Genomic DNA, 144179 nt, shown 5'->3' with positions numbered 1-144179 from the left:
TGAAGGCAGGCACAAACTTCACCAGAGAGGTAACATCCAGCATTTTGCAGGAGCCAGGCAAATAGTAGTGCTGAGATAAGAACACAGCCCAGTGCTGGTTCTCACCTCCACAGAACTAACCCAAGCCCATTTTTATTTGGAAAAATCTTGCACTCTGGGATTTCTCTGTTATGTGACACACAAAAAGCTGCCTAATGAGGACTGACCTAGTTTTAAGAACGAAGAGAGCACTCTGCCTGCTTCTCCTTTCACTGTTTATTAGCAAGTCCTCTTCCCTGCTGACAGCCCCTGACCAAACACAGCCCATCACACATCTTTCCACCGCGGCTGATCATGTCGCCTTTTTCACTGCCCCTGTAGGATTTCACTGGGTAACAGTAACTCTAAAATCCCCTGGGACAAAACAAACAACTAAACACCCCCAAAGCCCCACACCAACCAAACCTAAACCACCAGAAAATCCTACCACCCACCTACCCCCTAACTTAAGAGTCAGGTTGGGGTAACCCAGCCCTTCAGCAGCTCAGATCCACAGGCCCCCCTCAATGCCCACATTATCAATGCTAGGGGAGTGCTCAGAGCTCCTGGCTGGGAACTTGTCTGTGGATCAGTCACTCCAGCAATGCTAATGTGGCATGAGGAAGAAGCAACAGTGCAAAGCAAATTACAATATTTCTCTGATTGCATTGAAAATTCAGCTCCAATTAGAAATCATTGGCACCATAAAAAAAAAAGGGATCTGCTTATCTTAAATGGCTCCTAAATTAGAAGAAGTCAGAGAGGCCCCTCACCCAGGCAGATTTAATGGGAGATTATTTCAGTAGCACAAGCACTTCATGGAGAGGAACCTAACTTATAATACTGCATCAGCATCCTAAATAGACCAGATACACCCGAGGTCAGAGGGGATATGAAAGCTGATGGGCTGGGGCAGTTTGCCCAAAACTGACTCCCAGACCAAGATTTCACTCAAGCAATCCTGAAAGGATATTACTCACTGAATAATCTTCTTTCAGCTGGTCATGAGAGCTGATTACAGCAAGCCTTTCATCAGGAAACCAATGTCTTCCTGAGAGACCTGGAAAACTTGTATTTGCTCTTGTAAAATTTCACCACAGGGTACATGACACAACCTTCTGCTCTCAGTAAGTTTTAGGGTTTTTCAGGTCTCTATATTTTCTCTACTATTTATATGACTTCTTAAAATTATTTTTAAACACATATATAGTACAAAAAATAAAAAGGTAAAACAAAAGGTAAAGCCATTTGAATTGTGAAAGGAGAAAGTTAGCAAGATTAAGGCACTGCTGGATTAACTGAAGTTCCCATGTCACACAAAAAGCCACTAGGCAAGTGACTACTGATGGAAAAGGGAACGTTACTGCACTTCTCACTTCCCACACATGTAGGAATCAGGGGAGGGAGGGGGGGCTGCTCTGTTTGACATCCTATTTTCACATCTGGGAAAATGGAACATTTGGAGTGTCACAACAATCAAAAAAGACCTCTCTGATACTGATGGGCAGAATTACAAACTGGGCACAAGGGTTAAAACAAATATTTCAACTGGTCTATAGCACACAGCTCTGGCTAACACTCCTGCAACAACTTTTACAACAGATTGTGTTAATCAAATGTTCTCTAGCTACAGACAGCTGAAAAACCTCAACTCTTTTCTGTAAAAAGGAAGAAAAACTGGGGGGTTTTTTGGTGGGGTTTTTTGGTTTTGTTTTTAAATTGCCAGTTAAGAAACACAGTGGAAGTCTACATCCAAGAAACCTCCTCTTTTCCTATTGAAACTCCCTGGTCTGACAGCAGATTAAACTGCCACTCTTGATCTATTTTCTCTCCCCACTGACTGCTCTGCCCAAGGAGGCTGCCACTCCTCACAGAGCCCACCCCACAAGACTGCTCCCAAATCATTGCCATCTTCAGCCTTGCGCTTTAAGGTCAACCACATGCGATTCTGGCTCACACAGATGTTCCAGGCTGAAGATTACAGCCCATCTGGTGCTGATTTGTGGCTCCCTGAACTCTCTGGAACACAGACAAGGAGGACAAATGGTCACAACTGTTTTATCCCTTGAACTTGGTGCACTGTCAAGCGTGTGTCAGTCATCATTGTTAGCTGACACATAGATGACAGTGACTTAGCCCTGGAAATGAACTGTGGCCGGTGTCATGTCACAGTGATAATTTAATCCTATTCTTATTTACACTGACTACTAAATCATGGCTTTCTCTAGCAAGCAATCTTAATCACTTACAGTCCTGCACAGACAGGAGCAGCACACAGTTCAGGTGAGGTCCCTGTGGATAGACACTCATGAGGTCTCTGTGGCTCACTGTCATCCTCTGCCCTTGCTTGCTCAAGGCACCATCTGCAAACCAGCCAGGAAAAACACATCTGTCTCCTCCTAGACAAAACACCCCGACAGGCAACGACCAAACAAAATGAGCTGGCTAGTATCTTCTTCTCTTCCCGGCTTTTAAGTGTACTAAGCAGAGAGAGAAGCAGACCAGCATTACAAAACAGGGAATTAAGTCATTCTCCATTATTTATGTCTATGATGCTGACCACCCACAAATATAATTGGCAGCTAATGGTGAACTAGTGCTGCCAAATCATCTTCTATTTCTCTCAAATAACTTTCTCTGAGGATGCACTAGAAAATAGATATTGAAAGTTCCTATTAAATAGCCACTGACTTCCAAATGAAATAATTGAAAAGGACAAAGCAGAGACAGTGACTTAGAGACCTAATTTCACATGTGGGAAATGGATTTGTTTTCACATCAAGTGAATAAAAACTTGATTTTCTCAAGCAATTCTTCCTGGTTTTGCTCAGACCGCAGCCTCGCTACATTTTCTGCCCTTGAACTGCGCAGCACTGAGGCACAAGGGCTCTGTGTTGAGAGACTCTAGAAGGCAAGCTCCAGAATCTGCCTATGCCTATAAAGATTACCCATGTTCTTTTCTAAATTCCAAGGCAGAGGCAGTAGAGGACCAGGGTCAGCAGAGTAATTTATATAGTCAGATTTGCTTTTTGTGATGTTCCCAAATATTCCAGAAGCATTTGGAAGTTGTCTGGTAAAGCTGGACTTGTGATCACAATACTTACATGTGCAAAAGAGGAAAGCCCTGGTTAAAGAAATGCTTACTTACAAACCATTGAAGATACCTCTCAATGCCAAAAAGAAACCCCAGAGCTATCATAGGCTCATTTCAGCTTCAAAGAACCTGCACAGCAGCACAAACTCATCTCCCACAGCTACAGTTCAGCTCCACTCAGCCAGCTATGGGCAGCCCCACAGCAGGCACACACTCCCCAATAGCAGCTGCCCCCAGGGAGAACAAAGCAGGTCTTAACCAACAGGAACCATTTGTCATTCAGCAGGCTTCATTCATGGAATGGTGTATCAAACGAACTCTGGACTGTTTGCAGTGAGAGGTGAATTATTTCAGGTAAGAAATCTGGCTTGAGGGGTGACTGCTCCCATGCTAATTAGTTTGCTCACCCCAGAGTGCCTACAGCTGGCTACAGGCCACGAGAGGCACCTTCCCATTCTAGTTTCTTTCTTTGTATCTGTAAGAACCTCTAGTTCCCTTTAAATAAATTCATCCTCCAAAGAGTTGGCCTTTTTCATCCAATTCCTGTACTAACTGAAACTATTTCAAAGCACTAGTCCATAAGGAAATTTATATTATTAATGCTGTATCACTCTCATTTTACTGCATCTCTATGGAGAGAACATTTTGCTGCTTCATGATTTAATCAAGCTTTTTCTGTTCTACAAAATCCACACAGCGTTAAAAGCCACCTTCAGATACCAAGCTCACCCTCTGAGGTTCAGTTGTGGTTGCTCTCCCAGCACTGATTTGGGTTTTTTTTTTTTGGCACCAGATGTACCTGTGCAAAGAATGGCAGAGCAACCATATCATCAATTATTATCAATTCCCTACTTGCTGCCACAGACACAAAGTTTAGATTATCTCAGGATACCGAGCTATAGCCATGTAAAGTTATGGATGCAAACAGCAAGACTACACTTGAATTTCTGCCCTTAAGTATCTAAACTTAATGAGCTGTCAGTATTGCTTCCTGATCACCACAGGAAATACACATTCCTCTCAAAATGCAAGCATTGTGTTAAGGAACAGGAACAGAAAGGAGGAGGATAAGTAGATTGTGGTGTCCCTGGGCACACAAGAGAGATTTGATACCAGGCACAGGAGGTTACCCGCCCCATTACCCACAGGCACAACCATATTTTTTTAATCCTGGACTTCAGCTTCTGTTATTTTATTTATACATTTAAATCTGGAAAAATAGTCAGCAAAGCTATATCATCAACAGCTTTACCATCATCTATCATCTGTAGTTACATTCAAAACATACACGCTTTCTAAGTATGTCTCTCAAAGCTAAATTGCCTTGCAGTGGCACAATTAAGTGACTTGAGTAAGAAGTTTGCTTGATTAGTTTGGTAAAGATATAAAGTTATTTCAGGCAATCAAATCTAAATGTGACTGCAAGGAGTCTCAGAAAGACGTCCCAAGGCTGAACGACTGAGCATGCCAATTGAACGTTCTGAAAACACAGTAACTCACAGAGGGTAAAACAATGCTGCCCATATACTTTTAGCAATAGACTAGATTACTTACTGTCTTTTAAGAAATTAACACAGGCATCATCATGAATGGGTCTCCAAAAGTCTTAGTTCAATACTCAGAGGCAATAACAAGCCAGATATGTTGGGAAGTGTTAAAAAGAAATGCAGCAAAAGGGAAGATAAGAGTTTCTCCCTGCAAAAATCTCCAATACACTTGCATTTTGAGTCCTGCTGGTTCTTACATTCTTCCCTAGGCACCTCATATTACCAACCATCAGAGATTAGCTAGTTGAACACACGTACCTCTGTTTGCTCTAGCACAACCCTTCTTACCCAGGGGTTAATCACCAAGCAACCTTCTCCCACCCACCTTTTCAGGAAGGTTAGGATTAACAAGGATAAAGCTGAGTATTTATTTCTTTGGAAATCCCTGCACACAGCTGAGCTCTCACAGCAGCAACCACTGAGTTACCACACTTGCTCCCAGAACCCATGTTAGCCAGTGCTTCCCATCACACCTGGCTGTCACGTGGAAGCCAGGGCCAGCACTGCCCTGCTGCACTGTGCATCTCTCTAGCCTGCCAAGCGTTCCTCTGCCCCAGCACAGCTCAACAACACATGAAAAGCTCTGTTAGGAAATGCTCCTAACAGAGAAGAGGTGTCAGATGGATTAATAACTAAGAAAACCCAACTGTACTTTGCAGTGTCTCTAAGTCTGGTGTTTAAAAAGCTGCCTGTAATCCCAAAGTTTCAGAAACCTGACGGCTCAAGGAGACTAATTACTGTACGAAGACCAATTAATTCAATCCAGAATTAAGCAAATTAGTTTTCATGCGTGAGTACAGCAGCAGAGGAAGAAGTGTGTGCTAAGTACTCCCAATCAGCCGCTCCACCTTGGCAACACAGTCACTGTCTGACTGCATGGCAGTGGCAGCACAGAGTTGGGGGGAGCAATGCAATCATACACGAGCAACAAAGGCCCAAGGTAGCACCCCTGGCCCTCACTGCTTATTACCAGCAGCAAATACTGTGTTGAACAGAATTTCAGACACAGAAGGTCAATACAGGCACCTGTCTTCCCCTGAATATATACAGGAATGCAGCATTTCAGTCTATCAGTGTTCCTAAGAAATCACTCCCTGTATAAGAGGAAACAACTGATTTCAGTGCTCTTTAGATCATGTTTTTAACCAGCCTTCTTCAACCACTGCCCTTGGAGACACTTTCACACGTGAAGAGTCCACAACAAGTCACCCAGACCTGCGAAATGGCTCATCTGCTATGGTACTTTCCCTGCTCTGCTTTGAGAGCTGAATCTTACATCTCAGAATTTTTACAAAGGGCAGCATGAGAGCTCTACCTGCAATGCTGAGATAGAGGAGAATAATTTTTCATTTATTTTTTAAAATACCAACAAAAACCCCATCAACATAACGCTCAGTGTGGTCCATTTTCTTAAGGGCCTCTGGGATAGCATGATGTAGAATAGCTTGCCTTTCAGGAAAAATGGAATGAAGAAGGCATATATATTTAAATATTAATAATTTTTTACTGCTCCAAAGCATTAGAAGCAGCTTTGCTCACTACACACTGGAGAGCTAACCTCAGTGCCAAAGGTACAGCCCACCATTAGCTTCCTCATGTCAGCAACATATTGATTTCTGTTCCTTTCATTTGTGCATCAAGGCTCCCGGGCTGTGCACGTGCACATACACGTGTATTTGAGGGTGTGGGGTAAAGACTAGAGATGGATGATGTTTCTCTCTGGAGATTTTGGCCCGTGACTTTGGACTGAAGAACTTTTCCTACCCTTTTATGTTCCTTTGCCCCTCCATGTAGGTGCTGCTGCTTCTGTGCTCTCCCTGTGGCTGTGAAGCAAAATGCCGTGCCGCAGCTGAGAGCAGGCAGTGGAGCGTGATACCAACTGGACCTTCCACCCTCTCCAGGGCAAATATGTTGCTTTTACAATGCTTCCAGCCTCAGCTGAACTGCTGTTGAGAGGGCAGAGTTATTCCTGGTCCTGCAGCTCTCACAGGGTAGTGTACAGCACACACATCACATCTCAGCTGAAGTCTCAAATCCAACCATGCCAGAACTGTCTCTAAAGGCAGGAGGAACAGAGAGGAGAGCTGAAGACCCTAACAAAGTAAATTCACAAGCCTGTATCATTTATTACTCAGCAACTGTAATTCTTTATGTTAAAAAAAGCCTAGCAATAGTTGTAGTTCTCCTGGTATTTTACTGTTGTGTCAGAAAGGTGACAGGAGAGGCTTCACTATAACACTCCTTCCTCCCTCTGACAGTCAGTAACACACCCTACATTTCCCAGTAAATGCCTTTTTGCAAAGGTAGGACTGGCCTGGAGCCCCAGTGCACATTTGGAGCTCTGATGTGTCCCTGGAAAAAGCCAGGACTCTTTCCAACTGGGATTCTGCCTTTCCCCTTAGGTCATTCCAGAAGGTATTTTGTCAACCAGATTAGGCACTCATGTTGCAGCTGGGACTGCAAATCAGGGAAATAAAACCAGAAAATAGGAAAAACACAGGAACTGAAATTTTCTCAAGGCGTTTCTCCAAAGGTCCTACTTGTTGTGAAAAAGCATGGGGGAAGCACTCCAAGTTCTGCACTCACAAGGTCAAACACTGTTTCCTCTAGATGGTTACACTAGCCTCTACTCCCAATTCCAATCCCTTCAATTCCAAGTCCCTGCGGCCTTGTCTCTACTCTGTTCACAACACCCTCTTCCCACCCAGTGTGACAGACTACCTGCCTCCCAGGCCCCACCTCTCTCAGCTTCACAGCCTATTTCCAGCTTGTAAAACACATCTGTGGGACAATCCCACTCCACACGTTCACAACATTGTTTTCAGCCATTTTACCTCTAGATCCTAACTGCCACATTTGCTTACAGAGTTCCTTTTTCCCTCTTACTTGAGGCTCAGTCCCATTTTCCTCAATTCTCAGGCCAACCTGTCGTCTCACAGCTGCCTCCCCAGTCTCAGCTATCTCTTCCAGAGTCTACTCTGTGATTCCACACTCACAGTGCCACCTTCTCCCAGCTATTTCACCACAGCTCCTCTCTGCAGCCCTCCCAGGCAGACTTCTAACTTCTCTATCTTCAGTCCCCATTCCCACTTCCTCCAGCTTCACAGCTCTCTTCCTGTGCATCACCTTCCCTCATGGCTTGTCGAATTCAAGACTGTTCCATTCCCCACAACGAGCCTCAAAAGGGATTATGGCAGGTACAGCACAGCCACTGCATTTTCAAAGACTTCACATACTTGGAACAACAGGTCTGAAGGGAAGAGTGTCTTGAATTTTCTGGGCCTCACTGCCTTACTCCACACTGAATGCCCATGTAAGTATAGTCCACTTGGCTTCCATGACTATTCTCAGATTGATCTACAATTCAAATACATAAGAGTCTGCACACAGCACAAGATTTAAAAAAATAAAGAATTGGAAAAGGTAGTTAGAGCATGATTATGACAAAAGAACAAGGCCTGAGCATTCCAGATGGCTGGTTTTAGGAAGGTCTGAGCACTTGTGTGAAAGATATTGTTGCTATTACAGGACACATCACATGTGAATGTGAGCTCCAGGGCTCCTGTGAGCTTTATCTGCAGACCCCAGCCTGCTGGGCTTCTCCTCCAGCCACGACTTGGGAAAGATAAGAAGAGATATAAATAGCATGCAGCATGCTGGCAAGCAGAGCTGTGACAGAGTGCTGCGCTGACTGCCAAGTGCCATCCTGAAGGAATCAGCACTTTTTCTGGATGCTACTTCAAATCTTTATAATTGGAATAGATTGAAAAGAACAAGCGTGCCAAACATGCTGATTCCAGTTCAGAGCAAGATTGTAAGTACCCAAAAATCAGAAGCATGGAAAGAAATAGTCACTCTTCCTCTCACTTATCTAATCCCTAAGGATTTAGCCAAGTACTTAACATAGACACTGGCTAGAGAAAAGAATCCATCCAGGACTGTGTGCCTCCCAGCACACTCCTGGCTCAGTGGCTGACTTGCTGTGCAACTTCTGGGCAGGTCACTTTGTGTGTCTTGAGGAAAGAGATGAGATTTGGAGTGCTCACAAGTCCTCTCTCAGGCTAGGCTCCTAATAAACTGATAAATGTCTGATGGCAAAAAGGAATTAAATTCAGGTCAAATTTCTGCAGAGGCCAATTGATTATTATGGCTCAAATAGAGGAAGGAGTTAATTATCCTAATAAGAGGCTGACTGCATAAAGATTCCATCCCTAGATGTACTGTGGCCTGCATACTATAACTCACTGCATATTTTCACCTTACTAGAATCTACTCTCTCCCTTTTTTGCCAGTGACTCAGTCTCAGAGCAACATAATTGGCCTTTACCAGAGCAGACATTCAAAAATACCATCATTGAAAAGCATAATGTCCAGCACTGGACTTTTTATTGTATTTCTCTGCCTACACTTGTGAATTCTCTGTTAAAAGTCAGAAAACAATCACACTCTGACAGAACAGATTCAAAAAGGATGACAAAACCTTCTGCCCAGCTTCAAATAAACCCAGTGGGTTTGGGAGTTGGAATTTCCATTCTCCTCAAGTATAAAACATCTTAGTCTTTACCTCATTAGCTTGATGTTCCAAGCTACTGTAAACAGCTCCTCTGGGGGCAGTGTCCTTTGCACTGAGCATACCCTGAAGCAGACACCACTAAAAAGCAAGTTTTGGAAGTATTTGTAAAGCAACTGAATATCCTGGGTGAGTGAATCTCAGACTGGAACACGAATGGGGCTGAAATGGTATAGTTCACATTAATCTGTCATGAAAAAGGGGCACTATGTAGTCAATAGAGAATCCATAATAAAATGTAAACTCTTAGTTTTCACAGGCATACCCTGCTCGTGAATTATTTGTCAATTCTGGCAGATTTACATTCTTATTTTCTAAATGCATTCCTTTTTCCATTTGTCAGACAAGACTTGGACAGAGAACTAACAAGAGGTTCAGCAATATAACTCAGCTATGCCCTTGCATGGGGACTGAATTTAGGACCTATGCAGGCATCAGACTGCAAAGAGAAAAGGGTAGAGCAGGGAGGGAGGGAATACAGAGAAAGGAAAAAAACCCTGCTTCTATGACCTCCTTACACTTTGGTTTTAGATCTAGACCTGCATTTGGTTGACAGCTTTGACTTTTCACTAAGAAACAGAGGAAGTAACCTTACTCCTCACACAACTCCTAAAAAAAGACAAGATGAAGTCAGTCTTTTTGTTTGAGATAGAAGAGCTAAGCCAGCTGAAGTGTTAAGTCACACTACAGCAGTCTTGCCCTATGCCCACTTGGCCACAGAAAGCCTGGAATAATTCCTCTGTAAGCAGAGAGCATCACTTTCCCAAAGCCACTGCTTTAAAACCTCTGTGCACTGGTGACCAGCTTCTCTCTCACTCCTTCCTCCTTGGCTCCAGCAGGCAAAGGCTTACAGTTCTGCTTTAAGAGCAGAGGGGAAATTCTCTTGGCTTAGAAAATCAATTTCATTCTCAACACAGGTATTAGTATCATTTTTTAATCTACACATTTTTGCTCTCCTGTGCCAGTTGCTCCGTTTCTACAGCCTCTCTGATCCTAGCCAAAAGCCAGAAAGAACCATTAGTCTCAGGCAAACACAAGGCAGTTTGATTATAAATGGATTATAAGTTTTGCATATTTAAAAAAGAGCTTTTTCTTGTCAGAATTAAGGAAAATCCGAGGAATTAATCCAAAAGGGACATTTATGAATCTCAGGATATGCTTTATCAAGGCCAGCTTCCCTTGACATTGCTAGAAGCACTGAGAGAGGTCTTTTTGCCTCTTAATTTGCCCTTCGCACATCTTCAGTTAAGGGGTGATGATGAATCTTTAACAAACACTACAATTACACTTCCTCTCTCCAAAACACAAATTATTCAGTTAAATTACAAAATACAAGCCCCAAACTTTGGAACTAGTTTTAAATAGCCACAAGGGAAGTCCTGTGCCACCCTTCTCATGATTCTTTGTAGCAATCATTTCTCTTTTACCCCACCCTCTTTAGTTTTCCAGTCTACGAGGGTTGAATTTAATACAGAAGGTGTTTAATTTAAATACTTCAAAGTATGAAATATAAACAGTAAGTTTTCCCATGTTTTAAAACCATCAGTATTTCTTCCTCACATTTATCACCTACCTGTATGTCTACTAGCACAGATACTAGAAAGGACTGACCACCAGGCACTACTCAGGCATAGACAAGTTACTTCTATTGATCAATAAACAGCACCCACTCTTTGGGCAGAGCATGACAGCTTTAGCAAATGGAAAGCTTTGCCAAAGTCAAACAAGTAATTTAAAAACATGTTTGTTTTTCAGCTGAGAAAAGAAAAGCTACTTTTTCCTTAAATTTCAAAACCCAGTTTCAATCAGAAAAAAAAAAGACCCGTTTGTCACAACAACAACAAAAAAAACAACCACAAAACAACCAACCAAAGAAAAAAAGCACAAAATTAGGTGTTTCCCCAACTTACCAACAGGGTCTGTCATGTCCCTTACAGCTCTCCTCAATAGCGACCTGCCAAGCAGAACCTTCCAGCACAAACTTTGGGAGCTTTATCCCTCCACCTCCCTGGGCCTGGGGAATGAGCACAACCATCATGGGATGCAGCTGTGCAGAGCAGCCTCTCTCCCTTCCCTCTGTGTAAAGGAGAGCTGCCAAAGCCACTGCCTGCACATCCTATCCATCAGGCAATGTGTTGAATCTCACTGCACCTGATCACTAATGAAGGAAAACTTGGGTTTTTCCCCTTTCCAAAAACCATTAAAAAAAGAAAATGTGTGAAATCATCAGCACAGCAGTACTATTTTCTATGGTATGTATGTTTTTTCCAAACATAAAAGAATTCTTCAGGGGATACTTAAAACTCCTGTATGTAAAGTGGTTGAGAAAACTCAGAACAAGCCATCTTTTGCTCCATTTTCTTTTTGAAACATTTATGCTGAAGCCATTTGAAATTCTTCATCCTGACACATCTAGCCCTGATGAAGAAATCAAGCATTATAAGCTCTCCACAAAGTCTCTTCCCCCTTCCTTGGCCAGTGTAACCAAGCTCTGGAGAAACTGTTCTCCAGCACTTTGATTTCCAACCCCTTTCATGTTCTGCTTTAGCTCTCTGTTTCAATGACAGCAGCCCAAGCACATCACCTCCCCAAAGTGCGAGGAGAAAAGGAACTCTGGGCACTAGGAGAGCTGGGAGGAGGCTCGTGGTCCTTTGGTCAGACCTCCCAAATGACATCCTAGTGACAAAGGATTCACCTTTCTCTCAGATGCTCACATTCAGCAGCTGTCTTCAGATGAAAAATAACCTCTCACTGACAGTTGTTACAAAAATTAATGGCATTTAAAAGTAATGAAACCACAAGGAAATGGTATTTAGGCAGAGAAAGAGAGTAATGTGAATCCTAAATGAATTATGTAAGTCATAAAGGCACATCTGTATGACACAAGGCAGGGGCAGGCAGGAATAGCCAACCAGGTTCTGAATTTCAGATGACTGCACGTGCTTCAAACCAGGCAGGTCCTTGGCTCCCCATCTTGGAAGATGGCCATTTGAAGTACAGGGATTGGAAGGAGAGAAATATGAATATTTTAAAAGCTCTGGGAAAGCAAAGCAGTGGCAATCAGAGACTGGAAACATTCCACCCCAGAATATCTCCAGTTCAGCGACTGTGATGTTTACAACCTATAGAAAACCAAACATTTTGTTTGGAATGATGACAAGATGAATTTCTTTTTTTTTTTTTTTAAATTTTCAGCAAGAAAAATCCTCAAGAAATTAGCTTGGCACTGATCTGCACTGATCTCTCTGCTTTTGTGCCAATCCTGCTAAATCAAGTACTCCTACTGCCTCAAGTGGGACTGTACCAAGAAAATCACAGGCGCAGTTCTAGCCTAGTCAGAACGGGATGGCTTTTGTTCCCTCACAGGCTGGCATGCTGCAGACTGCCACAAATAAGGAGCAGATGACAGCGTAGATTGTGCTGGGTAGAACTCAAAATAGCTTTTTGGCTATCCAAGACACAGTTGTCTCTGGAGACTCTCACGTACAGGAAATTGTAAGGTTCCAGTGGAATTTTAGAAACGCCCCATCTTTACTGACAAGCAAATGGATTATATGCTTATATTTAGCTCATGTTCCCATTCAGAGGGACTGCTGCTGCTGTATTTTCTGTGACAATGGGGAAACGATGGTGTCAGACCATGCACTGGGATAGACATGTCACAAAACCGATGTGACAGTGGTTTTACAGACAGCTAGAGGTGAATCCCATGCGCATACACAAGTTAATTACTCAGGGTAAAAAGAACAGATCAGGTACTAAGCCAGATACTTTGTTAATTACCTTCTATGTACTACTTCCCAAGCACATAAAGGACCCAATGAGTCAGAGCTATAGTGTCCTCAATCAGATGTATCATCTACTGAATCAGAAACATCATCTCTTCAAACAGAAACAGTGTCTTAAACTAGAGACACACGTTGCCTTATGGGTCATATAACAAACTAGACTACATCTTTGCTAGCTGAAGACAACATCCCAAGACAAAAAGGCTGCACGATGAGCCAATAAATAAAAGACCAAAGGTTATGCTTTAATAAACAAGCAAAAATCAAGTAAAATCCATCGAACATGTAGAGAGACCACCACCCAACACCATGGACACAAGAGCTATGAGCACCTGAAGAAATTACACAAAGACCTTCAAGAATGATTTATGGTCTGGAAAAAGAACCTGCTTTATTAACGAGACACTAAGAAACCTAATCTATTTTACTCACCCAAAGGAAAGCCAGGAGTCTAAACCAGGGGAGATTTCAGAGTGCAAATGGAACTGTGACAAGGATGTAAAGATACACAGTGGTTTAAACTTTGAAATAAGGTACAATCTTTTAACCATCAGAACCCTGCTACTTAAGGCTATGGTTATTATTCATCATCTGAAGACTTAAGAAGTTAAAAACTGTAGAAGTTTAAAAGTGGGAAGGTTAAAAAATACATTCTAGACTGGCCTCAAATTGTGCGTGAGAGGTAAGAATCCTGTGGTCTGTGGTAGGGAGGACACTAGGCAATATGTTCTTGTTTTAGAGCCTACAGATCTACAGATGCCACACAAGGACCTCATCGTTCAAGTCTTAGGAAGTAAATCTTCCTATGCCTACATTAACACACAGGAACCAAAACCAGGGGTCATCCCATGTGCCGTGTGTCCTACTGAGCCTTACAGCAAACAGCACGCAGCGGTCAGGAAACTGCTCAGCTGTTTATTGGAAGAATATTCCAAAACTGGATAGAGCCTTCTAGTGGGTTTGAGGAACAAGTCAAAGCAGCTCATCTTTCAAATACTGGGAAGGTATGGATTTGATATAAATAAATCCCATTCCCCAAGGAAGCAGCACAGGTATTTGACTGAATTTTTGAGAACCAAGAACTATATTCTAGTCTTCATCTTATTGCTGAGTTGCTACACAGTTGGCCTAAATTTCATGCCATCATCTTACTTTGCTTCCTGATGTATAAAACAGGACTAGTTGTACTTCAAGTACATTGGTATCTGTTACCCAAATGTGCTGTGTTAGTATTAAACAGGGAGTTCTCATCTCTGGAGGAAAGAAAAGCCTCACAGTAAAAGCTGCTCTGCTGACTAACACAGCCCAGGCAGATGAGTACCACCAGCTGTGAACTGGATGATGAAGGGTGGAGGCAGGAGCCTCACAACAAGATCCCTGGAACAGCCATCCTGGGCTTAAACAGCGCTGCTTTTCAGGACTAAAAAGCCTAATTGAAGCATGTTGTTACTTACTCAGCCTGCACAACACACTGGTAGCAAGGAACAGGTGGTCTGTTCCCAAACACACATTTGCAATCCAGCCAAAGCACAGCATCCATCATTTTAAAATGCAGCCTTTTAAAGCCAGCAGTGCTGCACAGCAAAGCCAGTAATCAGAAGCATGTGGGATGAACTAAACCAGGAACAGATACGCAACACAGAAAAAACCCCAAACAACTGTGTCATATTCCAAATCCCACAACCTGAAAAACATCCTACAGCAGAGGGATACTGGGCAGCCAGTGCAGAAACTGCCTTCCTGGTAGCCCTCTAGCAGTGCCTAACAGAGCAGGAGAGCACAGCTGTAGGACAGGACTCTCTCAGGACACCAAGGAGACCACATCCTACGCTTCGGTCTGGCGTTTCAGCAGTGATTTGAACTTGGTGTGTTTTCTCAGGGCCACAGTAAGCACAGTGAAACCCAGGTCCTGCACCCTTCCTCTGGATACAGACCACATCTGTGCAGCAGTGTAGGCAGCAAAGGACCATCAGTTTGCTTGTTGTTCAGCATCAGCACCTCACTACCACCATCCACGTACCACCCCACCCCACCATCAATAATTTGTGGGGGTTTTCTTGCTTGGGAAAACAGACAACTCCCAGCTTCTCATAAGCACAACTGCCACAAAGGATAATAAACTCAGCAGTGGTTACAAAACTGAGGCCTTCATAATGATTTCCTTTCAATCATAACTGATTGTGTCCACAGAAGAGAATCCCAAGACATCACTAATGATAGTAGACTCTCTGTCAGTATGTGAGATGCTGTGAGACTTTGTGAATTAAACCCCATTATTGTCCTAAATTATAGATAACTCTCACCCTTTCCTTGGTGAGATGCAACATCCTTTTTCTTCAGGGCAGTTAGATGATGTCAGCACAAATTACTGCTTTCCCCACAGTACAGATGATAGAACCAGAGGCTTGAAAGGAGCTTACAAAAACCAAATCTGAAGAGACAGAAGGAACTGCTTCCTTTGACTTGGAAATAACAAATCTGCCATGGCATGCTGGGCAAAAGAAAAGCACTTTAATTTGGGACAGTGTTGGAGGCCAGGTTTGTAGGAGGTAGTAGGATCTTTTGCTAGATCAAGTGATACAATCAGGTAAAAAAACTCCACCAACCAGATTGTCAGGCATATAGTTCTAAATTGGTTTTTTTTGCTTGATATACAAATATTTAACTTGCAAATGCAAGAAGAGGGAATTACTTCATTATCCTGCATAATTTCCCTTCATTATCATGTCATTATCGCGGTGTGCACGAGAAGTCAAGCTCTTGGTTGCCATCTGCCGTTTCTTTGTTTACATGTCACTATTCTTACTCGCAAGGCCAAGTCACCACACACTCGTAAAAAACTTGCCAAGACCAGGCACAAACGCTGCTTTCCCACACATCCAGAGCCACATCCAGATCCTCTAGATGTGCTACCGACCGTTCTGTGGCTGCAGCATTCGCACAAAAGCCTTTCTAAGTCTGGTGTTCTTGTCACCAGTTCTGTGCTCGACGTCACAGTGAGTGGCATCACTCCCTGCTGCCCCACTCCCCTCCTGTAGCTTCAGATGGGCAGGACTAGAAGGCGGTACTGCTACCTTCTCACCCCAAGATGGGGTTCCTACCTCCCAGCTGTCTGCCCTTGTATCACACCCCCAGGCTGAAAATCTTCCAGTGCCGGCTGCTCCCCAAGCTAAGTGGGCATAAAAGCCCCAGTTAAACCTATTAAGGTTGGGAAAATGTCTCTAGGCAAAAACCTAATGCTGTGCTTGTGTCTCCACCTGTAAGACCTTTTCCCCCAGTGTTTTCAGCTCCATTCCTCTCTGTACTGCAGCAGGAACAGACCTGACTTGTACCCAAGCACCTTGGAAGTGACCTTGAGGGGAGTCACACATATTGAAGAGTTTCTGCTTACTGCACTCCTGGATTTACAGAACCACATGCCCTGCACATCTGTCCTGGCCACATTTCTCTACATTTACCATGTTTAATTTGTAGAGAGTTGAAAGAGATCAAATACATCCCTGCTATATGTTAAATAGTTTCCAAGCAAGAAGCAGCTTTGTCAGTGCCTCTGACATCAATATCACAGTAAGATGCATCCAGTTCTGTTCCACCCAAACAGGATGAAAGAGCTTCTACTTTGAATTTCCATGCTCAGCAGACAGCTGTTCTGGGGTTACCCATTTGCTCCTTCTCAGAATCACCCCACTGTTCACACTTTCACAGTTCCAACATCCACTGGGAAGCAGAAACAACACTGATTTCTGCTCACTTTGTAGTAGACTGTAGACTTTGTATTTGTTCTCACTGTGTAACCACCAGAAGGTTACAGGACCACAAAGAACTCTTGACAGGAGAGTCTTACAGGAGAGCTGTAAGGCTGGGTTTTCTGCTGGGTTAAAGCTGACTGAACAGAGATCCAGCTCCCACTGGCAGCAGCCATAACAAGGCTGACCTCCAGCAAACTTTGTAACACCTGAAACTGGATTTTATTTTCCATTCCATCCCTTCAAAGCAGTTAAAATAAAAAGGAATCTCACTGACAACCCCCTGTGCTGCTCTGTCAGTCTGGATACTTTAAAACTGCAGAAGCCTGAAAACTACAGGTTGGAAGTCCAGACAGTCCCCAACTCCTTAATGGGCTTAATCTGCCAACTCTTAATGTGATTTTAACCATCCTCACTTTGAGGCAGTGATGATGCAGGTTATGGCTCAAGATGTATTCATCACTCTAGCTACATCTGGATCTTTGTCTTTAAGAAGGAAAAGAAGAAGGGATTATGAAGTTAAAAGGACATTAATGATTACTAATCCTGATGCAGCAGTATCCCAGGTTACCTGCACTGCAGACACACACAGTATCCATTTCATTTCCTTGTTACAGAACAAGGAGAAGGTTTCTGCTATCAAAGGGGCCCAGAGTGGAAGCCAGAGGAACACAGTGCTGGCTTGTTTTCGCTCCCATCCAATCCCTTTACAAAAACTAGTTAGTTCTTTGCAAATCCTTATCTTTGTTTTACACCTGGCGAAAGCCCTGAGCAGGCATGGTGCTGAGCTGAGAGCCAACGTCAGTCTTGTACCCTAAAGCTCTCTTGTTCTGCACTTTCCTAATATACTGATTTTGAAATGCAGCAAAGGTCCATCTCCAACAGCACACCTGTCATTCACTCTTCTGCTCCCCCATTCGAAGGGATGTGCACATACAGATGTTCTGATTCCTTCCATTGGTACAAGAGAGAAATCTCTGGACTCTGCCACAGATAATTGTGGGTTTGTTTTTTTCCTGGCACAGAAGTTATCTCAGTAACAGAATTACCCACACAAGCCAATGCCTCATCCTAAAAGCCCCAGAGTACACAGCAGCCATTACTAATCCTGCACAGGCCCAACACAGCAGAAGCAAGGAAGGAGGTACCTATGTGCAGGCCTGCCTCAGGGAAGAATGATGGTTAGAAATCAAGTAAAACTGTTCATAATTTTGCAGTGATGTGCACTGCATGACAGCACTTCTGGCTTTTCCAGATCACCACGTATGCATCAGGAGCTCATCCATTACTATTAGCATCCTACAGTACATAGAGGCATCTTGAGAAGAAAAATCCTTTTACTGCCAAACTAGAATGATCCTTCTGATACAGCTCTGGCTGGTGTAACACTTGCCAGCCTCACAGACAAGCCTCAGTTCATGCTACGGTCTGAGCAAGACCCGCAGGTCTGGCCCTGCAGCACTACATTCCACCTGCAGCTTGAAAACATGAGGGGTGGTTTATCTAACTTCTTGTAGACAGTAAAGCAGACCAAGGGCTGCAGAAACCATACTGGTAGTAAATGGTATTGAAATTTCAACCTGCATAGTTGGATGTGTATTTGCCTCAGCACAGGCTGCTGTCTCTGCTCACAGGAGAGTTAAGTTTTATTTCACAGGAATATTATACACCAAAAATTATAAACAGCCATTTGAGGTGGGATTTTGCTATAGGATGTTCCAGATGTTTCACTAGAAAGATACAAACACTGAAAAAGCTGGGAAGAAATCCTTACTAACTGACCCACTGGTTCAGTTTGATAAAGCAGAATAAAGTGAGTAGGATTAGAAGGGGTGATTCTATTCTGTAAACACTAAAACCGTCCCAAGTGATGTAACACACACTGATGTTGCACTGAGACTGGGCAACAATTATTGGGATTAGGCAGGCAAGGGCAAGCAGTTTCTTAGTCAGAATAACGTATCAAGGTAGATCAAGGTAAGAAATAGAGCTTCCTACTCCTGGAATTTACATTCAGAGGTGTTACTTCAAAAAGTAAGAGCACACAAAATGCTTACACAGCATATAGGAACACACTGGTACTGTCAAAGGTGTGTTCTTAAACATGCAAAGATTTAGGTCCTTTTTATTTATTCCATACAAAAATTGGAAGAACAGCTCCAGCTCCATGTACACTGTTCTCAAAGGACCAGTCAGAGATTGGGCAGTCAACAAGTTACCCTGCAAGGAATTGCAAAGCGTGGAAGAAGCAGCGAGGGAGACTGGAAATAAAAGCATCAGGCCCAAAATAGCTAAAGCACCTTCAGCTGCTGCTTCCATGGTGCTTTGGAGAACAATCTGGACTTGTCACACTTGTGCAGTGTGGAGGTTAAAGATACTGATGATAATCAGTGAGCATCAGAGGCTTTCATCTGCTGCCTTATATACTGTACAAACATACCCCTCCTGCCAGCTCACAAAGCATATGGCGACAGCCTTAAAAGATTTACCAGAAAAGGAAAGTGCTGCTGTTCCAGAAGTGACTGTCCTTGTCATCAGACACATTCCAGAGCAGAAATGTGGCTTTTCCTCGATCCATAATCCCTCATGGCTTGACAATAAAAGCTGGAATTGCATCCACTGCTACAGAGTCATTTGTATGCATCGTTGGTGTTATTACCATTGTCACAGTGCTATTAGCAGAAATTCTTGGAACATTTTGTGGGTTTGGAGGAGATTCTAAAGTGATGACATATCAGGCTGCACTGGGTCTGGCTAAGACAGAGTTCCTTTTCCCCATAGCAACCCTTCTTAGCACTGTGCTTTGTACAAAGGTGTGGGTAACACACCAGTGTTTTGGCTACTGCTGAGCAGTGCTGGCACACCTCAAGGCTTCTATACCCTCCTGCCCCTGTCCTGCTGAGGAGGGAATTGACAAGAGTGGCTTGGTGAGCACCTGGTGTCCAGCCAAGGTCAACCCACCACACAGGCACCAACATATAGCATCATCATTTGAAACCTTAAAGGAGTGTTATTGACCTGATATTTAGTAGCATCCAGAGTTCTGTTCCCCCCTGTTACTTGTAAAAGTGTGACAGTAGTATACCTTCCCTGAAGATAGCTTGTTACAAATACCTGGACATATTGGTTAGAACCCATTTGGCAAGGCAAAAGTTATTACAGAGGTGTTGTAGGAAATGGACTTTATGACCTGATTTCACACATAGACATGGTCCATGACTGTAGAGTATGCCTCTGGATGAATGCTGCTTCTCCAGTATAAAGCACCTGCTAATCCAAAAAAAGTGTACTAAAATCCAAAGCTTTAGATTACAACAGGCCATCTGATCCATATCTCCTTGCCCTTCCCACTGATTTCCAAGAGCTGTTTTGTGTGAAGACCTAGCTAGGCTCATCCATCTGACAGCAACTGGAAGTACAGTGCCACAGTTCTGCTTTGCCTTGCAGACTTCAAATCTGGACACACTACAGCATTGTTAAGTGAAGCTGCAGCAGTACAGCTTAACCCAAAAACATTAACCTCAGGACAGCTGAGGTGCCAGTCAGGTGCAATTTTAGTATTATACATCTCTAAAGGGACTGTAAGTGCATTTGTAAGGAAAAAACCATGACAGGAATGCAGAATGTTAGCTCCAGCCCTGCTATTCTCACGGGAAACCCAGGATTTTACCTGCAGGCAGCCATGGTAGGTATCTGCAGAAGTTACTTGTGAGTGGTTTCAATTATCAGCTGATCAGAGAGCAAAGGATGCCTTGCTGCAGCTGAGATGACTGAGGACCGTGGTAGCCATCATTGGTGTTCACTCAGACATAAGGTGCTAGAAAACCAAAATTTGACATTAGTTGACATTTTCTGTAGCAATTTTCACCCACCCACAAAGTGACAGCTGCTCTTCCAGTGCAACAGTAAGTGAGTCCTATGTGTCTGTAAGGCCAGTATTTAACAAGCTGATCTCCCAGCCCCTTACTGATTTAGTTTGGCCACGAGCTCAACCCTGTGCTTCATTTCAGTGTCACTGAAATTAATTACTTGAACTGGAAATTAATGGTGCCTTCCCAACTGGAAGCATTATTTTTTTGCTGCAATCTCTCTATACCTGTACCAGTCTTGTTGAGGAGGCCAGCTGCAACCAGGGCCAATTCTGCTTTGGAAGCTCCAGCATTTCTGAGTGGTCCTTTCCTAATGCAAGTGGCAGCTTGAAATCACCATGATAAATCCACAAAAGGGGACTGCCAGTTTTCCTGGGCATCTTGCATTCGTCATGCACCCAAGAGCTCTAATACCCTACGGCATGCAAAGCATTGCAGTACCAGGAACAAACCCCAGGCCAGCTTGGCAGACTTCCCTCTGCCATGCTATTCCCATGCTTGCACAGTACATTAACATGCAAATCCAGAATATCACATATGCTAATGTCTGTTAAAAAGACTTTTCATTTCAGGACCTCAAGCTAAGGAACAAATGGAATCCTACAACATCACTGTGGGGAAAACCATAGCACAGCATGAGTGATTGAAGAGCCTCAGTGACCATTCACACACAAGGGAATGGCAAAGGAAGGAATAGGCCAGAAGAAGAAACTCAATTATGGTGATTCTCCCTGCCCACCTCAGTTTCAGCAGCAAAAATAGCACAATCAGTGAGTGACCCGTGACCCCTTTGGCTCTGCAACGGCCCATGGCTTTGGTGAAGTGATACCAATCTGGTTTGTTGTACCCTGAGCTGTTATTCAACCCTCAAGTATGAAGCAGCGTAGATGGTACGTGTGTGGTGACTTCAGGGGCTATACATCTGTTCCTCCTGTAACTGCTGCAGAAGCACAGAGGCTGCATTGGCAGATGGAAGATTTACTGTTGAAGAGAAATAGGTCAGACATCAGGAAGTACAAAGAAACACACACAGTCTTTCTTTCCTGGCAGGCTGGCTCTTTGCTCAAACATACCCTTAGTAACCAAAGGCAGAGCTCCTCGTGAGAATTCCCTGGACATTATGAAAGACAACACTGCCCATCAGGCTCAAGAGTTTAACAAAGTTTCTGACTGTACAAGCCTCTGCCAAGGTACAAGCCCCACACACTGTATGAGAAGTAAGAAGTAGAGGGCTCAGCAGAAATACTTCCCTTAGGACACACCCCTGAGGGTTTGTGACTTATGAGAAAGTAACTTTCTGTGGGCAGGCTCCATTTCTGTATTCTGGTAACTAAATGCTGGAGGAAAACAGAGAAATGATGTTATATTTTCATGCAGTTAGTTTATTCACAGGTACTTACTAGGACTGCACTGGATTTTTCTATCCAAGTAGATGTCCTGGCAATAACAGTTCTGTTCTGAACCAGTAACTGAAATCATTCTCTTCCTCCTCAGTTCACGTGCTATTTTGAGCTAAGAATTCTAACTCCCATTTGGAGTCACAGAATCATAGAATAGTTTGGGTTGGAAGTGACCTTTAAAGGTCCCTGCAATGAGCAGGAACATCTTCTAACAGATGAGGTTGCTCAGAGCCCTGTCCAATTTGACTTTGAAGGTTTCCAAGGGTGGAGCATCTACAGCCTCTCTGGGCAACCTGCTCCAGTGCCTCACCAAGCTCATTGTAAAAGATTTCTTCCTTATATCTAGTTTGAATCTACCCACTTATTTCAAAACATTACACCTCATCCTACTGTTAAAGCCCCTTTAAAAAAATCTCTTCCCATCTTTCTTAGAAGTCTTCTTTAAGTACTGAAAGGCTGCACTAAGGTTTCCAAGGCTTCTCTTCTTCAGGCTCAACAATGCCAATTAAAACCAATTCAAGCTAACAGAGGGAGAAGGAAGTGAAGGAAACACAAAAAAAGACTTAAACTACCAGGCAGGAGATAGCACAGGGGGTCTGTGATACCAGTCTGGACCTAATCATTAAGATAAGCAACAAACCAACCACTTTTCTGTTGGTATGGCAAACAGCAACAGTGTGCTGGAAAATTTTTTTTGAGCACACAGAAATCATCAACCCCTATAGTCTACTGAACTTTTTGCCATCTGAGATGCTTGCATAGCTTTAAGAGAGGTTTGCAATATACCCACCTCTAAACAAAGTGAACACATATATATGTGTAAAAGTTCAGTAGTTATAAGAGATCAAAGTTTTGTATTTTTTAAGTTTAAACCACTATAAAACCTGAGCAATTAAAACAGCAGGTGTTATATTAAAGATATTGTTTGATATTAAAGAAATTGTTTGAGATTGCAGGTGAAGAAAGGTGAGAATGCACAAGCCATCCTTCTCATGGCAGAAAGCTGTGAGCTTTTTAAAGCTCCCTGTGGAGGATGTATGTGTATATGGTATAGTTGACATTGACATACCTTGAATTTTCAGAGTAAGGGAAGGCAACAGCACAAGCCACTTCATCAAAGCTGACTTGTAAAAACAAAGCTTAGTTTATCCAAGTATCAGTCCACACAGCAAGTGCTTTTCCATTTGTCTCACTGAATCCACCCTCCTAACCTAAAGAAATAACAAGAAAGGTATAACATACTGGCTTACTTAGTGAAAAAAGAAGGTGGCTAAACCATTTGGGGTGAAGGGAACGAGTTGTTCAACACCATGCTGACAGCTTGCCTAAGAGCAGCAGCAGGTGACCTTCTCCAAATAACCCCAGTCAGGTAGCAACTGTGCCAGATGCAGCAGTCTGGTATGTTATGCAGTTAAATCAGGAATGCCTCCACCCAGCCTATGGCATTAGGCTGTTGGGAGATGAGACAAGAGCAGAGCTGCATCCTGAGGGGAGAGGTACCTCAGTCTGCAGCTAAAACACCATTTACAAGACTAGCACCTATTTTTCTATCCTGGGACTTCAGTGTGTCCTGCAGCGCTTCCAAAGGGTGGGCATGCATGATCTTCTTTCCCTTCCTTCTACATAAACCTTCCCACAGCAAGTCCCAAAACACAATACCCTCTGGTCTGCTGAACCCATCAGCTGTGAAAGATGACTTCCATACAGTTTCTCTGATGCTCCTCTGGAGTGTCTTTACAGATATTGTTATTTCTCAACAGGCTGCCTTAGCTCCCTTTTTACATTCCTGTCCAATGCTAATGACAATGAATTGTCTGCTCCTCTCCTCCTGCTCCTGAAAAGCCTTTCAGAGTGGAGAGAGAGAGATCACATGTGTGGGCCTTAGAGTGGAAGAGGGTCAGTAGCAGGCAATCAGCCTTTTCCTCTTGACACAGAAAAGGACCCTCTGCTAGGGCTATAATTCATTGGCATGCCTTTCAGTGACAGGTCTTAGGGCACAAAGTTGTACCCAGCTCTTCCCACCCAGCTATTCCCACCCACTGCCCCTATTAACCAGAAAGCCTTCTAAATGTTACCTAGTAGCAAGAATTAAGCAGTTGTAGTTTTACAGATCAAGTTCCTTAGCTGTCTCTTTCATTTCCTAGCATTCCACATTATCACATTATGCTCCCTCTTCTTATGTGCTTTTCCTCTTCACAAAGCTCTTTAAACAGCTGCAAAGGGGGAGGGACCACTCTGCTCACAAAAACTCCACTTTGCTGAACGCTTCTGCCAGGTCCTACTGTCTGTCTCTTTCCAAGCATTTAATACCTCCAAGATTCAGGTCTGCTTTTACATCCCTTCCTTGTGCATCCCTGACAACAGAGACGAGTGCCAGCTGTCTTAATTGAGGAACAGCAACCCACCTCTTCTCCCTACTGCCATGAGGAACACGTACACCTTCCTTCTCTTTGTAGTGGGCTCCTTTTATTTTGATGGTAAGTGATCTTTTCTTTCAGATACAGCTTGCAGAGCAGCGCTAGCTTTCGGGGCTAGGAGGAAGAACAGGGATATAAGCTGTCAGGCAATTTGTAACTGTTACCTGCATAGGTTGCAGACATTAAGAGGATGCATGAAATTGATTATTTTAGTGTTATTTCTGGTTTGTTCAATATCAGCAAATCCACTATGATGGAAATGGACAGAAAGTTGGACATAAAATGACAGAACAGTAGGAGATGATGATGATGATAAGCACTAAATAATATCCCTTCAGATGCTTCCAGGATCAGCTGTGATGGGAAAAGCTAGTATTGTGCTGAGAGGGAAAAAAATAATTTTGCATAATGACATGAACCAGAAATAAGACAGATCTTACCCCTCTACAATGATTGGCTCAACTTAATACTTCCTAATTGTTTGATTAGTATGTAAATGAGTTAAACTTAGTTGAAATATGTAAATCTATGCTAAAAAAAGCAAACACATTGAGAACGTTTCCTTTAGTCTGCCAGGGTTTCTGGTGTATGTTTTAGACAAGACACAGAGCCTGAAAGCAGCACGAGATAGTGCATTTACCAGGGGAGCATCTTCCTACAGGGAGACTCCCCTGAAGTGTTCAGAGTGAAACTGGCTGAAAATGAACCGAGGCAGAAATCACATCTTTGCCATCATTACCTATTCATCCCACTCTTGTTTTGTTTCTTTGGTCACCAAAAGGCAACTTTGGAAAATATCTGCTTTGAAGGAAAAAAAAAGGGGGAAGGGGTGGGGAGGCTAGTTTAGCTTCTTAAATTGCATGCTTTTAAACCTATTAGCACTTCCTTTTTATTTGCATTAATTACAGTCTAGAAATTAAAACTACTGCCTTTAAAATACAGTACATTCAGCACCACTCCCTTTGGAACAATACACCTTCCAAATTAGCCTGACTCTTCTAAGAGGTAATATAAATATTTTTCCTCAAGAGTAAGCTGAAAAGTGACAAAACCACAGAGTAATTTTGGAGAAGATAATAGGATTGCCTCATTGCTGCTTCTCTCTTGCTCTTTACTAACTATGGATTGGCATTTGGTATGTGACCACTGTCCACATAAGTTACTTGTGAGAGAGAGGAAAGAACACAAATGACAACATATGCTACACAGATTATTTCTAAGCATATGCCATTTCAACATTTATTAAAATAACCCAAGTCAGACAAATAGGAGAAACATGCCTTATGTTAAATTTTGCTATTTAGACAGTGATAACTGTGCACTTGCCTGTACTTATCAAGATTGCTCCATGTTCTGCTCTGTGGGAATCACTCCAACATATGTGTTGTTACACTGAAAATAAACAACACAACACAGGAGGACTAGTTATTGATATATTTAAATTGGGCCATGTAAAAGGGAAAGTTTGCACAGGGGAGTGAGCAAAGCCTGTGGCTTTATTTCTTCTACTGTGAAATTGGAAGCACCCTGAAGCATTTGTGTTTTTAATGGTCATACCCTCACAGAGAAAACAAACTTGCTGCAGACTGTGTACTCCAGGTTATGTGGCAATTTGCTCTCCTTGTCATGGAGCAGATGTGTAGCATGTTCACTGAAGCCAAAACAATTTTCCAGGCTCAGGATCCACCCCAATGTATTGTCTTTATTACTGCTTCCAGTACACAAAAATACTCCACCCCCAAATTAGGACTGTTTCTTCATTCTTGTTAAAATCATTTGTCTAAAAGCATCAGTCTACCCTCTGCAGCATTCCTAGTGATTGCTTCTTTTTTGGGGGAAAAATCCAAAGAACCACAACAGTTTGTGAGGGAAACATTCCTTCCAACTCTGATGGGGGAAAAGGCGACTTCCAAAGGCATGGCTACTGACATCATGAAACGCACGTACAGATCAACTCCAATGCCTGGCAACTTTGTTCTCACTAGGTGCCATCCGGTTTACACGTAGATTGGTAATGGAAAATAAATTATAAAAATTATACGAGAATCACTCGGTTTTACACCTTATTTAGAGTGGGTTTAGCACCTTTAGGGCGGTGCACTGCTGACACCTAGTGGCATTTGACACAGGCATCCCAGTGAGGTGCGTGTAGCCCTTTCCATCTTTATTTCTGATGATTGAATTATCTGTAGGTTGGGATGGGTGGGCAAATTTATAAAGCATTATTCATTATGGGAACCGCTTCCCTAAGAACGGATAACCATTTCTTAAAGGGATTCATTATTTGACAAATTCCTTTTTATAATGAAGTCACGTCCTGCCATTCATCTGCATGAAGTCAGGGCTTTGAAACCTGAGCTGCTCTCATCAGACACGCAGACCCCACGGTATGTTTTGCTTTGCAGACCGGATGACTGCGGCTGCTGAAACCACGTCTGAGAGAATAGGATTACTATAAATTCAGAATTAGCTTTACTGCAAATATTCTGCAGTTTCTCCTTCTTCCTTGCTGTTTAGCAAATACTCCACATGCAAAGATATTTACAGAAAAGGATGGCAACACAACGAGAACACGTTTTACAGAGCAAACCAGAATTCGGGCACCACTGTGTGCAACAAATCTAATAAGAATTGACATGTGGATTACAGGTATCTGTTTATGCCACTGACATATGCAACAGCAGGAATGTTTATTTTAGAAAACAAAACAAAACTCATAAAACCAACACAATAAAATCACTCAAACCAAGATTCTCTCTAACTACCACAAGGCCTATCCTTATAAACACTAAATGATACATCCTCAGAGTGCAGCCCCGTTTTCTTTACACTACCAAATTTAGCTCTGTTTTGATTGCAATACACAGGAAAAAAAAGAGAATCTGGAGCTTAGCAGGGATCAGCATAGCCCTAGCTTGCTAAGCTTTTGATTAGGCAGATTTACATTGAGAATAAATGTAATATTAAAAGATCATGTGGTACTAGGGCTTTTATACTGGCTTGCAGGGATGTGCCCAGCAAGTGTGAATCAAAACCAGACCAATCTGACAAACACAGATGAGTTAATCCGAATTTGTAATTTGTTCTCCCAATTTGCTTGAGAAGTACTTGGAAAGCCTATTCTGAAGAACAATGTTATGCTTAAGTAGATGGGACAAACTTGGTGCTACCAATGCCATAGTACACACTGGCCTTAAAAGAATTAAAACCAGCCTGCTGTTTCTCTCAACCTTTCCCCAGAGCTTGAATAAAAGCTCTTCTTAGATGACCTGTTTGATGATGTTTCCTTTTATATCTCTCCACTTTCTCAGTGACAGAAACAAGAAGTTCTTACAGTATTATTTTAATCTGAGGGGAATTCAGAAGTTTCAAGTGGGACTTGTTCACCCAGCAACATACATCCCAGTTCATAAGGAGAACAGGCACCTTCTAGAAACGCACACAAGCTTTGGGTTTGTGTGCATTTATTACTCCTATGTACCCTGACCTTTTGATGTCTGCCTTCCTCTGGATCTCATGGATACACTATGACATAAAAAACCAGAGCAAATTAATGTAGCACAAATTTAGATTACTTGCATGGCCAGAGGTTTTTACTGTGTGGAACAGCTCTGGGGAATAACGAAGCAAGTATGCTGCAGGCACACCACCCTTATTTCTGCCATCTCTAGGGTTGAGTTGGGGGCCCTTTCTTATGGAAGAAACATCCTATCCATTGGATTTGAATTAACATCCGTGTCCATCACCGTCAGCTGTGTAACACAACACACAATTGCTCAATATATAGCAGAACCTCTCAGGGTCAATTTTGTGGGCGGGATGTTATCAGGACTTTAATCATCAGTATTATTATGTGGTCAACAGCCCACTAGAATGGCATTAAAAGGCATTTTAATAGGTGAGAACAAGGGAACAGGTGCAGTTACCTCTGGGGTTGTGCCATAAGCTGTTCTGCTCCGTGGAGAAGGTTCAGGCTTGTTTGATAGCATTCTGCAGATACTGTATTCTGCAGTCACTGAACTCCAGCTTTGGCCATCTAAGGTTTACAGCATTTGTGCTAGTCCATAAATCAGGTTTTATTTCCACATAAAATAAGGGTTACAAACTGCCTCTCATTCTGAAATAGAAACATCACTAGCTACCAAAGAGCTCTCAAACCCTTACAACTCCCACAGCTCATCCCCCAGTTCACCCTACACAGATTAGTCTTTCAGTTTGTATGAGCATCTGCAGGTCTGTCTCCTACAACACTGAAGAGAGAGGTCACAGCCGGACTCCCTGCGTTTGTATTGTTGAAATGTTCTTCCCCTGTTGTTTGCCCCCAGTTTCTAGTTCTGAATATACTCCCAAAAACATCTATCAATCCAAGCTTCACATTTTACTGTGGAAAAAACCCAAAGGGTTCCAATTTATCTGCTTGGAGCTATACTCTGTGAAAGACAGTCAGCTTTGGCAGAACAGATATTGGTGCAAGCCCACAGTCTTTAGAGAATCAAAAGCCCACGTTATTTCACAAAGATGGTCTGATGTATGGAAATTCTGTGATCCCTACACCATGTCACTTCCCTCCTATAATCCTGTTACATGATGTTTTTCAGGGAGCATCGCAGCAGATGCTGAAGAAAAGCTCATGAACCACCTATTGAGTCCTGACCGGTACAACAAGTTAATTCGACCAGCTGTCAACTCATCGCAGTTGGTGTCTATAGAACTGCAGGTTTCCCTGGCACAGCTCATCAGCGTGGTAGGTTCAGTTATGCTATGCCTGTTAATTCATTACTATCTGCACAGCACTAAGTACAAGTTACACTGGTTTTACTACGTCCCTGTTATTTTCTAGTTTACATAGTGACACCTAGTATGTGTCACATGGCCTGTATGTGCAATTTTATACTTCAGAACACAGCTACAAGAGGGAGATAAATCTATGCCTAAAGAATAAAGTTCAGCAGCCAGATCTTCATCCAATGAAATTCCATTGATCCAGAAATCAAAATCATCCCAGTGACTTCAGCGCAGCTGCAGTAAATTACACCAGCTCAGGGTCTATCCTGGACTGTGTACACACATAATGCTAAACAGTCTTTGATGCAAACAGCAGAAGATAGGTGATTGAATGGCCTGAAAATAAGCCATGAAGGCAGCTCAAAACCTGTGAGGTTGAACAAATAGTGAAGCTTAATGCAGTTTAAAAAATCCTCACACAAGCAGCTCCTCATATCCAACAAACACCACTTCAGTGGGTCTGAAAGACATTTCCACTCACAAGATTAGCATGTGCTTAACAGTTCTTCCAAGAGACAAACACACACCTCAGTGCCAGGAGAGGTTTAGCATTAACTGCTGTGGAACAAGATCCAGCACTTAATCGGGAATAATTTCCTCAATCAGAATTGTCAGCTCTGGTGCTCTCTCCCTGGATGAAAAAGAGAACACAGGTGACTGCCTCCCTGCCAGAATTTGTGTGTGGCCCAGTGACCAGATGCTGCAAGCTTTAAGAGACCTATATAATTTATATTCTGAAATTCAAGAGGGGAGAAAGAGAGACACACTGATGGAACATACAGGGAAAAAAACCCCCACACTTACATGCTAATTTATACAGGATTTGCTTTCATTTGTACCAGATAATTCTGGCACAAATGTTCCCTTTCTCCTGGAGAATTCCACCTGGACACAGAAGAGCCTCCTCACACAGTGCACTGCCACCACTAGCACAGTGACCTCCCAGACTGCAGATTCTGGGCATAAACAGCGTCTTGCCCCCGCAGTCCCCAGCAATCAAGCAGCTAAGCAGAGTAGATGAATGGGCAAGGACCAAGAATGTCACAGCTCGGGCCCTAACCCTCTACATCCTTGCTCTTCAAGCAGAGAGCAAAATTAGCCATCTTCTAGGCTCTAACAATCTCAAGCACCTTCAGGATCAGAGAATTAACTTGTTTTCCTGCAGAAACCCTCCTGACCCTTTGACCTCTTACCCTGCCCCTCCAGTAGTGCCGCAGGCACACAGAGCTGCTGTAGAGAGAATTCTCTTCCAGACAGCAGCCCCACAACACAGAACCTGCCAGATGAGAGCTTCCATGGCAAACCTTGCATAGACCTCATACAAGTTCATCTGAGCCTTCTCAGTGGTCCAACGTGCCTTCTGTTTCAAAGCAAATCCATGGGAATCACTGAGCAGGCTGGTGGTAATTGTTCCCTAATAGCAACACTCTCTCTGTTCACAACTGTCCTTGCTAAAAGCCACTTGGAGTTCTGCACTTGGGGGGTTATTTATTATCAGTATGTGCCATCTCACTAGCAGGCAAATGCTCACCTTGAAATACACTAGACAAAAAAATCACTCTGTACACATGGAAACATCCTAAAAACCCCATTGAATAAATCTCATTACTGCTGAAAAGGGAACCACTTTAGAGGACAACTTTCTTCTCTCCTTCCCTGCAGAACGAACGGGAGCAGATCATGACTACAAACGTCTGGCTGAACCAGGTAACCCAACCCACAGAGGCATGCTCTTGCAAACCACACATGTGCCTGCTTTCACTCCAACAGAGTGCTCATTTTGTTAGTGCTGGTGCAGATGCTCCCATCACCACTGTATGGTTCTTCTCTTAGGAGTGGATTGATTACCGTTTGGCTTGGAAGCCCTCTGACTACGAAGGAATAGATAAGCTGAGAATACCTGCCAAACACATCTGGTTGCCAGACATCGTGCTTTACAATAAGTAAGTAAAACTTCCACAGCTTATGCAGACAGTGAACAAAAGGTTTAACCATGCCTCAAGAAATGAAGTAGGTCTGAGAACATTCTAAAACTGAGTTTTGTTACATTTAGCCAGTATCAAGAGCACCTGACTGGGGTGCAATGATAGTTTTAGTAAAATCAGGGCTCTGCTTAAAGAAATTCCAGCAGACCTGGAATGCATATGCAATGTGAGCTGCTACACCATCAGAGGATCTGTGGCAAGGCTCACAACTGCCACACAGATCTGTATCAAACTAGAGTATACAGAAAGCATTAATTGCAAGTACAAGCACAGCCATACGCTGGGCATGTCTGCAAGAAGACAAGACATCTGGAATCCTATTGAACATCTTAAGCTCTGAGCTACCTTTTCCTCTCCTATTTCTTACATATCCCCCCCCCCTCCTTGCCCCCCGACTCCAGGACATAAATCCATTACAAAGTTCTCATGTACCAGAACTCTGTGAGTTAATATGCATTTACAAAACCTCATTATTTTCTATTTTCATAAGGCATTTTAAAAAGTCAATTATAAGAATACTTCAATATATTTGTCAACATTTGCCCCTGCTGCTTAACAGTACTAGCTTGGTGCTAGACTATATTTCAGGTCTTTCAAACAAACACCTAAGAGCCAATTGTATTCTGGTTTGTTTGTTTGTAAGTCTCTATAGAAAAGGCTTGAAGTGGATGATATCAAGTCCTTGGGGGAAAAAAATAAAGCAAAACTTATGATATGCTTCGATAATACTTTGAAAACCAATGAATCCATGAACACATGACAGTTTATGAGCATATACAGATGGGAAACCTAGGAAGTTTATATATAACTGAGTTAAGTCCCTGGAATCCTACTACTGGAAATCAGATTTGAGAAATACTTAAAACTATTGTATTAGTCACAAAATAATTCAGCCAGTGGATTAGGATGTACTCTGCATGGTCAAATCTTGTTCTGGTAAATTGTGTCCCTGCCCCCTGCTTCTTTTTTCCTTGGTCTCTAAATGATACCATTTAATGGATTGTAAGAATGGAAAGAAACAATTTCAAAAAGTTTCTGAACCATACAGGAAGGAGCTTTAAGCCTCATCATACTTGATTCTCACATCAGAACAAAGCTTCAAATTAAAATGTTAGATAAAGGACAACACCCTGCAACGTTCTGCAGCTGAGGCAGTGTTTCACAGCCATCAGGCAGTACAAAAAGGTGCCAAGGCAAACACAAAGAGCATCCCTACCCCCACAGGTCTGTTCATACATACACAGTATGGACATAGAGGACTGCAGAGGGCACTGAGGCAGCACCAGCAGCCCAGCCTGCGTCACAGCTGAGCCAGGGGCACCAAGCAGAACCACCTATAGCTTCTGAGCCCAGGAGCTACCCAAGTGCAATCCCTGGCTTAACAGTAACCCTAACTCAGGGAGATACAGACACATGAGAAATAAGATACCATTTCTTTACTAAAACCATGTCCCTTCCAAGCCCTGTCATCCTGTGATTCCCTATGCTGCAGCCACCCTGCTTGTACCTAAGGAGCCCAACTCCACTCAAAAGGAGTGCTACTTAGCCACAGTCAGTTGACCTTCATTTGCCTACACTTGAAAAGAGTTTGTGCTTGTATTTTTGCAGGCAACATACTGCCTTTTGATTGTATACATTTCTTTACATATACAGTTGTTTGACCAAAGGCAAGCATGTGGGATGTATCTAGTCCAGACTCTTCTTTGCAGCCTAACAAAGCTGCTGACCCAGTTTTTTATAAAAGCAGTTGATAGACATAGGGCAGAAAACTTTGAGTTTCCTCATCTGCCAAGGAAGACAGTCACTAATACGTCTTCCTGCTGTTTCACTTGCCTTTGGGAGCCCAACTGGCTGAGTTTGGAAGGTGCTGCATAGCACACTTGAGGAGGGGCAGTGAATATGCTCAGAAACAATAAATCTCAAGAATATTTATCCAACAGTGACCGCGTTTCTACCCCAGGAGAGTTCATAGATTAAACAGCCCTAAGTTGTTTGCCCAGAAAGACTGGAGAAGATATGGACTAGTGACTGACCTCCCCAAATTAAAAGGGCCCATCACAACATAGAGGACTCCTGGTGGAAGTTGAGCAGTTGGAGGAGATAGGAAGCCAAGATTTTTGGGGGGGGGCACTAAGCACACTGTAGCTCGTCTGCTCTGATTTTGTAATAAGTAATCCTTAACTGCAGTGACGCAATAAATTATACACCATATAATTACATTTCCTCTGCCTACACTCTCCCTGCATTTCTAACACCGCTCATCCTTATACTTCCTCATCCAAGTCATTCAGAAGCGTTGCTGTATGCTCCTACTAGTGGCTGTGTTCCAGATCAAAGCCACCTCCATTTTCATGCTGGCTGATCTCATTTTTACTCAGCCTTCAGAGATGTAGTAAGCCTTATTTACTTTAACAAACAGTTACAAAATTACCTAAGAATAGTTTTACAAACTAATTTTCATAAGTATTGGACCAAATATCATCCTTTCTGACAGGGAGAGATGCATACCTTCATCTATCAAGTTACTGTTTTCTACAAAATTGATTTCAAATGCAAATTACTAAACTTTGATCCTAGAGGCCCACAAGACCAAGAGCATCAGAGCTCATCTGCTTCAAACTACGTTTTCCCCTCTTAATGTTTCATTACCTTCTCTCTTCCTTCTTGCCTTTCCTTCCACTAGTGCGGATGGCACGTACGAAGTCTCGCTCTACACCAACGCCATCGTCAAGAACAACGGCAGCATTCGGTGGTTGCCACCAGCCATTTACAAGAGTGCCTGCAAGATTGAGGTGAAGCACTTCCCCTTCGATCAACAGAACTGCACGCTGAAGTTCCGCTCTTGGACATACGACCACACAGAAATCGACATGGTGCTGAAAACCTCCATGGCAAGCATGGACGACTTCACGCCCAGCGGAGAGTGGGACATTGTAGCACTCCCAGGAAGGAGGACTGTAAACCCTTTGGACCCCAATTATGTCGATGTGACCTATGACTTCATTATTAAAAGGAAACCTCTTTTTTATACCATCAATCTTATCATTCCCTGTGTACTAATTACATCCTTAGCCATCCTGGTGTTCTACCTGCCTTCAGACTGCGGTGAAAAGATGACCTTATGCATATCTGTGCTGCTCGCCTTGACTGTGTTCTTGCTGCTGATCTCCAAAATTGTCCCTCCAACATCTCTGGATGTTCCACTGATTGGAAAGTATCTCATGTTTACAATGGTACTAGTGACCTTCTCAATAGTCACCAGCGTCTGCGTACTCAATGTCCACCACAGATCTCCAAGTACTCACACTATGCCCCCTTGGGTAAAGCTGGTGTTCCTTGAAAGACTCCCAGCCTACCTGTTCATGAAGCGCCCAGAAAATAATTCTCCACGGCAAAAGCTGTGCAACTGCAAAAAGACAAAAGCAGAGAATCCTTGTATGGATCCAGCTGACTTCTACAAGAACTCTACCTATTTTCTGAATACAGCCTCTGCCAAAAAATACGATATGAAAATCACTGAGACTCTTGACAATGTCAGCAGTCATCGAGATTTTAGGTTAAGAACAGGCACAAAATTTTCTCCTGAAGTCCAAGAAGCAATTGATGGAGTCAGTTTTATAGCAGAGCACATGAAAAGTGACGACAACGATCAGAGTGTAAGTAAAAATGAGAAATCATCAAGGTCTTTCCAAACTTTGTCTCCTGTCCTCTGTAACACCCTGTTCTTCAGGAAGTATATTGGCTATTCTGAAGTGTTTAAAGAGATTCTAGCTACAGTTTATCAAAGGAAACAATTTTTGCCTTTAAAGACCTTAATGAATAGCAATTTTGTAAATGCCAATTCTTTGCTGGAAAATAACATGGCTGTTTCTACAAAGAGAGAATGCTGAGTGCCCAGAAAGTCATGAAAAACCCTTGAAAACACTGTGTTGTCACATTCAAGTAGTGTTTCGGTGGGGGAAAAAATACTCAGTTCCAGGTCAGTGAAAGAATGTTTTTTCCCATAATATTCAGTAAGATTGTGACACAGCCCATAGCCAGGCCATGTTAGGCAGAAATAATATACATGCAGCTCAAGCATTTATTTATCTTTCTGGGCACAGGGGGAGGATTCGGTACAATTGGTAAAATGCCTTTGCAAACACCCTCTCTAGGTTAAGATATCTGTCCATATATGGCAAACACCATGTGTAAAATCAAAATCCTAATGCCAGCAGAGCTGTCACTTCTTTGACACTTCTTTCATTTGAGTTAAATCAGACTTGTTATTTGCTGTAAGTAGTTAATCCAGGATGCATTTAAGCGGTGCTACTGCCACCCTATTCACTTGCCCTACCACACTACAGCTGATATAAATACACTGTGAGTAATACTTGGAAGAACTCCTATTGTTCAGAGTTTTGTTTAGACAAAAAACCACACCCAGAGTTAGGACAAATCATCCTCATGCCTACCAGTGTCCCCTCGCTGACCCATGTCCCAGTCAGACTCCAGGTTCTCCATTCCTGTTGCGTTCTCCCTCAGCCAAGCAGATTAAATAATGTCTGGTTTCTGATCTTGCAGAAGTCCCTTGAGGAACACGCTGCTGAGTAGTTCATGTTTCCTATTAACTGAAATTACTGTCAATATAAATAAAGAAGATCAGCTATTAACATTAGACATGAGCTTGTAAACACTGAAACTGACTGAACAGAAGCAGATTTCATAGAACAGAAAAAGATTTTCTGATAGCTCAGAAATACTTACAAGAATGTGGTGCCCACTGAACAGTCTACAATGATTCCAGCTGATACCAAGAACAATTTTCAAGGGTATTTTATACATTAAAAATTCATTAAACGCTTTCACACAGGGTCCTCTGATATTACATATCACTTGTCTAGATTAATAATTTTAATCTCAGCTTTCTTCCTTCATTATCACCGCCTGATAACAACCGTTCCTGTGCATTTCCTAGAGTCTGATTTCAGCAGCACACAGTTCCCATAGGCAGCAGTGGAAATGGAAAGTGTGCACTGAAGGAAAAATATGTAATGTTGTAGTCTAAGACAGGAGGTAACTGACAAGCACAGTCAAGTCCCTGAGGAGAGGGTGTCCCACGTGTGACTCGAGTCATCGAAGACTCCCTACAAATGAAGGTTGATACGTTCCCACTTTACGATGATAGCCTGATAGTCACTTTAGCTGGAGAACAGAATCTAAGGCTAGTCCCATGACTCTCACAGACAACATATGCAAGGCAAAAAGGGATTTTAATAAAAGCAACAGTATTAATATGCATTAAACCTCTTGATTAAGATGGCTGCTGATAAGAAAAGAGCTCTGAAGCTAACCTTGTTTAACATCCGGAAACACCATCTATTTTTGCCCACTGAGATTAATAGCATCTGCAAACTGAAATTAAAGAAAAAAAATCCTTAATTGGATTATCTTGTGGGTCCTTCCGGACTGGCTTCTGCCAGGCAGCCATGCTCAGTACTTGCTGTGTCAAAGACAGCATCAAAAACAGGGTATTTCTCTTCACTGCCCAGAACTGGTGTAGGACAAAAATCTCTTCCCAATCCTAAATCCTGACATTTGTTTCCTTTTATGTTTGTAAACAAAACCTCGACATTAGCAAGAGAAAGAGCAAAAGAATATGACAAATTGCTAATATCTTTAATTGGCTTTTTCTTCCAGGTCATTGAAGATTGGAAGTACGTTGCCATGGTAGTGGACAGGCTGTTTCTCTGGATATTCGTCCTTGTTTGTGTCCTGGGGACCGTCGGATTATTTCTGCAGCCACTTTTTCAAAACCACACTGCTGCCATGAACCCTTAGGTGTCCTTTAAAACTGTCAATACCTACATACCTGTTGGGTCTCGTTCTGCTCTCAGTTCCCCTCTGTTGAATCCAGGAAGATGCCAACTGAGTTGCTCTTGTATCAGATTTAGAATAGGGATCTGGACAGTAGAACTTGACTCATAGTGCTGGGGCAAAAAACCCCCCCACAAACCAAACAGAAAACTTACTTTTTCCCACTGAGTTCAGTGCTGCTGGTGGCATCTTGGCCCCTTTTTCAGTTATTTGAAGTCTGAACATTGCAGAGAAGGGTGTTTACTGTACAAAATGCCATCCTGGCTCACAAGGATTATTATTAAAAGAAGTATTTTACACACATTGTCTCGGAAAGGACATTTTCTTTCCTTAAACACTGCAATTTCCTTGTTACATAGAGGGCATTGCCCTGACATTTATTTCCTTCAAATGCATCAGAAGTATTTGTGTCTGATTTATAAAGAGCTTTACCAGTGGAATCATTGTTTAGGTGTTTGAGTATGGTATTTAAAACTGAGCTGAGTAACAGAGGTATACTTCTGAGGTAACCACTAATAGGTTTCTCCCTTTGCCATTTCTGCTAATTGATTGATCAGAGGCCAAATTATTAGATGATAAACATTTATATACTCTGTTCGGTGATGAAATACAAATAAAATGTACAATTGTCCTCTATATAGACAAATGTACAATTGTCCTTTACATAGATTTAGTCCCAAAATCTTCCTGCAACTTTAACAGTTTATGTAAGGAGGGTTCATACACACTTTCAAAAACCTAAGGCTAAAAGCACAGGAAAGCATCTACTGAAGACAACTGTGAAAGGCAGCTAGAACAAGGAGAAGACACCTGAGAACAGACAGATATCTGTGTTTCGCTGAGGGGATTTTAATAGGGATTTAAGTATAAACCTTAAGAAATTAGCTATGAAAGCCCATAATGCATGCACAGTCCTACAGTCTTTGCCCGAGGACAGATTAGGCCCTAGACTCCCATCACAGGACAATCCCACCCCACTTTCTTCCAGGTAGCTCGTAACCTGCACAAAGACAACTGGACTCAGGGCATTTTTCAAGCTAAACTGATCTCAGCTTTTCCTTGGGATTTTGTCAGAACACGTAACAATTTCACCACCATTGATAGGCACATCTAATAACTAGTGAACAAACTGTTAAAATCCACTGCTACCTGTGAAGGGCTGGCTTGCCCAAGGGAGGATTAACTGACACTGAACTTGTATTCTTCAACAAGTTACAGAGGAAGTCACCTCTGGCACTATTAGCTCTCATCAAAACTGAGCTACATCTCTACGTAGAACACCAATCTGAAGCAGGTACAGATAGCTACAGAGATTTACATGTGCCAAACCAGCTATGCCAACACCCTTCCAGCTGTTCAGAGCAGCTCTGGGACCTTTGCCGACTCCTCTGTTAATTCCTTCCCCTGTGCCCACTCGCCAGCGCTGCTGCCACACGTACCCCCCCCACGACACACACTCACCCCAGAGCACAGGCATGGTTGTCATGGGGTCCTGAGCACCACAGCATGGCCTGATGCATGGCAGCCCTGGAAAGACACAGTGAGAAAGCATTGGAAGTGGGGTGGCTGAGGCTACGTGAGCAGCAGCAGCATCTCCCTTAGGTCACATGCTAGAAGGATGGTTATATGACCGTCATCTTCCCTTCCATTCCCTTTCTTCTAGTTAACTGTGTCTATCACTGAAGACAGGGCAAGAAGGTGAAGAATGACTGTAGGACAGCCCTACCAATGCAGGTGTGCCCTGTGACCATAGAAGCTGCCCCATCCTCTTCACTCAGACAGTGGCCATGGTCATCTCCCCAAACATTAACCATTCCAGACACTTCCCACGGTGACTGCTGGGAAGTTTAAATGGGCCAAACATGCTTTCCTGGCATCAAATGCATTCTCTGCATTCTCAAACCTGGAGAACAGAGCTATTTCTGTGCAGGCAACTGAACCACAGCTGAGAGTTGAGATGGGGCACAGGCAGCCCCCCAGGAGCAGAGGAGTGCTTTCACCCATGCAGGGAGATGCTCCTCTATGTCACATTACGTGCCAGGAGCTGCTGTGGCACAGAACATCACAAGCACACGTGCACATGCTGCCCCAGCTGCTAAGCGGATTTTTCTGCTTACAGAGAAGCCAGGGGGAAGCCAGAGCAGCTGTCAGCACCGTGCAGACAGTGTAAAGGTGAAGCCCCTTGAAATCCCACAGTGCCCCTGAACAGTGGTCAGAAAGCACAGACCTCAGCACAGACAAACGCTCCTGTCAACTACTGCCCACTCCGGGGTACTGCAGGGTGAAAGGGAGAGGAAGTCACCTCACCAAGCAGACAAGGATGCGGCAAGGCAGCTGCAGACCCCACGGTCCACCTGACTGACACTGGACCTGTGCAGAGCAGAGACAGAGGTCTCTCTTCACCCAGCAGCAACAGCACTTTTGGCTCTGTCAAGCTCTCACCCGCCACCCCCAACCCTTCCCCCATTCCGCCACCCCCTCCCCGATCAATCGTTACTCCTCTCCTTATTAGCACTCTCCTTATTATCACTCACTGCCTGAATGCAACTGAAATGAGGCCTGCAGCTCACCCATCTCAGAGCCCTGGCCTTATCTTTATAGGCAGTAGCAACTGATAAGGCTTGGCTCCCTAACTGCAGCCTTCAGCTGAATTAGCACCAGCGCAGACCAAAGCTTTCGAAAGGATTTGGCAGCTCAGCTAGCAGCTAACACAGCAGAGCACAGGCAGATGGAGGCCTCAGACTTGACAGATGCAGAAAAAGCTTTTAAAAGGCACATCCCTGGCCCTAGGGAGATCCCTGCTCCTCATCAAGGAAATGGTGGTCTCTGGTGCTTTCTGTACACTGTGGCAACCTTGATTCCTCTTTTTAAGCATGAGGGAAGCAGTATCTTCTTCTTGGAGATCACCACTGTATTTTTTTTTCAGGTTTCCAAAAATAATTCGATCCATAGCAAACCCAGAATGGAAAATTTCACCTGAAGTCCTCAAGTTTTGAAAAATCTGACCTCCTAAAATGGTGCTTTCAGAAGGGGAAATGCTTTTTTTGCCTAACCGTCAGCAGCTCCACCTCCGTAACGCACAGAACTGTTCCCAGTTTAACCTGTCAAAGAATGGGAGGGTTTTCCATTTGGACTTTTTGGCAAAATTTCAAAAATAGAAGATTTCTGGGGAAAGGGAAAGATTAAAAATGTCATCTTGCAGACTACTGTGAATATAAGGTCCCACTAGATCGAATAAAATAACATTAAATATCTCCATTTTTCAGGGTTTTTACAGTAATGCTTTTCATTAAAAAAAAAAAGCAGCATTCAAAATGGTTTTGTCACTAAAACTGTTTTTCACTGGCTCTGTGCAACCAGCTTTTGTGTTGCTACCACTGAGGAAAAGCCTTTGTTGTCTCCAACCCCCTTCCCTACCGTTACAGAATCCCCTAACCCTGACTGACCCTGTCCATGAGAACATGTGGAAGCGCCAAGTCCACCACACACCCGTACCACCTGCCCCCAGGTGAGTTTATCTGGGACTGTTCTGTGCCCCTACAGCCACCACAAACTCAAAAGAGCAGCACTGTTGCCTTTTTAGAGAGGAAGCATCAACACCCCAGCAAAGGTGAGGGGAAAATTCCTCATCACCTGAGTAAAGAATTGATCTTCACAAAGCAAAACACCTCTGCAAGTGATGTGTGTTAAAAGGCAAAGTTTACATAGTTTGTTACTGCAGGTGCTCTTGGATAGATCAACTACCCCCTCCCCATACAAATTCTCCTCCTTGGGAGTTCTGCAATGCAGTCACAGTGACTTGTTCTTATCACATCACTCTCCCTAGCCACAAAAATAATCCTAGCACAGACCTGAGCTGATTTCACCAGGAGCTCCAGTGTGTGATGTTAGAAACAAAGTATCTACACAGACAAACACCACAGAATATTTCAGTAACCAAGCAAATTAAGCTAGAATACCTGTATCTCTTGTTGTGATGTTTCTTTGCTGCCTCTGCAGATCAGATGGTTCCAAATTATTCAGGCTTAAGCACTGACTTTTGGGGAACATGTGTTATGATCTGATCATTGGCATTTTAGCTCATTGCCAGTTGGGACTAAAAAGAAACAAAACCCTTGATTATAATGCTGCTTATGCACAGAAACCAAGGAGGCAGAAAAAGAAAACATCTGGTCTCAATGCCCTGGAATAGCAAAACAACATATCCACAAAGGGTTAAGCTAAAAGACCAAGGGGCTGATTTCTCTGGAAAAAAGAAATAAAACCAAATGGACAGTAAAGCCTATTTCCTCCAAGCTAATAGAATTACAGAAATTATCATGAGAGCATGTGTCTGGGGACAGAGTGAATGATGCTCTGAAAGATACAGCAAACAGGATAAACAAGCTCTGTGCCAGGAGCAGCTGAGCCCAACCCAGCCTGGTGCTCTTTCTCCCAGTGCTACCTCTTAACACAGTGCCAAACAGGGGCATCGTTTATCTTTCCCTAATGCCAGGGAGTGAAGCACCTCCTGTCTCACATGGCCTCCCTCTCATTGCTTCCAAAAATGGGTGGAATCCCACGTTTTTCTCTTTCCCCCTCCTCCCTGCACACAGACTGCTCAGATGTGTACAACTACTACTGCATGCATGAGCTTTGTATCTCCTGTCACTCAAGGAGGGGGGGCACAAAGAGCGATGTACAAGTTCCCAGGGAAGCTGATGGGCTCCTGGAGAATAAACCACTTTGCAAATAATGGGTTTGTGATTGAACTTCAAACACAACTCCTAATTCCGTGCCCCCCACCCCTTTTACCCCTGAACAACAAGGTTTTGTGAGATGCTACACTCTTACTCCCCTTCTCAGATTTCACTTTTCAAGCAAGGAAAGCTGGAGCAGTCACAAGACAGTTATTCTCAAGGGCTTGGGGCAAGTTTGATCTCCAGCTCAAACCCCTGCCACTTGCCAGATCAGGGCTGCTACCTATGTCTCTCCAGGCTAACATCCTAGCAACAGTTGTACATGCCTTTAATTACTCCTGGGAATAGCACATCCTTTATGTGCAGTGAAGAACCTGGCACATCCACTTGTAAGAGGAGATGCAGGCAGGAAAAAAACCCCTCACCATTAACAGAATAATTGGAAATTCAGCAGCGACCAAGACCATGAGACCTAAATCAGGCATCCCTAATACCAACATCCATTTCAGCACAATTCAATTATAAGACTTTTATTAATTAAACTTCTAGGAGCTTGGCATGAGCTTCTGATGAAGAAGGATCCTGTATAGCAGCTGACTGAAAAAGTCTTGAGCATTGTGAGATTACGGGGTTCATTTCTGCACGGGTTGAAGGACTCTTGCCTATTATCCCTGCCAGAAGACTGCTCTTTGCCTACAACAACATCTGTTTTGCCTGCAATTTATCTGCTGTTTCCAACGCTCCGCCAGCCCTGGTAGCTAGAAAGGGGGCAGCACAGGAAGCCTAATGGGAGCTCACTGCGCAGAACTGCGCTCGGGGTCCTGCCGGCTGCTGCTTCCAGGCGTTTCACGCATCGGAGGAGCGGAGCTCTCCGCACATCCTATGCTCACACAACCCAGCTAAGCCCATCTTCGACAGCCCTTGTCGACAGGCAGTAATTCGTAGCACCATGGAGAGCACGCACGCTCTCCTTTTAACTGCTGCCGTCTGCTTTCTCTGCCAAGGTGAGTGATCTTTAATTTGTTTGTTCTTTGCTGGTGAAGGGGGGGTTGAAAAGGTGAGCAGGAGATGGCTCTGGTGCAAATTGTGTGTAAGAAGTGCTGAAGCTCACTCCAAACTGACAGGCAAACGTACAGAACCCTGCTAGAGCTCTTTTTGTTGCACAGTTTATTGCTGCTTTGGGTTTGTTGGTTTTTTTTTTTTTTTTAGATTTCTCCTTGTAAAATAGTAAGTAGTCCTGATTCAAGATGCCAAACAGGACACACAATGCTATTTTAACACTAAGAAGAGAGAGCACCTTGCATGTAAAGTTGTGAATGTGTCGCTGTGCATGTTATAGAGAAGACCACATGAAAGCAACAATATTCAACAGCTTTAAACACAAGCTGCAACCAGCACAGCTTCTCTCTGCAGATATGGAAAACACTAAAACATTTAAATTTTAAAAACCCCACATTAATGTACTTATCTACATACTGTGAATGCCAGATTTAATTAAAGTGATAGCAACACTTAAAAAGGCTGGCAATTTTGGATTAGCTATCATAGAGCATCGTTAAAATCGAGCTTTAAAATGATTTACCTAAAAGGCTTGGGAGTATTTATTCCAGGAATTCTTGTTCTGGAATACATGAGATATCAATAAAGAATGAAGGTAAGGCTAGCAGTTCAAAAGTGTAAAAGAAATAAATTCATTTTTTAGTTAGCAGGTTGGCTTGAATAGTTAAATTCCACTAATCTGAAAATAAAATTGTCATCCAAGTAAACAGAAGAGGAGAGGGAGTTAAAAAAGGGTTTCAGGTGGATACAATTTCAGATGAGAGGAACCCACTTGTCTTAGGGAGAGGGGAGCTCTTAGATCAGAAAGTAACAACTGCTCTGTGAAACGCTAGGGATCAGTCACCTGCAGATACTTGTACCTCCTCTTTCTCTACTGAAAAACAACTACCTGGAAAAAAACCCAACATATCCTTGCAAACATCTGTAGACTCACATTTGTGTTTCTGTAGAGCATGTTCAACAGACTTCAGTTCTGTGCCTTTGCCAAATTCAGTGTCTTCCATAAGTTTTTTTTATTTTGTTTTCAGTTGAAGTGCTTGTGAATGTGCTGTCCAGAAAAGAGTTTAAGAGAAAGTGCCTATAAAATAAAAGGCCACTGGTTTTTAAATAGCACTCAGTTGCCTAGCTAGCTTAGAGGGTCAAAATGTAGCACGAAATACAGGTTCTCACACCTCATCCTTCAACAGTTCTAAGCACTTGATGTTTAAGAAATTCAATTTGTAGCTTTTTTGTCAACCACAAGGCAGAGTGAACAGCTAATATCAGTGGCAAAACAGACAACAGGAAAGTGTTATAAATAAAGATTACTTTGGATGATAAGTTGCTAACTAGCACGTGTGCTGAAAAGCCTTTGAGCATAACAGTTAATTGTTTAATCCTTTTATTTCATATTTTAACAAGCAGGCTGTTATGGTCACTATAATCAGGGGCCCGTGACTCAGGCTAGAAGGCAGAGTTCTCATGTCCTCAGAGCACTCTTATTGCAAAGGGCTCTGACAGCTCGGAGTTCTGCCTGGTCTGCCAGGTCACACATTTGTTTTCCTCTGCTACACACCCCTGCAGCTGCTGCGGCAGGTCCGAGGGATTAGGTTTGTGGCAGCAAAGTGCTTTTGCACCTCCAGTTCTTCAGGAACTCCCTGGAACTATTTTTGAACCCCTTCGCAGAGATTCCTGTGAGAGAAACCCCACCACAGCAGGGCCTTCCTCTGCCTTGTTTCCTCCCAGCCCAAGCAGACACCAAACCTCGCACGCTACCACCCACTCACAGGGGGGTTGGCCCTTCCCCACGCACCGCAGGGATGCCCGGCAGTCACCACACAGCGGGACGGGTCCCCACAGCGGCTTGGCCCCCTACTCCGGCCAAGCCTGCCCAGACCGGGTGCTGCTGCTGCCCCCGCGGCCGCTCACCCCCCCCTGTGCCCCCCGCAGGCGGCGGCGGCTCCGAGGCCGAGCACCGGCTGTACGCGGCCCTCTTCCAGAGCTACAACCAGTTCGTCCGCCCCGTCAAGAACGTCTCGGACCCCGTCATCATCCAGTTCGAGGTGTCCATGTCCCAGCTGGTGAAGGTGGTGAGTACCCCGCCCCGCCGGGGCGCCCGCGGCCGACGGCGAGGCCGTGGCCTCTCCCGACACGCTTCTGTTTTCCAGGATGAAGTCAACCAGATAATGGAAACCAACCTGTGGCTGAAGCACGTAAGTAGAGCCCGCTGTCAGCCCGGGCGGCACCAACCCACCTCCTTCCCCGGGCGCGGGCAGCCCCGGCTCTCACGGGCGGCGCCCTGCGAGGCCTCTGCGGGCCCTCACGAGCACCGGCCTCTCCAGGTCCCGTCCCTTCCCTCTCTCCCTCGGGGCAAAGCCGCGGCCGAGAAAGGCCCCGCAGATACACACGAGGCCCCCGCCGGGCCTGGGGCTGGAGCAACGTCCGCCCCCTCGGCGCTCGCCTCAGCGCCGGGAACGCCGCTCGCCGCGGCCTCCCCGGCGCGCTGCTGCCCCCCAGCGGCTACGGGGCACCTCCCGCCTCCGAGCCCCAGCATCGCTACCGCGCGGCAGAGCCCCCAGGCCACGGCGGGTCCCCTCCGCCGCACGCTCGAGCTGACCCCGGGAGGAGAGCGGGGGAGACGCACTGCCCGGCCCCCCCACGCCGCCTGCCCAGGCACAGACAGAGGCCAGTCGACCACCCCCAGCAGAAAACCGCCTCTGTTAACCTCCCAACGAGTGCCCATCACAGCGGCTCTGGGCGCTGCAGCATTTAAACACAAGCCTGGCTCGGGGTGCAGCTGTTAAACTCGGGTTGCAGGGCGGCAGCTGCCGCCCTACCCCTCTCACACTTAGTGCCATCGCTAGTTACCGCGCTTCTGCTCCGAGGGCTCCCGAACGCGCCGCCAGCCACGCACGGACGCGGCGCAGAGCCTCCGGCACAGCAGCCCCTGGAGCTGCTGATCTCCCACAAAGGGAGAACCAGACACGCTGACTTCACCTAAAAGGGTGGTGTTTATGGGTTAAAAGAGCAATTACCATTGCAGGCAGCTTAATAACCAACTTAATTCCTAGATTCTGTTTCATATTTGACTTTGTTAAACTGGACTTCAGTGAGTCCTACGGAACAGGACTGCTGCTTAACTGAGCAATGACACCTGCAGCTCTTCCAAGCCCACCTACCCTGGGCCCTTCACTCAAGGCTCACACCGAGCGCTCCAGACTCCTATGAATTCGTTTTCACCATCTCACAGGCACCTGGCTTTTTGAAACCTCAGTTATTATTTAAGTCCTACGCTCTCTGGAAAGAGAGAATCTTTCTTCCCTCTTTCACCTTGTTTCAGCTACTCCTGGGGCATGAAATCACACACAATCTCCCTGTCAATAAACATCAGGCATGTATAAAGGAAATACCTAATCACTGTAGTACCTAAAATAAAACCACCCTAGAAGTGATATGACAGCATTTGGTTTGAGTCTAGTCCACTGAATTTTAATTTCTTCACAAACCTAACGCAGGCTCGTTTCTTCTATAATTAGATCTGGAATGATTACAAGCTTCGGTGGAATCCAGCAGACTATGGAGGTGCTGAATTCATCCGAGTACCATCTGGCCAGATCTGGAAACCAGATATTGTTTTATATAACAAGTAAGACTCTTGCATATTTACCTTCTTAATTCAGGGAGAAGAGGAGTGATGCTACAGCTTGAAAAAATGATCAGCAGCAGGTTCACTGAATTAACTGAAAGCACCAGCTTTTCAACACACCTGTGCCCACCTCTCCTTATTCCTGTACTCACCTTCCTGGGCAGCCCAGAGGGAACTTTGCCTTTCCCCTCCACAAGTCACCACTTTTACTATTATTTATATCACTGTCTACAAGGGAGGTGGTGAGAAGTTCCCTTAGGCTGGAGAGTTCTTAGTCTGAGTCAGACGTTTACCTGCAAAAACCTGCAAATTCTAGCTTTTCAGCAGTTAAACTATTTGACACTTATACAATAGTAGTGTTGACATGTAAAAGCCCCAGGTAAAGTTTATTTTGGATCTGGTTTTGAGACAGCGAGGAGCCAAAACCATAACTACACAGATCCCTCTGCTACGTGGGGCAGCGGTTCTCAGTGAAAGGGACTTGGCCACACAGACTCAGAACTTAGGTCTGTGGACCAAGAGCAATGACACTCCTTTTCTAACTGTAGCCTTACAATTTCAAGTGACCTTTTTCATTTTACTTTTTAGTACAAACAACTGAAATTGTCACACAGATCTTGTATGACCAGGATGGAACCATGGGACTCCAAGAAAGCCTCACCAAATACACTCCTTACACAAAGATACACCCAACCCTAACCCCTCTTTCCATAGGTACTACCTGCACTGTCCACAGAAGAGGTGGAAATACAAGCACGGCAGGTCTCCTCTTAGCAGCCCTGGCCTTCTGATGTGCTTGATCTAGAACAGAATAGGACAAAATAACACCATCACCTAGTCGGACTGTCATTTGCAATCTCCTACTTGCTGCTTTGAATAGTGCTTGCACTGAGCCATGTGTCCGAGGGAGAGTGGTTCCTTTCCAATCTTCCATGGCAAGTTTACATAGCTGTTATTTTCAGTTTAACTATGCAAATTTATGATGACCTGCACATGCAATTTAGCTCCATGCCAACATGGAATTGCTGACTTTCCCAAAACAGATTAAAAACCTAACACATAGATGATCTGGGTGTACAAAACTAGTTGCATTCTAATTTTGTTGTTTCTATTTGCTTTACAGTGCTGTTGGGGATTTCCAGGTTGATGACAAGACAAAGGCCCTATTAAAATACACGGGCGATGTGACCTGGATACCTCCGGCTATATTTAAAAGCTCATGTAAAATAGATGTAACCTACTTCCCATTTGACTATCAGAACTGCACCATGAAGTTTGGCTCCTGGTCTTACGATAAAGCCAAAATTGACTTAGTTTTAATTGGCTCTACAATGAACCTGAAAGATTACTGGGAGAGTGGAGAATGGGCCATTATTAAAGCTCCTGGGTATAAACATGACATCAAATACAACTGCTGTGAAGAGATATATCCAGACATCACGTATTCTCTTTACATTAGACGTTTACCTTTATTTTACACTATCAATATGATTATCCCATGCCTGCTGATTTCTTTTCTGACTGTATTAGTTTTCTATTTGCCTTCTGACTGTGGTGAGAAGGTGACACTCTGCATCTCAGTCCTCCTATCTTTAACCGTGTTCCTTCTTGTTATCACAGAAACGATACCTTCTACTTCCCTGGTGATTCCACTGATTGGGGAATACCTCCTTTTCACCATGATCTTTGTAACTCTATCTATTGTCATTACGGTATTTGTACTTAATGTGCACTACAGAACACCCAAGACACACACAATGCCCGTGTGGGTGAGAACTATTTTCTTGAACTTACTTCCCAGGATCATGTTTATGACAAGGCCTGCCAGTGATGAAGAGAATAACCAGAAGCCAAAACCATTTTTCACTTCTGAGTTTTCAAACTTAAATTGCTTCAACAGTTCTGAAGCCAAGTGCTGCAAAGATGGCTTTGTATGTCAAGATATGGCATGCAGCTGTTGTCAGTATCAACGAATGAAGTTCTCGGATTTCAGTGGCAATCTCACAAGAAGTTCAAGCTCTGAATCTGTAGATCCTCTGTTTTCATTTTCAGTTCTGTCACCAGAGATGAGAGATGCCATTGAAAGTGTTAAATACATTGCAGAAAACATGAAAATGCAGAATGAAGCAAAAGAGGTAAGAACATATTTCACTGTTACTCAAACTGCAGACACCATTTGCCATTAGTGTGGTTTCTAAGGGAAGAAAAAAATCTCACAAAAGGATCCTAAACCCCCTCCAAAAGGAAAAAAATTACAACATAGACCATTTAATATAAGTAAACTACCCCAGCTATGTTACAAATACGTGCAATTTTGCATGTAGATCATTTTGGGGAGCAGCTCTGTTGCCCACCATTCTCTTCATTGAGAACACACATACTGAGTGAAAGATGTTAAGGTAACAACCACTGCCAGGGTAACATCCTTGACTCTACGTCCTACAAGACTTGGAGTAAGGATTTCCACGTTACAATCTAATTGGATCTAATTGGTGGAAGCTGCTGACTCCACAGCCTTCAGAAAGTTACACTGTCCATGTCCCAGCTTACAGTCAATAATAATGTATGAACCCCTGTCCTTCGCAGTGATGCTGGTGCTGAGTCTGCTGCTGCAAAATGCTGCAGCTAAATGAGAAAAATCATTGGAAGACGGGTCCATCCTCTTTCATAAAACTGCAACTTCATGCAATTTAAAAGAAAAAGGTTGCTTTTTATTTCCTCAAACATACTAAGAACATTAACCACATACCACAATTGTCACTGAATTTAAATCCTCTGCAGTATGGCACTTAAAATTTGAATTATTATGTTTATTTTGAAATCAGAACTTTATTTAGAATTAGTTTATGGTATAGAAAATATAGGGTGGGGTTTTTTTCATCTCTCTTAACAAGCAATTTCTAAGCTAAAAAGTGCAAAATTTCAAAAACGAATGCATTAGTCATTTTTTAGCCATCCTTTAGAAAAAATGAAGATTTAAAGTGTTATTTCAAGAGTAACTAAAATGATCACCTAGTGTAGTTACTGTGAATATGTAACATACATAATACTTCAATGTCACTTTTGTTATGTCCAGTAAAAAAAGACAAATCTGTTTCAGGGAAAGAGATGAGTTTTACATCATACACAAGAACAATCACATTTGAGTACCACATAAGAAACATAACAAATAATTAAATGTGGATTAACCTTTGTCTTTTTTACATACTGACTAAAGAAGAGCAGGACCAAGCAGCCTGTTTCAGTAAGTTTTTCTGGACAAAGCTGACCACCTAAGAATGTGAAGCTTTTTCCTTCCATTTCTGGCACACACAAGAGAAATTGTTTCTCATGAAGTTCAGTGTCTTGGTGCACAACTTCCTGTATTTGAAGTAGCAGCTGTTGGCTTTGTCACAAGTAAAACATTCAAGTAAAGCTTCTTCAGGATTAATTTATTTGTCGATTAAAACAGTGATATGCAAGTTGTCCATATATGAAAGACATCTTCATATGGAAAAAATGTCCTATGCTTCCTACAGAAAATGGTACTAATTGCTAATGCAATTTATTAATCTAATAAACATGCCTACTTGCTATTCAATTTATTTTTCAGATTCAGGATGACTGGAAATACGTTGCCATGGTAATCGATCGCATTTTTCTATGGGTTTTCATCCTGGTATGTATTCTAGGAACAGCAGGATTGTTTTTACAACCTTTGATGGCTGGAGATGAAATGTAAAGATTAAATAGTATGTTGTGAAATCAAATAAAACCTTTGCCAACTAACAGTGCACCCCCAGCCCAGTACCTGATGTCTCTTCTATGTGTAGTAGAATAAGGATCTCCTTTGGCTTCAACTTTGCTTGACCAAGAAGGCTTTCTTAAAAACGTGGAGAAAAAATTAATACTGAGCCTTTGTGACAGGTAGTCTCAAAGGAATATGAGCTAGACTTGACAACTACTTTTTGCAATAGCTGGAAAAGAGGTAGGTAGAACATTAAACTCTATAGAAACGGTTTAAGAAGGGGTTGGTAAAGAAAACAAGAATTATGTGACTATTTGGAAAGACAAGACAGTTTCAATACTTCGGGCTACTGGATTTGTTTCCACAAGTCTGGCGCCAAGTCTCTCCACATGACGACAGGATCTTCTGGGAATAAGTTCCTAGTGAGTTCCACGAAAGCCCTCATGAGGATGAAGTGGTTTAGGAAGCACAGAGACTGAGCTGCCAGAAGGCAGACATTGCCACCTGGTGTATAAACTGGTCTCAAACAGCAGGAGGAACGGACCATGGCCAGGTTTATTGCAAAAGGAAAACAAATAGGTAAATAATAGAGGATGGGAATAAAGCAGCCCTGATGTTAACTCTGTACATCCTCGTATTTCAGTGTATGAGAAGACTGGCAGAAAAAACATCAAGCTATTCAAATCTAATAATGTTTAAAACTCTGTACAAGTAAAACACACACTAAGATGTGGTCTGCAGATTATACAAAGACTCAAAATACTTTGATAGGACAGTTTGTATACAAAAGCATCCTGCTTTATGACAAGGGAAGGAAGGTGGATACAAATCAGTCCTGTAAAGTAAGCTAAAATTGCTCCTTAGACATACCTTTTACTTTTCTTTGAAATCTATAACTGCAGATAATTTAAGAGCATGAATAAAGAATGCAACAAAATACTGTAATGAGAAAAAAGCTTGTAAAGATAATGAACTGTTCTCTGTAACAAACTGTAAACTTTTTGGAAATACAGCGTGTCAAGTTATGTAACATTCACAAAAATAAAGAGAATCAAGCGGTTTAAAACGGTGCTTTTTTTTTTGTCCATTTATTTTGACAGTGACAAAAACTTATATACAGTAGCATTAGCTACAGCTCAACACATTCAGAAAAGAAGTTACATAATTAAAATTCCACGCTTCTGAGTCTATTACAATGATTTTGTTTCAGACACACCTGATAGTAAGCTGAAGACCCCAAGGATTCTAGTATCAGCTGTCTTGCCTGTATTTATCATCATGATCAGATTATAGAAGTGACTAAACTGAATTCATTCATTTGCAAAGACTCTTGAGTTACCCATATAGAGACTGGGACTCCATTGGCCACTGTCCTGCTAATCCATCACTATAAGATGTAACTAGGCAGTCTGCAGACATTGTTTAACAAGTGGAAAGAGATGACGTGGGAAGTTAGAAAATTAATATAACTAAGCTAAAGTTTTACCTGCTTTACTTTCTGTTCAGGCAATAATAGGCTTCAGTAAATCAAACCCAAGGACTATAAAAAGAAAATTTGCATTATAAGAAATAGAAGAAATAAGGTATCTGAGGGATTTCTGCACCCTGACACACAAAGTCACTGAAGCATTGTTTTATCTCAGTAATACTGAGAAATGTAAAACTATTATATTAAAGGATTAAATCAGACGATCTTTGCAAATTGATCTTTAAAATTAATTATGATGGGAATACAGGAAATCTGGATATCCAATGCCAGATGTAATTATGTAACTGAAGATACAGAGTGACTCCCTTTACAATCAGAATTACTTATAAATTGGTATTTTGGAAAAAAAGAAAAAAAAAATGCTCGACTGGCATCATTTCCCTGCCTGTGAGCCTTAAAAAAATTACAGAAACCCAAGAATGTCCTATAGGTGAAAGCCATTTGAAATAAATATTTGATTATATAAGTTATGACAGAAGCAGTCAGCATTACAACCAGTACCATGCCAAACCATGCTATTCTAAAAGAAGTACAGAGAGGAAGAAAAAATGTTACTCTTTTTCCAAATTCATAACCACTAAAAAAGCCTTAATAATGTAGAACTTAAAGCAAATAAACAATTCCCAGCACTTGCTCTAGCTTGGCATTACTGTATTAGCTATGCAGGATACACCTATATCATCAAGCACACCGACAGAACTTTGGTGTAGGAAAACCTGCACCTATTTTGGAGTTTAGCTTTTAAGAAAAATGCAATTGGAATGTACGTCAAGAATTCAAATCTGCATTTAGAGAAGATATTTTTATGGAATAATTAGTGTGTTGCAAGTTAGTTTTCAACACTCATAAAAAAGAAAGTGTGGAAAGCTGTAAGTCCTTGCTGCTTGGGATTACGTATGGTCCTATAGGTGAGGTAACCTATTAAAGGTACCTTTCTAGGTTTGGTTTAACAACAGCCTGAAAGTTTGGTGATCTGTCTTAAGCAGCATAGTAATTTTCAACCCACTTCCTTCAGAAAGGCACACCCCAAGTTCCTTCTACCTGTGCTTAAAAGCTTAATTCTGAGTAACACGCAAAGGCAGGAAATGATTAACTTGCTTTCAATTCACAGACTGCATCAAATAAGGAAATCTGAATGTTCCGGTCTGTTGGGCTACTTATGCAACTTGGGAATTAATTTAATTGCCTTTGCCTTCCCTTCCATTGCTGATATAAAGATATTGATAGATGTATATCCTGAAGGCATTTTAAGGCTTACTGTATTAAATGTTCATGGTACTAAGATAGAATGAGCAAGGTTTTAAATTTAGCAACGGATCCTCCTGAAAACTGCAAACAGCAAAACATGGGCAAATTGCTCTTTTTACTTTTATGCTGAATATACAGGCATCTTAGCTGGTATTTCTAGTATTATTTTAAATTTACGCTGCAGAAATTTTATACTTACACAACACATTCAAGAGACCTGATAAAAATTCCCCTTTGCATACTATAGTAGATCGAAATAGGCAACCCAACTGTAAATATCTAGAAATATTTAATACTCTACATCGCAATTTATATAGTAATTTAAGAATTTAACTACAGTGGTCATAATGTTTTTAAAAATTAAAGCTTTCTATGTCGCAATAGATACCAGTGTATGCTTTATTGACATATCCTACATGCAAGTCCTTGAGAAGTTCCTTTTAATTTTGACCTGATTTAGTACTAACTTAGTAGACTGGAAATAAGGAAATTGACTTCTATGTGTCCTAGGGATAACATGCTTTAATATAAACATAATTGTCTGATTTTTGATTATTCTTTTTTATTCTATCAGAAACATGCCTACAAAGGACGTGCATGAAATAGAGCTACTGCAAGACTCTTCAGAGCCACGTTAGTAGGAGCCAGACTCAAAAATATTTCATGGGTTGGTACTGCCTATATGTGTAGGTACTATTATACTTGCCCATTTATGAATAACAGGAATAAATAACAGAAGCGATCCAATTACTGAAACCAGAAGAAAAGTCCATAAGAACATTCGATCAAGCACCTGAGCAATAAATTTCCAGTCTTCAACAACCTAAAAAACAAAGAGTAAGAGAGTTGTTCAGTAAGTGTGAGAACAGATACAAACATACCACCCACAATTCTGAATCACTTTACAGCACACTTTTCCAATCATGCCCATCTGGTAGCCCCCTTTAGTAGCTTCTATAATTACACTATGACCTGCAACACAAACATATTTAGTAGTTCTATGAACACTGGTAAGCTATAAATATCAATTGTTGTGGTTTAACCCAGCAAGCAGCTAAAACAATCACACAGCCATTTGCTCCCTCCCCCCACCCCAGACTTGAAAAAAAAAGGTAAAATTCAAGGGTTTAAAAAAGACATTTTAATAGGATATTAAAGGAGGATGATAATATTGATAAATAAAATAATACAAACCCAGAGATGCACACCACAATTGCTTACTAGCTGCTGCTCAGCTAGTTCCTGAGCTGTGCTGCCATCCAGCAAACCCCCCAGTTATACACAGAGCATGATGTCATATGTTATGGAATATCCCTTTGGCCAGCTTGGGTCAGCTGTCCTGGCTACCTTCCCCTCCCAGCACCTGAGTGCCCCACCTTCTCGTTGACAGGTTAGTATGAGAAGCTGAGAAGTCCTCAACTGCTTGGCAATGACCAAAACATCAGTGTGTTCTCTATGTTATTCTCATCCAAAGCCCAAAACACAGCATTAGACCCACTTTTAGGAAGAAAATTAACTATCCCAGCTTAAACCAGGACACCAATACTAGATTTTAATGCAGAAACTGACCCCAAGAAGCACTGAACATCCTCAACTACAGAGAAAAGAAATCCACATGCAGTTTTCTAACATACTGCAGGACTTAGGATTCACACCACAGCCACATCATGAAGTGGAATTCCTGTGCAGGAGCTAGAAGCAAAAAAACAAAACCAAAACCACCACAAAATAAAACCACAAATCACAAAAAGCCAAAACCAACCAAACAATAAACAAAAACAAAAAATAAATTAACAGTATACAGCAGCTGTTGTGTTACATACCAGAACTGAAGGCTGCGAAGTTACTACTGCACAGTAAGAGGGAGAATACTCACAGTACTTTGAAGACTATTTACTTTCTGATACAATTATTCATATCTAAACAGAGTTTTGCATGTATATCAGATATAATGGTGCGAGCAAATTAAAACCCCACCTAACATTTGAACTGGAGTTATCCACAATTCCCAAGTATACAGCTTCTTAGGAGGTGAGGCTGCAACAGCACTAGCTGTTAGTTGTTATTAACAACTTTTTGCAATTAAAGTTTGCTTTCTCTGGAGTCCAAGTAATAAAACACAATAATACAGTTGTATTTTAATTTCTGAAGTTGAGACTCTCTGAAGTATTACACCGGAAAAACAAAGTACTTATTGCTTCTACTGTCACCCACAGTCAACCAGAGTTAAGTTCAGCAAGAGAAAGAAAACCAACCGTTTAAAGGAAAGTATGTATTTTATAGCAAACTGTTCTATTTGTGCTGTTTATACAACACAGGGGTATTTGATGCTGTTTTAACAGTACAAAACTCTCAGCTGGATCCTTTGTGATCATGTCAGTCGAGTCCTGAGAAGATACATTACAGGAATTAACTTACTGCTGGACTACCATGTGAGAACATGCTCCCAGCAACCAGTCATTTCTGTATAAACTTCCCTAGGTCTGGGGAGGTGATTGTGCCCCTGAACTCGGCATTGGCGAGGCCACACCTCAAGTACTGTGTGCAGCTCTGGGCTCCCCACCATAAGAAGGACATTGAGGTCCTTGAACAAGTCCAGAGAAGGGCAGCCAGAATGGGGAAGGGGCTGGAGGGCAAATCCTATGAGGAGTGGCTGAGGGAGCTGGGGGTGTTCAGCCTGGAGAAGAGAAGGCTGAGAAGAGACCTTATAACCACCTACAACTACCTGAAGGGAGGTTATAGAGCAGTGGGCAATGGTCTGTTCACCTGAGCAACAGGAGATGGGACAAGGGGCAATGGCATGAAGCTGCCAGGGCAGGGTTAGATTGGACATTAGAAAAAAATTTTTTATTGAAAGAGTTGTCAGGGCCTGGAACAGGCTGCCCAGGGAGGGGGTTGAGTCACCTTCCCTGGATGTGTTCAAAAAAAGGGTAGATGAGGTACTTAGGGATATGGTTTAGTTTAGGATGGGAATGGTTGGACTTAATGATCTTCAAAGGTCTTTTCCAACCTTGTGATTCTGTGAAAGACTCTCAGGCCATGCCATCAGACACAGATAGCAGTATCATGAGGCCACACAACAAGCTTCTATATTTCTATGCTAGCCCAAAAATAGCATTTAAGTCCCTGATGTTCCAATGGTGCTAGTTTTAAAAGCATGGAAAAATAGATTCATAATGCTCTTACCCAAATGGTGTAAATATACAGACTGAAAAGAAAACATTTTAGAGCATTCAAATTGTTTGTACTGGGACTTTACAACTGCAAAATAAGGCTTAACAGTATTTATTATGTAAAGAACCCAAGGACTGTATTGCATCAGCCAAATATCTCTAAGAATTCTCAGTATTCTTTTCAGTGGAAATAATTACACAGCTTCCAGTGAAGGACAAGAACTGGAAATCCCACAGCACATATTTAATATGCAACTGCATAATAAACCATTGCTTGGTTTTCTAATTTCCAGTTTGACAAAATCAGTGTGATAGGAGCAGAACACCCACCTCACGAACTTCATTCTCCTTCATAACATGCCTCGTAATATAGCGGATAGAGTCTAGAGCTGCTTCCAAGGTGTTTCTAGATGACTCTGATCCATTCACATTTCCTGTCTCCTCCTTCTGAGCAAAGTACCTGTCTACATGACTTCTCATGCAAAGCAGCTTAGGGAGTTTGTGAAGAAATATCTTGCGAACCCAAGGTGCCATAGCATTGTGTGTAGACGAAGAGCGATGATGAATATTGATAGCAAAGACAGTTATCACAATGGACAATGTCACAAATATCATAGTAAACACCAAGTACTCGCCTATAAGTGGGATAACTTTAGAAGATGATGGAATAATCTCTTCTATAACAAGAAGAAAAACAGTCAAAGATACCAGCACTGAAGTGCAAAGTGAAAGTTTTTCACCCTCATTTGAAGGAAGATAGAAGACAAGGACAGTTAGGAACGAAAGCCCAATACAAGGAATAATGAGAAACAACGTGTAAAAAAGTGGCAAACGTCTAATTATAAATGAATATGTAACAAAAGGATACCAGCAGCATCCATCAGTCCTATTTCCTTTGCTCCCTGTTGCAGTCACTATTTCCCATTCTCCGTTATCAAAAAAGTCTCTTTTGTCTACATCATAATCTTCAAGAATGATATCAACCTGTGAGCCATCATAAGTCCAGGAACCAAATTTCATAGAGCAATTTTGGAGGTCAAAGGGGAAGAAGGTTACATCAATAGTACAAGAACTTTTGTAGTTTGCTGGTGGAGTCCAAGCAATGGTCCCATCATATTTTACCACAGTTTTTGTAGATGTTCCCTCAAAACGTCCATCTGCACTGAAAGGAAAAAAATATGCATGGTAATTACAACCTGGGGGGTATAGGGTGAGGGTTTGTGGTTTTAAATAAAAACAGATGTTTTGTTATTGGCATTTCAGCTGTTCATTCCCCCCGCTTCACCCCCTCAAGCAAAAGGTTATATTGTGTTCCTAAGTCAGCTTTTTGTTGATTTTTTGGTTTTGTTTTTAAATCTGAATATTCCATAGGTAGACAGCTTTGAAAGAGTTAAGAAAACATTCACGCTTATGCAAGGGATTGTAAAAATCCTGGCCTTGAACAGCATGACCAAACTCTGGCACTTCTGTAAGTAATACAGCATAAATACTTTTCCACTTGGCTAAATTATAAATAAAGTCACAAAACAGGTGAAGTAGGTCTTGTGTGACACCTCCAATCTTGAATTTACAATCACCACAACAGAATTTTTTCCTGACTCAGCAAGTCAGAAATGTAAAAGAATTGCACACACACCCAAGTTGAGAAGAAAGGTTAATTCAAAAGTTATTGCTTCTGAGACTTCTTAATTTCCCCCCGCAAAAATCCCCAAATATTTCATTTTAGTGGTCTGCATTTTACATCCATGCTGAATCTGACTTACAACAGCATGATTTAGTTGCCTCCCTGCCATCAACTTTATCCTATTTGTCTGTAGCCAACACTGCTTTGCATTTAAAAAAAATAATTTACAGGAAGAAGTGGAAATAAACTTTTCAAAGAGTCCAGAAATTCCATACAGAAGCCAAGCAACAAAGTCCATTTGCATTCAGAGGCAAATTCTTCCCCACATTCTTAGCTGTGCTAAGTGTACACACATAATCTACCCAGTGAGCATCCTAGAAGCATCCCAGGGGGCAAAGTTAGAAAGTAAAAATATTTTTTCTATTAAACGATTAAAATCTTACTTGTCATACAACACAATATCTGGAATCCAAATAGAATCTGATGGGACACGAATTGATGTGATTCCAGCATAGTCTTCAGGATTCCACCTTAACTTTACATCTATCCATTCCTGTGGAATGCAAAAATGAGTATTACTGTGAAGCTGATTTAAGCAGGGCAAGACCAGATGAAAACACATAAAGAGGCAATCGAAAAAAACCCAACAAACTGGCTTCTACAATTTGCACACAATTGTGAATTTGCTCAACAGCCATCTATTTTCCTCATCCAGTATTTGTTTTCTGTTCTAATAACCACCTGACAGTATTTGTGTACAGAACTTAATATATAAAATCCTTTTTTTGGAGCATGCAACAACTAAGTTTTTTTGAATACACAATTAATTAGAAAAGTTTTGGCTTGTAGTTATGAAGCTTCAGATTTTTTCACTGGCATTTTATACACACCTGTTTCAACCAGACATTTGTTGTCATCAATTGATTTTTCTCATCCTACAAAAATAAAGCATATTTTATGAAAAAAAAAATAGATCTGCACAAAACATTCAAGCTACCTAAAGGTCTGGAATGTAAAATACAAACCAGACTTCTAAACTCATTGCGGTCACTGGTAAGTATGTTTATATGGGAACATTTTAAACATACATTTATAACCTTTGATTATTTAACTGTCAAATGTGTTATTTCTCACTTTTGTGTCTCTTTCACCTCTTACTTTTTTTTTTTACTGGATTTTATACAGTCTTATTGTTTTCATAGGGAAACCTAAAGGAACCACCAACACGTGGGAGAAAAAAAACTTATAAACAGATAATTCAGTTTGGAAAGAATATTCTGAAGAGAACGAGTATTGGGGGAAGAAAACCCATCTGGTTGATCTCTTTCACATCACAGGTGAAGTCAAGAGATAATCTTCACTAGTATGGAAGTAGCATATTTAAAGGCTCAGAGGATTATTTGCTGCATAAAGGAGAAAAAGAGCAGTATTTTCAAGTGCTCCTGAATTTTACAGAATGATTGCATTGAAAAACGTGGGTTTCCCCATTAAATTAAAACACAATTCCCTAGGCTTAAGAATTTTACTCCTTTTTTTCTGAAAATCACACTAAGCCTAAGAAGCATTTGTCTTGTCAACCTCTTGGCAATCACTTCTTTATGCCCCCATCCACTATGCATTTTGAATTACACCAATAAGAATTTTATAGCCTTAATCTACTGTGTTTATACTAAAATATGCACAATTATTTCCTATGACACTCTCTTCCAGAATTTTAAGAACTAGAAACAAAAAACCCCACAAACATTTATTATGCTTACCACATCTACTAGCTGAGAGATTGCAAGACCAAACTTTATCTTTATTGTATCGTTCAAGCGTTCCACAGGACGAACCCATCTCTGATAGTCTTCAAATAAATGTTTAAACAAGCGATCTTCACTTTTAGCAATAAAAGAAGGTTCAGATATACCTACATAAAAAAAAAGGAATTTATTAACTTTCATTTAAATGAACAGTGTACATCTGCATTCTTGTGTCCAAAGAGCTACAGCTAAGTTTATGCAGAATTAAATTTCTCATCCCATTTTGGCCAGAAGCATGGCCAGAGTCTTGGAAAAATAATTCTATGTAATAACCTGGTTTTATCAGCATCTCAATACCACTAACACACTTTTAAAATCTATGACTTAAGAACATTAAGATAATTTTAGTAAAAATGAAGGCAAAATGGACTTGTACCATTTACCTGGAGCAGTGCAATTCTGGGAATCCTCTAAACCCGACAGTTTGTCTATGAGGGACTAGAGTTCTATCATTCTAAAAACAAGGTGGTACCTGATAAAAACCTACACCCTCACTCTGCACTTCTTTAGTGTATTGCCTAACTTGCACTCCATTTTGGAACATCAGGCCCTTCATGTTTCATGCATTATTTCTTCTAATGTTTGGTCACATCTATGATATACAGACTCTGCAGTACTTGTAGAGCACTTGCCCCCCCACCACCCCCAGTGTTTTATATCTTAAATGCACGTGACAACCTATTTACAAGTCTACCCTCTACAGATCATAACGTCCTATTGACTGGAAGGCATCTTTCTAGTTGGGAGTATACATTCAGAGTACATTTCTTCTTCATATTTTTCAAGGAGTTATTTCAAAGCCTGAAGACTGAAGTATGACTTGGAATAGCCAAGTATCTTTGCATAACTTAGAGAAATGGAAACTGAAGGTCACCTTTCATCTCCTGAGAGAATGGAATACATGGCAAAACTTGGGGAGGCGGGGAGAAGTACTGTTGCAGAAACTGCAGGCAGAGCGCAGCCTGGGTTTGAAAAGAGATTTTTAACTTGTCCTAAAGCACCTCACCAAGCAACTGCTGTCCTTTATCTTTGTGAATCCCCAAGAAAGAGGTGGTGGGGGGTGTGTGACAATTTTTTTTTTCTCACTGAAGTTTATCAGAAGAAACCCTTATCCAAAGAAAGGCGAAGTGTAAGGTTTCACTATTGTGAGAACCCATGCAAAAAATTTACATCCCCTAAGTAACAAAACAAGGACAAACTTGGGGCAAGATATGGAGGAGGAAAAAAGGCAAGATCTGACAAAGCAACCAGAATAAGAAGAGCTTGTAAAGACAGTGTGAAAGACCTGGAGAAGGCAACCACCTTAAGAAGTAAAATTTTTGTCTAAACTGACTGAAATTACTGCTGAAAGAAGAACTAAGAATTACAGTAGTCAGTTTAAGGGACAGAGTAAACCAGAGAAAGATGTCCACAACTATATTTTTAGGCACAGATTTAAAATATTATGCCATTACATAAAAGTATGGCATGACCTCTCTAGAAATCATGTGGTCACTAACAGCATCCATCTAAAAAAAGATATATCAGAAACAGAAAAGCATCAGAGAATGTTATAAACAGATTAAAGCCAGAGACAGTCATCCTTACAAGGAGAGATTTAAAAGATTAACATTATGTTCACCTCTTCTCCAAACAACATAACAGAAGCAGATAAAGTAGCAAACAATATAGACACAAAAACCACTAATGGCATTTAACCTTCCTCATTAAAGAAGGCCAAGCAAACAAAAGCACCAATTAAAGGCAGTATTAAAAAAAAGGTCTCTTTCTGAAGTTCATTTCAATAAACACACAGTAAATTAGAGATTATTAGACATTGAAGCCAACTAAAATTTTAGAATTGCCTGGGATTATTAAACTGTCAGTTATGTCAGGGAGCATCATACTTTCATGGGGTATCAGTTCACCTTCCATCACAACTTGCACAAGCTACCTCAGAATCTGATCAACGATTTGATGCCTCACATTTGTTGTGGAGAATTGGCTAACATCACTTCCACCACTAACTTAGACAGACCTAAGCTAGCTCTACATGACCACAGCCACTGCAGCCTAGACAACTAAGACAGGTAGCTTAAGTTTTTCAGCTCCCCCTCGTTCAGAGTGTTCTTGTGGCAGCAGCTGCTTTCTGCTGTGCTGCACAAGGCTGCGCTTAGAGATCCTTTGGACAAAACACCCCAAGCACTGCAGAACCCAACCAGAACCTGCCTTCTGCACTGCAGATTTGTCCAGTACAACTATTATTAGGAGTACTAACTAGATTTGCTCAAAATGTTGTAGTAGGAGCACAAGTAGAATGTAATTTAAGGAATAGGATCAGCAAAGGTAGGAGCAGCGAGACACCTTTCCCCCCCCCAAATCGTAGTGTCCACCCATCCACTAACATGCTGCCAAATGGTTCTTGCTGCAGCGCCAAATCAGAATTTGGGTTTTAAGACTGTTCACCCTTCTGCTTCAAAGGCCCAGCCTATCTGTTCACAGTGTGTTTCGTTCACTCACAAACCTACTGTTCTTTGAGATTTAGTGTTCGTACACGCTGAACAGTTGAACATCTTTTCATGTCAAGATTGTTGACACGTGGGTTGTGTAATAGCAACAGACTGATGAGAAACCTGCCTTGCACCACTGTGCATACCCACCTCAGGTGGATATGTGAGAACATACAAGGCATAAGAATTGCTGCAAAAAAGGATCCACCAAATCCCATTCTGTATAACAATGTTACATGCAGAGAAGTTACCCTTGCAGCTTTCAGGTTAAAATAATTATTCTCATTGATATCTCAAGGTTCAGTATATCTTTATGAGCCAAGGAATTTTTCTTATTTGTAATTATGCATAGATTTTCCAAGTCCTGCTTTTTACAGACAGCCAAAAGAATGCTTCCTAAAGACACAATCTATTTCTATACCCCTATTTCCTGAATTATGAATGGGATTGTGTATATTTCAGTTTAATGTTTCATAAATGCTTGGGTTTTGTATTAGCATTAATTACATTTCCCTTTTACAATTACAAATCTCAACTGAATTTTTCATACAGTTGGCGAATGACTGCGCAGCTGGGTACTCTCTCTCTCTCTCCCCATTAATTGACCTTGAAGCAGTGCAGAGGCAAAGTTGCACTTTCACCATTTCTGTGTTCCTGTAAGATGACCTCCTGTACAACAATACAGCATCTTCAAGGTACATGCTGTTTCCAGATTAAGCTTCTCTTAAAACACAGTATCTTCTGCACTGTTAACTGGGGCCATGTTCCTTTACCACTTTTGTATACTTACACAACCTTTTTCAAACTCTTTACACTCAGACCTCTAGTATACTCACTGGTTTATTAAAGCGACAACGTTTACAAAATGGTTCAACTAATTTCCTTTCTATCACAGAAATACCCAGAGTTTTTCATATTTCTAGTTTATTAATAAGCTGGAGCATACTGGTATGTAAAAGGCAACTTATACAAAGGAGAACTCCATGAGGAGGTTGGTGATGGTAATGATGTATTAAGATTCAACAAAAAAAACCCCTAAACACATACCCCTACCTTTTTTAATTTCATTTAATAGGACTACACAGGTCACTTGTTTCACAGACTGCAAGTGTTTTAATAACTTCTTTCCACCTGTCTGAAGACTTTTAAGATTATTATTAAGGGTGCAATTCTTAGTTATTGGTGTTAGCATCAATAAGAAATATGGCCAAAGAATTTGTGGCAAACAGAAAAAAAAAAAAAAGGTACAGAAGAGGTAAAATAGAGTTAGGGACTTAAGGCAGCAGACTGGCTACACTATTTGAAGAAAAGCCCAAAGAGGTTAAAACCTACAACAAGCAAGATGAGCAAACAAACAAGCCAGAGTGCAAGTCTCATACTAAACCATATGCTAGGAGATTATGGAAGCGCTCACCCCTGCTACTAGCTCACTACACTAAAAAACAAACCAACCAACCCAAAACTTAGAGGACTCACAGCCTTTGAAGGGCAATTCTAAGCATCCCTGTATTTGCATGGCTTTATTTTTGTTGAGGTCAGGCAACTTCTGCAGTCTATTTCAGAGGCAGCTCTCCATATCGTTCAATGATAAATCCCAAAGACAATGTTTACTTCACAACTTACACCTGAAACTCTTCTCTCAGCCCATCTCAGTGGGATTCCATGTTCTGCAAAAAACCCAACTAAATTGCATGAGAAAATCCTGGATGGCTGAAGTTCTGCAAAAAGGAGACATTCATGCACAAAGCAGACTAACAATTCAATTTTTCTAAACTTTGAAGTAGATTGAGCACGCTTCTGACAAAATGCTAAATAGAAATTCTAATCAAACACTTGTCCTTGGACAAATTTTATTGGAAAATTCAGTTCTATGATTCCCCCCCTAAATATTTAACCAAATTATTTTATTAAAGTACTTGGGAAGAAGTATTTAGAAAAGAAAGGGAAGCATTGGTGTGTGTGGGGGGGGGTGTTTCAGATACATGAATTACATGACAAAACATGTACATGTCTTATTCACTTTGCTAACATCTTCAGGCCAAAATTTCACTAGTGCTGCCAATAGCAGATCTACTTCAGATAAATTACAAAAATGTTTTTATTTTGTAGAAGTCTGTCTTCTTACTTTGTTTCTTACTGTATCATTATGAGACTGAATTTCTTAGCATCTTAATATGATTTAGCAGCAGTAGTCTTTTCATAAGAGTTACCAGTGAAATATTGTTACAGCTATACCTCTCATCTTTACACAAATTTTTGTTTTTAAACAAGAGAATATTGCAGACCATGTTTCTCAAAAGAATAAACTTACTTTGACCTCTATATTCCTCTGCACTTCTTTAAATAAAGTGTTTGAGAAGCACATTGGGATTGCAGATGAAACAATCATCCTTACCCTTCAAACAATGTATTTCAAAGCATTTTCTAATGGATATAATTGAGTGTTAGTGATTTCAGGTTTTCTTTGGATTGCTACTGGGTGCATTTTCAGAAGAGGTCCATAGGAGAAGGGAAAAAGTCACTTTCTAGAAGCCTAACGTTAAGATGTAGATTCAGAGGTAATATACATCACTAACGCAGATTTATAATCATATACCACTATAATGAAAAAGAACACTACTGATGATGATAATAAACACAGCAAAATGTCCACACTATGTCCTTCACATTATATTCTTTAACAATGTGCTATCATAACAGACTGCTATACACAAATCTATTTAACTACGACAAGCTACAACACAACTAATAGTTTGCCTACAAACAGGAAAAGTGAATGAATATATGCAGTATCCCTGCCTTCAGTGCACCAGTATATTTATTAAGGTGATACAGTGGGTTTTTTGAAGTAATACAGTCGGGTTTTTCAGCTAGCAGTAAGCATTTAGAAAGATCAAAATCACCTTTATTAGAAGTCAAAGCAGGGTTACCAACTATCCAATTTCTGAACAAAAGTCAGAAAAGCCACCTATTGCAGCCTGTAATTCTTACAAGTATTGTTTCTCCCCTCTTTAAAAAATAAAACCGAAGCTCCCGACTACACCTCCAAGCATGGAACAGGTGGCTATTCTTGGCCGTTTCTTGGCAGGTTTTATCACAAATTTATTTTCCTTTCTTTTGTTCAGGGTTGTCAGGTGATTTCAGAGGCTGATAGTACAAAAGCAACAGCCTTGTATTTCTGTGCCTGGGTATTAACGCAGTGCAGCTCTATCGATAAAGCACAGCTGCTAGCTGCTGCAGAAACTTCTACCATTTCTCCTTCACTCCAGGGATTTCAAGTTACTGGGAGAATTTCTGCCTTCTCTCTCACCTTGCACATCACACTCCTGCCAACCAACAGCAAAATTAATTGATATATTGTGGAGATGAAACTATCAAGGACTTTGCACTGCAATATCACTTAGCCCATACTGATATGAACAGAAGTAGGTACTACCCTGCAGGTAGGTAGCAGGCAAGATGGCTCTTACAGTCAACTCATTTAAAAGAGTAAAAAGTTTCTGGCTTGATAATTGAGAAGTAGAATTAAACTACCCCCTAATAGCTTAACATCAAGGGGTAATTATGTCCCATATTAATGGATGCATCTACAAGTTTGATTAATAACAGCATAATATACTGCCAGGTAGCTTGTAACTAATCAAGAAATAGCTATGATCAGCTACAGATTAACAGTCTTTGGATTGACAGCTAATTGAAGCACAAACCATTCCTTTCTGAATACCCGTGCTACGGATTCTATTGTGAATACCCACAATCTGCCAAACAGCTTCCTGAGCTCTATAGTGAAGCTCCTGTCAGCAGCAGTCTCCTGATTAATGGCCACCTACATTGCTAACATTACAGGTCTGTGGCAGGACACAGCACTTCCTTGTGAGTTCGCCGACATGAATATTCTCCACTCAGTTTTCAGCAGACAGAAGAACCACACACAGTCTTTCTCTCTGCCCAACTGCTAGGGCACACAAAAGGGCTGCCCCATGTCAGGCCACGATAAAAATTTGGTCACTCTGAAGCCAATTAGACTTTTTTGGTAACAGATCCAAGACTTTGTCATCTCTGTTTATACCACTGTTAACCACTTAACCCTTTTCACTGACTGTTGGCCTGTCAGTAAGGTCTGAAGATGGACGGTGAAGACAGCACTGAGGAATGCTGAATGCAAGCAGCAAAACCTGCATATGCAAGCACAGATAATGGAAGGAGTCCAAGGAAGAACAAGTATGCAGAAGCAGAACCTTCTATTCGCATAGATTTAGAGGGTACACATCATGGAAGCAAACACAAATCCACAGTGTGTGTAAATAAAACCTTTGTGCAAGTAAGACCCAGGCCTCGGGCTGCTCACAAGTTGCCAGCGCAGCTCTGGGTGCTGCAGAAGTTGCGCACTGGCGTGATCTTCTACAGTGACATTCTGCTCAGGCAGCTCGACCACAGCCCCAGAGATACACAGAATCCTACAGCTCACAGAAATCAGAAACTCTTCTTAGAAATCAGATAATCTGCTCAAAACCAGATGCAGAGTAGGAGATTTTGGAACATACACTATCACACAAAAATACTATCCATTCTGAAAAGCAGGAAACTAGGCAAGTACTTGCTTCCGCAGTTCCTCCTACAAACCAACACAGACATTTCTCATCAATCAATGCTCACATTTTTCTTTCTAAGAGCCTCTAAAGAAAGCACAGAATATTTTCAGAGAAAATTCACACGAAACCCATACAAGCAGGAATGTTTGCAGCTTCCTGTTGGGTAGGGAGAAGGATCCAGTCTGTCAAACTGAGTGGAAACCTGTTTTCTGAGGGGAAAATGTTTGAGTGTACGAACTCCAAAGGAAACACTATCACAGGTCTGTGGCACACCACAGCAGTGCTAAAGGTTTTTCTGTATTGACATCTCAACCTGTCAGTTTAAGATTCAGAGCAAAGAAAAAACCCTCATCATTTGATTGTACTTTAAATCAGCATGTATTTTTTCTTATGAAATCAGAGTTAACCAACAAAAAGGGTAGTTCACCTCAGGACTACTAACTAAAGTAACCCCCACATTCATTTTCAAGCACTCTTAAAGTACCACAAAACATCAGTCACAGTCATAATTCACTTCTACTTATTAAAGTGATTACCAAATGCAAACCAATGCCTCTAAAATAATACAAACTGTATGTACATGATACACTGATGTAGGTTACTATTTCCAGTAGCCCTATGTTTTAATAATATATAGCTATAACGTTTTTCATCTTAATAGCTAATTTCATTTTACTTTAGAGCAAAGAAATAGCAAAAAGAAAATTTTATCCTCATTATATATCATCACTTCTCACTGAAATCAAAACTGTCGGCTTGTGCCAAAAGACAAAGTTTGGCTTAACCTGACTGCAAGTAATTTCACAGTCACATACACTGTATAACCTGACATGATAATTTCACGCAGTTATATCTTCTGCTGTGATGCTTTTCCACCTTCTGAGATCAAGAACAATCTTTTAAATCACATCTAGCAGTAACAGACTGATTTTTTTTGTATGTCAAATTAAACCAAACACCAATACCTTTCACTTTAAGCCATACTAACGACTGTGGGTTTTTCCTGTTTTGGACTAATATTAAAAAGTCGGTTTTATCTTTCATTTCCTTGCTTGTAAAAAACGCAGTCATGGTCTCAAGACATTTTGCAAAACTCTTAGCAATGTACCCATAAATTATGTAAAAGCAGTGTTCTGGAATATCCATTTCTAAACAATTCTTTGAAGGAGGATTGATCTTGCTCCTTTAATCTTGGTGTAATTTTATAAACATTTTAGCTTCCCGGGCTATTTTACATCCTCCAGCTCTGAAAGTTACATCCTGATCGAATTACCAGAGTGACTCTTTTGAAGTCAAAGAAATAACGCATGAACAAACTAAAAATAATTCTGTTACGAATTCGTAAGAGGGACTTTTCTCTGTGCAGCCAGATCCATCTGCGACGATCGGAATAGGTTCTCGAAGTTTACCTCCATACCAGCTGCAAACGCAGAGAGCACGCCCCGCAAACCCAGAGCAGCTGAAGAAGCGAGCGGAGCCAATACTGAACGCTATGGCATGACGCTTCAAACCTTCAAAGCGCAGTGTGTTCGTCTATAAAGCGTAACAACTGCATAACGAAGTGTGTGGTAGTCAAGACTGATGCGCACCTGAGCTGCTGTGGGTCGGCACAGGCGTTTTTCCCCCCTCTCCTGGTGAAGGGGCAGCCCTGGTGAGCCCGTTCCACCACGATCTCTGGAGGTCACGCCTTTTTTTTTAAAAACAGAACCCCCAAAACTAGCCGAAGTCCTGCAATCCCTACCTCAGCACTCCTCGGCCACGGCCAAACGCCCGCTTCACCTTGACATCAGCCTTATTTTAGCCTCCTCCTGGCAAAAGTCGATGGCGTGGAAAACTAAGCGCGATGCCTGGCTGCCTCAGCCCCGGCTGCGTTTCCCCCCACACGCCAAAACCCGCCTCATCTCACCACACGAAACGCGCTCTCCTCCTGCCCGAGCTGCCACCGGCCCGCCGAGAGCCGGAACAGCCAGGGGAGGGAGCGGCGGCCCGGCAGACCCTCGGGCTCCGGCACGACCTCCCCCTCCCAGTGGCAGCGAGCTAGCCCCTCACAACGGCAGCCTCACAGGAAAGCCGGGGTTCCTAACTCCCAGCTGACCGTGCCCTCCCCTTCGACACCCTCCCGGCTCCTCGCTGAAGCGCCCGTTCGCCTGCCACCCCTCCCGCCCTCACCCCCCGTCAGCCCAGGCAGAGCGCCCCGCGGGCCCTCACCCACACGGGGCCGACCCGAGGCGCCTTACCCGCGTAAGGGGCGCGGGCGGCGGCGCCGGCTCCGGGCTGGCCGAGAAAGGGCGCGAAGAGGCAGGTGAGAAGGAGCAGGGGGCGGCCGCAGCGCAGCCAGGCTCCGCGCTCGGCCATGGCTGGGGGACAGCCCCCGCCGCCTCAGAGTCCCGCGGGGAGAGCGGGGCGCAGCGACGGGGCGCCGCTCCTAGCGGGAGCCGCTGGCCACGCCCCGCCGGGAAGCCGTGAGGGGGCGCGAAGGGCGGGAGAGGAGGGAGAAGGAGCGCGCGCGGGGGGAAGCGTTAGAACGGGGGCGAGAGGGAGGGGGGGGAGCGGCGGCGCGAACATCGGCCAGGCGTTGTCCCAGAGGGTTTTGTTCCCGGCGGGCGGTCCCGGAGGGGGCCCAGAGGTGCCCCGCGTAGGGCTGGCCGGACAATCCTACCGCTAACCGCTGGCTGCGTGCCTCGGCGACCCCGCTTCGGGCGGGTAGCGGCTGCCGCCTCCCCCTCGGCCTGTCAGAAGTTCCCTGTGAGGAAGGCGGGTACCTCGGCGGGAAAGCTATAGCGACCCCATCTCGCACTGACTGCACCGTCCCGCCGCTTCCCGGGTGACAGGAAAGGCTCCCTCCGAGGCGCAGGTGCTGACTAGGTAGGTGGTGCGCTGGGCCGCCGCTTCGGCCCCTCGAGCGACCTGCCGTGTGCCTCACTGAAGCGCGGCGGCAGCCCCGACGTCCACGTTAAAAACAGCGGGAAACCCTCCTGGGTCAGCGTTTGTCTCTCTTAAACCGCGAGGGCTCTTGCGGGAGGGCGTAAGTCTACGGGATTTTTAGGGAAAAGGAAAACATTACACTAAAAGGTAACTTCCATTCCATGTGAAACACAAGTAGGGCGGTTCTGTGGTGGGGTTTTTTTTTAAAGTTTTTAAACCAGAATGCTTTGGTGCTCTTATTCAAAGCCAGATGCAAGTTAAAAGACCCAGGATATTTCCATCTTTATGTATATGTGGATATATAACATCTGTAGCGAACATCCTGCACAAAAACCACCTTTTTTTTTGTTTCCTATATCAGGTAAATGAAAAGCTGTTATGAAAGACAACTTTAAATGCACCAACTGTGAAACAGAACTAGTGACTTTTCCTAAATCGTCCTCATGGAAAGGTACGGTGTACACATTGCCCTGGAAAAATAAAAGCAGCTGGTTTTAATGCGCTGCTTATATTTAAGATAATGCTTCAGATATTTACAGAGAGAAAAGGGTTGGAAAGAAGGGCTTTACTCAGCCTTAATTAGCTGCTAGGCAATGAGATTCTTCAGGAAAAAAATGGACAGTATTCAACTCAATTTCAGCAACTTTGTACCATCCTAAAATGAGCATTACCCAAAGTAGAAATTTCATTAAGCACATTGTCAATTATCAAAACCCTTTTATATCAAGTATTCATTTCATAGAAAAATAGCGCATCTATTTATAGATCATGAATCTTTTTGATGACCAAAACAGAGCACTTGAGCATTTAAATCCCCTTCTTAATTTTTGAACTTGTGATTCTGTATTATCTTACCCCGCAGCCACGTTCAGGTTGGGCATGTCTGTGCAAGACATGATGCAGGCAGTACAAGCCATAGGAAAAGGGGCTGCTTTACACTGTATCTGCTTCCAGCATGCTTCTAGTGACATGCTGTATTGATTCAGATGCTCGGCAGTAAATATGGCCATTTTATGTGTGGAGAACTCATTTCTATATAGCATGTCCTCCATAACATAAAGATAGGCGGTGAGGGATGCAGCCTGGGACTCTTATTTTGAAACGCTCCGTGTGGATGCAGTGGTCAATCCAAGATTTGAGAGCAAATGAAAATCTGTTTTACCCAAAGCATGTCACAAACCCCCGTTTCATTCTTCTGCAGTACACTGAAGTTCTGATGTTTTCCAAAAATTACTGGCAGTGTTTCAAGTGAAGCCACAAACCTGTGGTTTTTTGATGACAACGGGTTCCCCCACTGCACCGCGCCTGGTGTCCCCAACATGAGGTTATCAGGTAAAAATCTATGTAGCTGCTAGCAGCATACGTACATGGCAGTAAATGCATTCTAGAGTTAACAGCATTAAGCCACTCGAATGTGCAGGACACAGCAAACTGGTTTTATTATATAACTGTGAATTGGTTTGCAGCTGGGTCCTGGCTGGGCAAAACAGATGCTGCGCGATGTAAAAGGATTAAACTCTCTAGATTACACGCCCAGCATTTTGCTAAATATTTTATGTAGCATCATCTGGCACACATTAATTATGTTGCATTATTACTGGTTTAGAAACTAGGGAGTTCTACATGAGAAGCCATCTTTCCCTGCTGCTTTGAACTCAAGAGCAAAATGTTAATACTGACAGCAGCATGTTAAGTTCAATATTTATCAGCCAGTGAAAGCCTAAACGATTACATGAGTAATGCCTGCTCGCTTTGAAAGGGTCTCTCTCAGCGGGAGGTGACATCTGAAGGTCCCCACTGAAGTATGTTCTGAGAATCTCCAGTAAATGGGCTGATGGCAGCTTTTACTGAGCACTGAAGAGTACTTTAACTGGAAAGCCAAACGGCAAATTAATCGGAGATAAAAATAGCAAGCTGCTCAGTTCTCTTCTTGAAATCAAAAATACTCAAAAAAAATTTTGTGAAGCTTGAATTTTCTCCAGATTAAAACCAGGAGCTATGTAACCAGGGAAGGGTACTCTCAGATTGAGTGATTTTTCATATTGTAATAGAAATAAAGCAATTAAAACTTGAAAATGAGTTTTTACAGAAAAACTGCAATGGAAAACACTCTTCAAAGAGAAGGCAAAGCATTCAACTAAGCCCTAGAACCTCGGCTAGTCTGAAGCTACATCATTTCTCTCATGTATGAAGCACCTGAATGCATTAACTTGTTGGACTTAGCTACGTTACCTATGTAGCACATACAGTTGTGTGGCCTCATTCATTTCACTGCCTTTTAATTACAAATACGTTTGTTCTCACCACACAGTGGGAAAGCATTGTCCCTAATTTTAAGATTATGAACCGAAATAATAAATAATTACCTTGGGAACCTGTAACAAAACAGAAGCAGCAGTCTAACACTATGTCCCTTGTTTATCACCTTAATTTGGGTGCTTTTATAACTGACAAGTAAAAATATTTGGATCAGTAAGGAAGTACATCCAAAGGAGTCTTCTGTCTTCTAGTGCACAATACAGTACTCACATAAGAAGCACTCTTAGAAGTTAATGTGACTTTATTTGAACAGAATACAGTAATTAGAAACAAGCTAACTCTTTTTTAAACACTGACGGATGCAAGAGACAGCACAGGTATTACTGGAGTAGCAGTAGTTTCATTATCTCTTCAACTACTTAGAATAGCAAAACACATTACAATTTATTAGGACAATCTATGTGTGAATACTTGCCCTAACAAGCTCTATCATGCACTCAAGTGAGATATAAACTATCCAGCCTTTAAGTTTACTAATACTATATTATGCAAACAGTTTCACGTAAATACTTTTACCTAATTTGAAAAACCTGTCACCTTCCACAGCACCACGTGAAGTTCTGGTGTTAAAATAACATTTAATCCACACTAATAGCTAAATATTTGGAATACTTATGTAATAAATACACTGTAAACTCTACATAAACACTACATACATCAAAAAAAAAAAACCAAACCAAAACAAAACCAACATACAAAAACCAGGAAGATCATTTTGATTAGCAAAGACAACTCAAATGTATTGCCAAAATCATTTCTCTGTTCTTACGACTTATCCCCAAACCACTCCCAGAGAAGGCACAGATAGTGGTGATTTTTTTTTTTTTAGGATTTTTTTTTTTTAAACACACAAAGCCAGAATCAACACAATAGGCCTATGCAGTCAAATACTGCTCTAGTTCTAGGAAAAACAGCTAAGCAGCTTGCATTAGTGTAAGGATGTCCCAGGAAGCTTCTAGTCAGTAAAATATCTCCAGCATCTGCTTACTGTCCTATGTTCTAATGCAGAAAAAAAATCAGAAAGAAAATGCAAGTTATCAGAGCTTTGTCTTGAGTGCCAGCTAGAGTTACTTGCCTGTTCTGAGGCAGTACCGAGGCTCATCTTGCAATCAGCTATTAATGGCACTTGGTAGAGATGGTGTTTTTTAAAATTAAATCAGTAGTTAAAGTTCAAAGATTATACTCAAAGTACTTGACAATGCTTTCACTTTGGGTAAACAAAACCTTTAAAAATAAATAGATCTCTTAAAATGTAGTGGAACTACACAATTTATCACAATACTTCAGTACATAGTGGAGCACTTAAATAATTCTGACTTTTGATTATTACAGTATCTAAAAAGTTCTTTACCTGCAAACAATGCAGTGTTTGGCAAAGAACTGCTATTGGTAAGTCTCTTAAAAAAAAAAAAAAGCTGCAAATAGATTTGTTATCCCCTTTTTGTTTGGAATGGAAGCATTTACCAAAAAATACTTTAATAAATCTATATCCTAAGGTATCGAATACTACTTCTACTAGTACATTAAACAAATTGCCTTGCATGACTTAAATACACTGATGAGCCCAGAGTCAGAGGCTCTAATGGTTTCCTAGAAGGCAGAAAGCATTGCTAGAGTCTATCACATTTTGTTTCAAGTGATCTTTGCAAAGTATAGAAAAAACTCCATTTTGGCATTGCTGCTTTTAGGACACATTCCAGGTACCTGTATAACCTTTGTCAGTGATCTAGAAATCCACAGAAGATGCTGATCTATTGCATCCATGGTATCAAAAAATAAGACTGAGCACTGAATTTTCTACCCAAAAAAAATGGAGCTTGAGGTATTTGTACAATCCTTTATAATGGAGATTAAATCTTACCGTTGCATGTTGTCTGCTGCTACTCAGAACTCGTTACATGAAATACCATTCCTACCTTATTGTTTGGAAGATCTACTGTTGCACAAGGTGGAAATAAAGCGCAGTCTAACCTTTATTAGCTGTGAAATCTGAATCCTAACGAAGTACTCAGCTCCGTACAAAGGACTAAAGCGACTGGCCTGCACTGAGACTCAGACAGCCAAGCAGCAGGTCCTGCAGCCTGCACAGAACCCGTGCCACCCCCAGGCACTGTCAGTGCTAAGGCTCCCCAGGTGAGTGCAGGACACCTACCCAAGCTGCGGCACTGATGCCTCCAGTCAGATTCCATCCTCTGCTCTCAACTGTGAATCTTGCAGCAATGAGCTCAAAAAGAAGTTTGTTGGGACTAAGGGTCATTTCTGGCCATGTTGACAAAGTACATTTTATCAGTCATAGATGTCTGGAGAGATAAAAATAATCAACCAGTGTACGAGTCAGTCCATTTCTTCAAAATATCATATTCAATCCTGTAAACATCAGATGTGCTTTGTGGGCGGGGGGGAGGTGGGAGGGGAGGGAAATCAGGGAGGGGTAAGCTGCAAGATAGTCCCAGGGTTGGCACAAAGGGGCTGGATCACCAGTGTCACAGTTTGAAATTCAGCAGGTAAGGCTGATGAGGTTTTTGGTTTGCTTCTCTGATGGCTGAAAGGGTGCAAGCTAGTTTTCAGTAACTTGTTTCAGTCTCCTCTACTAACTCCAGATCTTTTTTTCCAGAACTAGAAGAGATTTCAGTTAATCTGAAACATTGTAGTACTTTGCATTCAGTATAGGGACATTCTCAACAAGAATTATTGCACTTGTATTCATGCACACGTTTCCGTTTCCCAAGCGGTTAACCACTTAGTTTTCTAGGCTGTTGTCTGTCGGAGAGGGAACCAAATCCTCTGGGCAAGTATCAGCAACACTAAACTACAGAATATTCAACATACACTTTCCTTTCAGGATAAAATGTAGAATAGGCAACATGACCTAAAATCATGCACTATTTTATTCACCTATTTGTATTCTGACGAGATAGCTTAACACCTTCACGTGGCCTTTGCAAATGTCTTTCTAGTTTGTGTGACTATAGCTAGTGTATTATGCTTCATCTCTTAGAAAACGCATGCAATCATGAAAGGCTATGAGAAACCGAGCCTGACTGCTACAGGGCATGTTTAAAACACTCCTGCTTGCAAGACCATCAGCTTGACATAGCCGGTTACAGAACAAAATAGGCCATAACTAAAACTTGGCATGCTGGCACACTGCAATTCTGTATTTGTGCAATGATTTTTCAAACTTAGGAGCCCTTTTCACTACTTTAAAAGGGAAAACCCACACATACACACAAAATTCTAACAAGTCTAACACCATATTAGTTCTTTACCAACTAGCATATACCTTGTTTATGGTTTAAAGCGATTAAATCCCTCAAGATTGTGCATATCCAGGCATTACTGAGGAAATAAAGACACCCATCACTATTCTTCTTAAATTTTATTCCATAATAAAAAATAGAAGATGAAAGAAATAGAGTGTTCAAGAATTAAAGCAATTACTGGTCAATGCAAGGATCAGTAAACTAATCATCTGAATTATGATTAAGGACCTGGTTCACCAAAAGTAATTCTGGGTCCTCCATGGCGTGTTTGTGGGCTTCTACAGCACAGAAATCCAGGTTATCTTTTACTGAAGCAGGTCCACTATTATCTACAGAACACTTGATTTCATATTCTATTTATCCTTCTCTTTTTGTTCTTTCTCCTTCTTTTCACGTTCAGCTTTTGCTTCCTCCTCCTCATGTTGTTTTATCAACTGTTCCACCTCCTTTTGCTTCAGAACCCTTATCACTGTCTTTCCGTTCTCTCTTGTCAGTGTTGCAATTTCAACTGAAACATATGGAACAGACAGCGGCGTTACATTGTGTCCTTCAGACAAAGCAATCATCAGAAGGCTAAGAAAGATTTGTGGTTACAACTGACAATGAAGCAGAAGGTTCTTTTCCTGCCTCTACGAAAAAGCTTGACTGGCAAGACAGATGCCAGCCGTCCTCTTCTGCTGCAGGGTACGCAAGTGTGTTAATACCTCTCCAGCAGCCGTTTCTGTCCCCGCACTGACACGGCCTACGATCCTCCACCTGTGGTGGTCTAGCCCCACAACTAAGCTCTCTGGATGCCTCTTAGAAAGGTTTGGGCTGAGAGCTGCCACAACCTTACAGAAACGTTTTGCACAGGACAGCTAACAATCCAGTATACCACATCTAGCATATACACATTTACTACACAGTCTTTGCCTAACCACATTAGCCAACCGCTTACCTTTCTCTGCAGAGAGCTTGCTAACATCCATGGTCTTGTTTAGAACCTTAATGGCTAAAGCAAGTGCAGTCTTCAAGGTCATTTCTCCTTCTTTGTAGTCTTGCTTTAGCATTGACACAGCTGCCTACAAATTTCACAGAAATTAAAACTTTATCTTTGGGTAATCAACCAACACTCGCTTTTGGCGGCAATAACGTGAATAACATGAGTGACAACAGCGTTTCTGTGGTTCTCTAGTTCTGCTCCCTGCTAGTAATCCACAGCCCAGTTTAACCACTACACTACAAGTTATAATTTTTTTTTCCTCAACTTGTTGAGAGAAAAAAGCTGGAACTTACTGCACTATTATTCCCAATGCACGTCGCCTTCCACCCTCCATAATTTCCACTAGGATCACTTTGATACAGCTGAAATCCGTAGTGCTTATCCCAGCCAATGTAGAGCAGCGAAACACCAAAAGGACGTTTTCCTGTTGAAAAGAAGGCTATTAGCAACCCAAATTTAGTAACAAGATTGGTCATGACTGGCAATTCTTTTCTTTCATTTCCCTTTTCAAATCTATTCCTGTGAACTAGGATTTAGCAGACTGTTCTGCACTTCTGCTGCTTGAGATAAGCTCTCCAGCATGGCTTTCCAAGTCACAGGGGCAGGAGAGGTTTACTGCATTTGAGAGCCGCCTGCTTCTGTCTGCACACATTGTAATTTAACAGTGCAGGTCTTTAAATCAAAACTTCCTGCTTGAAGTATGCAGCACAGCCATGAAGCGTGTAAGGTAACCTCATCGAAAGCCAGGTACACGGAAAGGTCGTCCTTTCACATGCTGTCTATGTAAAACACCAGAATCATCAGTGCTCACACTGCAGAACACCACTCACAACGATTTCTAATGCATTGCTCGGCACAGAAACACTTAGATATTTCTTGAGCTCAGTCAGGCTTGGTGCTGTGACCACTTCCCACTTCCCCACTGCCTTTTAAAGCGCTGCAGTATTGATATCCCTACACTTAGTCTTATCTGTGGCTCACTGTGCCATTATGCTGGCTGGGCCCTAAATGTTGAAAGGCTACCTACCCAACAACGCCCTGCTGCCTTTTGAGGGTGTTCACAGCATCCAAGAGCACTAAGAGCATTCTGCACAGTGGCCGGAATCTCAGCCATCAGTTTCTCAATTACTAAAAAGCGCCACTTTCACTGGCAAAACAGTAACTGCAACTACCCTGGTCCTTCTTCAGTTTGGCTATTCTTCTTCCCAGTGGAACTTGTTACAAAAGAACTTGACAGGACTGTCCAGCATCTCAGATGCTTCAAATCACGCAGCAGAATCATTCTTTAGACATTTAAATGCACCATGTTTCATGACACATTACCTCCAAACTGCGTATACGCCTGCTTGATATCACACAGAGCCGTTACCAGCTGCTCACAGGGAATGGGTTCTTGATATTGTAACAAGTACCTGAAAGAAAACGTTGCCAAAAATTATTTTGCTGACAGCGTCCTGTACCACATCTAACAAGGCCAAGCTCCTAAGTACAGCCTCTTTCTTCCATCAGGATGGTTTATTTCAAACAATCTACTACTGCTCCACAAAAAGCATCCATTCTGATTTAAAACATGAGGAGAACTCCATCTGACAGCACAGGCAAGTCAAACCACATGAGCTCCCAGGACACTTACCTCTGCGCAATCAGTCTCAGTTCGTTTGTCAGAACGTTGGCATCTGAAGTGATTCCTGCAACACTGCAAGCCATATCCCTGCAACAGAAGCACACCAATTAACCCAAGCCCGATCCATCTCTAGTCAACAGTCGCGTCTCCACGCAGCGGTTGACACAGAACACCTCCTCCTGGGCTTTTCTGATCCAAACCACGTAGCTGGCACATAAAGAGCTTCATCAGCTCCCACATTCAGGGTACAGGAAAAATACCACGTAACTGTTTCAGAAGAGCAGAGGTGGACAACAGAAAGTAAGCAGGTGGGTGTGTCAGTTACACATACAACTCTGAGAAGTGGATCATGCCAAAGATAATTAAGTCCCAAATGTCACAGTGCCATCAGCTGCTGACAGATGCCTGTCAGGCCACCTGACAGAGTGCACAGAACACTCAAGGGGCTGTACAGATGTGATAGGCCTTCAGTGGAACACACTGCTTCTGTGTACCTGAAACTTTGTCATCTTAATTTGACTGCAAGAGAAACAAGCCTTTCACATCCTTCCTGGTTTCACTAGCTCTTAAGCTCTCTTTTGCCCAAGTTGATATTACTACAATGTTTTCACTACACAGAAAGGATTCAAAAAATACAATCCAGGTTATTTTTTTCCCCAAGTGACCTTGAGAATTTTTGAGAAGAGAAGAGAGCTGGCCTAGGCGAGTACTGCAGCGCACCATCACGCAGCCTCCCTGAAAATCCAGCACCTCCTACAGTTCTAGTTACTGAATGGGAAGCTGACAGGATAAAAAGTGATTTCTGTTTCATGTGCACCTTCCAGCAAGGATGAAGCTCCTTCTCCCTTACAGGCAAGAGAGCAGAAGACAACACTGAGCTGAAAGAGGATGTACATTTCTGTACACATTCTGCATTCTGCCCCCACCCCAAATGGTATTTTGTAAAACTGAGAATTCCCAATATTCCTCAGTGCCACAACAGCACTGCACCTTGTATGGAGAAGTACCAACAGGCTATTCCACCAGACGCTGGAAGAGGAAACAAAGTGGTGACACTTCCAGTTTAGGGGAACTACTGAAGCAAACACTGAAAAGAGTCAGACCTGTCTGACACACGGCACAAAAAGAACGCTAACCAGATAAAGTAAAACCCAGCTCAGTGCTTCCTTACTGTGACTATCACTGGGTATCTGATCATCATTTCAACTTACTCGTTCAGCTTGTATATTTTCTCCGAGAAAAACACCTCATCAAGAAGCTTGTGGATGTTGCGTCTCTCTGCTGCCAGCAAAACACCGTCATTTGCCAGAATTCCCAAGCAAGTACCTGCGTGTCCAATGGCTTCCATGGCATACTCAACCTGGTACAAGCGACCTAGGAAAGGATTTAAATTAGTAACATCAAAAAAGTAACACTGGCGACCACCAAGTACGCAAGAGGACTTCGATTTGAGAGAATGTGACAGATGCCCATTGTACAACCGAGTCTTAGTTCTTCGCTGTATTACTGAATGACAGTAAATTAGTTGGCTGGAAGGAGGTGTCAGAGAAGGAAAATGCACAACTCTGGCAACGCCCTCTGTTACCTGATCAATGTGGAAAAAACCCTCTTTCTTTAAAAAAGTACTAAAGGCATCTACAGAACCCTCTGCTGGGGCAGAATGTGCCAAAGTGCATTTTTGATAGTCACAGAAAATATCTGGTAACAGGCTTTATCTGAGAACTGGGAAAGCACAGCCAGAGCGTACTTGTCTCAGCAGGCGTAAGAATAACAAGGAGAGGTGTGACTGCACCAGGAGGGAATGATGCAGGGGGAGGGGAGGGACAGCAACAAAATCCACCCACGCACAAACAAAAGACACAGAGCGAAGGCTCGCTCAAGTGATTCCACACACATGGCAGGTGGTGTTACTCGCTAGGGGCAGGTCGCACTACCGACTGGATTCGGGCATCCAGTGACTCCGCTTTGGGCCCTCGGTGTCCCTGCAGAAGAGGTGCAGGGGTACAGAATGCCAGTGGGTGTGCACAGTTTCTGTAACTCCTCCATAGACGGAGACACACCGTAACCAGCCTCCCGACAGTACTTTGCCGTGTAGCTGCGAGCGGCTGGACAAAGCAGCCAGGGTTTACCCGAACGTGAGGGATTAAAAAGATACCTTCTGGAGAAAATATGGTCGTTCTGGAGTCGTATCTTCGAGACTGCAAGAAGCAACAGCGCGTTAGATGTCATCGCTCCCCTGCGGAACACGAAGCCCCGCGGCACCAGCGGTACGGGAGCCACGGGGGCACCGCTGCGGGCCTGGCCCACGGACACGCTCTGTGTCCCCCCCACCAACCCCCGCCGAACGGCCGCGCCGCTGCCGGGCCGGCCCCGGCCCCAGTACGCGCGGCGGCTCCGCAAAGCCCCGGGGAAGGCGGGCCCGGCCCGCGGTCACCACTCACCATCGTGCCGGGGACGCGCTGCGGGCAGGAGGGAGACGAGCCTGCAAGACACCACAAGGCGCGTTAACCGGCGCCCCCCGCCGCCGGCCCCAGCCCGGCCCAAGCCCCAGAGGGCGCTACAGCTGCGCCCGGCCCGGCGCCCCCCGCCGCGGCCGCAGTGCGGAGTCATCCTCACCGCGGCACACGGCCGGGGCCTCGCCGCTTCTCGCCGCACGCAGGGGCGCGCCTCGCCCCCACCGACCCGCCCGCCTGCCCGTCCCCACTCACGGCGGGCCGCAGGACACCGATCGGCCGGGCGAGACGAGCGAGACCCGGCCGGCGGGGAAGAACCGGGCGCGACGGCCGCGCCCGAACCTCCGCTGCAGCGTCGGAAATGGCCGCCGCGCCTGCGCGGTGCCGCCTGCCGGACTGGGGCGTGGCCTCGGGGCCCCTTCCTCCCGCGGCCGCGGGGGCGGGGCCGGCGCGCCTGACGCTGCGCGTGCCCGCGCTCCAACCCGTAGAGGCGGCACGCGCGCCCGCCGCCGTTCCCCTCCCGTAACGGCCGCCGCGCGCGTCGCGGCGCCCGGGAGATGAGGCGCGGGGCGGGAGGCGTGGAGCGGAGCGGAGGCAGTTGCCGCCTTTATTGCGAGAGCCGCGGGGCCGCCGCCTCAGCGGCCGGCCGGGGGCGGGGCGGGGGCGCGGGGCGCGTAGGCGTCGGCCGTCTCGAACCACATCTTCTCGACCGCGGCTTGTCCCGCCTCAGCCATGGCCGTGAGGTGCCTCCAGCCGGTCCTGGCGGTGATGGTGAGGTACGCCTTGTTCTCCGGGTACAGCAGAGCTGTGTGCGCCGCCAGGACCAGGGACTGGGAAAAGCGCCCGCTCACCAGGAGAAAGAGGGCCCCTCGCTCCTCCCGGGTGAGGGGCAGGACGCTTTCGAACCCGGCCAGAACGTGCCCCCCCACCTGCAGCGGGTCAGGGCTCTCGATCATCATGTACATGATGGCGATTGCGACTTCAAATACGTAATACCCATAACTCATGTCACTAAAATCCAGGATGCCGGACACGCGGTACTGAGGACGGTCCGGGGAAGCAGCGCTCGCGTCCACTAGAATGTTGTGGTCATTAAGGTCGCCGTGATTGATACCTAAACACAGGCGAAATACAAACAGTATTTAATAACTATTCAACATCAGAATCTGGCTCCCCTCCCTCACTTTCCCAGAGAAACAGCCTTGGAAAGACCCACAGAGGCTCAAGCTGCTGCTCAACTACAAAACCACGCTAGTCTCGCTCCACATCTCAAGCTGCCTTTCACAGCCACACAGCATCCCAGGAAGCGCTGTTCCACCCACCGCTGACCAGACAGTGACAAAGGGATCTCCCTCTGCTCTGGCACTGCCTGTGATACGCCACATGGTTTTAAATACAGTAAAGCAGTTTACAAATTATCAAATGGTCAAATTATCATCAACATCAACCTGAGGTGAATTCCAAAAATCTGATTAAGGAAGTGGCATACTCCATGTATTCTGGCCAAGCTGAGATAACAGCATTAAAGTAATGACCTTATCTGGAAGCAATCTCATCAGAAAGACCAAAAACTGAACCTGATTCTGGCCAGCACATTGCTCCTGGCTTACTCTGCCCTATGGTCCCTTCAGCACATGATTTGCACAAGTCTAGTTTGGGGTAAAAGGAGAGAGGGTTATTTTTCCTTTTTTATTTTTCCCTTCTCCACAGACCCAAACTCCTGCAGGAAAATTCAGTGTCTCAATTCAACACAATTACAACAAAAATAAAATACTCACAGGCTCGAAAACTGCTTAGCTTGGGTATTACTTTCTCCTTGAACTGCTCAATAACTTGTTCCACAACTTCACGATACTTGTTCTGGCCCAAGGCATAAATGTACTGATCCAGAAGGGGAACGTTTGCCAGGTTCCAAATGAACTGACCTCGATGCAGGCTTTTTATTGATGGGTGATGGAATCTCTTTGGAAAGAGCACAAGAGAAAATAGGCTGTAAGTAAAAATCCTGGGTTTACAGTTCAAGGGCTCCATTCAAAGCCCCTGATAACTTTAACGGGTTCCTGACGAGACTCACTGAAAAGCACCAGGATTTTTAACTGCTGCTGTAGATCCACAAGAACCACCTGAAGAATGATGAAGGCAAGTATTCCCATACCTGCACACACACAACCCAGACTGTTTTCCCCCCCTTCTTCAGGTATTATCTTAAGTCATTCACGGCTTTAGTAATTTAAGGCTGCTAACTGACATTCTGTAACGAGCCATTATGTAGCAAGTGGGAGGCCCTGCCAAGGCCCCTGTGCCACAGGGGCAGAGCCTGGCATGCACAGCTGGCGCGACAGAAGCACACACAGAGCCCGCCAGCGTGTGGGAATGGGCACAGCCCGCGGCAGCTGCTGCGGACAAGCTGGTACGTGGAAAACCCTCAGCACAGAAGTACTTGTGGGAGATACTGGACAGAGGTTTGTTCCCATGAAACCCTGCCGCTGTACCTCCAAGAAGCCCAACTATTTTAAACAACCGAGGGAAGAAAAGCATCTATCCTTGAATCCGCTAATGCTCACTAAAGGCTCCTTGTGCACCAGATTCTATGAGAGCACAGGGCAAACAGAAACCACTTCCCGCTAGAGCAGCTGGCTGCCTCTTAAAAAGAAACTCATGCTTGTAATTAGGGCTCTTAAAGGTAGCTAAACAGTACTCAAAACTGGAACTGTATGTGAAAAAAGAAGGAACAAGAACCAGCCTAAACTAAAAATCCCAATACAGGATCCCCAACACTGTCTGAAGCACCACGCTGGTAGGACAAACATCATCTGGTAAGCAACCGCTGCAATCTTTCCAGCAAGATACAGCTGGGATACCAGGTGTGCCAAGGGGAGTAAAACGTCCTGAGCGAGCCCCTGTTCCTGCCAGGCCACAGCCAGTCACCTCACAGCCTGGCATGATGTGAGGCATGTCCAGGCAGAAGGAGACATGGAGAAAGTGGTGGACTACTGTGTTCTGCACAAAGCAAAGCGAGGCAAGTTGAGAAGGCAAACTGGCTGGGTTGAAAACACGGGCTGTATTTCCTGACCTGTCGTCAGAAGCCACAGTACTTCAGGCATTAGCCTGATAATGGCAGGACAAGGGGGAATGGACTAAAGCTAAAGGAGGGAAGGTTTAGTTTAGATATTAGGGGGAAGTTTTTTACAGAAAGAGTGGTGAGGTGCTGGAACAGGCTGCCCAGAGAGGTAGTGGATTCCCCGTCCCTGGAGGTGTTCAAGGCCAGGTTGGATGGGGCTCTGGGCAGCCTTGTGTAGATTCAGGCCTGGAGGTTGGTGTCCCTGCCTGTGGCAGGGGGGTTGGAGCTCTATGATCCTTGGGGTCCCTTCCAACCCAGACCATTCTATGATTCTGTGATTCTATGATTAGTTCTTAGTGCCAGTGGTATTTCCAAGTTCTAGCAGTAACAACTGCGATTTTCTTTCTGTCCAGTGACAAACCTTGGCAGATGATAGTTCACGTGTGCAGGGCACAGAGAGCCCTCTGCATCAAAATTTGCTTCCTAATGAACTATTTCCTTCTTGGCCGGACAAGTTATTTTGAGACTAGCTGGTCTATATAAATCATTTTAATCGCATTGTAGGAGCATGACCAGTGTTAGAAGGCAACAGCAAATTATCTTTCCCAGCTGAAAAAAAACCTCTTGCAATTTAAGAATGTGGTTAGCAAAGCTGGCAATTCACATTTCATAAATGTCTGAAGCCAGTAGCCAGAACATGAGAAGGAAAGGTTAATGAAAGGCAATAAATAATACAAGAGCTCTTTTATGTATCAAACTTAATTACTGGCTGATTTATCAGCTTTATTATGCCATGTAATTACAGAGCAAAGAGAGAACTTACTTTGCATTGGGATTATTTGGCTGGAAGCGCTGCAAATGAGAGAAGCATCACAAATCTCTGTCCGCTGACACAGCTGGCACTGTGCAGAAGGAAGCAACTGCTGCCAGTGTTAAAGGATCACAGTTCTAGTGACCAGCAGAAAGAGCAAGTCAAAAGGAATTCAAAATACTACACTGGCCAGCTGTGCCTCATGTGTATTATTCAAAAGTGCTGTAAAACAAGTCTTACACCCTAATCGGCACTGCCCAGGGTTCGCTCTCTATCTGCCAGGCCTGAAACACCATACAGGTGAGTTTTGCATAAGCAGAGAGACACCTTCATCATCTCCCTGTTCACAGGACAAAAGCACACTGCAGAAGGATCACCGACACCACGTCGTACGCACCAACTGGCCACTTTACTCAGGGAAATGCTTGAGTAAGGGCCAGCTTGGAGGTTGGTACCCAAAACATGAGTGAAACTGACATCAACTTGAGTTCGGCAGATCTGGAAAGCGGAGAATGAGCACGGGAAGAAATAAAGAGAAGAAATTAAATTGAGAAAGAAGCAACGGAAACTCACCTCTGCCAGAGCCTTATCCAAGCTGGCAGCTACCCTGCCGATCTCGTAGAAGATCTGAGTAGTAGCAGCAATCTTTGCAACAGGTGTACCTGGCAAGTAAGTCAGCAGCCTGACCATGTACTTCTGGTTCCCAGGCCCAGCATCTAACAAGCAAAGAGAGAGACAATCGCTCGCTATGCTATATACTGGTAAGTATTAGCTAAAGCGAGGGGCAAAGCAGGTTTGTCCCAGATGGGCTGGAGCTGCATTTTACACTGTTCCATAGGCAAGTAACTTGTAACATTGCTCAGTCAATGAGGCCTTTTTTTCCTTTTCTTGTCCACAGACAGGTCAGGTCAATGTTTTCTTAAACTCATTATGCTCAAGTTACTTTCTAAATATTGTCTTAGTTAATTATTACTCTCTCTGACTTGCTTTGCTTCTGGTACTTTACATTGGGACTATTATGGCTGGATGTACGGGTCACCTGATACATAACCCCTGACTCTGAAAAATAAGCCTAGGGTATACTTGAGTCTATATGTGACATGTTGTATAGCCAAGCCCAGGGTGACAGCAGGGCAGCGGAGGTGCCCGGAATGGCTCACCTCCTGACTCCAGAGACATGAAGTCGCCATCTTTTGTGAGGTAAGGAGTAGCCGAAGGAAAGCCTTCAGCACTGAGAAACATCATGGCCTGGGTCTGCACCTCAATGAGGTCAGGCTTCTGGCTGTCTTCCGAATTGGTGATTTTGAGGACGTACTCCTCAGCATCTTCAGCCACACCTTTGTTCCCTGAGACACGCACGTGGAAATTCTGATCGTCGTAGCTGGGGAGCGGCCTGATCCAGGACACCTTTAAACCAAACACTCTGTCAACCAGTTCAATCGCTGCTTCTTCACTGAAGGCTGGTTTGGTGAGCGTCTGGGGCGGGCTGCTGGGTCCAGAAGACATGATGTCTCTAGGAGAGAAAGAGAAGCTAAGTGAGTTTACCTGCATTCTGATATCAGAAGCGGCAATTACCATAACAAAAAGCATTCAGCCACTGGAGAGGAGTTTCCTGCCTTTACTACACAAGCAAAGAAAACCCAGTAAGGCAGCCCTGGTTTCTGACATCACGGCTTCTCGTCAAGAACTGACTCTGCAGCCCCCCCCCAAGAAAAGACTGCCTGACAGATGCGCTCAATCTGTTCAGAATAAACAAGCGTGACAAGCTATGAACTGGAAGGATTTCCACTCACAGCCACGTTGCTAACCGGGACCGAGTTCCTCAGGAGGAGAGCTGCTGACCCCCTGCCCAGGAAGTTCTACCTCCACGCCTGCGGGACGGCAGGCGCGTTCCAGCGGATCTCCAAGCGGGAACACAGTCGCCAGGGCCCCCGCGCTGAGACGTGCGGGACGAGACCACCGCCGCCGCCGTCCCTCGCTCGCCGCCGATCTCTGCGCCTGCCCGGCTGCTGGAAGCGCCGAGCCCCGGCCTCCGCTCTGCGCCGATGGGCAACCAACCCTTGGACCGGGCGGGAGCCGGGGCAGCCTTTGTCCAGCCCGGGCCGCCCCCCCGACGCGCTTTCCGGCTGACCCGGCGCGGCGGCCGCCCCGGAGCCACCCCGCGGGCCCCCGCGCCGGAGCAGCTCCCGGCCGGGCGCGGCTTCCACTTCCGCGGGCAGGGCCCGCCCCGCGGGGTAGCGGCTGTCGCCCGCAGGCTCAGCGCTGCGTCCTGGCCCCGGCTTGCGGCTGCAGCACGGGAAGGGGCAGGAGGTTCCCCTCGCACGGGAAACGCCTTCGGAAAAAGCGACGGTGGGGACAGGGCGGGAGTTCCAGCGGGGCAGCGAGCGGGAATCCTTCCGCCGCACACAGGGGCGCAAGCCCGGCAGAGCATCCTTTGGCTTCCACACACGGGAGACACCCGGCTGAGGCTGGGCGATGGTACCTGAGCTCAGCCCGGGAAGCTGGGTCCAGGCCTTCAGGATTTTGAACTTAAAATAATCACAAGTACTTAGTCCCCGGCCGGACTAACTTCTGAGGGCGATGGATAACGAGCTGCTGCAATGCACAGTACAAAAGTAGCCTTCTGCAAGACTGGGGGTCCCATTTTGATGGAATTAGGAATCTGAGGAGAAAAAGAATCTAGGAAAAGCTTAGTGAAGTTAAAAAAAAATTGGTTTTAAAAAGCCTCTATCCCAGTTTCAGTGCTATTTGTGCTATTAGGGACACGAAATGAAACATACTTGTTTAATTGAATAGGGGATTTAGAAAAGAGAAACAATTTCCCCACAAAACAAGATAAATTCCTCAGATTTTCCCCTCAATCTCAGAACTACGTGTTCAATCACTAAACCAAATGACTGTCTCAGAACTATTTTTACGTATTTGGCTTGTCCCTCCCAGCTCACCCTGAAATCACACCCACGAGGTTTTTCAAGAATTTAATAGCTCCAGAAAATATTTCAGAGTTCCCCTTCCCAATTAATTTCTGAAGCTAATGGAAGGTTTAGCTCACTGGAACAAAACTGATAAAGCAAGAAAGCATTCTGGCTCTGTTTGTGACTAATATAAATAGCGAGTTACAGATAACACAGCGTAGATTCCTTCTGCCTGTAAACACAATGACAACAGGTTTTACAGATCTGTACCTTGTTACTCTTGGTCTTGTTCCCAAAAAGCAGTGCCAAGACTGAAGACATTCAGCCTCCTGTGCTCCTCCTGCCTGCCCAGGTCTGTACTCTCAGGGGAAGCGCATGGCAGCTGTGAGGCAACGCACAGCACGAAGGGTGCACTTTGTCCTCTCCTATCGTTATCTGCAAGATAGACTTGAACAAATTAACGTCTCTGCATTGGATGCAAGCCTGAAGCCTTGTCTGACAGCAAGTCTTCAGAAGTGGGCTGGCATCAGACACCCCCAAATCACTTCTGAAAATCTTCTTGTAGCTGTAAACTCAAGGTGCCATAGCCCTAACCCTGGCCAACAGCTTCCTTTGCACAGGATTCAGTGCAGAATCTCGGCTGAAGTAAGCATTTTCCTGAAGAACAAAGAAAAGCATCTTCAAAAAGTATTTGGCATGGTTATAGTACCCAGACCCATATCCAGAGCTCAGCTGACATAGAAACTCTCCTTCTACACCAGCTGAACGTGCTGTGGAAGCCCACGTCAAAGATGCTCCCAAGGAGAAAATACCATGTGTAATTACATCCAAAACCATGTGTAATTACATCCTTTTCCTTGCCTGCCCCACCCTCTCTCATGTACTTACACCACCTTTCCACATGAATTCCGTACTATCTACTCAAAATAGAGGGTAGCATACGAGGACTGTGATACACTTTTCTTTATTAAAAATAATTTACAGCATCAGTAACATTTTATGCACAATTGTCACCAACTGAACTTCAGAGAGATCTATACAATACTTACTGAACTAAGAACTTACACTGTTCTGTTGGCTTTAAACAGCAGACATTGACTCGCGGGAGCTTAAATATGATTAATATACAGAGGCTCATGTCCTTATACTCAGGTGTCAAATGTAGAGACAGCAACGCTAGCTCAAAGCTTTGTAGTCTGGGAGGAAGAGGGGCACATGGAGAGAAAACATTTAGAAAGATTGCAACAGATTCTTCCCTCCAAATCAAACTGGAGAGAGAATTCTAATTATACCTAACATACTTCTTCGAAAAGGTATGTTTCCTCCTATGCTGCAAGAGAGTATGAAGAGGTCTAACTGAACATCAGGTCTGTGTGATCACAGCAGCCCCCTGACTGCGTTGCACCCTGCTGCTGCTGGGAAGCACATGTCACTTGTGCCTATCTTAATCTCACAGGACCCTAGCAGTGTGTTCTATGTTGAAACGCCATCCCTTTGCCCCAGAGCTGAGCTAGGGTTTACAGCCTCCACTGCTGCAGGCAGGAGGGGGCGCACAGCCCCAGGGATGATCCATCAGGCAAGCAGCAACTGCTCCAGCAGCTCACGACCACGTGAGAAGCAGGAGATGGGCAAGGAGAGGCTCATTGCAACAGCACCTGCAACACATCAAGTGTAAGAGCCTAAGGGTAGGAGACAGCCTGCACATCTCAGAGCTGCCATGGGCTTCAGCATGGCTAGGGCTGGACCCACCCCAGCAACAGTACCTGAAGGGCAACAGCAAGCATGGCACAGCCCCCCTCAGCAGCTGTCTGTTGGGGATTTTAACAGCCCCAGTGCAGCCCAATTTAAGTAGTTGCTATGGTAATGAAGCCCATCCTGTCTCTTTAGGAGATGACTAGCTGCATCAGCGAGAGCAGCCCTTGACACTACATTCACAATACTGGTTTACCCTGACATGGGCTTGGATCCCAGTCTCCTTCTGAAGCAAGGAGTGTGTCACTGCATGAGAAAGGGCAGGAGACTCTGCTCAAGCATGAGCAGTTACACAAGGTTCAAACTGGGTGTAGTTGTCACATTATGTGCCAGCCCAAAACTCCTATTCGTTACCCCAAACCAACACACATTCTCTTGCACTAAGTTAGGAGTATGGGCCTTTAAGCTGGGAAAAACACAACCCAGTCTTAGATGCTGTTGTACAAGAAACAAGATCTGCTGAGTAACCCAGATAGAGTAGTGTACCACAGAACAGAACCTCATTGAAGATGACATTGAAAAGCACACTGACCCAGAGCAGTTGTAGGAGCCACCGGAACGTTTATCTTGACTAAGAGAAAACCACAGCAAACCAGTGAAATGTAAAACCAGGTTATACACAACTGCAAACATTAGGGAACTTTGTCCCACACAACCAAAATGGTGTATCAAAGTCAGGCCAGTGAAGGCAAATTAATTTGGCATTTGAACTGTGGAAAAAAACCCCATAGCATAACAATGTAATTATGCCAGGGCTTTTTCTTTGCCTCTGTTTCACAGAATCACAGAATCTTAGGGGTTTGGAAGGGACCTCAAGAGATCATCGGGTCCAACCCCCCTGCCAAAGCAGGCTCCCTATCTCACATTACACAGATAGGCATTCAGACAAGACTTGAATATCTCCAGAGAAGGAGACTCAACCACCTCCCTGGGCAGCCTATTCCACTGCTTTTAAAGCAAAGTCAGGAACTCACTAAAAATTTGAACAGTGCATCTGTTTGCAGGTGAACTAGATTAGTGTCTGGTTATAAACTGAAAGCACATGTAGTGAAGTTCATACAGTCCTTGTGAAAGCTTTGATATTTAAGACAATGTTTACCAAACACAAATAATCTTAAAGCAAAAAACTCAACAATTTATAGGCAAGTTATTGCAGTTTTGTTCTCCAGAAGAAACTGATCTCTAGGTAAACTGTAAGCAGTATTAGGAAGCTTTTCAAGATACAGGAGCACAGAAACAGCATCTTGAAGCTTGAGGCTCACCTCTCACCAATTGGAAGCTGCCAATGCCTTCTTAAGTGGAAAAACAAACACCTGTGCAGAAACTCTGAGTCTTTTCTGTTAATATTAAATACAGCACAGAGGTTTTACCCCCCATGTGCCAACAGTTAAATTTAGAGAAGATGCAGTGGCGCAAGAGCCAGATTTGTTCAGTATTCTGGGATCTTCAGCAGGGGAACTGGATGCTGTTTGGAAGAGCTGTAAACTAACTGCAGATTACAACACACTCAAAGGCAGTATGGCTACCTCAGCCAGTTAACATTTGACAAGCAAGTATAACTTATTAGACAGAGGTCCTATTTAAATAGTCCTAATAAACATTTTAAAAATCTTTAAAGGTTAAAATAGTCAAAGGAGGTACTTGGTCTAATGATAATCGCAGACAGTAGAGTAAAAACTGATGTCCAAAGTGACAGATTGATCCCTTGCAGCAGATTGGGCAAAGTCCAACCCAAGGACACCACAGCTTGCCAAAAAGCAGGGGTGCAACACTTAACCTGCACAGTCACTACAAGCATTTTTAAATGCAGAGATGTTTCCCATACTTCTAACCACACAGTATTTCATCATGTGAGCCGTGTTAAATCAGGATCCAGATGAAATATAATCCCATAATAAAGGTAAGGTCATGGTCTGTAAAACAGGCTATAGCTCAGGCCTCATGGGGACTGCTTCTTCTTCAGCCCATAATCCAAAGACCAAAAACTCAGAACTAAGCACTGGTTTAAGCTCTGGATGCAAGGAAAAAAAAGTAATTGTTTGGCCTTTAACATTCCATACCATCTGCTACCCTGAAACCAACCAAGAGCAGTACAGATTTACAGGTGCGAAAACTGAGTGGTAACAACTGCAGAAAGTCTTCTTACATAATAATCTTCAGCACAATGTTTCAGATTTCGCATAGTTTATTTACAAAATGGTCTGATAAAACATCCCCTCCATACTTACAGCTCTCTGCCACAAAACACATGTTGATTTTAGCAATGTTTAATAGCACCATTAGAATATTATTTAATATCAGGAAGGATCTCGTTGCAGTTACAATAATTCACAATCTTTTACATCCATGGACGAAGTAACTTTGAGCACACTAGGACTGTTTGCAGTTCCACAGTACAGATTCCTGGGTTCACACAAGGCATTTTCAGAATTACCAGTTATGCAAGGTACCCATAGAGTCAGTAGCCACTATAAGAATCTTCGGGCCACAAAGTTCAGACTTCCACCATGTTTGTATAAAGTTATCTCCACATCGCTCTCAAACAAGGCGATCACGCTGAACGCTTTTCCAGTGCTCGTCTTCAAAACAAAAGCAAGAGAGAGAGAGAGAGAAAACACATAAGAGCTTTGCTTTCCCTTCCCCTTGCTTGGTCCCAGTCAGCACTGTAACCCCAAGGTCTGCTGAACACAGGCAAACGCAACCCGCTGGTGTGGTACTGCAGATCTGTTACCTATTGGTAACAGGGCGTTTCCCTAAAACAGCACCAAGTGTGTTAGTATGGGTAAACAGTTCCTTCCCACAGCATGGGAAGCTGAAGCCTCTCTCATAGTTCCACCCCTGTCTCCAGACTCAATTCCACCCTAATACAGCACCCACGACACAGGGAACAATGGCCAAAAGGACCATCAACAATTCCAGGTTGCATGAGACGTTATGTAGAGAAAACATGTGTTTGTGTTCCCTGGGAAGCTTCAGAAGCCCGTGAGGAGCTTTGGGCAAGAAAGCTTACTTTCAAAGAGAATCAAGGTTTGTCGTCTCCCCACTTCCAATCACCAGGATTAGCTTTCCTTTCTGTACTCTCCATCATCAGCACGTTCAGAGAAATTACATGTTACAAACATACCTTGATATCCAAAGTCATTCCGGGCGACAGCTCTGGCGGGAAGAATATAGAGAACTGCTCTCTGCCAGTGAGACCCAAAGTACTTGGGTTTTCCCCGGGAAGAAACTGAAGTGGAGCTATGCCAATTCCAGTCAACTGACTTTTATGAACCTTCTCATAACTTTCAGCTAGCACAGCTTTCACACCCTGCAAACACACAGGTGATTTGCTCTTTCAGTACTCAGTTAACAGTGAAACACAAAATTAAGCTTCAAATGCACATTCTGTCCAAAATCTTGCAATTCAAACCGAAGAGCAAAGAGAAGGCTCTGTACCAGCCCTGTAAGTATGGGGGTAATGTCTTCTAGACAAAGCAAGCCAGAGCAGGCCCACATGGTATGACATGGAGTTTTCTGACAGTGGCCAGGCTGCAGCTCGCAGGCAGAAGATCCCAGACTGAAATTCCATTGCACCACATGGATAAACGACTGACTCGGAATACAGTCTGTATATTAGTGGAAATTAGTCTCCAAGAGCTTGATACCTACTAGCCCACAGAGACCAAACAGAGGCCAGCACTAGATAGATGTCTGATTTATCTCCAAGTCTGGAGTCTAAGACGCCAAGTTACATAATTAGTAATCTCAGATTTATCCCAACTAAGTGCCTCTCTTCTAGGACAGTTCTAGCAGAGAAATTATCAAGTCATCCCTGGAAACACCACATGGTATTACCCCTAAATATATTCATGCCCCAAACTGAACAATGTGTTCTTAGCTATTTCCAGAAAAACACAAAAACACACCCCAAAACCAAACAAACCAGCAGTACCAGTAAAAAAGGCCCCTTCGCAGCCCAGTCTCTCGAGCTACCCAGTCCATACTTCTTTCCTGCTAGAATAATTACAGGAACACCTTCTTTCTGGTACAACTCCGCTGCTTCAAACACATCTAGCTGTGGAACAACAAAGCAAAACAGTTTGAGTTCTAAAGCCACCTCACGATCTCAGGGTAGCTATGCAAAGTAGCACGTTGTTACCGTTTGTCCTGATGGGAAGTGAACTGTTTTAGGGGCTGGTTTTCCTATGAACTTGTTCAGGAGCTTGATGTTTGCGAAGGTTCCTCTCGTCATCACAGCATCATTACCTCTCCGAGCTCCGTAAGAGTTGAATTCACGAGGTGTGAGTCTAGAAGAAAAGCAGTATTGCAACATCTTTACATTTGCAGTGCAAAATAGGAAGAACTATTCACCCAACAATTATAAATCACGAACCCAATACATAAACCACTGCTAGGTAATTTAGGAGGACAGCTGCAGTGCTAAGTTTGTTTTCTACAACTTCATTATAACATACTATGAGCAGCAGGGTACTTAGAAGAATTATGGGGATCCTGCTGTAGGAAACAAACCCATTAACTCTACCAGCATCTTTATTAAAAAGTGCTGTACCAGAATGAGAGCTTTACTCAAAAATCAACCAACCACCCTGGGAATAAAGGGCTGCTAATTCTCTCTTTGCAATATTTCTCATCCAGACTGACCACAATAGGCAGAAAGCAGAGCCCACGCCTCAGGCTATTGCTTTGCCATTCCTCACCAATACTGCAACAACACCACACCTTTGCAATCTAAGGCAACACAGTAACTTCAGAAGCATTCAGCAGAGGTGCGACACCAAACAATAGCTCAGCACCATACTGTGTTCTGTGTCTTTTCAGAACTTCCAAAGTGAAAGGCACACACTACTGCTACAGTATGCCCACTGCTGCAGAGGTATGTTAGTGCACCAGCTACATTCCTTCATCAAACTGGGCTTCATTTTTTTAGGGCGTGTGATTCTAGAGCTTCTGCTCTGTTTTGTGCATCTGGAACAGTGACTAACCTCACCCTAACAGACCATCTGTCACCCAGCTTGTAAATGAGCACACGGTTTTTGATCTGGCAGCAGATGTTACTTTAAAGACAGCTGTGAGAACCAGCTCCATAAGAGTCAGTCTCAGCTGCTGGATGTAACTTTCCACAGGCTGCAAGAAAGGCTATTCCTTACCACCAGTAGCATTTACTATGTTGCTTACCCATGGATAAGTTCAACTTTATGTAGACAGGAATTTATAATGGAAAGCAGCGTGCTGAATGGTTATTTGGCAGACAAAGCAGTTCTCCAGTGTTAGAGCTGTTTGATATGAGAAGTCCCTACCCTTTGTTGGTCAGATACTTTGCAGCAGCACTACTCCTTGCAATGCTTCCAGCAGGGGATATGTGATCTGTGGTTACAGCATCTCCCAAATAGAGCAAGACGTGGGCGTTCTCTATGGGCTGTGGGGAAACCGGTTCTTTGGCCTAGAAGGGAAGGGCAGGGGGAAGCAACAACAAAAATAGGGAGCACGTTTTAATTCTGAGATCCTCAGAGACACAAACCACATCTAGAACACAGGAAGGCACACTGATGTGTGGGCTCCACACATCCCAGAGATACAAATGGTGTGTAAAAGACTGAGACATACTAGTGATAATCAGACTTGTTACCCAAACATTGGAATAGCTGTTCCTTTACTTAAGCATAATGCATATAACCTGGTGAAGAGACCTGAGGTACTCACAAGTTTATCAAAGAAGGAAGGACATCTGATATAGGTAGATTTTAAGTCCCAGGGAAATAATGTTGACTCAGGTGCTTCTAGTAAATTCCATCGTTTGTTTCCTTTCTACAAAAGAGAAAAAAGTTAACCAAAAAGATCACAGAGAAATTGATGTACAATCTACTTATATTCTGAAACAAAAGACTTACTGGTGATTCTTTTTCATTTCTATTATACACTACAAGTTACCTCAGTGGGTATTTCTTAAGAATTACGATTTACTACAAGTATCCCTCTCAGTTAAATCGTCCTTTACAGTAACAGAAAAAACCTGACAAACCCATCATATTGAACAGGAAGATGTTATCAAGCTACTATGAAATGCAATCCTTAAGTTACCTACAACAAAAGGCCATTCTTACCTCCACTTTTTCTTTCAATTCCTTAAACATGGATGATATCACACACTCTTCCTCCACTGTGTGAAGTTCACTTCGGGTGGGCCAAATGTCTCGTAAATAAATACTTTTGCCATGAAAGCCAATGCCTGGGTAAGATTTTAAAGCAGAACAGTCATTTTGAATAATAAAGTATCAGTCCCCATCTTCCTATTAGAAAGCATCTGTGTATTCAGGTGTTCAGAGGTGGTACCAGATACGCAGAGAATCTCACCAGTAAAGCAGATGCTTTGCTTTAGCCAGGAGCAGCACCAGTGTGACTGTGGTTTCAAGTATACTGGCTTTGCGTGCTGAAGGGCACAAGAAGCCTTATCCACATTTGCATTAGATGCAGAAATACAAGACATAAGGAAATACTCACCCAAGGGCTCAGTTTCAAAGTCTATTCTAACAGTGCCTGCAATAGCATAAGCAACTACTAGCGGTGGAGAAGCAAGGTAGTTGGCACGGACACAGTCACAGAGACGTCCTTCAAAGTTCTTTGTTCCAGACAGTACTCCGCAGGCAACTATATCACCCTGAAAGGCAGACCCAGATATGTTTTTCTAGGCTTCAGCAGCTTGTGCTATTTTTTGTTGACAAAGTCAGGTGGGCTTTCAGCATTTCACTTCAAATATCTATTCTAATACTCCCAATTTCAAGGCATTTCACTCTTTCCCACTACTCTTCTCCCTCCTCCTTTTCACTCTTGACACTCTGATGTGTTCTCCAGTCACTTCAGTGAACTCCTCTCCCACCTTTGCCTTCTGCTTACTGTATTTTTCTTTTGCTTCACAGGACACAAATGCTGCAGCTGTTTAGACACTGCTGGTTAAATTCTGACAAGCATGTAACTCTTCAAAGCCTTCCTACAGATTGTATGCTTCCTATGATTGAAATCAAATTTATCTTGAAATTTGTATCTCTACTCCCCAACTGCTGTTTATTATGTTTATTTTACACAGCAGTGCATTACCTTGGTCTGTGTCTGACATGACGATGTGCAAAACATCGAGCCAAGTCCAGACCAACAATAAAGCCTACTTTGCACAAACTAGAGTTAAGAACTTTTTTGCTGTATTCAACAAGCCTTAGACCTTTACCTGTTTTATTGCATTCCTGATGGCTTCTGGCAAGGGGGCAGTGTTTCCAACACAGGTTGAGCACCCATAACCAACAACCTCAAACCTACATTGGAAAAAAACCCAAACCATGAAGTAGCACAAGAAATGATCACAAGCAACACGGTAGCAAAACTGCCTCCTATTAGCAATTGCTGAGATGGTATTTTATACCTTTGACAACTACATTTTTTAGGAAGCAAACAGCAGACACTACATCTCTCTGATACAAGCCTGAAGACACAATGTAGCACCTTTGCAATTTATCAAGTATCTCAAGATGTTATTTCTTTAAGTGACAGCAAAGCGAAGGCAGTAACACTGCTCACAAAGCACAGTTGAATTATGAACATAATCGTTATTGCTACAGAGCTACCACGCTGAACAATCCACAACAGCCTCAACTTTATGAAAAGACGAAGATGAGACTGTCCTGACAAGTTTACATCCCATTTCCACTTTTAAAATACACTAACAAGTGCATCCTGTCCTGTAAGACACTTACAATTAAGTAGGCTGTTACTGAAAAAAGAGCTCAGATGAGGTAGAGATAAATGGCAATATGGGACTAAACCAGAGGAAACCACAACTTTAAGACAGTAAGCAGTTAAAGTGACAGGCTATTTATGAAGTTAAGAACTAGCCACCCCAAAATGAGCATTAACAACATTCATCAACCTGTGTTGTTTCCCTGGAACAACCTGTGCAGCAGGAGCCCCAACTTACCCGAGTTTACTGAGGTATGGCAATACTCCACTGGAACTGAGGTAATGTGTAACCATGCCACTGCCCGGAGATAAGCTTGTTCTGATGTAGGGTTTAACCACTAGGCCAGCTTCAACAGCTTTTTTAGCCAGAAGCCCTACCAACAACAAATCAAAAAAGAAAAAAAAACCAAATCAAAACAAGAAAAAAGAAAAAAGAAAAAGAGAGACAGCTTATGTTTTCAATACCCCTTAAAAGAACATCCACATGATACTACCTTAATTCAATTAAGCATAAAACCCCAGGATGAGCAGACCTTCAATTTATTAAATTATTACAGGTTTCTATTCCCATTCTTATAAATTAGACTCCCATTTCCCTTTCTACAAGAATAACAACCTCTTTCCCCTGTTCTAGCTGATGCTGCATATCCATTTACTGCTCTCCTGACACAGGCCACAGAGCCTCAAAGGGCCTGCCTTGGCCACAGAGGACCTCAAAAGAAGAAAGCAGGGTCTGAGAGGATTAACTGTTCTGGGAGTGTCATACACAGCTTGCAAAGGTAGGGCACATACTCCTCAACTAAAGGCTAAGGCACAGAGCAGTAGGTCAGCAGTATAGATTTTCCTTCCAGACTCTGCAGCTACCTATAGTTCAAGCTGCTATCACTCAGGCTGGAGTCAAAGCTAAAGCCCACCCCTTTCATCAACTGGGTTGCTACATGCATCCACTTGGACAGAGCCCTAAACTCAGTTACCTCTTGAAATAGCAAATATAAGTAGTTTGTAACTCCCACCAGCTGGACTGCTTTATGACACAAATTTTGAGATCCTACTACTGAAAAATAGCTTTTGTTACACACCCTCCAGAACATGCAAGCAGCTTAAGGCTAAAAGTTTACTTTCAAACCTTGAGGCTGGATCATTACAAAGTAGCTACAAAAGTAAAGGTAAAGGCTGTGTAAACACTGAGCACCCTGAAGATCAAGGTAGCTGTCACTCATCACAACCTACCTGCAGCAAGCATGACAGATGGATTACAGTTATTCGTACAACTGATCACTGCAGCAATGACAATGCAGCCATGAGATAGCTTGTATTCATTTCCTTCATACTGAACAGGTACAATGTCATTCTGTTTCTCAGCTGCAATCTGAAACCCTTTCACACCAGACTGAACGACAAAAAACATGAGTGGTTATTACAGTACAGAACACAGGACTTCCCAGCAAGACCAAGCCAACCTTCACCTCAAAGTGATACTCAGCCATCCCACCAGGAACCCGTAACCAGAGTCTCACACCACATACACACTGGTCTCCTCCTTCCTTTGTAACTGCTTCAGCCCTGCAGCAACTATGAACAAGTGGCAGTCAAGGCATGGCTGATGACATGCTCATTTCCTGCTGCCCACGAAAGGGCAAACCCTTCTCAGCAATGCTACATATCCATTTCTGACCTAGAAGCATACACCAGATTTTAACCCAAAGAGGATTAGAACTGAAAGCAGACTGGCTCCCTTAACATTCCACCCTCCCCCCAGCTCTTCAGCACTCAATCTCCAGAGGCCCCTTTCAACCTCAACCACTCCATGAGCCACTACCAGTTTTGTTTCTGACCCTTCTGTATCATACAGCTCATTACAAGCCAGAAATGCTAAACCAACAGAAAAAAAATTAAGGTAAGTGTGTTCCCAACACTCCTGCCAGTCTTCAATGATAAGCATTAAAAATGAAGATGCACTCCTGCATTAGCTGCATTCCCAGATACTCATAGGTATTCCTAACTGGAAGTATCACCTGAAGAGAAAAGTTAATTTCCTCTGTGACAGCAAGTTAAGCTGCAAGCAAAAATCACTTGCTAAATTAAGAACTCATAACACTGATTAGCTATAAGTCTTGGAATTCTCTCTGCATGGTGGTTTTTCTTATGGTATTTCTGTTTTGGAAATCTAAGTAAAATACAGATGTTTAAAACACCCTGAAAAGGAGAACGTTTCCCATATGCTTCAGTTTTTTCCTCCCTAGTGCTGTAAACTGTGAAGTGAAGTTCATGCTCCTGACAAAGACTCCTCTGACTTCCCAGCTCCTGCCCTCAGGACTCTTGTCACACAAGAAGAGGACCACCACTGGCTGGGCTGTGCACACTGTAACAAGGAGGGCTCAGCAGGTATGCAAGGCAAAAGTAACGTAACATTTAGTCACTGAGATTGCAGGAAGTACCTCTTCAAGAGCACATCAGTTGTACAAACCTTTTCATTTAAGCAGGCTTGAAAGTCACTTTTCATGTTGTCAACAGCAACTCTATCTTGGGACCTCTTGGGGCCACTGACATAGGGAGTTATAGAACTCAGACTAATTTGCACTACCTAAAAAAAACCAAGAAAAAGCACATTACCAATCCCAGCCCAGCACTGCACCAAATACACTCAGGACATCCAGGGCCTCTTGCTTACAAGCTGAATGCCCTGAGATACTAAAACTCTGGGCTTCCATTTTCAAGACTGCCCACTGTAAAAGGCTATCCATCTTGTAACAAGTGTTTTAACACCACCCCTAAATTCTGCCATCCATGAGACTTCCCTCATCCATCAGGAGCGATAGGAATTCAGCATCTGTTAGTTGACAGGGAAGTTACTGCACTCCCCTCCCCTCACCCCATTTTGCAAACATATTCTGCTTCTCAAAATTGTGAGTTGATATATGTAAACTTTTATTACAGCAGTGAAAGTTACAGCAGGAGACAAGACTGTTAAACCACTATTGCTCTATGATCCCTGGGGTCCTTTCCAACCCATGCCATTCTATGATGTGTATGTTTGATTCTCACAAACAAGTAATTTCAAGCATACCTGGGAATATTCAGGTTCTCTGGAAGAACTCTCATCATTTCTAAACAACTTCACAGCTTTAAGATATGCTTCCATGACCTCAAGCTTGGCCTTGTCAAAACCTTGGGAAAGTTATTCAAACATTAAAAATAAACAAACCAAAACACACAAGTCTCAGAAATTAAAGCTGCTTCAAGCATATCATCCAAAGTACTTTTTTCAATAGCTCCAGAAGCTATTCAGGAATGATACACAGATTAAAGCACTTCAACTTTTTCTTCAAGTAGCTTAACTTTCTTTCTTATTAAGGAGCAAAGTAAGCTGTTCCAACTCTAGCAGTTGCAAGTCCATGTAAATTTACAGATTTGCCCCAAGTTCATAAAGATGGTCTCTGTTCAGATTTACTTGTTTAATACAGATCACGTGCCTAGCTGACAACAGGCAGTATTACTGACCACTGTTGGAAAAGGTTTTATTTGCTCCGTGCTGACCAGACAAAGAACGTTTGTTATTAAATGAAAAATGTTTAACTTCAATACCAGTGACAGATTTCAGTTTCAGACAGGCTTCCTAATGTGTATGAGCCTTGGTTGGGTTTTGGTTTGGGTTTTTTGAGATCTGTTACCCTATGGCTTTCTCTATTTGCAGAACAGACATCTTTCTAGCTTAGCTTAAAGCATAAGCACAATAATGGTCTTCAAAGGTAAAAAGTAAAAGGGTGAAAACAGCAGAAATGTGATGGGATTTGTTTTGCAGTTACACTTATTTCTAGGAATCATTTTAGGTTTTGATTCTGTAGGGACTCTACAGGTGGTTATAGGATTCATTTTGTATCAAGACTTGTGTTCCATACTCTTTTCAGATAAAGAGAGAATTTGTTTAATATCTTTCCTTTTAAAGATATTATCTATGGCTTCAAAAACAAGGACAATGGATGTTAAAAAACTAACATAGTGTTAGTAAATCAGGCATTAGACAAACCAACCAGGCTGGACACAACCTCAAGGGCAAGTCAGCTATCCCCATGCCAGCGCTGTACATACAACTACAGCCTCACGTCAATCCACAGGGCACGCAGAGACAAAGTGGGCCACAAGCAAACAGTAAAACAGGGAATGAACTCAGACCCAAACGCCACACACTAAGCATCCCACAAAGAAGTGTATCCCATGAGCAGCCTGTTACTGTACAGCAGAATTTCAGACATTAAATCCACATCTGAACTGTACAGGAAGTCACTGCTTTAAGAACTCTGGCCTTTTACACAGAAACCATCCTGTCATGTAACTAAGCCATGATTACAACGAATGGTGTTTTTGTCTTTACCTGTATGCCTTAAGTGCTTCAGTGTCACATTATCAACAGGGAAAAAGCTCAGAATAGCACCATATTCAGGGCACATATTTGCTATTGTGGTTCGGTCTGCTACAGACAGCTGGGAAACTCCACTCCCAAAAAACTCAACGAACTTTCCAGCGACATCAGCTTGCCTCAGATGCTGTTTAAAACAACACACAGCACTGGTTAGGTGAAGAGGTACACTTGCTGCAACAAGGCACAGTTAGCAAGTCATGAAAATTTACAACAAAAAGCTGAAACCTTATAGCCCACATTTGAAAAAAAAGAAAAACCCAACCCCAAACCCACCCACACCCAAGCCCTGTTTTCATACTGGGTTCTAAAAATCTCCACTGGAAGCTGATGTAATAAAACACATCTCCATCTGCAATTGAGCTCACCACATTTCCCAGTCAAGAACAGACACATACTTCTTAAAGCATGCCAGCAAGAGCATACTTATTTTCAAAGCCACCACAGCTTGTCAGTGCCTTGACATGAGCTCTTCACCTACTGCAGCAGCGACAGTTTCTGACACCCTGACAAAACCCCGTCTTCAGAAAATATCTTCTGGAGTCAGTTACACCAGCTGACAGCCACACACAGGCCTTGTGCCTTGCAGGTGTATTTTAGAACCAGAAGGGTGCCCAGAAAAGGAGAAAGGGGCAAACAGGGCATCTCTTCTGACCCCAACCCTCCACACATACTTTTCATTTTTTCAGTTATTTTTAAGTAAAAAAACCATAAGGGAAAAAAAAAAAACATATGAGGGGAAAAAACCCACCACACTACTTTGGAGGACTCAAAACTGGTTAGAGATTACTGGTATCATCTTTTTGCACTGCCAAGTTTAAAGAGGTACTAAGATACTCCCAGCATTTAATGTAGTTCTCAAATACCAGTGGTAGAACTTCTAACCAACTGGGCTTTCTTTGAGACTTGCTTACCTTGGTAATGCTTAGAACAATATCTATGGATGTAGCAAGTGGGCTGGCTGCACCTGTCAGTTCACACCCCACCACTTCAGGCAGAGTGAGAGTAACTGGCATCCCCAGCATCACCGCTTCCGTTTCAATGCCCCCGACGCCTGGAAGGAGAACATCAGGTATCATTTCATCAGTTCACTAACTGACCATAAATAACTCAGGTCCCAACATCTAGTAACAACACTGTTCTTCAGCCTAAAGGCTGCAGCAAGAGAGGCTGGACCTCTCCTAAGTATTTCTATATTAAAAATGAAGTCAAACAAGACTACTGTTGAAGGTCAACCTCACAGTAAACCAGAAAATGTTTTATATCCAGAACTAACTTCCCAGGAGAAGAGAATCCTTCATACAGATTTTATACCACGTGTACAGACAGCACTCCTTTGAATACCAATTGGTTCAGGGCTACTTTCTCCTTACATTACAGAAAGCAGTTTATTGATGGAAAGAAGTGTTAGTTGAGGTTATCATTAGAAAAATAATTAAAAAAATAAACCTCCAAAGAAGAATTAAGACAGAGCTTGTTATGCCTGAGATAGAAACACCCAGTGGGAACAAAGTGTTCTCCCAGTAACGCTTTAGTGTGCCTTTCAAAGTGCCACCGAGTTATTCTTAGCATACTTACCCCAGCCCAAGATACCCAAGCCATTTACCATGGTTGTATGAGAATCTGTGCCAACCACACTATCTGGATATAGCAAGTCTTTAACTTCAAAAACAACTCTTGACAAGTATTCCAAGTTAACTTGGTGTGCCATTCCAGTCTCAGGTGGCATTATGGAAACATTCTTGAAAACCTTTGAACTCCACTGCAGTTTTTCAAAAATAAGAAAAAAGAAGAGAGACATTTTTTCCAAGGTCAATTCTGTTCTTGGAACATAACTAAAGCGACAAAATTAATATGCAATGGAACAGTACTTGCTGTTTATGTGACTGGCTTTTGCTCATTTGTCAAGCAGAGGTAGGTGATCCCCTTGGACTCTATGCATCCGTAATCATTAACAAAGCCATTCATTTGGTTCCTGCTGAGGGCTGAATCAATAATTCATACCTCCTCTTCAAAAGCAGGGCTGCATCAATCTCTCACCTTCCAGCTGACACAACTGATTCAGAGCACAATGAGACTAGTATGTAGCCAATAAACCTGAGTACTTGTATTTATAGCAGAATTTAGTTTAGGTTTTACACTCCTGGGTGAGAGTGATGATGCAGCTTTGAGGAGTGTCTCACTACATGCAAACTCAGGCCCTCGATTAAAAAGCTGACATGGAAACCAGTAACAAGATTCAGCTTGGCAGTTTCCCTCTTCAATAATTTAAAGCTAATTTGCAACTTCCAGAAAGAAACCTCCCAGTCTACCTTTATGAAAATATTTAGATTATTGTAACACATTCCTGAACCACATTAGAAGACAAAGATCAAGTACCAGTGTTGCAGATCCCTGGCTGGGATCTCACCTACAGTCACCACACAAGACTTGCACTAAAACCAAGTTTACCAGCACTGCTGCCTAGTTTGAGAGCCACAATGCTTCAGCAGTGCCTTCTGTTCAACTGGAGTAAGATTTCTAGACAGAAAGATGGATAAATGAACCTTTCACCCAAAACCTCACTGTGACCTAAGCACTGAGCTCATTAAGAAGCATTTCTGTTCCCATATTATATTCAGATTTGAGAGTCTGACATGCCCAAAGGACTACCTTTGATTAATCATCTGAACCTGACCACTGGTAGACAAATGGAGCAAGCTCTTCAACCACCCATACAAGGCTCACACAGACCTACCTTAAAAAACTGAAGTCTCTCTCTGTTTCTGCCAAATTCCATCTCTTGATTTTTCAATACTGTCTCAGGCCTAGAAAGAGATGAAATTTATGAGCACTGTCATAATTCATTTCAAATTACAGAAGATCAAGTTGTTATGTTTTCTTGTTTGAGGAAAGACTTATTTAAGCCTGCAGCAAACTTTGAAGTGGTTTATTAGAACAAAGGTAATTTCTTCCCTGCAGCAAGCTTTCTGTAAACAGTGAAAACCAGCTTATTTTATCTGTGCTGTGCTTGAGAGCACATTTATTCTAGGTATGGTTTGCCTAAAGCATTTGATCTCAAAACCTCTCATTTTAGAGATCTATGGCCAGCATGTACTACAATCCCTTCCCTAATCAGTAGCCTTACAGATTGCACACCTCAAAATTCAATTATGGTCAAGAACCAAGATGTTCATTAGTTCACTTAAGAATCCTTCTTCATATGCACTAAGAGCTGTGTAGCAGCTGAGTAGAGGTCAGGGCAATTGTAACTATCCTCCAATTCTGTATGTTTTGCCTCCAAGTCACAATGTTTCCCCCACAAGTACTCATCAGTACAGGCTTATGAAATCACCCATCTTGTCTTAATAAGTGTTACTGATACTCATTATAAAGGAGTCATCCACATTTTAAGAGGTATAACCTCTGCTTTGAGAAGGTGGACAAGGAAGGGAACACACTTGCTCTGTACCAGGAAGTCTACAGTCTTCTGGAGGATGTGTTTTACAGCACGACCCTTCCCTTTCTTCTCTGCAGCCTCAGAAGGTTAGAGGCCATCTTGCTCTGCAAAGCCCTGAGGGAGAGTCATCATTCATGTTCAGCTTAATAAATACCACTGCTGTTTTCCTGCCAGAAGCATCAATACTGCTGCAAACATCACCAATTCTGCATTCCCACTCCTGTGCTGTGCAGGAAGATTTGCATAGCTATAAGATTACCAAGACCATCAGCCTCACATCACTGTGGGATACAGATTTGATCAGCTTTTAAATTCTATACCTGTCCCACAGGAAGACAGGGAACTGAACAGTCTCTCAGAAGAGGTGGCAGCTGAAAGAGGAGGATGATTACATGTAATTGTCATAGATGGAATGGTAGGCAACAATCTGTTAATAATATTGACATTCTGGACAAGGCAGATTGATGAGGCTCCCCCAGGCCATTACATACAGGCAGGATATACATTGAATTTCAACTCAGTGACAGATGGACTGTGACATTCCCTAGAAGCTGGGGAAAGATGTATAGGCTAGTTCTTAGATTGTCTGTAAGAGCCACAGACGTTTGAGAAGTTCTCACGGAAAAGCTGAGATTTACTTGTAGAAATACACAGATTCACTCACTGAGGTTTACTTTGTATCATCCTGAGCATTACTCCCATGCTTTGTTGTCCTTGTAAAGAAACAAGGGAAGCCTCAAAAGTTAAGTACCACAGCTGTGAGTCACACAGTTGCCTATCTGTACTAAGTTTAATAAAGACCTTGTAAAAAAATGCATACATACAATATTGTAGACTAATTCAGATCTGTTATATCAGACCTTCTCCTAGATGCTGAAACCTGTCTATGGCACATGTGAGAAGTACAGAGGGGTGTTCAGAAAAAACCTTTTTTTAAAAAAAAAAATCACATCTCTCTGAACAGTCACAGGCAGTGCTTAACAACACGGAAGGGTGCAAACAATTACAACAGGAATCTTTCATACTCAGGCACTGGCTGAAGATGGAAAGGACAGAGGATGGGTGTGTTCTCAATCTGCGCAGAAAACTGCCCCAAGCTGCGACTCCCGTCTCCAGCGCCGCAGGGCCCCTTGCAGCCAGTCTGGCCCCTGCAAGGCACCTTCCGCGGCTGCACTTTAAGTGGAGAGAGCTTTGCTGTCGCCTTCTGTGACTCACCACCTCCAGGATTCGGAGCATTCTGTATTGCACTGTAACATTGAACAGAAGAACTGCAGCATTAGCAATTTTGCTCTTTTTTTCCCCTCTTCCCTCCAATGTTTTCTGTAATCTCTTCAACAGATAATAAATCATTACCTGAAATCCACTGATACTTTACTACAACCCTGTTACAAAGTGAAGTACCACTGGAGAAGCTTAACTCATGTAGTGTGGTAATAAGGGACCAGAAGCGGGCTGTCTGAAAGATTAACACCAGACCAACAGCTCCCACTTTGCTCACAACAAACCAGAAATGTTGTTTATATACCATGTTGCAAAGGCTAAACTCAAGGTTTTAAACTTTGCAAGTATGGGTACAGCCTCATCCAAGCAGTAGACTTACTGAACATGTTTCTTTTAAGACAGTACAGTACGTCCTTTGTCAAACCCACAGAGGAAAGATTACAGAAACACATTTCTGAAGGAAACTTGATTATTTCATTAGGCTGCTTATACAAATTCTCAAAGGCTCACATTAATTTCATGTGCTATTTAAATCAGAAGACAGCAAAGTTGGGTTTTTTGAAGAATAAAGACCACACAGCACACCTCCCTCTATTTGTACAAGGTTCAGCCATTACAAAACAGCAAAGAAAACTTGCTGTGAAAAATGTGTGACTTTTTACCTTTGATATTTACCAAATCGCTGACTTGTAATGAAAGCCACTGCTTTCTTCTGCTTTAATAACAGAAGGACACTTAGTTACCAACCACAGGATACTGCATGGCCGCAGAGGACAGCTTGCCTAAATCCCAACTTAGTTCACAAGCCTCTGGCCAGGAGGAGATGGCAACTATCCAAAAGCAGCACGAGCCACCCTGCAGCAAAGGGTTTCTTATCACAGGCCAGCAGCTGTGAGATCCAAAAGCTGCCCTGAGTGAAGCTGCAGAAACTGGATTTATCATTACAAAAGCAGCACATCGAGACCTCTTGCTAACACTTGGTCTTCCTGATAACTTTGAGCTAGCCTAATGGCAATCAAATCAGCTGTCCCTCCAGACACCAGAGCTGCCAGACCACACAACTCTAACACATGTGATGGTCTTGCTCTCCTGAGTACTAACCAAACCCAAATCCTGCACGTATTTGGCAGGTCTACAAACACAGTTCATACACCCACGCCCACTGGACCACAGGCTTCCACCTCCCCATGAACTTTTAAAATTCCCAAAGAACTTCAGCAATTCACACCATCTTGCACAGGTTCAAAAAGCACCATGGTGGAGGGATGGGGAAGAAGGCAGAGGGCAGCTGCACAATTTACTTGGTGTTGACTTCAGCAAACGCTGAATAAAACCCGAGTTGGTCCTCTCCTGCAGTACTACGTTCCTAGCAAAATGCAGCCCCAGGCTGTTTTCATCACATTACTGCCTGTCAAAAAAGGAAAACCAGGCTGTCAGTTTTCCAGACCAAATACTTCTCTGGCCTCCTACAAGTACACTTCTTCCTCTGTAAATACAAGCAGCCTTTTTTTAATTTGTTGTAAAATATGGGCCTGTAAAAGAAGAAAAAAACCAACGAGTCAATCGTAAGCTGTGGGCTGAAAGCAGTCTGCCAGTACATCCAGCAGCACTGCAAGGCATGTCTCCAGCTGCAACAAGGCAGTCACATTTAAAAAATAAGTTTTGTTTAACATCAGAAGTAAAAACAGGGCAAAGGAAAATTGGAAACTAGCTCTGCTTCATTTGCTTCAGATAGATTCTTCTCTGGAAACCATAACAGACCCAGTTATTTCAGCCATCTCTTGCCCAGAATTTGGGTTGTCAGTCAGCTCCAGCCATGCCCCCTCAAAACTGTCCCTCCTCTCCTTAACTCTGTTTTCATCCAGCCCTCTTTCAGATAGCACTGGGCATAACTTCAAGGATACACACTCATGACCAATCATTTGATGGGACAGTACCAAGACCAGAGAACATGCAGTTTGGTACCAGGCAGGAGTGCAGAGTTGAGCAGCAGGGGCTGGGGGGAGGGGAAGAGGCACACTACCATTTGCTGAAGTCAATCTGGAGCGAATGGTCAACAGTGAGATCAGTGGGGCAGGCAGGATGGACTTTTGCAGGATCTCCTCCAGCGTTTCTCACCGCTTCCCTCATGGCAGCAAAATCCACCATAGCTGGAATCCCACTGGCAGACAAAGAAAACAATGTAATGACACAGGACTTCACTCACTAAAATATACCCACTTCTTGCAAATTTGAAGTCCTGAGTTCTAACTGAGGATAGAACCTTGCTACCAAACAAAGCTCCTGCAGTACACATTACCTTAGTGCACATTACTGCTCTTCTCACAGAGCCAGCCCTGTTTTACAAAAATATGCTACCCTGGGGCTGCCACCCCTGCAGCCCCCCCCTTCTCCACCAGAACCTTGCCACGCAAAACCACAACATATATGTAAGAGTACCCAAGGTACAAAACTGAGAGGAGGACACACCATGCTATATAAATCCTCCCAACTTAGCTTCTGCTTAGCAAGCAATCTGATTTATATTATATAGGACAACTCCTTTTTTAATTATCTCACTTCTTGATACCATTAATGAGTCAGAGAAACGAATTAAGTGTAATGATTGCATGTTGCTGAAGTACTGTCCTTTTAGATTTACCATAGTCAAATTATAAAGAAAGTTCATACCCTAGAGACTTCTTTTGAAATATGTGTATTATTCCCAGATTCAATTAGATTACACATACTTGTGGAGTAAGCAGTATTTAACTTTCAGTTCTTCTCTCCAGCAAGAGCTGTATGTATTTCAATGAACTGTCAGCCATGTGGCCACAGCCAAAAAGCCAGCACTTCCATTTGTGTTTTGGCCCTCACCCTATGGTGTTCCTTGTAGGCCAACAGCTTCAGCCTTACCCACCTGCACAAAAACCAGGCTACCCCAGAAAACAATCCCTACCCTCACACACTGCCTGTAGTTATCACAAGGAATCCGCTGGAGAGCGGCAGCGCACACGTTTCTCCTGAGAACAAGAGACTCTCCACTATCACAGGGTCAGGAGCTGGTCTCAAGCCAAAGAACTGTACACACAGCTCTGAGTTTACACAGATTCTTCCAGCGGCCTTGGCACGCGCAGACGCACTTACGTAAAGTCTTGAAGAACAACTCTGGCAGGACAGAAGGGCACTTCAACATTGTTCTGTTTCGTTTTCCAGTCCAAGATGTTCAGAGCATCTGTTTCTTTCACTAAGAAGCCATCACAGTTACGGATGCTGGACTCGAACAACACTCGTATGGAATAAGGCAGAGTATCTAGAGTAAAGCAAAGGAACTGGCTTCATTAGTGCAACACCTTCAGCTCCCAACCTTTTAAAAAAAATCACAATCTCCCATTTCTAAAGAATCCCACTTGGCTAGATACTAGAAGGATGAGAGCTGCAGAACTTTTCCAGCTGCCTTTGGGTTGAACTTCATTACACAATACAGAACAGTGAGCTGCATAATGTATAGGCTGCAGAAGAGGAGTGACCATATGGGATCAGAAGGGAAGATACCAGTGGCTTGAGAGCACCATGTTATGACAGTGACATTTAAGAAGGTATGCTATGCTGGCAGCAGAGACACAAGCCCACAGCTGGAATAACCAATCAGAGCAGGTGGAAAGCAACAATGAGAACATGCAAAAATATTATTTAACTGTGAATGTCACCATTTCATTACTTGAGAAATCAAGCCAAATGTATCCAATGCAAGATTTGTATTGCTTTTTAATAAACAGTGATACAAAGACCAGCAACTGCTACATGCCCTAAAACTAAACACATTTCATAGAAGAAAGAGTAATGATGTTTCACTACATAGAACTTTCAGTTGTTACCTATCTAGATTAAGGTATTGCCTTAAAGCTTTCTGGCACAAGAAAATTTGGGGAACTGGAAGTCCAAATTAAGAAAGTGGGAGGAGAAAGATAAAGAAGCAAATGTTGCTATTCACTGCAAACAGAAAAAAGAAGGTCAAGATGAATTAACATTTCATTAACATTTCTCCTCAAATCCCATTACTTTCAGCAGCATTCAAGCAGGCCAATGGCTTTATGAGGCCAGTGAGAAATATATATAAAAGCACACTCATTAAGGTTGGAAAAGACGTTCAAGACCATCTAGTCCAACTGTCCCCCTATCACCTATATTACTTACTAAACCATGAAACAAATTCAGGCTTTAATAAAAACCTTAGATTTGATGGTTTTGACCTAATCCAGAAATTTGTCCACAAACTATTGATACAGGATTTGCCTGCTCTGATCTCATTGTGTGCCTCTCAGATGTTGCCTTGTTGTTGCCACTGAACAACAGTGGGTAAGTCACTCATGAGACGATAAGAACGTCATTGAAAACATGTCTCACCAGTTGTAATGCCACCATTCACTCTACTTAAAAGCCCAGTTATCAGAAGAGAACCATTTGGCTTTTTCTTGGGTTGCAAACCACACACAGTAAATCTAAGTAACAGGCTGCTTTACAGCCACCAGCTATGGCAAAGCAACTACTTCTCTCTATCAGGCACAGGCAAGCTCATATCCATAATACTGCGTGTAGTTTGGGGCCTCCTGGCACTCAGGAGATCTCAACAAATGAGATCCATCCAGTGAAGGGCCCTTAAGACAGGTATGGGGCTGCTGCACCTGACTCACAGGAGCAGTTAGGAGACCCAGGTTGTTCACCCTGTGAGGAGGGAGCCAAGCGAGCACCCTAATAGGAGCTGCAGAAGGCAAAGCTCAACTTCTCAGAGGCACACAGAGAAGGGACAAAAAAAGCCACAAGGTGCAGGGATGCTGTGACAGAACACAAGGAAAAGAAGTTCAAGGAGAGGGTGGTTGAGCACAGGACCAAGCAAGGCAGGGGAATCTCCACACACACACACCAATTTGTGGAGCTCAACTGGGGAAAGCTCTTGATGTCAGCTCTAGTTCCAGCAAGAGGCTAGACACCCCCTCCACAGATGTCCCCTCTGCCCCAAATCATTCTGAGCTCTTTCTGGTTCCCACTCTCCCCATAGCCAAATACTATTTTAAACACTAGAAAATCAGATTCTCCCTAGAAAACTGGCAAATAAATCAATTAACATTTCCATTAGTAATCCAATTAACTTTAACAGGCGCTTATTGTCAGATAATAGTCAGAAGCCTCAAGGCAAAGAGCAAGCAGGTAAAACCCAAAATTAATGTTCTAGCAACAAATGCAACGAGCAATTCCAGATGCTGGATTTGCCACCCATGCTGTTCTACACTGTGACTAAGTTTTACTCAGTATCTTGCTAATAACTACGAAGCTTCCACCTTCTGCACAGAAGTTCCTAGAGGAAGACAAAGACACTCTTGGTCTAGTCTTTTTTAGACACCTTCTCCAGATATCTTCAGGAATATCCACTGCTGCTCCCAGCTTTATGGCACCTCCTGACAGGAAGTAGTATCCTCTGTTTGCATTTCCACTCCTGTCACAAGGCTTGTCCAAAAACCTGCTGTACAAGTGACTGCTTTTGTTACTACCACACTACTGCTTCTGCCTGCACAAAGCACCACAGAGAAGAATTCTACCTCATTCTTAACTTGATTCACTTTGTTACTACTAGTAGTAGAAATCTGCAAAACTGCACAGCTGCTGCAGAAAGTTTTCAGCAGCCATTGCAAACTAACTGCCCTCTCTCTTCCCTTCACACAGGGAAATAATTAGTGCTGTGAAGTATGGCTTTGAAGTGCAATTATCCACTGGTAAGTCTTAGTTAAGAGAGAATGATGAAAATCGCTTTGGCTATTTGCAAGTGTAAAGCCTCTCCCAACTGACACGGATCAATAGCTCTCTCCATCCACAGGTGTTCCCCTCTCCCTTCACACACACACAGACAAACTTTTTGTCAAAAAGCACCCAGACACAGAGACCAAATAAAAGTCTTCTCAGCACATACCACTTAGCGTTACACACTAATGGCACGTTGAGATTAAGCAACTGCTTGCACACCACAAAACCTCATCTTTCTGCAGCAACTGCAGTAGAAGCTACGCCTGAGTAAACACAGTCACCTGCTATCTGAAGCTGCTGGCAAGGTGAAACTATAACACCAGGAAGTAGCAAAAAACTGCAGTAAAAACTGTATCTATTTTTGACTTACTATGTAAGAGTTCTGTCACTTAATATTTTTTTTCCCAAAAAAAGACAAATTATTCTAATTTGGAGCACTGCTGACAACTCCAGCAGCACTCCCTTACTGAAAAAAAAAACCAAATACATGAAGTATTACCCCCTGCCAGCTTCATAAAGCAGTAGAGAATAGGAAAAAGATACTTTTCAAACACACCTATTAAGGATTCACGTATTCATGACTGCAGCATCTGCCAACATCTTACAGCAGCAAGCGGTGCATGCCTACTGCCAGTACCACCCTAATTAGAAACAACTGAAAAGTATCATTACCATACTTGGCGCCTCCAAGCTTCGAGACATTGTAGAACTTCTTTTGTGGGTGGTTTCCTAATGCTTCAATTACCGACTGGTAAGGGCTTCCTGGGGGGGGAAACAAAAGTTACAGCCATGAAAGAAGGGAAGGTTTGAGTATCTCCTACAATAGCCCTGTATTTCCCATTTTACAAAATGTAACACTCCACTAGGACTGTCCGTGAAACATAACAATGTAAGTAAATGATAACATGGAAACTTTTCCAAATGGATTGAGACACGGTACATGTGTGGCTGACTAATTTAAAAAGCATATGTAGTAGTAGGTATATAGAGGACATGGAAGCAATCAGCATAGTCACACGCCTGAATACATTTGACCTTTGTTGTCTCAGTTTACCATCTACAAAACAGGATAAACGCACCTCACCAATTCAGATAAGAGAGACAGGTTTCAGTACAGTAGAAAACGTGAAACATCGAGTGCCAGGCTAATGACAGGTAAGCAAGAGCAAAAAATAAACCTCACGACAGCTATTAGGTAGAGAGAACAGGTCACATCTGAAGAAGAGAAGCAGTGGTTCACAAAAAGAACGTTTTGATTCAACTGCTAGCAAACTAGAGGGACAGTGCCGAGGATACACTCCCGTGGGCCTAGAGAGCTTCACATACTGAAAGTTGAAGGAAGCCTAGCTGAGGGACAGCAAGGAAAATGGTGTTAGCTCTGACATCACCGAGCTGCTCCCGTGAGCACCAACACCACACGCTGCATCTGCGGCGAACACTTACCCTTTGTCTGCCGTTTGCTTTGATCTCAATACGCTACCGCTGCGCTCCCATCGCAAAGCAAACGCTACATCGCCAACAGCTAACGAACTGCGTCACTCGACCACCCCAACAAGAAACGCGACCCCCACCCCCCCCAGCCCAGCCCAGCCCAGCTCAGCATCGCTCAGGCCTCGGCCCGACGAGCGAGCGTCTCCCTGGGCACGACACCGCTCGCCCGCCGCTGCGCCTGCGGCAGAGGGAACCGAAAGCGGCTCGAAAATGGTCGGCAGGAATAACGGGAGGCCCGGCGGGACGCGCCTACAGCCGCCACCGGGCGGGCGGGCCCCGAAGCCTGCCCCGCCGCCACCGAGAACAAAGCGCCTTCCGCGGCGGGGGCAGCCGCCGCCGGGGGCGGTAACGGGCCCGGGCGAGGGGCGGCGAGTGCCCCAGAGCAGCGGGGAAGGGGCGGGAGGGGGGGGGGGGGGTGCCGCCCGCTCGCCACAGGCCCGGGGCCGCGCTCCCGCGGCACGAACGGCCGGCGGCCGCAGAACGGCGCCGGCAGGGAGGGGACGGGGCGGCGGGAGACACGACCGGCCGCGCAGCGCCTCACAGAGCCGGCGGCCGCGCTCGGGCCGGGCCGGCCCCGCTCCGCCGCCCGGTAGCGACGAGGGGTGCGAGGCGGCGGCCCGGGCCGCGGGGGTCCCGCCGGTTGGGGGAGCGGCGACCCCCCAAAGGCGGGAGCGGCGCGGCGAGCGGCGGCAGAGCCGCTCCCACTGACCTGGCCTGAGAGGGTCCATCGCTGCCCACCATATTAGCTTCGCGGGGAGGGGAGCGGGGGGCCGGGGGGAGCTGGCCCGGGCGGGGCGGCCCCAGCTCTCGCGAGACTGGGCCCGGCGCCCCGCCTCCGCGGGTGTAATCTCGCGAGAGTTGAACCCCCACTCCGAGCCTCCCACCGCCCGCGAGACACCCCCCCCCGAGGCAGAGCGAAGAGAAGGGCAGGAGATCTCGCGTGGCTTTGCGAAGAGGGCGGAAGCAGCCGGGAGAGGGAAGGGGGCTGCTCTCGCGATGCTTATGAGGCCGCTGATGACAACGGCGGCGGGGGCGGGGCTGCCCTCCGGGATGGCGCTTGGAGCCAGTAGCGCCTGAGGCCTCTGCGCGAGTGTGGCCCGGGGCAGCGCCAATTGGCCGCGGCCCGACGTGACGCGACTGTGACTGGCGGGGCGGGGCGGCGCTTCAGGCGGGCGGGCTGCGGGTTCGCCCGCCCGAGCTGAGGCCGGGCCCCGTCGGGCCGGGGCGCCGCTCCGCAGTCCCTGGGCTGGTCCCGCAGGGCTCGGCCGGGTGATGGCGCCTGGCGTCCCGCCGCCGAAGGCTGTGGCAGCAGCCCGTGCCGGCGCTGGGCGGGCCCGCGGGCCTCTCTCTGGCTGCAGAGCCGCGTCCCTCCCGCCGGCGGCAAGAGCGAGCCGCGGCGGTGGCTGAGAGGCTCCGCCGCAGGCGTCTGAGGCCCGTGCGCGGGGCGGCAGCAGAGCGCCGGGACGGGGCTCTGAGGCGCTGCGGAGCGCAGCAGCGCTGGCGGTGGCGGAGCTCGGCGCGCCCGTTTCCCTTCGCGGCGGGTCAGTGCCAGCGGCGGGGCAGGAGGTCGCCTGGTCAGCGCTGGCCGCGTTCTCCAGCCCGTATGCGGGAGATAACGGCTGGGGTTCGGGCCCTGCCGCAGCCAGCGCTCAGCAGCGGGCTCGGGCAGCCAGGGAGGGAAAAGGTGTCTGTGTCCAGGGCTCTGATCCGTGCCCGTTCCTCTTTGCTCGCACCTGTTCTGGTCTGACCTGCTGCCTTCCCGCGCTGTGACTTGACCCGCTCGTTGCCAGCGCTGCGCTCAGCTCTGGGTAGAGGCTCAACCGGAGTTCTGGTGCCTTTTTGCCGGTTGTAGATTGCGGCAGCGCCTGGTGAATCTTTGAGAGCCCACGGGCAGAAGGATAGTGGTGGGAAGGAAGGGTGGAAGTGGGGGATGTGGCCGAGAGGTGTCTAGAGGGGCTCCCCTGACACAGTTGTGTGAAGTATGTTCAGGGTGCCAGAAGCTGCCTGTCTGAACAGGTTATTCACGTGTGGCATCAGCCTTGAGAAGACTAAGGGGAGACCTAATTAAAGTTTATAATTTTCTGAAGCAGGGGATGCAGGGGGAATCAGCCAGCCCCTTTTCAGTGGTCTGTGGGGACAGGACAAGGGGCAATGGCTGCAAGTTGGAACATAGGAAGTTCCACACCAACATGGGGAAGAACATTTTCACAGTGAGGGAGTCCTGGGACAGGCTGCCCAGTGGGTGTGGAGTCTCCATCTCTGGAGAGATTCCAGCCCCGTCTGGAGGCCTATCTGAGTGACCTGTCCTAGGGAGCTGCTTTGGCAGGGGGGTTGGACCCGATTACCTCTCGAGGTCCCTTCCAACCCCTACAATTCTATGATTCTATGGTCTTACCTGTGGCTTTTCCTTTTGCTGGCTCAGTGCAGTCAGTTTTTCATTACAAAGCTCAGACAACAGCAAGGGCTGCAACCAAGTACCTCAGTGCAAAGGGCAGCTTCACCCTGGGCTCCCTGGCACAGGCTGGCCACGCGTTTGCTCCCAGCGGACTTTGGCAGGAGACTCCGGGGTCAGGGCTGGGAGGTGTGGTGATGAGCAGATGAAGTGTTGGCAGACAAATAATGGTAGCTTTGTCCCTTGACAAATTCAGATAAGATGCATCTCTTGGGACATTCTGCACCATCCCTGACCCACTGGTTTTCTGTTGTGGAAGACAGCTCTAGTCTCACAGGTCTGAGGACCCCGGAGTCCGGTGACAAAATGACCTCTGGCTGTCTTACAGTGCTGGCTGAAGGCTGACTCTGGTGGGTCAGGTACATCCAGGAAAAGGAATTTTAGGGAACATGGAGTATTTTATTTTTCCACATCATGAATTTCTTAGGACCAAGCATTTAGGGGTATGTACCCTTCTTATGTGTCAGAGAAATTTTTGGAAAGGAAATCCAATATATGGTTGGTTTTAACACAGTGTTTCACCATTTGAGGTTTGGCTTTTAATAGTAATTTATATTGAAAAATGTATTTCTTTTAGCTTAATAAAGCACCTGGGCTACTCCACTGTTCTGCATGGTGTTTGTATGATTCTTCTACATTCATGGAGGCCTTTAATACGCTGTGTAACAGGCTAGGAAGAAGGATGTTTCCACAGCGTTTTCTTCATTTCCCAGCTGGTGCCAAACATCCCAAAATAAGTGAAATTAAAGGGAGACCTTATCCAGGAGAAAAATGGGAGTGGGTATATGTCTGGTTACTAGGTAGAGCTGACAGAAGCAGGTGAAATGTGTCTCAGTGAAGAAGAGAATGTGAATAGAAGGAACTGCTTTGAGCTCCTGTGAAAGTCCCCCCATGGAGAGAATTTCAGTATTGTTGCAGTATATTTTAGCCTCCAAACAGAGAACACAGTTTTGTCATGAAAGAAGCTAAGTAAAGGTCTCAGGTCTGTATTCCTCAGCAGTATAATATAAAAAGACCTCACCAAGGCAGAGAGAACCCAGTGTAATGCAAGGCATTTTCCTAGTTGTGCCCTTCTTTTGTCTTCTTCCCTTTTGCTGTACAGATGGGTGAAAGACAGTGGCAGGAACCACCAGGCAGCACCCACACCATACATTCATTCCTCTGCAGAAGTGGGCTGGTCAGTTAGGAGGTTAAGAATAAAAACTTGGGACACCCCTGCAGAGTATTTACTTAAGAAATTTAGGTCAGCCAGATCAATCGAGCCGCAGCTCCACAATCTGCTGGGTGCGTAAGACACGTAGTGTGTCTGTGAATAGGCTGTCATAGAATCATAGAATGGTCTGGGTTGGAAGGAACCCCAAGGATCACAGAGCTCCAACCCCCCTGCCACAGGCAGGGACACCAACCTCCAGGCCTGGAGCTACACAAGGCTGCCCAGGGCCCCATCCAACCTGGCCTTGAACACCTCCAGAGACGGGGCATCCACTACCTCTCTGGGCAGCCTGTTCCAGCCCCTCACCACTCTCTCTGTAAAAAACTTCCCCCTAATATCTAATCTAAACCTTCCCTCCTTTAGCTTTAGTCCATTCCCCCTTGTCCTGCCATTATCTGCTCTTTTAAAAAGTCGAATCCTCTCCTGCCTGTGTCCAAGTTGGAGTTGGTTGGGGCAGCTAATGAAACAGCTCACAGGGACGTGTTTGGCATTGGCATATTTTCAGTAGCAAACTGAAAAAAAGGATTTGTAAAATTCATGTTGGACAATTGGTAAGAAAGAAATAAACTAAGGGCGTTCCTCCATGTCTTGTGCCACAGCAGCACAGCCATGGGAATAACACTCCCTGGATTTCCCATCCCCTGGGATATCAGTGACCTCAGGCTGATGGTTATTACTTGGATTCACTGAGAGCAATTCAAGTTGCTGTGATAGTTTTGCCTCTAAAATGCGGGCATTTGGGAAGTCAAAACCTTTGTTTTAACCTCTTAAAAGAGCCACCATTTAGTTAGGTGTACACAACTCTGGAGCCCCTCTGAAAGTCCCTCCCAGGCATCCAGTGGATCCTCAGTAAATCAAATGATGACGCTGTCTTGTAGGTACCCAGACAGCACGTGAGCTGTTCTAAAGTTTGGGTGGGAATCAGGAGAGACTCAAGTATCATGGAAACTGTTTTTCAAAACTTAACTCTGGAGGCTGGCACATGTTACGTCTCCAGGTGAAGAAAGGATGTGTAAAGGATGATTTTTCCCTGTGAGAGAAGTGTTAGTACATGGGATCCTGCCCAAAGTGTGTCTGGGAGAACCACCTTGCTGTGGAGAGTTCATAAGAGCTAAACCAGAAATTCAACAAGCGTGCTTACTTCCAAATGGATGATAAAGTAGAAGAGTGGGATGGGGAACTTCTACTCTGAAATCAGGCACCTATTCTGAGGTTGCAGCACTGTTGCCCCTCCTGTATCGTTAGGGAGCTTGACAAATTGCCTTTTCTAATTACTCGCCAGAGTCTGAAGTGTGTGCAGAGTCTTTTCCCAGAGACGTCAGGAAGAAGAAGGGCTGATTTGTGCTGATGGCAGATGAACTGGACTCTGAGCTGTGAGCATGAGGTCTTCATTTCAGGAAGTGCAAGAAGCGACTGGGGAACCTCAAGCTACACTGTCCAGCACTCCGGGCAGCCTGTGAAATATCAAGCTTAACAGCCATAGAGACGACATCTGTTTTGGTTCAGGCTGTGGTTGTTACTGACATGCTTGGTTTAAATGGATGGCATCTGTTGCCTTCTTTCCTAAACACTGCTGGAAGCTGAGTGGGGAGGCCCAGTTCCGCTCTTTTACCTCGGGATTTTTTACAAGCCCAGGCACTGCTGGCAGAGCTTTCACCCTAAACCTCCGGGAACAAGTGTTTTCCGTCTCAGAAAGATAGAGCTCTCCTGCCATCTGCTCACACACGCTCTGGAGAGCCAAATTGCTTGCTCTCCTCTCTCCCTGCAGGAGGAGGCTTCATTTGGCAAGGAACACTCTGTGCCTTTCTCACATCTGGAGGGAAAGAAGCGAGAAGGGCTGGGTGCTGCGCACCACTGGCTCTGTGCCTTCAGAGAGGGGTGGCAGCAGGGCATACGTTCCATACATCCATAAGAAATAGATTTGGGGGAGTTAGTGAAACACTTGGCAAGAATGATCCTAAGGTTACACACTTCAGCATCCGGCTCTGCAGTTCCCCAGTGCACAAGGGAGGTTTGGATAGCATTCAAGCTCTTTTTAACTGAAGATTGCTATTTACTGCTTTGAATATGATGGCAGCTTATCCACACCTGACAGTCATCCCTGGAAACCTCCAGAGCAGGGCAAAACACCTTCTGCATTTTGTTTTCTGGCAAGTTGGGCTCTGGCTCCCAGCAAGTTCTGTTTCAGCACTGTCTGGATACTTCATGACTTGCACTGTGACTCAGAGGACAGAGAGAGATGTTGGGTGTGCTCTGGCCTTCTTAATAGATTGCACCAAATGAGGCTTTTAGCAAGAAAAAAATCCAACTCATGAAGCTAATGACCCTTCAAAACCATACCCATCCTTCTTCGAAACCAGTTAGTCTGAGAGATGAACACCGTATATTCTGGCTTGGAAAATGCTCCTCAAGTCAGGACTAAGCAAGAGTCCCACAGACTCAAGAAGCTTATCGGGGAAGAAGTCAGCTGTGGGAGCAGAACTGTCCAATGATCCTGTTCAAACACTGTCAAACACACTTTAGCTAGAGGTGGGAAGCCCCCAGCTCTACAAGGAGAGATGTTCAATCAACAGCCTAAAATAGGAGGGGCACCTTAGCCAACCTGTCTCCCCCACCCCTGGACCTGAGCTGAGAGAGGCAGTTTTGCTGCCACCCACCATTGCAGCTCTCTCTGCAAAAAAGGGTTGTCCTTTCTTCTCGGGGTGCAGGCAGAGACTCTTTCCTGATGCCTCTTCAACTACCAGAATTAAATCTTCCCAGCTATTGTAGCTTGCAAGAGGCTGGATCAAGTGGCTCCTGCAGATGGCATCTGCATCCTAGGGATGGAGTGAAATCTAGGCTAGAGCACAGCAAGAGTCTTATTTGATGCAGTGCACTGGAGAGCAGTCAAAGGAGCTTAGACACACTCTGAGCTCTGAACCTTCCCACCAGGATAGCTCATCTGCAGCTCTTTAGTAGAAGGGGAGCTGCTCCAGTCCTAATGTCCTGTCTCCTTCAGCACAGGCACTCTCAACTATTTTCTTTTAAATGTACACACTCTGTTGCTGGCTTCCAAATGCAGTTGGAGGTCCGAGTCTCCCAACCCCTCTTCACCTGCCCAAGGTTTCTGCACCCATCAGCCACAGCAGAGGCAGAAACAACCAGTTTACTGCTGACTGTGCAGTCCTCACCAGCTGCAGTTTTCACCTCCAGATGGCCTGTACAAGGAGATGGCTGTCCTGCTGCCTCTGCTGAGCAGCCCCAGGGCAGGTGAGGAGTCAGCTGGCTGCAGCAGAGCTCACCTTGTCCCATCAGTGCACCACAAGCCAGCCAGAGCTCCTGGTGCCCAAGCCCAGTGCAGAGGGGAGAGCAGAACAAGAGGAACCTGACGTCTGCCATACCCAGAACCTCACTTGTTTGGGTGTGCAGTTCCATTTTCTTACTGGGGGCCCCCACCATGCTCCACTCATCAGTTTTGTGCTGAAGGTTGTTGCTGGGAAGTGCAGAAGGAGACTGCTAGGCCTGGAGCAAACACACAGGGAAGGAGGAGGAGGAGGAAGTGGAAGAGCAAATCTCTGAACTAAGTTGAGCAAGATGGGGCAGCTTCCAGAAGGACAGCAACAGCAGGAAGTGGCATTTGCTGGAAGCATTTTCAAAACCAGTTGGGGAACAGCTGTGCTGATTTTAATCCAACTGGACTGAAGTGCCTCCAGAAGAGCCATAAAGCCCTTTGATAGCTACCGGCCAGGCAATAAAATGTTAATCTCAGTTGAAAGTCTTTGTTCTCTTAGTAGTGGTATTTTTCTATTTAGAGGTAATACACTGCTGCCTCCAATCAGAGGCCCTGCTGTAATAAGGACCATGCATGTATAACAGAGACTGCTCCCACTGCAATACCTTTAGCATCTGAGAGATGACAGACAGCAGAGGAAGCCCAGAGTACCAGTGACCATCGGGGGCAGTGGCACAGCCATTCTGCTCCCCCACCACTGTCCTGGGTGTCAGAGACTCTGTGACACAGACAGGTTTTCTGAGGAAGGGTAACACTGTGGCTCTGGGCTTTCAACGAATGTGTGAAAGTCTGAGAGAGCTGCCAGGACAAGTTTTAAACGGAGCAGGCTGAGGTTTCCAGGGAAGTTATCATTCAGATTCTCAACAGCATATGAGATAATAAATCAGTAGAGGAGAGGCCCTGAAGGGCTACAGGGTCATTTCTAAACCATCCTAGAGAAGTTAGTAGTCAGTCTCCCTCTGGGAGGTCACCGCCTCCCATGATGTATGTATGGGCTCCTTGGATAACAAATTAAACCCAATTAATGCAGCCTGCCCGCTGTGCGCTCAGCACTGACCTGTGAGTTCCGCTATCCCGATGGTGTGTACCTGTCCCTTACACTGACTGCCTTGCTTCCAGCAGACCTTAGTGACAACCTCACCTTTTGCTGTATCTAGGGCAGGCCTTGCCCCTTGCCAGGGGTTCAGGAGGGCTCAAGCACCACCTGTGTTGAGTTTGACAGAAATGAGCCAGGCTTTCTGGTTCCCCATCTGATTGATCCCCCCCTTGAACCTTCTCAGTTCGTTCTCCAGAACTTTCAAGCTCAAAGGTTTTTTTTCTCTTCCTTTTCATTTTTGTCCCAACATTTTTTTCAAAATCAGAGGAAGTGACACAAAAGGACCCTCCAGCCTTGCTGCATCATCGGATAGCATTAGGTGTGAAGCCATAACGTGACTAGTATTCTGCTTTAAAAGTGCATATAGCTTAGATTTCATGGGATTAAGAGAATCTCCAGGCTGCCAAAAATCTCTTACTGTGGGCAGGCATCTTCCATATCATCAGACTGAAGCTCATGGCATCATCTAAAACAGGAAGAAGAAATTGGAACTCGCTTTCCCGTGTGACTTGTGATACCCTGAGTGCCAAAATTACTGCTATGTTTTCTGTAAGTGCCTGCTCCTTTCAGTAAAAATCCTGCCCCAAACCTCCTGGTTGTTCCTGGCTAATGCTCAGTTGCTGGCAGGAACAGTTTGGGGCCTGACTGATGTTTCTTGACAAAAGGAATGACAACATTCTGACTCTTTTCCACTTACTGCTGTTTGCTGAGATACGTCGTTTTGGAGAGGGCACTAGAGATGCTACTTATACTATCTGCAAGTAAAGGTAGCGAGGCCATAATGTACTCCTGTTCTTCAGCATGTACTGTTCACATTCTCATTATCCCAGCAATGATTTCCTGCCTCAGACTCTTCTGTACCAATCCCTCTGAGATTTTAAATAACTCTTCCTTCTCCCAGCTTTTGTCTGTTTCTGCCTCCCGCTGCATTAATAGGCTCCATTATGCTATTATCTTTGTTGCCATCAGAATCTAAAGCTGAGGTGAATTCTAGGCATAGCGTGTTTCCATTATTATCTTTATTGGCATTTTGAAGGAATCATTTGTCTTCATTATCTGCAGCTGCATCCTGGAGGATTTTGAAGAGGTACATGCAATATTTTCCTCTTTTGAGAGCCTGGGTTTATGAAGGGCTTTCCCCCCTCCTCCTGCCTATTAAAAAAAAAGAAGCTTCCGCTCCACTGCTGGCGTGACAGGCTAGAAAGCATCTCACAGATGGACTGACTCTCAGAGAGGCAAGCATCTTCAAATCCAGCAGATCCTAGACTAAACCCCGCTCCTCCCCGGCTGCATTATGAATCAGTGCACCCTGATGTAGTTTCTAGCCCTCTGCAGTCTTCGGCGTACTCCGTCTTTTTAATTTCCTCTGTAGCTCTGCCTACAGCTGGCAAACTAATCACTGCCCCAGCAATGCACCTCAAAATATTTGTTTATGCTGAATGAGCCTGTTTCCCATCATCTGCTGGTCATTTTAACCTGTATTGATGTTTGGTTCACGGTACCGAGCTCAAAGAACAATTATTTTATGCAGGGGAGGGAAGTGGAGCAGTAGGAAAACCCACAGTGTGAGCTAGCTGGGAAAATGAGGATTCAGCATATTCCTAGCATGAAGAGAAACAGAGGTTTTCTGCAATAGCACAGATAAGAGAGGTACGAGGTCTTTGTGTGCACTTACATGAAGGTGCCGTGCAGTTTCTTCCCACCACGAGGTCTGTGTGGGTACAGACCTCTGTTCCCACAGAATATTTAGCAGAGCAAACATCTGGCTTAGACTTAGACAGCTGTTGAACATAGGTAATTTCAGCTCCACTCCTTTTGCCTTCAGTCAGTCCCTCCCTCCCACAGCCTTTGTTGCTGTGACCTAGATTGTGAGCAAATGCTTTCTGATGGCATTTCAGAGGAAACTAATCTCGCACTCACACTGAGCCACGACTGGATTCATCTGTGCCCCACACTCTGTGCACATGTACATTTACTTCTGCCTCCAGCCTTGAGTAGCAACTCCTTAATGATCTGTCCTTACCTGCAGACTCACCTGCAAGGCATGGCCTGTGGAAGCAAGGTTTTAGAGGGCTTTTCTTTCTCCAAAAGCAAAGCTGCTGCTGCTGACTAGGGACTGGAGTTTTATAAATGCTAATCAAAGTTTCTGAAATATTAACATACAGAGGGACATAAAAGCCTTAGTTAACAACTACAACACCATAAGACTGATAGTGACACCCCAGTCATCACCACATGCCCAGGTTGAAATGTGCTAACTAAATTCCCTATCCAATTGGGCTTCCTGCGTGGAGTAACGTACAGTCAATAATACACCATGTGGAGAGCAAGACACCAGTATTAGCCTTTTCCTAGGAGTGAGACGTCCTCGTGGCCTCTTGAGCTCTGGGGTCAATGAGACAGAGCCAAAGGAAAACACAAGCAAGCAAGCCAGCTGCTCCAAGGAGCTGTTTTAAATTGCTGGATGTACTTTTGGATTTCTATGTGAAAATGGTGACATCGACAGGGCCTTTAGAGAACGATGTATCGACATGAGCCCTGCTAAATGGGCAGCTTATACGTCATACACATATGTATGGAGCAGCTTTTGCTTTGCTCATTTATTTCTCCAAACTATGCAGCCCATTCCCTTCCTGTTAAAAGCACAGAAGCAACTGCTGTTGCAAACCACAAGCCTGTCCTTACTGTTTCTGCACAGACCATGCAGTTGTCCTGCTCACACCCTGTTAAAGCCGTGCTGTCACAAGGGGACAGTCAGATTTGAGCCTTGCTGGAGCTGTCGTGTTTACACAAACACTTACCCTGTAAGAGGGGCTGCTCCCAAGAAAGTGCAGGATATACAGACTTTAAACAGACCCCGTCATACTCCCAGGTGTGGAAGGGTTTGAGTTTGCACCGCTCGGATGCTTCCTCTCATAGACTAAGAGCATCCTCCACACAGCAGCAATGAATAGCGTAACTCTCCTTCCAGTCTCCTCCCAGGACGTCGCTGGGATTGTTCCTGCACACAAGTGGAGTGCTCCCTGCTGCCCACTGAAGCTGAGGCACGGATGCAAAGGGGAATGAAATCAGCTGCAGTAATTCCTGGCACCGAGGGCCAGGGCTGATGGGCTTCCTTCCAGGGACATCTGGTCATTAACCCTCACAGAATAAGGGCTTTTAGGTCCTTTCAGTCAGGACAATGGGCTGTGGGCTAGGAAACGCTAACTCCATGCGGCAGAGGCTTAATCACACCTTTTGGGACTTAAAAGCTGGTAGCTATTGATTGAGGCAAGGGTGGTGAAGCGGGGTCACAGCTGCCTTCATCTTTCACATGGGGTCCATGGAGACCACACGTAGTAGCATGCAGGGTCCCCTATTGATTCAAGTGGCTTGGCAATTAAAAAGCCTTGTTTTCATCCTTTCAGTCATTTACCTTTCAGCAGATGAAGCCAAGTGGCCTCAGCCAGCTATCATGGCTGCCCAAGCCAAGCTGGATGCACTCGGCTGTAACTCCAGATTAAAGCTGAGCACGGCTTCATTTCATGCACACGAGGGTTGTCCTGAGACACATCCCCCCTCACAACAGATGGGGCAGTGTTTCCCAGGCCCACAGTGAGCCAAGAACCCAGTGAAGTGAAAATGGGGTGGCTCTGGAGGAAGGCCTTGCTGAGGAGAGAGCTGAGAGGGGAAGCAATGAAGCAAGACCCTATTAATGACTGATTTGCTGTTCTGTTCTAATCCTCCTCCTGTCCCTCCAGCTCACCACTGACATACAAGAGATGACAACCTGCATGTGGACCGTCTGAACCCTGTGGAGAAGAGGAATGTGTCTTTCTGTCCCCAGGACTACTGCTCCCAAGACTACAGACTGGGGGGTCCTCACCCAGCACCCAGCCCAGTAGAGTCTGGGGCAGTAGAGGGGCTCAGTCCTCCTCTGTGCTCCAGTAATATAAATGGTGAATAACTATGGCAGAGGCACAGTCTCAGTCCACAGTCAGCTCTGGGGCTTGAAGCACGCATGAACTTCCCAGCAGGGAAATGGATGTGTCTTTTCATAAATCACTTTGCTGTACAAATAAAAGAAAAGGCTGTTTCATTTTCATAGCCACAGTTTTAAAAAACAATAGTCAAAAGCACCCAGTTTTTCATGGGCACAGATGCTGAGACAGTCAATTAATACATCCAAACTACAAAGATTTCTAGAAACAATAGAGGATTTCACCACATGTTATGGAGAATACAGCATCCCTGGTTCAGGCTTCATGCAGGCTGGATGCCTTCTGGCTATTCTTGCAACACTAAGCATGAGAAGACAGTAATTATTATAGCAATATAAGACAAATGATGCCCTTAAATTCATATATACAGAGGGCACTTGCTATTTTTATAGTCAGAAATGCAGCTGGCACTTTACAGATTAACTTTAAAAGAAATCCCTTCTGCTTACACCGCCAGTTCCCTCAGCAGCCTTGCCCCAAGATCTCCCAGTGCAGAAGTGTGTGTGTGCATGGACAACACATGGTAAGCAGCTTTTGAGCAGCTAACGATACTGCTTTCGAGTGAGCAGCCTTCAACAGACTGACTGCAGGACTGAGGCCTTGAGGCCTTAACTAGGTGGAGTGAAAGAATTTTCCTTTAATGAAAGGCATCCTTTAATATAAGGGCATCCTTGCATCTAATTTCAAGGGGTAGAAGTGTGTCCCACACAAACATCCTCCAGTGTAGGAAATCGTGGCTGCAGGCCCTGACCATCCACCTTCCTGTCTTTTCCTACATCCCTGTGCCTTGTTCCTGGTCTCACCCAGAAAGGCACATCCTGAGGAGGCCAGAGGAGGAACAAGCGCCGCGTCCTTAACCAAAGGCAAGTTGTTTTGGCCAGCTGGCTGGCACTGGCCCAGTGTAGAACTTTCTCCCTCTACCCTGTTGCTTCATGAGGTCTCACACTTGTGTGGGGCACAGAAATTCCCACATTTTATTTCCAAGGATAACCCTCCAAAGCCAGCTAATTCCTTCCATCTTCTGTGCCGCGGTACTAAACTCCGGACAGTGCAGGGACTCCTCTGGGAACATATGCCCATATCCAGAGAGAAGAGTTTGTGTTAAAAAGCACCCTTACCTCTGTGTGGGTGCCCATGTTAGTATAATCCTTGCCAGACAACAGTGCAGTTTTGTAGGACCAAGCTAAACATTGCTGCCCAGACTGCACTCTAGCAGCATGACTGTACACTTCCCAGCACCGGGTAGCTGGGAGGCAGATTCATTCCATTCCCAGCCAGTGAGCACTGGGATGTTTGTAGGTTCTCATCATTTCCTTGAGACTGATCTCATCTGTTTATGACCAGCTTATGTGAACTGTTCTCTTTACCAGATGCACGTTAGTGGGCTGCCATCAGGTTCTGATGCTCTACTCGCCGCAAAGAGTGGCTGCCCCCAGCCATCCCCAAGGGCCATCGCCTGCTTCTGCCTCCAGCCCCCCAGCTGTGAGGGCTGCTATCTGTGAGAGGACCTCTGTAACCCTGTCACTGTTCAATCAGCTCCACAAACTTATTTAACTCCTGTCTTGCTCGGAGAGATGGGTCTTTTAGATTCTTTTCCTAGTATCTTCTTTAAGGCAAAGGCTTTTTCTCCTCACTCAGCAACTTCCTTCTGTGTTTGCTTTGTGTTATTAGGTGATAAAATTTGGCTTAACAGGCACCCTAATTATTGCAGCATCCAAATGATGGGCTTCAGGCAAAATGACAATTACTTATTCAAAAGTGTTCATAAAATTAACATATCCTGAATAAATTCAGGCACAATTTAACAGGCCACTGCACTTGTTAAGCATTTAGCACATGCAATTGTTTAAACTTAGTATAGAGCAACTTATTCTTTCCCAAGACATCAGGGTCAGAAGTAGATGTAACTACACTTTCCCCTAACAAGAGCAGATCTCAAACAGTTTAGCAAACTGTGGAGCAATTTGTTCAAGTACATGTGAGTGAAAAAGCAAGACAAAGAAGCTTTTAATTATGTCAGATTACTCAAACTCTTCCTTAAATTCTGTTTCTCAGCCAAAACCAAGGAGGGAAAAAAAAAAAGGTAGAAGAAGTTATAAATTCCCTCTCTCTCCTCCTCCTCCTCCCTGCCTTGGAACAGATTCAGGGCTTTATTCTGAGATCCTTCCACGATTCCAAATATTACACTTGAGATTTTTTTAAACTTTTATCTACAGTGCAGAGTGTTCCCCACTGACATAACACACTGGATACTGTCTGTGGTCAGAAAGAGCTGTTTGGGGTTTGTGTGGAAAATCTGTGCTGCCACAGCGTCGATCCGCAGGGTAAAATGGAAAGGCTTTGGGAAAACAAGGGGATGGTACCTCTCCTAGCACTGCTCAACCCCTGCCTGCAGCAGTCCCTCCTGCCACTGAAACCCTGTCAGCTCTGCATCTCTCACTCTCTGTTAGGCTGGTTTCCTGAGAGAGGAGGGAGGTCTTTCAGTCACACCGTCTGTCTTTCAGTCACGCCGTCTGTCTGTCTTTCAGTCATGCTGTCTGTCTGTCTTTCAGTCAGGTAGATGTGAGTAATTTTTGAACAAAACTGGTCACTTTCCATTCAACTGAAGGCCAGGCCAGAGAGCTCTGGGCTCCTCGATAGCTCTGCCTGCAGTAGCTGTGCGAACACTCAGTGCTCTGACCTGAGGGCTACTGACCACAGGACGAACAGACACTGCACCTTTCTTGCCACTTCCTTCCCTTTCTAGAAAATCCAATTTTGTGTCCATCCTGCTTGGGACTCTGGCAGTGGGGTTAGGAGAAGCACAGCAAGGCGGCCCTCACTCCATGTCCTGGAGTATTTGTCCAGCAGGATGAGGTGGCAGCAATCGACCAGTGGAGTAATTCGTTCTCCTGTTACTTAAACAATAGCAAGGAAGAAAGCTCTGTCTCTGAAAATGATCATTTGATAGCATTTTGACCATTCTGGCTGCCCTATGACCAGTTTTGAAGATTCTCTTTGTTGCTGCAACAGAGCCAATGAGTGCAACATTTCTGTATGACCTGTGCTAATGGCAAGCATTAGGCATCCTTAGTGTTTGTCCTTCGTGCTCATCACAACGTATTGACATCAAGTTCATTAAAGGAATTAGGAAATAAATCACACTTGAGAGACCATGATGCCAGCCTGGCCCAGATGATTCCAATTTACTTCACTACAATACTTTTGATTAAAACACATTGCTGGTGACGTGTCTCAAAAGGAACTTGGACTTCAAGCTCTGTAATAACTGCAATATGTTCTCCAGCTCTAGCCTTGCCACAGACTGCATAAACCCAGTGCTAAAAACTCTGGCAAATAGAGTTATTAGGTGCTTACTTCAGACACAGACTGCTCACTGCAGTCCTGGCACACCCTACAGAGGATCATATGCAAATTAATGTCATTATTTACATGTTCCAGACTCACTCTGCATCGTTATGGCACAGTGTCAATTTTACATAAACTTCCACATATGGAACGTTTTACAAATCTCCCAAGTGCAGCAAGAGAAATGGAAAGAAACAGCTTCAGCCATCAGCAGCCTCTTAATAACATCAGAATCTCAGCACTGGCATGAACAATAGCTTACTGCTCAAAAGGTCTCTCTGAGTAACACTGATAGCACTGCTTTCCAACAAGATTCTTTTAAAATCACTAAACTTTCTCCAGAGATGCTAAGATGAACTCCCATCTTCTGGGGTCTACTTTCTGGGTTTGTGTCCCAGGGCAGAATAGGAGCTACACAAAAAGGACAGCCTTTTTCTTTTCTTCACAGTGGGTAGAGTCCCTAAGTCATGGTCATCAAACCTGCTGTGTATTTTGGTGATGTTGTCTGCCTTAGCCCAACTTCAGGTACCAAAAATTCTCAATGCAATAAAAAAGGCCCCTCAGTCTCTTTGATGGGGGGAAAACAGTCCTGCTGTTGTGTGGCTGTGGAACACAAAAGTGAGGAAACTGAAGTGAATGGGACACAAGCACAGAGGTATTTCCAAGGCATGGTTTGGATGCAGCCTCACTGTATGTCTGTCAGCCTGTGAAAGGGATACCCAGGCTCAAAGAGCTCTCAGGGAAGAGTCTCAGGCAGTGGGTACTGGAGCAGAGAGGACCCTTGCACTGAGCCACTACTGTTACTCCTACCTGCAGGTTCTGCAGATCACTTGATTTCCAATTGCACCTTTATCTCCCAGCACCAGCAGCTACTTAGACACAAAAGCTTCAGCCCTTTGAACACTTTCTGTGAACTCATCAGACCTCTGATGAAATCAGCCCATCAGGGCCAGGAGAACATCTTCTGAAGTTAACACTGAGATACATATCTATGGGGCTCTTAAGACATCAGTAGTTCAGAAAGTTGCCTAGACTGTCACCTCCTGCTTGAGCAACTGAACTGCCTCTCCCAGTGAGCAGCTGGTTTGTGCAGGAGACAGCAGTATCTAGAAGACAGAGGTATTGCCCGCTGCAGAAACCATTTCAAGCCTCAGCACCTTCTTTTCTCCTTGTAAATTCTGAAAGCAAATCATACTCAAGCTTGTAAAACAGATTACCTGCCAGATTCCTCTTTGAGAACGTGGCAAAAAAGCCCAAGTGCCTGCCACAGATCAAGTCAGCGCAGGGTGTCCTTGGCAGGCGCTCAGATGAAAGCAGAATGGGAGATACAAGACAAAACCCCTGGTTTCAGAACTTCACTCTGATTTATCAGTGTAGCAGGAGTCAAGTCAGAGTGCACTAATATTTCAAGAATCCTGGATTATTTTATTTTTGCTGCTGATTGAAGCTGGGAGGCAACGTGGGGAATGTTGAAAGTGAAGGAAACAGCAGAAAGGCACTAAGACATCTATTCCCACCTATTCCTCCGTTATTATTAACAGCATTTTTCCCCCCTCCCTCCTTAGCCAGCCAGCCAGCTGTCTGCAATATCAAAGAGAACACCTTAGGTCGTTCCACTTCTGACACGGCGGTGTTCAGACAGCACATATTTTAACAGGATTCAAAGACTCCGGATTCTGCAGCCATATGGGGTTTAGAGCTTCCTGTCAGCAGGAATAGATCTCTCTGCACTCTGAGTGCAAAAAGGGATCACTTGAGCAAAAGCAGCACTAGCTCTCCAGGGCATGCAGCATGCAGTGGGGCAGCTCTGTGTCCCCCACAGCAGTGGCTGGTGGCACAGGTACACATGAACCCAAGGACTCAGTGTAATATTGCTGTCCTGGATGGGATATTTTTTCATATTTTGGGTTTCCCACAGGGGATTATTTTGAATCCAGCTTCACTGCCTGATCTGTTTACTGGTTGGGATGTTTATTTTTCCTGGAGAAAAAAAAAAAAAACATCCCAATAATTTTTTTATGAAAGCAGCATAAGAACAAAGTGTGGAATATCAAAGGAAAAATCCTAAAATGAACTCTTCTTGCCCTAGGGCAGAGACTATGGCAGCTGTATCCTAGTGTTCCACTCATGTGGGCAAGTTTTGCTTTTGTGAAATGTTATGCACATGCCAAATTGCTGCAGATATCTGTGTAACCCCTTCTTTGCCTTGCTGTGGCAGCCAGTGATCAGTTTGCTCAGTGTGGTGCACAGTTTGGTCCCAAGCCCACAGGCACATAGGTCAGATACCTAAGCACAGCCATCTATGTTGCAATGCCTTCAGGTTTTGTCTCTGGTCTGCTCCTGCCTCTCTGGAGGCAGGCACAGATCTCATGCAGAGCCTGTGTGATATGCCAGCTTTATGCAGAACCCTTGGTTATATAAGACATCTAAAATAACTGTAGACACTGAATTTTAGGCAACTGAATACTCACTTGTACTGTAGCTGTTCAGTTGGCCAGACTATTTAGGCAACTGCAAGACAAAGCCTTTAGATTTCAGGGAGGAAGACTTCTCACCTTCTTAGCTACCTGTATTCTGCTGGCCTGGTGTGGAGAAGTCCCCTCAAACATAAATAATAGTATGTAATACACTCACAGTGCAGAATTCCTGATTGCATTCACTTATATGTTTGGAAAGTTCTTAGGAACAAAGCCTGACCAGCATTTGGGCCTCCCTGTTGGGCTGGCAGACCTCAGGAGTCTGGCTTCTCATGCACAGAGGCTGGCAGGACAGCAGAGATGCAGTGGGTGGGTGGTTGTGCATCCAGGGGTCACTCAGCTGCCATCCAGACAGAAGTGAGTTTCTGCTGGCTCACTGCTACACCTAACTATAAGACCTAGTGCTGCAGAGAGCATCTCTTTGATTTGAATCTGGAAAGCAGTACCTAGCAAATCCTTGCAGCCCTTTTCAGTTCTCCATGTGCTGTTAAGTAATCAGCAAAGCATTTCTGTAACCCTGAGGTGCTCCATTGTTCCAGGCCTTTGCCTAGAAAAGTCCCTCCCTTCTATGTGCAGAGTGGCCCCCTGGAGCACCCAGGATCCTGTCCTGCTAAGCAGCTATTTGACACTCAGACATGGTGAAACTATGTGTCTGCCAATGCCAGGTACAGTAACTCTGCTCTGCTTCCATCACCTCATCCAGGGTGGGATGAATTAATGATACTTGGGTTTTTTACACAAGAAGTGGATAAAACTGTTTCTGTTGGCCATGCTGGCATTGTTCAACATCCATGTTCCCAAAGGAACTTAATCTCAGCAAAGAAAAGAAAGGCAGGAGGAAACTGCAAGGCTTTTGGTCAGTAAAATCATTCCAAGTCCTTGTGTGCCTGCATCTGAAGAACTTTTAATCCAGGAGGACTCACAAAAGGCAATTTGGCCTTTGCACTGTTTCCACAATGAGCTATAAAACTAACACCTGGGACCAATTCTAGTCTCTGCTGGTATGAACTTACCTGTGCAGCAGTACCTCTAGTGTAACCCCACAAAAGGCAAGCAAGTGGTGAAGCTTCCACACTGAAATTGCTAAAGGAAGGAACTTGTGCCATGCCAGACTGCAAATGAAGCTCAAGGGAACGATTTCAATTCTGGAAGAAGAGAGTTCCCAGTTATATCCCAGCTCATATCCCAAGAGCCTGTTGTTTAATCATAGCCTCTGTAACCCAGTTACATAGTTCATGCTTTACTACTTGGGTAGTAGTTGCCAACTGGATGGGAACCTGACTTGGTATTTTCCAGTTAAGGGGAAAGCTTTCTGAAGGGTATTTGCTTCAGCAGCACAACAGCTTAGTATGAGCCTGCCTAGAAATCACTGCTTCCATTAAATGTGCTCACCTGCCCCAGACAATGAGATTCATCCTCATACCTTGCTGAGCCCTCACAAACTGGGCACCAGGGCTGCTTTAGACACAGGCAGAAAGGTGATTGCTAAGATCAGCATTTTCTGGAATGGCAAAACAGCCCTGCTGCCTACTGACTTTGGCTCTACTATTTGCCTCATCAGCTTTCACCAGCCCCTACATCCACCACCCACCTTCTGGGAGGTGGAAGCAAAGCACTCTGCAGTGTTGGTGGGCTCCTGTTGCTGTAGGATATGGCATGTACCAGCATGTCCTGCAATACAGTACTATTTATGTCTCAGCCTTGATGTGGCAAGACACAGCTTTGTCTGCATCACTGGGAAGCTTTGAGCTGGCTCAGCCTGGCACTTTTTAAGGAGTCCCTTCAGCACAGATGATCATGCAAGCAGGTCCAGATACCCCTGAAATGGAATCTGCTTGGAAAAAACCACCCGGCTTTTTAAGATTTGAATCTTAAAAGAAGATATAAAATAAAGATAGATCACTGTCGTTCCCCCTCATGGTTTCATCCTTACCAGGGGGTTGCTTCAGCTGTATCCAAACCATGATGAACTAATTTCAGCTCATGCTTCAGTGTGAGCTAACATGCCCTGTATTTAATTGGTACCAACCAAACCAAGATCTTGGAAACAGGGTTTGGCTTAAGATTACAGTGTGGAAGGAAAAAATGCCCCTTTTCAACAGTAATATTGTATCTTGAGTGGTGATGGCAGAGAAGGAGTGTGACCTGGCAGAGCAGAGGAGAGAGTGGTTCTCTCTTGTGCTGCTGCAGCTCACACTGCAATATACAGAGCAGGTGTCTGACTTCCCCAGAGCTTGTGACAGTTCTGTCAAAGGGGACTCTTCTGCATAGCTGTGTGAGTGATGAAGAGACAAAGGAATTTGTTCCCTGTGTCTGTCCCAAGCCAATCAAGATGTGGGCCTCTTTTCTCATTCTGAATATTGAGCACAACCCAGTGTGCAGGGCATATGTGGCTATGAGGTTCTGCTAACAACAAACCTCTTAAAAACCTCCTTTGACTGGGTGACAAAGTGAAGCAGATAAACTGTTCTTGCAAAGCTGAAAGTCAAATAAGCTAGAGTGTTGCACTGAAATAAGTGTTGCTTCTGGTCTCAATCACCAGATATTTCCAAGACTGAAGAACAGAAGAGTTTCTGGTTCATTAGAGGAATGTCTGTTCAGCTTGAATCTAACACTTGATAGTGCTGTGGCCAGACCTCTGAGCCAAAATAAATACATTAAATTTGGTGTTCCTTTCATTCTTGAACTGTGGCCCTGGTTTGTGAAATACTTAGTTGTTCAGAGTGAAATACTGGGTCACCAAAAGTGAGACCTGTGACACTGAGGGGGAGTGGAGCCATTGGAAGTGAGAAGGTGGGAGAAAAGCAGGTTTTTTTCAGCTTTATCTCTTTGTGGCCCAAACAAGTAAAATCTGTCAGATCCTGCTGGCTCTCTGATGAGGGCTGAGGTGCTTGGGTGTGATGACAATAAGTATTAGTCATCATCACAATGTTATTTGTCCTGTAGATACAGCTGGGTTTTGTACTTGGATAATGAGTGTCTCAACAGGGAAAGTTTGGGCATTCTTCAGAGACACAGCAGGAAAGGGGGGAAAGATCTCTCCTTGCTCTGCCTGGTTCTGCTGAATCGCAGTCCCAGGATACAGGGATTGTTCCTCAACAACTCTCCCATGGAGACCAGACAGGTGTTCCCTGACAGCACAGCGCTGGCCAAAGCAGTGAAACTCCACACTGGCTTCAACAGGGGATTCAAAGTGTTTCCCTAACCAAAGCACTGCTGGGTTTTCCATTAAAAACACCCCGAACCAGCTGTGAGTTATGCCCAATAAGTTTAATAACTGATGAAACCATAGCAAGTAACGACTACAAAATATGAAGCAGACACGAAAAACGATGCCATAGGGGTGAGCAGGGACAGTGTCTGCGATGAAAAATGAAAGCAAAATACACTTCACAGGATATGGGTTCGGATATAACACACACGGTCACGTACGACACCGCATTAGTAACAGCACACACAGATACTCATTATACTGGGGGCTTTCACAGTTCTCCACTTCGTCCCAGATGACAAGCAAATTGATGGTTTTTTACTCTCTTACATAAATTCTTGTGCACACAACATCATCAGCACCAAAGGTCTGGAAAAGAAATAGAAATCAATCAGAAGAGATGGAAACAGCAAACATTTAACACCATTTGTTAATGTTATTTTTACTGTAGTAGTTAGTGCTACAGCTGAAATACATTTTCCCACGTCTTTTGACAGATGAGAGTAAAGAAAGGAGTCATTTTGGACTAGGAATGCAATGTAAGTGACCTTTATTCCAAGGCATGATGAATTTTGTCAGAATGATAAATGGTGCAGAATTTCCCTTTTCCTATAGTTTCTTGGCACGTGTTAATAAATAAAAGTGAGAAAAGAAAGAGAATTTGGAATTTACTGGCGTGATATTTAGAAACAGTTGCAGCACTTTGAACTAGAAATGCTGAGGGTGGAATTCAGGTGGCGTGTTCAACAGGTATTCTTTGATACTTGTGAGTATAGATCAGAGTAGTTCAGATGAAGTCAGTGGAGCAGTGCTGAAGACCAGGAGGATGTATACCTGCAACCTGTAAACATAATGCTGCTGCAAGACCTCAGCACACCATGCTAGGATACAAAACCCCTCTCTCCCAAGCTGTAGTGTGGGCAGTGTCAATCTTCTTTGAGGATACTGTGACCTTAATCGGTGTGTTTGTTAACTCTGGTAAGCGTCTGAAATGAGGGCACACATTGGAGAAGAATGTGGAGATCAAACTCATTTCACAGGACTAAACACTTCTGAGGTCTCACAGATGTTTGATAACTACACATCTGAAGTCACTGACTTACTAAAGACTGTGTCCCATTATCATCCCATGCCTTACTCTGGATTCCAAAGCTCCCTGGAGCTGGTGTTACACCATCGACACACCGGTGCATGTGGCGTGACACCACTGACTGCAACAGAATTTCAGGTATGAACCCAAAAACCTGCCTTTTTTTAATCACTCTCTATTTCTGCACTCAGAAGGCAGTGCTCCCACAGCAAAGCACTGCAGCACAGACCAGCAGCACATTTAGGCAGGCCAGTGATTGAGGCAGCTGTCTGAGAACGTCGGGTCTGGGGGGCTAAGATCTAAGCAAGCAGTGAAACATGAAGGAAATCACGGGTGCCCAAGGGAGGAAGCCCTGACTGCAAAAAGCTTCATGCTCTGCTATGCTGACAGGCAGTTTCAAGCTCACTGCCAGCAAGTTGTGAGGTGGGATGTTTGGCTGTAGTAACTGCCAAGGTCTCACTGAAAAATATAATTAAGGCCTATCCTGGTGTGTTAGGAGCATTCAGCTGGGGTTTATTTGTTTTAATGCTTTCTACGCCTGTTTTGGCCAACACCTCTTTGAAAAGATTTGGCTCTAAAACTGACTCTGGCTTATATTCTGGTTGCTTTATTGAGGAGTAGTCTGCTAGTCTTTTGGAGATGTATGCTTTGGTTTTGTGCATATAAAGCGCTTATCAATCTTTATATACATTTTTAGCTTATGCATGAAAATGAATATGAACATTAAAGGATGCAGATAGTTCCCTACTGCCCACAGCAGCAGCTGCAAATACCCTTAGTATGGCTTCCTTTAACAGTTCCATAATCATACATGAAGGCAAAATGATTTCAGCAGGAGCTTTGTCAGAGAAAGCAGGTCAGAGTCAAGACCATCCAGGGGTTGAGGTTGTCTGTAGAGTCTGTAAGGGCTCTGTGACAGTGATTGTCTTTCTATGGCACATTCAGGCACTGCTAGGCACAGTGAAGTTTGGGTCCCCCATTGTTATTTCAACACAAATCATAAAAAATAGTAAAGTAGTTTTTGTGTTGTGTTCTTCAAGAGCTGTCACAGCCCCAGTCTGACAGCTGGAGCTGCACAGCTCTGCAGCCACATCTCATGTCAGTGCATGCCACATCAACCAGCTCTAATGAGAAAGGCTGCAGCAGTGGTTTGCCCAAATTCTTGCAACCTCCCAATTAAATTTATGTCTATTCTTTCTGGAAAACTAAGAGACAGGGACTTTCCCCTAAACCTGTGCAACAACAGTTCTTCCCCAAACAGGTCAGCTGTTGTATTGAGAGGGAACTCTGCAGGGAAGAGTAGATTGAAATGGATGTGATCCATACTGCAAGTCTGCCCTCAGGTGCCACTGTAGGTCTGCCTGAAATTCTAGTGTCCAGTTCTGAGACAGGTCCTGGGCAGAGCTCAGTCTTAGGACCTCGGTGTAGTCTGACTGGCAGCTGCCTTGCAAGACCCACAGGAGGGAGCAATCCATTGTGAAAATAAACATTTGTGGAGGAAGAAGAAAGAAATAGTAACTTTCTGGGAAAGCTCAGTAGAATGAGTGCATCTGAAATGAACTGCAGAGGCAGCGAGTCCCCTGTGTGTACACACAGACTGACTGTCGTAAGCACTTGTTATGCACAAGGGTTGTCATCCCCAGCAACACAGCAGCCTCACAGTCTGGGGCACCACTATCATTCAATCCAATCATATCTGTGAATCTCCATGATAAGGAGATAAAATTCATAGCAAGCCAAATTGCCATTATTCTGGAGCACCATGTAGCTCCTGGGCACTTGTCAAGCAGCCAGGCATCCTTTCCTTGAAGACCCAACTTGGGTTATGTGGCCTCTGACCTGTTTCAGGAATAAGCTTCATTTTGAGCACTCAGGTTTCATGCCTCATACCCATGATCAGTGACCTAATTCCACACTGGAGCACATAAAGAAATGGCTTTCATTGTCATGGTTATGTACATTGTTTAAATGTGGACTTAGGTAAAAGGTGTTTCCCTATCTTATTATAACTTACTAGCTTTGTTGATAAAACACCACTAAAAGTTGCTAAACAAAGCAGAGTGGAAAGTGTTCGAACTTGCTGCATTCCTTTTCTTGTGGGTACTCACAGAAATGTCTAATGTACAGCTGGGGCTAAGCTCAGGGGAAGGTCCCAATCCAAAGCCTGTTACTTCTCTATCCTTCACACTTAAATCCTTGTTTTCAGGGGTAGGATGAAGGGGTTTACTGTCTGTGATTCTAACTTTGAGTGGGAAAGAAGCGATAGTTCCTGTCAGAACCAGCAGACTTTGAAGATTTCCGTGACCCAAAGGAGTAGAACTTCCTACTGAAGAGAAAGAGAGTGAGCAATCCAGGCTATTTGGTGAGGAAGTTTCAGCAGAGCAACTGAAGAATAATAGTGCAGCACTACCAAACTGTGGTTCAAATCGAAGGAGAAGACCCAGGATTTTCAATCACTGTGTTTTCATCAGGTTGCACAAACCCCATTTATCTTACAAAATGCCACAAGGCAAGGCTTCTACCAACATCTAAAATAGGATTTTAAACATGCAATGACTGCAAATTACAGAATTGGGTTTTTTTTTTTCACTTAGCTTGTCAGAATCTGTAGCTAAGAGTCCAAAAGCACATTGTGAACAAAGCCCCCCTGAGGCGAATAATCCAAGAAAGTGACCTCTCTCAGTTCACTCCAAATCTGATGACTGCTGACATCATTAGAGATTACAAGAGTATTACAGGGCAGTAATATATTGCACTATGAATAAATCTGCTTTTTGAAGGCCTCCTTTATAAACATTTGCTGAGAAGCCTTTGTGATAAGTGGAGCACACTGTGTAATTAGGAAGATTGTCATTGAAACAATCACCTGGGAATGATCACTTCTGCCACTGTGTGCAAAAACCCCTGTTATCTGCTCATGACTGACCAACCTGCAGAGGCAACTTGCTGAAGGGAGACAGGATATGTCAGCAAACAAATGGAGAAGAGAAAGGCTCAGAAAAGCCTTTGTCCAGATCCAAACTTCCATGTTACCCAGAATAAAGTTATAAATCTTCACAAAAAAGGCATATCACGTATGTCCTTTCTCCTCCTGATTCTCATAGTGTTTCATGAGAGAGATCAATCATTATGTGGCCATAGTCACAGAAGGTGTAGCCCCCACTTTCCAACTTGCATATTAGTAGCAAATCACCCAGTCTACAACCTCACTTTCTGCAGGATATCAACTGACAGGACCATGCAAAATCAGGTATTTCTCAGGGTACCCCACTGTTGGAATTTGTGCCTGACAACTGTTATATTATACAGTTCCCTGAGAGGCATGCAGCAAATGACAGAGGTAAGAACATGGGACAATGGTGTCTTCCAGTACACAGCAAACATTTAGGCTACAGCTCATATTGTAAGAGGCTACATAGAGGACAAATTGCAAATGGCTTCAGCTCCTTTCTCTGCTTATGTATTTGGTGTGTGACCCAGACAGGCTGTAGTAGTGAGCAGGGGCTGCAGATCCCTAAGCCCCCTTCTAAATCTGATTGTGGCAAACAGTAAATTAAAGCATTAGGTCCATGCACCATATACATATGCATTAGTAAAAGCTTCTGGACTTCTCTCGAGGCTGCTTCACTGAGGGCAGCAGCAAAACCCCCCACTGACCTCTGGAAGAGTGAACCCTCCTTTAGATCACTGATTTTATTTAAGATCACTCTCCCAAAACTATAGAAAAGTTCAACACTTGGGTAGTTTAACAGGTCCAATACAAGGTTTAGGCACATCACAAATCTCAGCATCCAGCTACAAAGTATCTTCTCAAATCTGCACTGACCCTGCTCACCTACTATGGTTCATTTCAGAAGCCAGTATCGTTTAAAAAATGTTCACTCACTCATCTAAGGCTCCACAGTTCACCAGTTTTAATCAACTACAGCATGATTTTCCTGGGGAGGGAATGTAGAACAGAAACCATGCTTGAAACCCCCCTAATGTTCTGATCTTTGACCCTTGCTATAATTGATTCTGAGAACCCCTGTGTGATACATGAACTGTGTAAAATGTGGTCTGAGGCTGGTTTTAAAGCCCCTCTCCAGTAATTGTCCACTTTAAAATGTTTGTGTGTTACAGACTAAACAAAAATTTATAGAGGCATGAGCAGCTATAAAAGCAGCAAGACAGATAAAGTTTGAATGTAAACGTTTCTCATTTGAATAGCTAACATTGGGAAGCAGCACCCCCTTCAACTTTGCAAGAGCAGGCCTTTTGTTCTTCTGACTTACACGGGTGATTGATAGCTCATTAACGTCCCTGACAAAAACACACTGCAACAGCAAAAACATTAGAGAGAATAAAAGGGAAGAAAAAGCATATTAGAATAGACTTGCTCCCAGGTCTTACTTTTCAGACAAGTAAATGAAATATATATTGTTGTGTTATCTTATGATCTTGATTGCTTAAGTCCAATCCAAGTGTAGGTTATGAATGTGGAGTTGTAAATACAGTACTCTTGACTCCCTGTATGCATTACAGCCTTAAAGTACAATATGATATAATCAAAAGATACAGTCAAGGCAAACAAATGTGGGGATCTCTCCTTTTCACCCTCCCTTGCTTGCATATTCCATTGTTTAGTACTTCTAAGAACCCAGCGCTGAAATCCCAGCAAGAATAAACAGCACTGATCACAGTCAGAACACATTCTCAGCACCTTTTGTTTTATAAAGGAGAGCTTGATCCTGCTTCCCTTACTCAGCTGGAAGGACTGATTTTCTAACAGGACTTTAGACCTATACCTGCCATTGTGTGAGTCAAATATTACTGATGCTACTTACAAGAGTAATCTCATTCTCCATGCTGCAAGGAGCTAAGGAGGACTAAAGGCAAACAACAGGTACCTGGAGGTAAAGAAAACCTTTGCTAACTAAATCATTTGTTCCCAGCATCTGTGTCCCAAGTACATGGTGTGACATGGAAGACTATTGTATTGCTCCAAGGGAATATCTTTGAAGAACATAAGGAATTCTTCTGCCAGGATGCAAGAATGATTGATCATTATACAGTAATATGGTTTCTATTTTAGCTCTGTGGTAGCCATGACAATTCAAAACTGATTTTGTTTTCATTATATGTGAAAATAAATGCATTTTATTTAACATGCTGGGTTGGGGAGAAAAATATATCCTTCCACTAGGAAAATGTCATAATCTAATGGACCCCCTAAGCAAGGCAGTGTATTAGAGCAAAATTATGTGGCAAAGCTCCAACATTTGTGGAGCCAGTATTAGCAGAGGAAAACTCATTCCTTACCCCCTGCCTGTTGCCTCAAGCCTTTTTTTTCCATTCATGCCTCAGTCTAACACAGTTTAGATTCCTTCTTGCAACTTTTTTCAAACAGGATGTGAGCTTTCTTGATTTCTTCTGCAAATGCATGTAATGGCCAAGGAGGAGACTCACAACGTCTTGAAAGATCTCTTTGGATAGAGAAATGGGACCAGAGACTGCAAGACTGAGAGAATAAGTATCAGTCTTTCAGAGTTCCTAAAATGCTACATCACAGTATGCTCTGCCTCATAAAAGTAAGTTCCTCAGCTGCAAACATCTAGAAGTTCACAAGATCAGGGCTTTCTTCTGTTTATTGAAGTGCTCTGCCAGAATGGCAATAGGGGAAGTTTACCAAAGCACACAAGAAAGAGTGAAGGAACAGAAAATATTTCTTAGGGAAGTAGGGAAGTTGGAGAAGTGTGAAGATGGGAATTGTTGAATGTTTGAAGTGAAATGGGCAGCAAAACTGAATGAGAATGAATTTCAGGTCCTAAAGCATCCTAACAAAGCTGGGAGGATGGAAGAAGAAAGGAAGAAATGGGAGGACAAAGAAAGATCTCTTCTTCTCACTGTGATCTTAGTTTTGAAGAAGTAAAATATAAGTTGGGGGTTGCAGACTCAAATCCAAGGGAAATGTCCAAGCATAAGATGAAATTGCCTATGTTGAATCTTTCTTCACTGGAGTCATGAAAAGCCAAACACAATTGAGAGGCAAGAGATCAAAAGGCATCACAGGGTTTCTCACTAAGAGCTCCTATTCCTACTTTGTTCCCTGTTATAGTTGAAGGACACACCTCAGCCAACCCCTCTGGGTAGTTTAGCTTTTAAGGACCAAATATATTCTAGAGTTCTAAAATAACAGGCAGGAAAATGCAGTTTCCCTTACCTTCTTCTGTCTTCCTCCACACAGCAGAACCCTTTGCTGCCTCCCTGAAGGGTTAACCATGGCCATCTTGACTCCCCCAAAGGACCAGAGAGCTCATACTCACCACCGTTACGCTTAGAAATGCAGAGCTTTAGGGTGTCAGGTTTTGAACATGTGAACCTATGTAGTTAAAAGATTTGTATGCTGAGTCCCACCAAATATCATAAGGGGCTTGAAAATCTTTGTCCCAAGTATTTAATAAATATTTAATTTATTATAATATTTCTATTATAGCCCTAATGTTTAATAAAGCAAGAGGGGCCATTATGCTCCAGAAGAGATGCAGGAGAATGGAACTGCATATCATGTATGAATAATAAGAGAGAGAATGAACTGAATCACTTGGGAGATAACACTGTGTTTTCCTAATGGCCATGTTAAACTTGTACATTGCAACCAATGGACATAGTCCTGGTGTGCAGGAGAGTGGAAGGGGATCAGTCTGGGTGCCTGGAAACCGGGAAAATGACTTGAGATCGTGATCAGCTGAGGACAAGGTCCCAAGGAAGAGCTGACAAAGTCTTTGCAGATAAATCAGAGTAATTTTAGATAAGTGTAGGGAGATAAAGTCACTGCTCCATCAGATGCTAGTGTGGCTGCTAGTGAAACACTAGACATGGTGTATCTGGTACCCCACACACATGCAGCCGGTGTTCAGTTTGGAAATGTAATTGATACATCAGAAGGGGTTACAGAAGCACTGAAAGAATGATTAAAGGCAAGCTTGCTTTATATTCAAAAGCTGGAGGTCTTCCCATGGTTTAGCTTAATGATGAGAAGGTTCTTCCAAGAGGTGGCTTGATCAGTGCTCTTTAGAGAAGCATTTGCAATAACAAACTTCAAGCATGTATTATTTAGGTTCTTCTCTACACCGTATGTAATGACTGGAAGTTGGATCTAGACATACAGAGCCTAGAAATAAGGTGTTTATCTTAATGGCAAGGAAATTAGCCAGTGAAGTAACTTATCAAAAGCTGTGACCGAGTTCCAATAAATGGAAATATTTTAGTAAGAAGGAAGTTTTTCTAATTTGTATCCTAATTTGGAGAAAGAATTAATTCAGAAAAGCTCAACAGACTCTCTTACATAAGAAAAAAAAAGGTTAGATGGCTTTATAATCTTTGAATTGCTCTGGTTTCTTAACCAAACTCACTCGTCTTCCCCAGCAGGGTAAGTTCACATGGCTGACTGCAGGAGGCAATTGTGTTATGACTGGTTTCCTTGCTTTGCTTGGAGCCATTCACTTTATTTAACAGCTGCCTCACTAGTTTGTTGCTTAAATAATAAACTACAGAAATGTGTTGTTAGAAAGCTGGAAAAATTACAGTTGAGCTTGTGTGTTGTCTGCTGCATTATATAAAGAGGTGAAGCAGAGATCAAAGTACTTTGCTGCCTAAAGTTTTCTGATAATACAAAGAATTCCAGTGGTTGAGTCAAAAGAAATTTTCCAGAGTTGGAGTATTCATTCAATAGAAGCTAGTGTGATTTCACTAACAGAATATAGCTCCTCGTAAGGGCAGGTCAACAGTTCCAAGATGTCTGGAGTAATATTAACACCTTAAAAGCTTTATGTTTATACTTGGTTACATTTGGGTTCTGATTCTGTTTCAGATGCAATCTTAAAAACAGAGCTCCAACTGCTTTAGAGAAACACTGGGGAGGCTGTTTGTTTTTTAAAAGTGCAGAGAGGTTGAGTTTGTGTGGTAGTTTGAAATAAAACCTCCCTGCTTTGATGTTTTCTTACCCTTCACTCCAGCACCCTGTCTTCCATGCCCAAACCGATGAGGTGTAACAGTAACAGTCTAATCAACCGTTTATCTGGAATTTGCTAGTAAGAACATGTGCAATAAAATGATTCTGAACTCAGGCTGAACTGTGCTACCTGTAACTCAGAGAAACTCTGTCTTTAGCCAGTCCTGTGTATTGTTTCATTAATGTAGAGGGGCTGCTGAGGAAAGATTCAGTGAAGAGAACTCAAGTCTAACAGATGCAAGCCCAATGCAAGCAAATGAACTGCAGGTGAGTCGTGGCAGGAACGGTGAGGCAGTTGCAGGGGTGCTCCCAGAATGTAGTAACCCAGAATGTAGTAACCCAGCAGTAACCCTGCTGCCACATGCAAGGTCACACAGGAGTGGGGGATGTCGGCTGACAGCAAGCGTGCAAATCGGTGCAAATGTCTGAGCAGCTCACAAAGGCAATTCTGAGCTGAATTCAGAGGTGGGCAAGGAACTGGGGAAGGTGGCATAGGTGGGGGAAGAGCTGTATGTTCTTCACAAACAGAATGACATTAGGGCATGCTGAGGTGCCACATCTTTCCTGCCACACACCCTGTGTATAGCACAGAAGCAACATACTATGCACATGTCTAAAAGAGAAGGTTCTTCAGAAATGAGGCCAAATGCCTTGCTCTTGCTTTCAGCAGAGAAAATCTGCAATAAATCAAGCAAATTCTTTGGTGGTGTCGTGAATTTACAGAGTAGACGTGGCCCACTTACCATTATTCTACCAGTAAAAGTATGGCAAAAGTTAGAGCAATAAAATGCAAGTGAAAACCAGCATATATTTTCATTTGTTCTTAAAAAAAAACCCCAAAACCAAAAAGCAGAAAAAAAGGTGATGCATGTGTTTTACTGCAGAGGATTATGAAAATAGTACTTTTCCAGATGGATTTCAGTAAGCAAAAATAGTAAGTCATACTCTAGGGTAACAAAAACCTGTTAATATGGAGGATGTATTGGGTAGGTTCAAGGTTCTTACCAAAATCAGCTCATCATTAGCTAATTCTCGAGTCCAGTATGTTTTGGGGCCATCTCCCTCAATAAGAGTTTGTTTGCAATAGATCTTGTTTTCATTCTCCCAAGTGGCCAAACTCTGCAGGCAAGAAAACCATTAGGAAGAACATTAATTATATTCCCCAGCAGTGTGAGGCAGAGAGACAACAATGAGCAGTAGTGAGGAGAGTTGCTGCGGTAAAGGAGCAACACATAGGTAGGTGAAGGGAGAGAATAAAAGACAGCAGTGGAAAGTGGTGAAAAC

General features: G+C 43.9%; 7 protein-coding genes across 8 annotated transcripts in view; 2 read left to right on the top strand and 5 right to left on the bottom strand.

Annotated features, from left to right (window-relative positions):
• Nucleotides 1-24454: 24454 nt before the first annotated feature.
• On the top strand, nt 24455-37039 carry CHRNB4 (cholinergic receptor nicotinic beta 4 subunit; the record flags this gene model as incomplete). Its single annotated transcript, XM_084268008.1, has 6 exons — nt 24455-24509; nt 29048-29193; nt 30897-30941; nt 31068-31177; nt 33903-34875; nt 36899-37039. 6 exons carry the CDS (start codon nt 24455-24457, stop codon nt 37037-37039), a joined length of 1470 nt encoding a protein of 489 aa, XP_084124134.1.
• A 5664-nt stretch (nt 37040-42703) lies between these two features.
• On the top strand, nt 42704-50159 carry CHRNA3 (cholinergic receptor nicotinic alpha 3 subunit; the record flags this gene model as incomplete). Its single annotated transcript, XM_084268007.1, has 6 exons — nt 42704-42758; nt 44743-44882; nt 44961-45005; nt 46329-46438; nt 47562-48573; nt 50031-50159. The coding sequence occupies 6 exons, from the start codon at nt 42704-42706 to the stop codon at nt 50157-50159; spliced, it is 1491 nt and encodes a 496-aa protein (XP_084124133.1).
• Nucleotides 50160-53563: 3404 nt separating this feature from the next.
• On the bottom strand, nt 53564-68940 carry CHRNA5 (cholinergic receptor nicotinic alpha 5 subunit; the record flags this gene model as incomplete). Its single annotated transcript, XM_084267896.1, has 6 exons — nt 53564-53725; nt 56406-57237; nt 58143-58252; nt 58590-58634; nt 59460-59611; nt 68823-68940. The coding sequence occupies 6 exons, from the start codon at nt 68938-68940 to the stop codon at nt 53564-53566; spliced, it is 1419 nt and encodes a 472-aa protein (XP_084124022.1).
• Nucleotides 68941-75193: 6253 nt separating this feature from the next.
• PSMA4 (proteasome 20S subunit alpha 4) lies at nt 75194-80524 on the bottom strand. The gene is made up of 9 exons (XM_084268003.1): nt 80407-80524; nt 80140-80180; nt 79854-79896; nt 78910-79072; nt 77708-77785; nt 77398-77486; nt 76368-76498; nt 76030-76153; nt 75194-75600 (listed from the first exon to the last, which is right to left on the bottom strand). Exons 2-9 carry the CDS (start codon nt 80140-80142, stop codon nt 75446-75448), a joined length of 786 nt encoding a protein of 261 aa, XP_084124129.1. The 5' UTR covers nt 80143-80180; nt 80407-80524; the 3' UTR covers nt 75194-75445.
• Nucleotides 80525-80735: 211 nt separating this feature from the next.
• HYKK (hydroxylysine kinase) lies at nt 80736-86144 on the bottom strand. Of its 2 annotated transcripts, none has more exons than XM_084268217.1 (5): nt 85817-86144; nt 85184-85536; nt 84597-84739; nt 81930-82113; nt 80736-81265 (listed from the first exon to the last, which is right to left on the bottom strand). In XM_084268217.1, exons 2-5 carry the CDS (start codon nt 85527-85529, stop codon nt 80787-80789), a joined length of 1152 nt encoding a protein of 383 aa, XP_084124343.1. In that variant the 5' UTR covers nt 85530-85536; nt 85817-86144; the 3' UTR covers nt 80736-80786. The 2 variants fall into 2 exon arrangements, with proteins under 2 accessions (XP_084124343.1, XP_084124344.1); XM_084268218.1 differs by having other exon boundaries at nt 85887-86144.
• Nucleotides 86145-90863: 4719 nt separating this feature from the next.
• On the bottom strand, nt 90864-108745 carry IREB2 (iron responsive element binding protein 2). Its single transcript, XM_084267802.1, has 20 exons — nt 108622-108745; nt 107519-107656; nt 105300-105521; nt 103573-103642; nt 102414-102597; nt 101750-101889; nt 100791-100962; nt 99486-99586; nt 98886-99002; nt 97649-97808; nt 96657-96792; nt 95913-95997; nt 95192-95348; nt 94795-94919; nt 94394-94498; nt 93991-94133; nt 92832-92979; nt 92625-92747; nt 91815-92000; nt 90864-91269 (listed from the first exon to the last, which is right to left on the bottom strand). The coding sequence occupies exons 2-20, from the start codon at nt 107641-107643 to the stop codon at nt 91159-91161; spliced, it is 2610 nt and encodes an 869-aa protein (XP_084123928.1). The 5' UTR covers nt 107644-107656; nt 108622-108745; the 3' UTR covers nt 90864-91158.
• A 25121-nt stretch (nt 108746-133866) lies between these two features.
• CRABP1 (cellular retinoic acid binding protein 1) overlaps nt 133867-144179 on the bottom strand; it is a 13686-nt gene continuing 3373 nt past the window's right edge. Inside the window, exons 3-4 of the mRNA XM_084268181.1 lie at nt 143901-144014; nt 133867-134181 (exon numbers count right to left, since the gene is read on the bottom strand). Of these exons, the coding sequence (XP_084124307.1) occupies nt 134131-134181; nt 143901-144014 (165 nt within the window). The 3' untranslated portion in view covers nt 133867-134130. The remainder of the gene's footprint in view (nt 134182-143900; nt 144015-144179) is intronic.

Source organism: Gallinula chloropus, assembly GCF_964237585.1.
Source record: "Gallinula chloropus genome assembly, chromosome: 9".
NCBI classification, from domain to species: Eukaryota; Metazoa; Chordata; class Aves; order Gruiformes; family Rallidae; genus Gallinula; species Gallinula chloropus.
Note: the sequence above shows the minus strand (reverse complement) of the source record. Positions and strands in the feature narration are given on the sequence as shown.

Bases quoted from the DNA above. Each gene is read 5' to 3' on its own strand.
- PSMA4 (XM_084268003.1), bottom strand. The intron at 77,487-77,707 runs GTAAGTGTCCTG...GTTTTCTTTCAG, and splicing joins CTGAGACTGATTGCGCAGAG to GTACTTGTTACAATATCAAG. The intron at 75,601-76,029 runs GTAAGCGGTTGG...CATATGTTTCAG, and splicing joins CAAGCTCTCTGCAGAGAAAG to TTGAAATTGCAACACTGACA.
- HYKK (XM_084268217.1), bottom strand. From the start codon at position 85,529: ATGTCTTCTGGACCCAGCAGCCCGCCCCAGACGCTCACCAAACCAGCC. The intron at 82,114-84,596 runs GTGAGTTTCCGT...CTCTTTCCAAAG, and splicing joins TGGATAAGGCTCTGGCAGAG to AGATTCCATCACCCATCAAT. The intron at 81,266-81,929 runs GTGAGTATTTTA...GCCTGTGTTTAG, and splicing joins GCTAAGCAGTTTTCGAGCCT to GTATCAATCACGGCGACCTT.
- IREB2 (XM_084267802.1), bottom strand. From the start codon at position 107,643: ATGGTGGATTTTGCTGCCATGAGGGAAGCGGTGAGAAACGCTGGAGGA. The intron at 103,643-105,299 runs GTATGAAAGATT...ATCTCTTTCTAG, and splicing joins CATCTTCAGCCAGTGCCTGA to GCCTGAGACAGTATTGAAAA. The intron at 102,598-103,572 runs GTAGGTCTGTGT...GAAAAACTGCAG, and splicing joins AGAGACTTCAGTTTTTTAAG to TGGAGTTCAAAGGTTTTCAA.